Source organism: Lycium barbarum, chromosome 1, assembly GCF_019175385.1.
Source record: "Lycium barbarum isolate Lr01 chromosome 1, ASM1917538v2, whole genome shotgun sequence".
NCBI lineage: Eukaryota > Viridiplantae > Streptophyta > Magnoliopsida > Solanales > Solanaceae > Lycium > Lycium barbarum.
In genome coordinates this window covers 162,545,224-162,689,402 of record NC_083337.1, presented here as the reverse complement: position 1 = coordinate 162,689,402, position 144,179 = coordinate 162,545,224, and the positions used below count along the sequence as shown (strand labels likewise).

Sequence of the window (144,179 nt, the reverse complement as noted above, 5' to 3'; positions counted from 1 at the left end):
AGAGTCATTATCCGAGGCTAAATAACATAAACTTGCTATTATTTATAATTCGTGAAATAGATTGGATCGTTACTTGAGAAGTAGTTTCCTTTATTCCATTCTTGTTGCCATTGATCAATTTACTTGCTTTCTAGATTAGAATTTATATTTCCATATTTTATCAAAACCTTATCAAAAACCACCATTGATGCGTTCGGACATAGCTATTGTTAGTGATAATTCTTAATCTACTTAAATCGCCTACATATTGTTCTCTGTGGGATTCGACCCCAACCTTGTTGGGTTACTATATTTGACAACGTCCGCGTTATACCATTAATGGGTGTAATTTGAGCGTATCAGTCTTCATAATCATTTTATCTATTAGAGCCACTGAGTATCCCCTTTCGAAGTCATCCAAATCTCATTACTCTTAATTTCAAAAACTATTCTTTATTACTTAGTGTGGCTTAGCAGCTTAATCCCTCTATAATTGTTGCAACTTTGAATATCACCCTTGTTCTTGTACAAAAGAACCGTCATACTTCACCTTCACTCCTCGGGCATCTTCGCCGTCTTAAAAATAACATTAAACAATCCAGTCAACCACTCCAAACCTGCCCTGCCGGCACCCAAAGGAAAATGAATATTTTTCACAACATATTTCCAGCAGTAAACTTAAAAAAAGAAGAGCTTGATATCTTATGGCATTGTGGAGCCTAATAATCAGGACTCTGTTCAGCAACCTATGTCTAATCTAGTACTCTATCTACAACCTATGTTAAGCAGTGCAATCGTAAACCGAATAGTTGCATGTAAAGGTGTTAGCAAGCTTTGCATGTTCAAGCTACACTTGATATCGCATGAGCTCAAAGGTATGCCGGAACAGGGCTTGTAAAATTCTTGCATAGTTCAAGCTACAGTTCAACTCGACAACAATGAACTTTTACAATTTCTCAAACACAAGCTTTTTTCTACTAAAAACATTTCTGATGAAATTAACAACTTCCACTTACTGCATTTTCACAGGTTTGCCAATATTCAAAGAACCGAAAGAAATAATGAAAAGAAGTTGGACTGAGCTGAAGAAAAAGGAAACTTTCGATTTATTTGGTCTCTTGAACACCAATTGCCCCACGTAAACAAAGAAGATGACGAAAATAATAGTTATTGAATTGGGCTGAGGTTGATGGGTGTTTCTGACTTTCCGCCAACAGCAGTCTACTATAGTGGAAGCAAAGGGAGGAAAGATCCAATACAGTGAAGGCTAAAGAGTTTTAGTGAATGAGCAATGGAAAATGCTAGGTTGATCCTGGTTAGGAGGAGATCAGTAATAGTGGAGCCAAAGCATGCTTCAAGAAGGCTTGTATGCAAAGAAGTAAAAAATTAAAAGAAATCAAAATAAGTTTGTCCTTAAACAGTACACAAGCAGAACTAAGTCAGCGGAAGCTCAGCTGGTTTAGTAATTGAGCTTGTGCTCAGCTTGTTCAATAAGTCACTGAGCTCGATTGCGATTTTACTAGTGGAGATCGAGCTTTATAACAAACTTTCAATTCATTTACAGGGTTTTAAGTAAAATAATACTACATTAATTGTCTAAAAACATAATGTAGCTCTCGTAAAAGTGAACCTTCGGAAAAGTATCCATCACGGCATCCAGAGTCCAACCATTGTGTATGTGTAGAAGACTAGCAATAAAGGAATCTATTTCACTCTGTATGATCCAGTACTTCTTATACAAATTTCAACCAGATTATAATCCACAAAAAGAACATAAAGGATCTATAGACGCTCGAGTGGTCAATGTAGAAACTGTCTCAGTGAATCAGCTATTTTTCAAATATTGCAGTCTACCATGCAAGACAAAACGATCACAATCCAAAATCACAATGAAAGATTCATACATACAAAATTGACCCAAAACCAATTTCGCAGCTGTATCAAGTTTCTAATAAATTTAATAGATAACACTGCATTGCTTAATCGTAACATGAATAACACGTCTGCAAGTAATTAATAAGTTACTTGCAGATCGATCCCTAAACTAAACGAAACAGTGCTATCTAATCTTTCAATTTTTTACATAGTCTCAGTATTGAATCAGCTATTTCTCAAATATTGTAGTCTACCAAACAAGACAGAACGATTAAGATCCAAAATAACAAATGAAGATTCATAAAAATCGATCCAAAAGCAATTTCGCAGTTGTATCAAGTTTCTACTAGTAATAGATTACACCGTATTGCCTAGTCGTAAATGAATAACACATCAATTAATCAGTTAATTGCAGATCGATCCCTAAACTATACAAAATTGATCCAAAATCATTGGAACCAAAATGGCCCAATAAAAGACACATTAAACCAAAATACCCCAAAAAAAGAGAGGCACAAAAGTACCTTTAACGCAGTATTTTACTGTGTTAAAGGACTTAACCATAACGGCACGGTTAAGTCCTTTAATGCAGTATTTTACTGCGTTAAAGAAAATACCTTCTCTCTCCTTTAGCGCAGTAAAATACTGCGCTAAAGGACCTATTTGTTTTGGTTAAACTCTCTTTCTTTTACATTTTCACTCTTTTTTACGAACTTTAGTCATATATTAATCATGCTCTGAGACTCTGGAACTTCAATATTTTATATAGAACCCTACTTATTTTTATGCGATGAATAAGGTAGGCTCAATACATCAAGGATACGCAAAACTTCGGATTGTCGTTTTAGTGATTGAAAAGTGCTCGAAGTCTATTTTTGTTTGAAGACTTGTTGTCATTAGCTTTAAGTTATTTATGTTTTAGGGTTTCGTGTTATTTTTAAATTAATGCGTAACTTTATTTCGAATGTCACGATTTTTTTAATTACCAATTTAGGAGGTGACACTATAACAATAATAAAGACTAAGATAATATTTATAAATATAAATAGATACGCAAGAAATATATAATGATTTACTTAAACTGTACAACACTAATGTATATACACTAGTGTGGATGGTCCCACATGTGGTATGCCTGAGACTATCCTTAGGCCTAAGGCTCATACCATCCCCACCGGCCTCCCCATCATCTCCACCCCCCTTTTCCTCTTAATAAGAGGGCGCTCTAAGCCATGATCATCCCTTGCCCTTGCGCCTTTCTGCATAACGTGCTTCTTCTTGGGATTTAGGCCCGCTGGTACGCTCAGAATCTCAGGCTAATCTAGGTCTGGAAACGAGACCTCATCCTCATCGGGAGATGCCACCGCAAGCACCGAAGGATGAACCTGAAAAATATTTAAAAATTAGTGTCATTTCTTATTTATATTGAATACATTAACGCTTGTAGAGTAATCAAACCTGTGTATTGACGGGTGCCTGAGTAGGCTCCTGAGATGGGTCTGGTGTAGAATATGAAGTAGTCTCATGGACGATATAATGTTAGAGGTCTAAATAAAGGTTAAAAAAGTTAAATAAATATTCACCTTATATTGAATAAAATTAATTTTTACTAAAAATCTTACCTGTGGCTCGACAGTCTCATGAGAAAACACCTCTGGTTCGGCAGGCCCATGAGAAAATGCCTGAGTGGGTCGCTCTAGTGGACCCACTGGCGCCGAATCCTAAAATATAAAAAATTACGAAATAATAAGTAACATATATATTTAAAATAAGTAATTTAAATAATCAAATAAATATTTTAAATATTCACCTTATATTGAATAAAATTAATTTATAATAAAAATCTTACCCGTGGCTCGATAGTCTCATGAGAAGACACCTCTGGCTCGGCTGGCTTATGAGAAAACGCCTGAGTGGGTCGCTCTGGTGGACCCACTGGCGCCAAATCCTAAAATATAAAAAATTACGAAATAATAAGTAACATATATATTTAAAATAAGTACTTTAAATAATTAAATAAGTATTTTAAATACTAATCGGGATTAAAAAGTCATCGAAGTCAAGAATCCTAGGACCGTCTAAATTTCTCACTGGCCGCTCATCATCTAATGATGCGTGAAACGCCGTTCAATTGATGTTATCAAGTTCCTCCGTGTACGCATTCTGGCTCGGTTGCGGATGCACTAGAATGGGGACGGCCTCTGGAATGGGAGCGACCTCATCTGCCTCATCTACTAGATGGTGTCCTCCTTCACCAGGTCCTCTAGCAGCACCGATTCCTCTACGAGCACCGCGTCCTCTGGCAGCACCACGTCCTCCTCCTCGCGCCCTGATACTCTCCTTCTGGAACAGGATCATCCATGCGCCGAAACTCTCTTGCCTGCCGAATACTTTCCTCGGATATCCGACCATCTCTACCGCAAGCCCCGCAACCCCGTGTTGACACCCAATTTTGTCCCTCCTTTATTTTAATTTACTCACGAGCTAAATACTTTATTTCATTGCCATTACTACTAAATATCATTACTTTTATTTTTTAACATTAGAAGTATCACTTTACTACAAATTTTAGATGATTCGTCATCATTTCATTTTTTCGGGTTCGGACTCGTTAAATTTATTACAAGGCAATATTTTGCAAAATCTTTATTCTTCTATAGGTTAATTATCGTCTCTACATAATATATATTATACCAGTAATTAAATTAGAATCCCAAAATAATTAAATAGCGGAAAAATGGTCAACAATTTTTAGCCAATTAATGGTTTAAAATACAAATATAATATTATTTCCCTACCCGAATAAGCAACCCACATTTTTAATATCCAATCCACATTTTATCAGCCCATATTTAAATTTATAGGCCAGCCCAAAACGGACCAGCCCAATTAACTCCTACCCGGCCCAACCCTCATTATCTTTACCCTAATTCCCTTCTCCTTCATTTTCCGCCTCCCTCACCCTTTCCTCCTTCTCTCCTCCCCAACGTCTCTTTCTCTTCCCCTTCTCTTTCTCATTCATCTCTCCCATGCTCAATCTCTGCCTCTCCACTCACTGTTGTCCCCCACGCCTACCTCTCCACTTCCCCTTGTCCCCCGCTCCTTCATCTCTCTCATACGCTCTTCCCCTTTATTTAATACAAAACAAAACCCTATAAATGGAATTCGAAGTAGAATCGTTTAGGGGGGGGGGGGGAACTTGGTTTTAGAAAGGGGAATTTTTTAGTATTTGGAGGGATTTTTCAGATTCTTGAGAAAGAAGGATTCAGTTTTTTTTTTTAGAGATACAAACCATATTCCAAATTTAATTTTCCTTTTCCGGTGAACTTTAGCCGCGACCAACAATTACTCCATTTTCATTTATTTTTGGGACTTTAGTTACTTTAATCGGAATCGGGTTCGTTCGAGTTCGAGTACAAATCCGAGACTCATACCCAGTTCACTGCACCTACAAAAGTTCGGTAAACTTGAAGCTTCAATCTTTTCTCTGTTTCTAATACTGTTAGTGTAATGAATTTGCCGTTTGAGGAAAAATCATGAATCAGAGTGTTTTTCTAGTGTAAAATAACTTTTCCCCTGATTTGTTTTACTGTTATTAGCCTAAAAATATTATTCTTCGTCGTTCTTGTTTTGTTATTTTATACGGTTGAAATTCCTACTGAAATATGTGTTATTCACTAGTTTGGTTGAAATCATGACTGAAAGTGTGATTGAGTTGCTGTTATGACATCTTTACTATGGCATGTTGTTTGGGCTGATTTTCGGCTTTAGGTTTAAAACTTTTGATTCATTAATTTAAGTTAACCTTAATCTATGTTGTTTACCCGCGCGTCTCTGGTTTTGATTTAGAGATGCTCGATTAAGGTTGATAACTATCAAGAGTTTAGAGAATTCTAAGTTTAATATCGATTTGGTTTTTTTTTTTTTTGTGTGCTGAGATTTTGTTTGAGGAAGAGGCAGAGTTTCAGTTATAGAGTGAGCTTTGTGTTCTATATCTATTTTTTACCATTTAGTAACTTTCTTTTTCGTAAATTGCAAATCTTTATTCAACTCCTGTGTTGGGGTTGTTTACTTTAAGGTTGGAAGTCTGATTTTTATTTGAGATATTAACTTTGGACTAGGTTTTTAAAGTTTTAGAACCACTGAAAGTTTTACTGATTTTTCTTGATCTAAAGTGCTGAAAGTCAATGGAAATCAGTAGCATTCTCCCTTTCCAAGTTTTCCATTCCTAAATCTAAAAAGTTGTAAAGTGTGCCCTTTCATTGCCAGATCCCTCAAGTCCAAAAACATCCTATTTAATCTCTACTTTGCTGTTTTATTTGAATCTCATCTGCTCAAAGTTTGCTTGAATTATTCGTTTAGATATTCTGCATATGTTGTGCCCCAAACATGATTAGAAGCTAGAAATCATATCCAAAGTGTTCAAGCAGTTTCTTTTGCAATTGGTGCTTGAATGTATTATTTTTGTGTTCAAGTACTGTTAAAAATCATGATCTCGAGTTATATGAATCTTTCTTTAAATCCCTGACGTTGTTTGGCCCCCGTAATTTTAGTTTGTGTTTTACGAATGACGTAGAATGTTGTTGTTTTGTGGTTGAGTGTGTGACAAGAGAATATGGTCTGAACTTTTCTTTTGCCTCAGAGTTAAAAATCCTACCTACATATTAAGGCTAAAATGGTTCAGATATATTTAAACAATCACTACAGTTGGTTATTCAAATCTGAATATAGACAATAAGTTATATTAGAAGCCCTGATTTTGGATTGTATGTAATTGACTTTGATCTCATGTTTGAGTAGCGTATGACGTTAGAATATAATTCTTTGCGCGGTATTTCAAAAATTCCAAACTCTGTTCACTCTTTACTTTATTTGTCACTTAGGAAAACTGATTTTAGTATCTTTACTTAAACAGAGAATGAGGTACTTATCTTCTAACTTAGAATTCCTGGCGTATAACTTTGGATTTATTTGAACTCGAATTAGAATTAGTCTTTTGTTTACCTTGAGGAGTACTGATAAAAATGTTTCAAGTCTCACCTATTCTGGACATGTATTATATTTTTAAAGTGCAATACTCTCCAATGATGACATGGTCAATGTGTATAAATGGCTGTAGGGATGGCTTAATTTTTTTTCTTTTCATGTTGTGCTTCTATACTAATTTCCTGTTATGAGTAAACATTATATTTTTATGGATTGGCATTGGGTTGCTTATTTGATGTTTATTACTCATTATCAACGCAAGTTCTTGTAAAAAAAAAATATTAACTAAGCAGGTTAACCCTTATTGCTTTTAGCAAATGTATTGTAATTAATCTTGTATTTGCTTCCATTAGTCATTGCTTTCAGCCATCTAGGCAGTTGGAGTAGAAAACTTCTTTTCCGTTTTTCTTTTTCATAAGGGGGTACAATGTTTTCATAGATTATACTGAAATGAATAATTATCAATAGTATATCAGACTTCATGAATGTCGTCTGTATTATAAAATTAAAGCAATGGATAGTAATCGGTGGTCGATGCCATTTGAAAAAAAAATGCAACTTAATGTGATGCTTTTTTTTAAGTCTTTATGATTTTCATGGTTACTTATTACTTCCCTTTAACATTGTTAAGGATGGGTAATTTCCTATACTAACTCCTCTTCTATTTTGTTTATTTGCATGACCACACCGGAGCCGAAGAGTTCCTCTTTGAAACTCAACGACGCCGCTTACGGAATCCACATATCCTCGCTATTTATCCCCTGGCTCTTTCTTAAAATGTATCTGGACGAAAATGAAAGAGGAGGGGTGAAATCCTGAATGTCAAACGCAAGCTGGCTGCTACAGCGCCTCTGTTTTCTTCCATGTTCGGGTTGTGTAGGAGGCATTAGATGTTTAGCTAAATGTTCCATTAAGTTGTTTCGTTGTGTTAGTTTACTGCCTCTGTTTGCTTGTGTGGTATTTGGTGAACAATAGGACTAACAATCGGTTTATTTAGGCATAATGAGTTTCATCTATAACTAGTAATTAAGGAGTGACTTTTTATCATAGATAGTAGTATACTGCAGTAACTTGAACCTTGGAAATCATATTAAGCAATTGGAAGTTGCATGAGTTAAGACACATTTTTAAATCAGCCGAGTTTTTTTCAAAATTTGCAGACAAGCTTAACATTCGGATTTCATTAGGGTCCAAAGTTGTTGAAATCTAATGAAATATTACCAAACTTATCGGCTTTTTGCTAAAATATCATGTTAACTCATTTACACTCTATACTATATTTACAAACGGATTTTCAACATACTTTCTTTCATAAAATGTTCACATTTTATAACTTATACTTAATCCTAGTTAACATAAGTCCGGTCGGTTAACCATTGTTAATGGGTCTTAAAGGATGCTTAATATCTTCCCTTTAGACTAATTGAACCCTTACCTAGAATCTCAAGTTTCGCAGACCTCAAACAGAGTTAACTTTAAACATAACTTTAATAAACTTTAGGTGTCCTAATTCACCATAAATAATTAGGTGGCGACTCCTTTAAAACAAGCATATTTAGGAATCTCCAATACGTCATACTTTTAATTTAACCCTCCGGGGTTAAAAAATGGGGTGTGACAGCTTGGCGACTCCGCTGGGGAATACTTAGGTTCTAACCATAACGGACTTAGTTTAAGTAGGCTTTGTGTGCTTATTTTGAAATCGCTTTATTTATTTGTTAATTATTTTTTACATGCTATTAATTGTTTGTTTGATATAAACTGTTTGTTTGATATAAACTGTTTGTCTGATATAAACTGTTTATGTGTTACTGCTTTGATAAAACTGTCATTCCGTTCATATTTCCTCCACTTCTGGAAAACTCACACATATTCACACACTTAAAACGGCTTCGCGGTTCGCGCCCGTTCACTACTAAATTACCCCTTTAGTTGGATTGATCTTGTGGATTTAGTCGATCAGCGGTGCAGTCGACGGCCACGGACTTTCCACTCCCAAGTTGTCCGCTTGGGGGAACCTTGTGTCGTAAGAAGCCAACTCTTAGTCAGCCTAAGATAGAGCTAAACCAACACACTTTATTAAGAGCATACGTTTCATGACCTAGGAGGTTTAATACCCTTGGTGTATTAAATCCATTAGATGACTTTACCCAAACGTCCGAGTGGGTTCACGACCCCGAGTGACACCAATCATACCTTATATGCATGTTTGAAGGATAACTGTGCCTAAATATTGACTATTTGCTCTAATTAATTAAACTTTAGGAAGTAAGGAATGACTAACGTTTCTATGATAGGTATGCATTTGCATCGGAGTACAACAAATGACGAAGATCAAGGGCATCACAAATGAAGCTAGAAGTTAGGCATAGAAATTTTATTTACTTTATTTAGATTAGGAAACACTTTATGTTGTATTCATTTGACATGTAATAAATATTACATTATTTTTTACTTTTGAGAAATAGAATCTGTTTAATTAATCAAAGCAACGGGATGACATATTATGGCACATTTTATCCTTTAAACAACGTTAGGCCCACCTCTGGCGCAAAGAGGTCACATGCATATTAGGACGTGCTAGTTGTTTTGATATAATCGTTTACATTTGTTTGACAACTTGTTTGACTTTACTTGATAAATTATTCGCTACATGCCTTACTCGACTTTACGTGACCATGACTTTACCTAGATATGTTCATGAGATTAACATCGTTTATACTGTATGTCTATTTTATCTTATTCCCGAACAGAGAGTTGATTCGTGTTGACGCTCGATGGCCGACCATCCTTACATCACGAGGTCAAAGACGTCATCGTTACCTGAACGTAGTTGGGCTGTCCAAGGAAATGAAATTACTATGTCTGATCCGGCCGCATCTGTTCCAACTGGTGTAGAAAACCTCGTGATCGCTAGTGATCCGCCTGAAACTTCCGAACATGGAACTGCTATTCAACGGGATGAACATATCGCCCGCCTGACTCAAGAAATTGAGAATCTACGTGGAGAACTAAATCGGGTTAGGGACTTAACCAATTTATCCATCACACTCCAAAATTCACCTTCTGAACCTAGCAATACTGTACCAGAACCACCTCGTTTCCCATCACTCGAATCCCCAGTTCCTGAGCATTTTCCTCCCCAAAACAATGCACCTACTAACAACAACTTGCCTCCGATCACCCCCGCAAATTCACCAAATCCAACATCCGTCTATACTCCCCCACAAAGTCAACCAACCACTTACACTAGCTATACTCCTCCACAAAATCAACCACCCACCTACACTACCTATGCTACGCATAATCCACCACTCGTCAACCCACCAAATCAATCACTAGGTCATACTCCTTACATTCCTTTACCCACCAACACTAATCCACTACCCACAACCACTCCTCTAAACCCATCAAACCAACCACCTGCGAATACCACTTATAACACAACCCCTCCAGTCCAAAACACTCCCATCGCCCAAACTTATCCAACCCAGCATATACACGGGGCACACTTTGTCACCCCTAATGCACAATGCGTTCCTCCGGTATATGCCGCAGAAACACAAACCTTTACCAATCCAATAACGGTCAGGTTCCAACCCGAAGTAGATCAATACGAAGAAATGGAAAAGGATGCAAAGGCAGGGGCAAATAACATATTGCTAAAAGAGATCCACAGTCTCAAAGAAGCAATGAGAAACCTTCAAGTTGCTAGGGGAACCAAGAGTGTAGAATACGAAGATCTCTGTGTTCAACCTGACGTCAATTTACCCGTGGGCTACAAACCGCCGAAATTTGATACATTCAATGGAACAGGCGACCCTCATACACACTTAAGGGCTTATTGTGACAAACTGGTTGGAGTAGGTAGAGACCAGAACATAAGGATGAAGCTCTTCATAAGAAGCTTATCTGGCGAAGCACTTACTTGGTATACACAACAGGACGTCCGTAAATGGCGTGGTTGGAGCGATATGGCGCAAGACTTTATGGACAGATTCAGTTTTAACACCGACATCACACCAGATAGAGTCTACATGACTAAGTTAACCAAGAAATCAGCTGAGACATTCCGCGAGTATGCATTACGCTGGAGGTCAGAAGCGGCCAGAGTTCAACCTCCGATGAATGATAGGGAAATGACTGCTACCTTCATTGAATGTCAGGCTGGCATATTTTACGAGAAAATGATAGGTATGATGGGACAAAAATTCACAGAAGTTGTTCGAATGGGAGAAGCCTTGGAAGAAGGAATCAAATCGGGGAAAATTCAGGATCTTATTGCTTTACAAGCAATGAACAAAGCTATACAATCTGGTTCTATCAACGGGATTAAAAAGAAGAAGGAAGATGTCACTGCAGTCATGAACGCTCAAGGACATGAGCCGAGCCAAGCCATTCCATACTTTAACCACCCACAACAAACTTTCTACCCTTACCACTACCCTGAATCCTACCAAGCTCCACTACCTCCTTACCCCGTTTACAACACCCAAGCAAACTACTACCAACCCCGAGCGCCTCCGCATCAAAACCCACGCCTGTATCAACCCAACCAAGCTCCAACTTACCAAAATCGACCACATACTATACCTAGAGCCCGTCCAAACCCTGACACCAAAAACACCCGTAATTACACTCAGATCGCTGAACCCTTGGCTCAATTGTTCGAAAGAATGAAAGCAGCAGGCATAATACAACCGATTGAAGGAAAAATTCCCGAGCCTATCCCAAAATGGTTTGATGGTTCCAAAAGCTGCGCATACCACTCTGGAGTTGTTGGGCACGCCACTGAAGATTGCTATGGGCTTAAAAACAAAATCGAAGCCCTGATTAAGGAAGGAGTAATTCAGCTCGCTGAAGCTAAGCCCAATGTGGTCAACAATCCTTTGCCTGCTCACGGAAATGCCAAGATTTAGAGGAGTCCAGTGCGGAAAGAGTCAGATCAACAACTTTGTCGCTCTCGTGGGAACAATCCAATACAACTACTCGCAACACCAAGGCACTGACAATATGGGGCGCCGAACCAGGAAAGACTCTGAAGAATTGGACTTGTACTCCGTCCTCGATCCGTCGGGAGCCTTGGTAGCATGAACATGTAGTGAACTTGTTTTCTTTTATTGATGCTTGAACCGTACTCAAAATTTTGTTTGTTTTGCTTCACCTTGTGGAAGCTTGAATTGCAAAACTATGAATGCATTTCTGATTTTTCTTAATCATCTATTTTCTACTTTATTTATCAAAACTGTCAACTCTACGATTGTGACATGAAATGTACGAATAGACAACACACATTCCGAGAGAGTAACAAAGAAACTAGGGGGACAAGACAAGATTCCACTCACAAGAATTGAAATAGCCGATAGGTGATAACATAAGCCTAAAAGCTAGCAATTCAAGAAGAAATCAAAGTACGACATTAGGTTAGACAACCTAGTTTGCAACCTTTCCTTTAGTTGCGAACTACGCTTGACCTGATTCCTCGGTGGATACGTAGGCAGCCCACATAGGGACTCGGTCATACTAGGTTAGAATTTTTCCCATTGGCATACATACGAACTACGCTGACCTGATTCCTTTGGTGGGATACGTAGGCAGCCCACAAAGGGTTCGGTTGCTTTACAACAAAAAAAAAAAAAAAAAAAAAAAACCAAAAAATATCTTATCCGTACGAACTACGCTGACCTGATTCCCATGGGGGATACGTAGGCAGCCCACATAAGGTTCGGTTACGCTATAACAGAAAAATCAAAGAAAACCACACAGGGCCTGATTCCCTCGGCGGGATTCGTACACTATCAACATATAGATCCGTCACACCTAGATAAAATCCAACAAATCTTTTACCATTTATATAACAGAACTACGCTGACCTGATTCCCTTGGTGGGATACGTAGGCAATCCACGTCAGGTTCGGTCCCTTTATTAGAAAACTTCAGACCACTTTATGTATTTTACGAACTACGTTCTGACCTGATTCCTTGGAGGGATACGTAGGCAACCTATACAAGGTTCGGTCGCACCGCATCATAAATTTAGCATGCTTTTCTGAACCCAAAACTGGGGCATATTTTGGAAAAATATAGACGAAAGAACAGTTGTGCATCGACAAGATTAAGGCTACCAGACAATAAGTATTATGAACCAATTACTTTAGAAGTGTCACAATCCGAAGTTGGCAGAATATTTTACAACTTGCATGCTTACACTCACGTATATATTTTTCAAATGGAAAACTTTCTTTCAATACTTTCACTACTGTTCATCTACCGAGGCTTAAACAGAGGTAACAAGATCCAAACAAACAGGATGAATGGAGCGCCAACAAAGCCAAGCTTCGAGTCAACACGAATCAACTTCCCCCTCCCAAACTAAGAATTTTTCTTTGAGTGCAGGAACTTAAAATCACAAGATCAACAGTCAAGTCTATCAATCAGGGCCATTGTGCCTCACCTCAAGAGCCATCCGGATTTACTTCCAACCTTATCTTTTAATTTATTTTTATCAAAATAATTTTATAACTTTATACACCTGTTTTGTAGGTTGACGAGGTTGAAGGCGAATTAAATCAGGATTACGGGTCCTGAATTTGGCCTGTCACGATACCATCAACATCATGAGCCAGACGGCTATTCCATCACTTTACTCCGTACTTTATCAATTATTTTATCATATACTTTACCAGCTTTAATCATTTTTTTTGCAGGAATTATTGTCAAGTCCCCGAAGACAACCGGAGACGCATCATCAAATCTCCGAAGACAACCGGAGACACATCATCAAATCTCTGAAGACAACCAGAGATGTTCATTCGAGTCTCTGAAGACAACCGGAGACATCATCAACTTTAACAACTTTACCCTGGACTTTACGGGAATCATTATCAAATCTCCGAAGACAACTGGAGATGTCATATCATCAAGTCTCCGAAGACAACCGGGGGCATCATTCGGCTATACAGCCTCATATGCATAAGCCAGACGGCTACACTATGACTTTACTCTCTACTTTATCATTCACTTTACCAACTTTAACGACTTTACCCTGAACTTTACAGGAATTATCATTGGAGCCTCCGAAGACAACCGGAGACATCATCCACTTTACAACTTTATCCTGGACTTTACGGGAATCATCATCAAATCTCTGAAGACAACCAGAGACATCCCATGGAATTATCATTGAAGCCTCCGAAGACAACCGGAGACATCATCCACTCGACGACTTTGCCCCGGACTTTACAGGAACTTTCATCAAATCCCCGAAGACAACCGGAGATATCATATCATTGAGTCCCGACAACCATCGGAGACATCAAATGGCTACGCAGCCTCACCTGCATAAGCCAAGCGGCTACACACCTACTTTACTCCTTACTTCATTTCTTTATTTCATCATCTACTTTACCTACTTTAACGAATTTACCTTAAATTTCGCAGATATCATTTATCATCGAGTCCCGGAAGACAGCCGGAGACCTTATCACTATCATCTTCAAATGCAACTAGAGATATTATCACATCCTCAGCATACGCATCACACATTCATTCAAGTCCCTGAAGACAACCAGAGACAACATTGGCCACACGGCTTCATTTTCATTCCCACACTCATATTTACTATCATTTTACACTCTTTATAATTTCAACTTTATTACTAATGCTGACATGAATTTCAGTTTTAGCAGAAAGTACAATTTGCAGAGGCGCAACACAACGTGGAACTTTATCTTACGCAGTGAACTGGGGCGAATTTGCTGAAGAGGAATATCAAACTCACAAGCAAAGGTCACGGATCTACTCTCGAACTCGATTCCGCCTATGTCCGTAAACACGTGAGATGTAGGTTAATTTCTCTTTCACATCCTCCGCTAAAACTCTACTAAATCTACTCTTCTCACAATCTCATATTCCTTTCTACACCCGGTGTCTCCATAACTCGACACTGGGGCATCTTTGAAGAATTTACACCGTGTCTACTAGAGTCCTACTTATGGGTGTGTTGTGCATCACATTTATAATTAGGAGGCTATAAACACGTGTTCCATTCTTGAACGTCTCGTCACCTGCCTACAACCCCCCGCTAGATTGTGAATCCACAAAAACTTTCGAACTAGACATGCCCTTAGTGCAACCCTAGATATGTAGGCAACTCAAAACTAAGATTCAGCCATAATTTTCCAAAACCGTACTTTCTTACAAACTCATGTTTGTCGGTCGGAACAAAATTGGCTACTACGTCAACTTCTTCGCCCGAAAACTCTTACATCGCCTCCGGTCGAAGAGGGGCATCTGTTGACACCCAATTTTGTCCCTCCTTTATTTTAATTTACTCACGAGCTAAATACTTTATTTCATTGCCATTACTACTAAATATCATTACTTTTATTTTTTAACATTAGAAGTATCACTTTACTACAAATTTTAGATGATTCGTCATCATTTCATTTTTTCGGGTTCGGACTCGTTAAATTTATTACAAGGCAATATTTTGCAAAATCTTTATTCTTCTACAGGTTAATTATCGTCTCTACATAATATATATTATACCAGTAATTAAATTAGAATCCCAAAATAATTAAATAGCGGAAAAATGGTCAACAATTTTTAGCCAATTAATGGTTTAAAATACAAATATAATATTATTTCCCTACCCGAATAAGCAACCCACATTTTTAATATCCAATCCACATTTTATCAGCCCATATTTAAATTTATAGGCCAGCCCAAAACGGACCAGCCCAATTAACTCCTACCCGGCCCAACCCTCATTATCTTTACCCTAATTCCCTTCTCCTTCATTTTCCGCCTCCCTCACCCTTTCCTCCTTCTCTCCTCCCCAACGTCTCTTTCTCTTCCCCTTCTCTTTCTCATTCATCTCTCCCATGCTCAATCTCTGCCTCTCCACTCACTGTTGTCCCCCACGCCTACCTCTCCACTTCCCCTTGTCCCCCGCTCCTTCATCTCTCTCATACGCTCTTCCCCTTTATTTAATACAAAACAAAACCCTATAAATGGAATTCGAAGTAGAATCGTTTAGGGGGGGGGGGGGGAACTTGGTTTTAGAAAGGGGAATTTTTTAGTATTTGGAGGGATTTTTCAGATTCTTGAGAAAGAAGGATTCAGTTTTTTTTTTAGAGATACAAACCATATTCCAAATTTAATTTTCCTTTTCCGGTGAACTTTAGCCGCGACCAACAATTACTCCATTTTCATTTATTTTTGGGACTTTAGTTACTTTAATCGGAATCGGGTTCGTTCGAGTTCGAGTACAAATCCGAGACTCATACCCAGTTCACTGCACCTACAAAAGTTCGGTAAACTTGAAGCTTCAATCTTTTCTCTGTTTCTAATACTGTTAGTGTAATGAATTTGCCGTTTGAGGAAAAATCATGAATCAGAGTGTTTTTCTAGTGTAAAATAACTTTTCCCCTGATTTGTTTTACTGTTATTAGCCTAAAAATATTATTCTTCGTCGTTCTTGTTTTGTTATTTTATACGGTTGAAATTCCTACTGAAATATGTGTTATTCACTAGTTTGGTTGAAATCATGACTGAAAGTGTGATTGAGTTGCTGTTATGACATCTTTACTATGGCATGTTGTTTGGGCTGATTTTCGGCTTTAGGTTTAAAACTTTTGATTCATTAATTTAAGTTAACCTTAATCTATGTTGTTTACCCGCGCGTCTCTGGTTTTGATTTAGAGATGCTCGATTAAGGTTGATAACTATCAAGAGTTTAGAGAATTCTAAGTTTAATATCGATTTGGTTTTTTTTTTTTTTGTGTGCTGAGATTTTGTTTGAGGAAGAGGCAGAGTTTCAGTTATAGAGTGAGCTTTGTGTTCTATATCTATTTTTTACCATTTAGTAACTTTCTTTTTCGTAAATTGCAAATCTTTATTCAACTCCTGTGTTGGGGTTGTTTACTTTAAGGTTGGAAGTCTGATTTTTATTTGAGATATTAACTTTGGACTAGGTTTTTAAAGTTTTAGAACCACTGAAAGTTTTACTGATTTTTCTTGATCTAAAGTGCTGAAAGTCAATGGAAATCAGTAGCATTCTCCCTTTCCAAGTTTTCCATTCCTAAATCTAAAAAGTTGTAAAGTGTGCCCTTTCATTGCCAGATCCCTCAAGTCCAAAAACATCCTATTTAATCTCTACTTTGCTGTTTTATTTGAATCTCATCTGCTCAAAGTTTGCTTGAATTATTCGTTTAGATATTCTGCATATGTTGTGCCCCAAACATGATTAGAAGCTAGAAATCATATCCAAAGTGTTCAAGCAGTTTCTTTTGCAATTGGTGCTTGAATGTATTATTTTTGTGTTCAAGTACTGTTAAAAATCATGATCTCGAGTTATATGAATCTTTCTTTAAATCCCTGACGTTGTTTGGCCCCCGTAATTTTAGTTTGTGTTTTACGAATGACGTAGAATGTTGTTGTTTTGTGGTTGAGTGTGTGACAAGAGAATATGGTCTGAACTTTTCTTTTGCCTCAGAGTTAAAAATCCTACCTACATATTAAGGCTAAAATGGTTCAGATATATTTAAACAATCACTACAGTTGGTTATTCAAATCTGAATATAGACAATAAGTTATATTAGAAGCCCTGATTTTGGATTGTATGTAATTGACTTTGATCTCATGTTTGAGTAGCGTATGACGTTAGAATATAATTCTTTGCGCGGTATTTCAAAAATTCCAAACTCTGTTCACTCTTTACTTTATTTGTCACTTAGGAAAACTGATTTTAGTATCTTTACTTAAACAGAGAATGAGGTACTTATCTTCTAACTTAGAATTCCTGGCGTATAACTTTGGATTTATTTGAACTCGAATTAGAATTAGTCTTTTGTTTACCTTGAGGAGTACTGATAAAAATGTTTCAAGTCTCACCTATTCTGGACATGTATTATATTTTTAAAGTGCAATACTCTCCAATGATGACATGGTCAATGTGTATAAATGGCTGTAGGGATGGCTTAATTTTTTTTCTTTTCATGTTGTGCTTCTATACTAATTTCCTGTTATGAGTAAACATTATATTTTTATGGATTGGCATTGGGTTGCTTATTTGATGTTTATTACTCATTATCAACGCAAGTTCTTGTAAAAAAAAAATATTAACTAAGCAGGTTAACCCTTATTGCTTTTAGCAAATGTATTGTAATTAATCTTGTATTTGCTTCCATTAGTCATTGCTTTCAGCCATCTAGGCAGTTGGAGTAGAAAACTTCTTTTCCGTTTTTCTTTTTCATAAGGGGGTACAATGTTTTCATAGATTATACTGAAATGAATAATTATCAATAGTATATCAGACTTCATGAATGTCGTCTGTATTATAAAATTAAAGCAATGGATAGTAATCGGTGGTCGATGCCATTTGAAAAAAAAATGCAACTTAATGTGATGCTTTTTTTTAAGTCTTTATGATTTTCATGGTTACTTATTACTTCCCTTTAACATTGTTAAGGATGGGTAATTTCCTATACTAACTCCTCTTCTATTTTGTTTATTTGCATGACCACACCGGAGCCGAAGAGTTCCTCTTTGAAACTCAACGACGCCGCTTACGGAATCCACATATCCTCGCTATTTATCCCCTGGCTCTTTCTTAAAATGTATCTGGACGAAAATGAAAGAGGAGGGGTGAAATCCTGAATGTCAAACGCAAGCTGGCTGCTACAGCGCCTCTGTTTTCTTCCATGTTCGGGTTGTGTAGGAGGCATTAGATGTTTAGCTAAATGTTCCATTAAGTTGTTTCGTTGTGTTAGTTTACTGCCTCTGTTTGCTTGTGTGGTATTTGGTGAACAATAGGACTAACAATCGGTTTATTTAGGCATAATGAGTTTCATCTATAACTAGTAATTAAGGAGTGACTTTTTATCATAGATAGTAGTATACTGCAGTAACTTGAACCTTGGAAATCATATTAAGCAATTGGAAGTTGCATGAGTTAAGACACATTTTTAAATCAGCCGAGTTTTTTTCAAAATTTGCAGACAAGCTTAACATTCGGATTTCATTAGGGTCCAAAGTTGTTGAAATCTAATGAAATATTACCAAACTTATCGGCTTTTTGCTAAAATATCATGTTAACTCATTTACACTCTATACTATATTTACAAACGGATTTTCAACATACTTTCTTTCATAAAATGTTCACATTTTATAACTTATACTTAATCCTAGTTAACATAAGTCCGGTCGGTTAACCATTGTTAATGGGTCTTAAAGGATGCTTAATATCTTCCCTTTAGACTAATTGAACCCTTACCTAGAATCTCAAGTTTCGCAGACCTCAAACAGAGTTAACTTTAAACATAACTTTAATAAACTTTAGGTGTCCTAATTCACCATAAATAATTAGGTGGCGACTCCTTTAAAACAAGCATATTTAGGAATCTCCAATACGTCATACTTTTAATTTAACCCTCCGGGGTTAAAAAATGGGGTGTGACACCCCGAGGTAAGACATATGCTCTAACCCCAATGTTATACCCCGTATTTTTATACGTCGAATTATTCGCAAGCTAATCGACGTAAGTTTAAGGACGGGATTATTTTTGGATATGAAATAAGAACTTTTAATTTTCAATTTTAATTAAAATACGAATTGCTTATAAATTTTATTTAGTGTAGAAATATTATTGGAGATTAAGGACTAATTAATTATGATTAGATTATTAAGTGGAAATTAGTGATTAATTAAGATTAATTTATTAAGCTAATTAAGCTTTGAGTGGGCCCCACCCGTAAATAAAAATAAAAATAAATAATACTATGATGACTCACCATGAAGAGCACGTGGAATATTTATGGGCAGCTTATAAGTTCAAAAGTGATGACAAATATTAGTCATAACACTTCACACACTTCACTTTCATTTCTTAATCAAATTGAAAGAAAAAAAAAAGATAACGTATGGGCAGCCATGGCAGCTCCTTGAGCACGGACAGCCCCTAAATTGTGGAAGAAGGAGAAATTATAGTTCCAAAAATAGTGTTCTACAAGTTCAAGGAGGTGATAGCAACATTGGATGTCGAATTGAGGAAGAAGAAATTGTGAAATTGGAGCAATTAAGTGTAGAAATTCCTCCGAGAAAATTAAGGTAAGATTTTCTTATTTTGTGGTATAATTGTATTAATGGTATTGTAAGAGAAGGATCAAAATTGGATTGGATGAAATTGGAAGTAAGAAATTTCATGAAATCGTTGTTATACGAAATTGTGGGTTGAAAAGTATTAAAAGGGGTTATTGGATTGTTAGAGTTGTTTATGGGCTGAATTGTAAGGGTTCTATATGAATATTGCTATTACTGTCATTGTTGGTATTTCTGTGATAACAGGAGGATAATTGAAAATTCGGGCTAGGTGAATATATAGGAGAAATGTTGCCCGATTTTCGTTAAGTCCTTAACTAATGAAAAACCCTAATAAAGAAAGTATAAGTTAAAGAATAAGTTATATAGGCGATTGGCCACAGATTTATGAGCTAGGAAGTATAGTTACTAACGATAGCGTTACTTGTATATTAAATAGGCTAAAGGGGCGACGAAGCGAACGAGATTACGAATAACCTTCAGCAGGTATGTAAAGCTGTCCCTTCTTTCTTTTGGCATGTCTTAGATTTAAGCGATGAATGATATGAACTTTGGGGTAATTCTATTCATAAGTTTAGAGTGTGATTTATGATTCTTATTCACTCCTTGATGTTAGAACTCTTAAGTGATTGAGCTTCCCTCTTCAGTTTTCTGTACGTTGGATAATAGTCGATGTATATCAGTTCCTATTCTTAGGAACTCTATGATAACTAATGTCCATACTTCTATAAGATGTTTCATACTATGTTGACATATGACTATGAATCCTAAGGCTCTTTGATATACTTTATGATGACATCCGAAGGATGTTTGATATGTTTCCGAGTGGCATTCGAAAGGTATTTGATATGACTATTGTCTTGATTTTCAAATTATAGTTAGTGATGATTATTCCATTGAGCCTTTGATATACCCTGATACGTATATATGATTCCAGAAGTTCTATTCTGATATAACCCATAGTGACATCCGAAAGGTATTTGGTATGGCTAATGTCCTGATTTTCAAATGACAGTTCGTTTGATTATTCCATTGAGTCTTTGAAAATGTTTTAATTTGCATATGGTTGCTCACTACTCCACTCGTGCGTGTCTCAATATGTCTTTCACTGAGTCCCGGGCCAGGATATGTTATCGTGCACAGTCTCACTGCATTGTTCACCGAGTCCCTCACTAGAGGGTCGGAATATGATATATATATATATATATATATAATGGAGTTATGCTGTGTTATGGCGTTATGCTGTGTTTATGGAGTTATGCTGTGTTATGGCGTTATGCTGTGTTTATGGAGTTATGATGTGTTATGGCGTTATGATGTGTTTATGGAGTTATGCTGTGTTATGGCGTTATGATGTGTTTATGGAGTTATGCTGTGTTATGGCGCCAAAGACGGGGTGGCGACCATGTTCACCGAGTCCCATAATGGGCCGGGTATGATATATGATATTGACATGCATGATTTATGTTTCAAAAGGGCAAGTGTTTTGGTATTCTGGACATTGTACTTGTTTTCTGTACCCCCTATTTCAGTTATGATCCTTTTTACTGTATTTCATGCTTTATATACTCAGTGCATATTCCGTACTGACCTCCTTTCTTCGGGGGCTGCGTTTCATGCCCGCAGGTACAGATAGTCGGTTTGGTGACCCTCCAGCATAGGACTTCTACTCAGCTGTCTTGGAGAGCTCCGTTGTTCCGGAGTTTAGACTTTTGGTACATATCTTATGATATATATATATGTATGTTCATCCAGGGGTACGACGGGGCCTTGTCCCGTCATACTTCACTGTTGATACTCTTAGAGGTCTGTGGACATATGTGTGGGTTGTGTATAAGTTCTGTTCAGCTGTGTCTATACGATGTGCTATGATATGATGTCTGTCTGTAGTGGCAGCCTTGTCGGCTTGCATATAACATGATATTGACGTGTAGTGGCAGCCTTGTCGGCTTGCGTATCATTTTATGATTTGATCAGTTATGACTCCTCAGGAGACAGTTTATCTGAATATACATATATGATGACGATATGAACCGTTAGAGTTCTTTTGCAAGTTTCTATATTGTTCATAGATTCAGTTTGATTATATGTAACAGGTTCGTACACGGGTGTCCAGTTCGGGCACTAGTCATGGCCCACGGGGTTGGGTCGTGACAAAAGTAGTATCAGAGCAGTTCATCCTCGGAGTGTCTACAGACCGTGTCTAGTAGAGTCTTATTTATCGGTGTGTTGTGCACCACATCTATAAACAGGAAGCTACAGGACATTTAGGATGTTATCTTTCCTTCTTATCCTAGATTGTGCGATAGAGCCCAGCCATAGGAAATGAAATTCCTTATACTAACCTTTGATTTCAGCTGAAGAACGACATCGACAGAAGAAAGTGACTGATGATATTAGAAGCTACATAGTATACAGGTAAGCCACGGTGCGAAAGATGCATGTCGGATAAGGTAAGGATATTGAAATATGATTGACATGTAGAGTTGAAGGATGAAAGGGGAGGTAGATAGGAAGGTATAACAGGACGGATCGTTAAAGGATCAGGTACGTCTCGAGGTGCGATATGCGAGGTAAGTTTCGGTACCTTTATACTTTTACTTGAAATTGAGAGCCTCGCGTGGCTATGAGATGATATGATATACACGTATATATGTTAGCCCTGTGAGGCATTGTTGGTATTTCCTGCGTGCAGGTTTTGGGATAGTAAGAAGAACAGAGGAAACTCTGCCAAGATTTTCCCAGAAATAGAAGAAAAAAGAGAATGAGATATAGGTTCATAATATGTCCTGAAAGGTCGATATCGATAAGGTAAATTTATTATGTTGGATTAAAGATTTAAGAGATACCCTCCATGTCATCTATAAAGGACACCATTCTTACTTGGGAAATTTTATTTTGAAGAAGCATATGTGAGCAGCAAAGTTTGGAATTCATTTGAACGGACCATAATATTTCCCAGCCACATTTTTACCTTAGAAAAGCTCATATTGAAGGGCAAAAACGTCCAGCAATTAAGTTTCACTTCATTGGAAGAATACAGAACATACAACAAGTAGTTTATGAACTAAATGATTCGTTCACGACTCAAGAATAAATCTGGAGGTAAACCATATGAATCAAGCACTAGAAGTCTCGTTGTGCTTGTCGGATTCTAGTTTCCTTCTGGTGGTGGTTGGAGAATGCTTCATGGTGACATTTTATTGGTTCTTAATCAACTAATTGGAGATGGAATTTGTGGAAGGAAAACTTAAACTTGTGGGCTGTCTAGGATTATGTATTTCATATGTTGTTGATGAAACGCTAGGATGATTTGGAAGGGCTTGTGATACTAAGGGACGATTTAGAAAAAGGTGGCAACTCTTAACAAAATATTTTATTGAGGTATCGAGTGAACCGATAAGTAGGGATAAATTACGACGAGTTTACGGTTAAAAGGAGTAATAGTATGATTGGGACAAAAGTACGGAGGAGGAAGAATTATGACGAATTATGAAGGTATTGATAAGACAGCTTGTGAGACATTAAAGATAAGATTGGTCAGAAAGGGTGAAGGGTTAAGTATGCCTACTCTACAGAGTGTAATTAAAACATAGTAAGAATCGTGAATAAGGTTAAGAAGTGTTACGTTATAGGATGGATTACGAACAGGATGTAAGGTGAATACCATAAGGATTGCTATAGAAATGAGTAAAGCCTAGCAAGGAAGTAACTAAAGGAAATGATGTGATCAGTGTGAAACGGAAAAGCAAATATAGAACAAAAAAAAACTTACAAAGTTCTATAAGAAAAGTTCAGAATAGAGAGCAAGTGGTAACGAAAGTGAAAGCGAGCACAAGAAGAGAAGGAGTTAATAGAAAGAAGAAGATAAGAAGAAAGCGAGTGGGATTACAGTGTAGCGATACATTATGATGTGTATAGCTGAGAAAATGAGTAATATAAGCGACAGAATTATGAAGGACCGAACTAAGGGAAGATGAGAAACGAGACAGAATGAATGACAGAAATGACTGGTATGATAAGAACAAATAGGGATGAACATAATACACTTTGAAAAAGAGAAAGGGATTATGTAGAAGTAGTGTTTTCCGAAGGATACGGGAGTAGCATGAGATTCCTCGTGCACAAAATAGAAGATGGACATAGATTGGAGAAATGATAAGAGAATTCAAAAGGAAACACCTAGGATAGACGTAATTAATTGAGTATGAGTATGGGATAAAAGGAAATATATAGCTACGAACTTAAGGTGTAGTACGACGAGAAGGTGGTAAGACAAGACCACTATTAAAACGAATTTGATATGATTTTGAGTAAGTCAGAAGTTAGCGTTAGGTATACAACAAGGGTGAAAGAGCATGAGGCATAAAAGAGTATTGCGTGTATGTGACTTCACCTCGGAAATAGTGAAATCCTTAAAGGACAAGGATTGTGGATTTGCGAAACAACTGACGTATTGAGAACTTATTAGAGGAAACAGATGATATCCGTTGAGATAAAGATAATGCTACAAGAGAATTTTGGACACTTATCATCGGGATATAAGTGCTACTTAATAGAGAATTTGAAACGACTATAGGCACTAGTCATGGCCCACGGGGTTGGGTCGTGACACCCAATATGCGTAATCGTTGTATGCCACCAGCTGCATTTGTGTTTAACAGTAAAAAAAATAGTTATTCTTAAAACGTAATAATGAATACAATTAAAAAAATCTAAATACAATAAACTTACCAACCCCTCGTATTGCCCTGCGAGTGTTGCGTATCCTACATCCCTTACGGGATGCAAAGCTGGGTTGCCAATCATTCGACGTTTGATCCTATGATATTAGTGAATGTAATCCATGATGAGAGTCGTATGACCGACCACCGCTAAAGTCCCCAACCTGTCCTGCTAACGCTGGAGCTGGACAACCATGAAAGCCAGAAATGCATCATCGATGGCCGCTCGATCGTTCCGCTGGTAATGTCAGAGCTCATGACGAACGTCGGGGGGTATATTCTGAGTATGCCCAAACTGTCGTAAGACGCACTCGGGCATGTGGTTCTCAACGATGTCTAGGTGGATCAATGGACATCGTGACCTCCACACGGCCTGACCAACCCTGCAAAAGGCCGGCAACCTATCCAAAATAGCAGCGTACGACGTCCATATAAATAGTTGCATAAAATATAGATACAAATTAGTGATCACCAAGTATAAAAGACATTTAATTAAATTAATAATGTAAAGTTAAATAGTTTTATCGCATCATAGCTGGTCCCGGAACGGAAGAATATTGTGGTGCATATCCACATTCCGGTCAAAATCTGCCATCCACCTCCTCACGTAGGGCATGTTAATACCGAGGTGATGCCTAGATACGGCCTGCAAAGGCAGCATCCTCTCCCACGCCTAGGGGTAGGCGTTCGGTATTCGGTTCGGTATTTTTGAAGTTCGGGATCGGTAATTCGGTAATCGGTAATTGAAAATAGATACCAAATACCGAACTTTCAAACTTCGGTTCGGTAATTTGGTAATCGATAAATCAAACTTCGGTTCGGTACGGTATTCGGTAATACCATATTGAAGTCGAAGTCCACTGTATTAAATCACAGGAACTTCACTGCTTAAGGTGTCAAACAAGAAATTGATGAGGTTGAAGCCTTCATATACACACATTTTAGATTACAGGCTTGATGAAACCACAATTAACAAGGACACACGAAAGTGATTCAATGGGGATAAATTTTGAAGTTAAAGGACTTAGTTAGCCAAGCCTTCCAGCCTCTTTTTCCATTCTGAGAAATCCCATGTGCCCGCCCTTCTGTCATCAGTAGTTGTTTCATGGTCTTATCTACAAAAAGAACATCTTCAATCCAAGCAACGACGTTGAATGACAAACTTTCCAGTACTCTAGAATAGCTTTCCAAGATTGCCTTACCAACATCCTGCAAGAATCATTATCTCATTTGTTCAATTATCTATTCAAGAATAATGTTCAATTGTAAGGTCTAACAATTACATTGTTGGATCAAGTATGTAAGTTTGTATGAAACTTTACCTTATTGAAATGAATCTTGCTTGTGTCCAATGTTGTTTGTGAAAGTTCGGGATACCTTTGCTTCAAACAAAACAACAAACTTTCTGCTCGTTCGGTTAAAACGTTATTCTTATCAGTCCGATCATCAGAGACAAGATGGACCCATGATGATTTCGCGTGAGGCATGCATGATTTACGTTTCCATGTGTACATTGAAGCTTCAACTTTGTCAGCAAGCTCTAGTGCTTCATGTTCAGAGCTTATGTTTAGACTGTCAAGCAAATGTTCAGGGGAAAATTTCTCTGTTGAATACATGTGGCGATAGATAGAGTCTCCAACACTCGCCTTTCCACTCTATAGCAAAAATTGCCTCCTCATTAGTAGTACTATTTAATAACTATTTTGGTATTCGGGAAATATCGAATTACCGAACTTATAATTACCGAATACCGAAACCGAATACCGAACTTTTTAAATTTTATTACCGAAAACCGAAATACCGAAACCCTCAGTTTGGTTCGGTAATTCGATTTTCGGTGTTTTATGCCCAGCCCTACCCACGCCCATAACTGAAAGCGATATTAGAAAATACGATTTTTTTGTCGTCGTTTAAGAGGTTTGTTTACATTAAAGGAGCGCACACTTAAAATATTACCTGCAGAAGAGAAAAAAAATCCACACACATCGTTGATACGGCTAATAGACGCTCGGCATAGGCATCGATAGAGGTATGCCAAAACAGCACCGCCCCAGCTGTAGTCTCCCAAGCGGTCCAGATGCTCCAAGAAGATCAAATATCGTAAGCTGACATAGGCACCCGATGTATTCGCGAACAAGATGCCCCAAAATATAATAAGTAGATATAAACGGGCATGACGATCAACAACGTCCTGAGGAGTGTCGTCCTCAATAGGAGGCTGTGCGAGCAAATAAGTGCAGAGTGCACTAATCTGCACCCGACTCAATCCCGAGATCTAGGCCGCTACACCAGGCATCAAGTGGGTGAGCCTAGTCAACTCCGACACCCATGTCCTACCAAGAGAAGGCTCGTACCGACTGTATAATGGCTCTCTATCTACCCGCAATCCAAACAGGACCTCCACATCCTGAAGTGTAATTGTGGCCTCACCAGTGCGTGGATGGAAGGTATGTATCTCTGGCCTCCACCGCACAACCATGACTGTAATGAGCGCCCAATCATGCTGTACCCGACCAACGGACACACAACAATAGATACCGTCCCGAAACAATATCTCTAAGACGCGGGGGTGTGGGGGATGCTCGCGTAAAATAGCTCACGCTCTCTGCAGCCTACGGGGACGGAGCCTAGTCCCTATGGCACGAATCCATAATAACTCGGACCTATGATTGTCTTGCAAATAAAGTACTAATCTATCATCGGGCCCCGAGTGAACAACGAGCCCTGGATGAACATTCGGATCCATGAAAGAGTCGTTTCTGTAGAAACTAAATTATTCATTATTCTTGAAATTAAAGTGAAATTATATTAACTAATTAATCATTTATAGGGAATATGTGAATTATGTTGTATTATATTTTGTGAATAATTATATCTAATTACAATTATTCTCCTAACTACAAATAAAGAAATAACAAACTAATTTATTTAACGATTAACATGGGATAAACAAATAATTAACATGGAATAAACAATTTCACAAATAAATAAATTAACAATGCCATAATTAACAAATATTAGGATTGATGATGTTTTTTTCTCTAATTCAATAATTAATAAAGAATTAACAAATTAATAATTCATAATCAATTAACAAAATTTCAATTCATAATCAACAATTAACAACTAATTAATTAATAATGGCATATTTTACAAATAATAGTAGATTACTATATTAAACAATTCATAAACAATTAACAAATTAACAATTCATAATCAATTAAAAAAATTAACAATTCATAATCAATTAATCAATAATAAATTAGCAAAAAAAAAAAACTGTAGTAAAGCTACTGCTAGCAGCGAAGATCAACAGCCTAAACTTTTTTGCTTCAAAATTCACGACTATTAAACGTTAAACATGCTTAGGATATAATGTATTTAACAAAATAATAAAAAAGTTCATAGTAGAATACCTCGATCGAAGTTTGTTGTAGGGTTGTTTTACTTGAATCGTCGATGATTTTTTCCAAAATTCGAGCTTAGAATCTTGCTCCTTGACTTGAATATACCGAGAATCTAAACTTTCCAAATGAAATTTTAATAGAAAACGACATTTTTGGAAGTGGGGTTCATCTCAAAACGGCCTCTAATGGCGTTTTCTGAATTTTTTATGAGGGTGGAGGGGACTAGTGGTGGAACCCGATGGGTTTTATGTCGGGGTCCTTTAGCGAAATACTGCGCTAAAGGAGAGAAGGTATTTTCTTTAACGCAGTAAAATACTGCGTTAAAGATACTTTTGTGCCTTTTTTTTCTGGGGTATTTTGGTTTAATGTGTCTTTTATTGGGTCATTTTGGTTCCAGACTCCAGTAGCCAATGGGAGAATGCCATGTTGTCCTGGTGAGGTGTTCTGGGCCCAAATTAACACGAGTATAAGGAGAGTTTTGCTTAGCAGCCCATAAGAATCTTTTTTTTTTTAGCGTGGATTTCCCTGCATGGGTAAATTCTGCCTGAAGGGCAAAAGTTAAAGACCACCATTTTGAGGGGCAAAAATTAAAGACCACCCCCAGCGAAGGGCAATCCTGCAAATTGCCCCATAAGTATCACTCATTAGCCCAACTCAGCTGAGCAAAACCTGCTTCTTTAAGGGGGTCATTTGCACTTTTGTCCCTATTTTATGTTGGTCTTTATTTTTTGTTCCTCAAGGCAAATTAAATAACTTTTTCGTAGGGTATAAATTTATATTTTGTATTATAATGTTTCAAAAATTATGTTTTGCATCTTAAAGAATTTATGCCCCGCTGAGCATAAATTTAATTGCTAAGGGAAAAAAAATTAAAGACCAGCCCATTTGAAGGACAAACCATGCAATTTCTTCTCTTTAAGGGTGTATTTGGTATGGAAGAAAAAACATACTTTCTAATTCTTATGTTTGATGATTAAAATATTCTGAAAAGCATTTCACTAAGAAAAAAAACTCCTTAATTTATTGTAACATGTAAGTTACATGTTCTATTTTCAGATTACTTATCTCACTCATTATCGCTAGTTACATATAGTCAGAGGTGGATCGAGTTCTTCGGCATTTGGTTCAAACCAACCGGTATATATTTTCTACGCAAAATATAAATTTATATGTGAAAACTAATAAAAATTTCAGCATATAATATATCTGAACACATAGTAGAAGTACAATGAATCATCGCTAATAAAAGTCCAATCACTTATCAAATTAAAATCCTGAACCCCTTCGATGTATAGTCATTTATTAGCCTATTAGGTGATCTAATAAATAAATATTCTTCTGTATTTGAATTTAGAAGTTAAATCCTATTATGTACACAAATTACTTGTCGTAATAGATCAGTGTGTAAATAAAATAAAATATATTGTTGGTAGTGCATAACATCCTTTAGCATGATACATCCAAACCATTGAGACAACGAATTTCTGGACAAGTGCGTTAAACGTGTATCCCATTTAATCAGTTCAAACATTTTAAATATGGCATACATAATATTAAAATATATATGAGTTACATTAAATTAGAAGGTGAAATGGATGCTCAAACTGATGCACGGTGAATCTATAGTTAAACGTACAAATGACGCTTATTATTATTGCAAAGAAAGTAATTACAAACAACTTCAACTAAGCAATTCTTCTATAATATCAAATATTCAGCTGGGCACGGTTTTCTTTTTTGATATTTCAACAACATAATATTTAAATGTGTGCAAATGCTTCACTTCGCTTAAAGTTGTTCTCTCGTCTTTAAGAAACTACACTCCTCCTTTTACAGTGCATACATATCAAGGAGTTGATGTTGCATGAAAATTGAATTTTTTAAAACTGTATAGAGATTCGATCAACATGACTTTCTTAGGATGGTCTTAGATTATTGTCAATTTCGTGGTGTACACCTGCAAAGAAATACAGTAATTATTTGTGATAGAGATAATAGTTACTATCGTGAGAAAATCAAATTACTATATATAAGTCATACTATGAGCTAGTCCTTTCATCTGTCACGAATATTAGTTGAAATTTGCATAAATAACATTATACTTGACAAACAAAAAGATTACAATAAATAATATTACAATATGTGAGTCATGAGTAACACAAAATTTAAAAGGGGAAGGAAGGGACAAACTATGGATCAAATTACCAAAATAACCAACCAAAAACATGAGATAAATAACCAAGATATTCTGCAAAGGTATATAAAATAGTACTCTTATTGTTGGTTGGAGCCGGAATATAGAAGACAATGGATCGAGCACATTTAATTTATTTCATTTTACATGAATTATGAGTATTTATATATAAAAGATACTTTGTACAACAATCAAGGTCTTAAAAAGCTATTCGATGTGTCACAACAAAGAGGTTCTTAATTCACAATTGGATCATTGCATTTAGTCACGTGATTAAAAACTTTAAATTTAGAGACTTATGAACTGCAATATGAGTTAAACTGTGAAAACGAAGACGTCCAAATCATGCTTGAGGAAAAATTGAATTTCATATCTAAAAAGAAGAAGAAATGAATAATATATCATAGAAATATAACAAAGAATAATTACCTCAAAATAAATCTGGAGAAACTCGATGTAAATAGGAAGACCTCTTCTCACGAACCAAAATGAAATATGAAAACTAATGATCTAAAAAAATACTTAAAAGGAAACGGGCAGAGTACTCTTAAATAAGATTATTTATTGACCCTCTTCAATGAGGACTTCTCATTCACCGAATTGTTTAAATTCACATAAATATTCTAATAATACCACATACATTGCACTTTAAAAAATAACTGAAAAATCTATATGTGAAATGAGTCCAACGGTTTAATGTGAAGAGATATCTAAACGTGTTGGTAGAATAAATTCAGAAGAAAACTAATGCCCTCACTCCTTTGAATTTATTGTTATGAGTTTATGAAGCATTAAAGTACTACTGCGTTCAATTATATTTTTCTACTTAATTTTTGTCTTCAAAACCAAAAATAATAATATGAAATTACATTTTTGTATATTAACATAGAATAGTTAATTTGGTTTTTGAAAGGGTAAAATAGCCATTTAACTTTTGATGGGCATTTTGGTAATTCAACACTTTGCCCTTAGAATATTTCTACTTTTAATATAATATAAATAAATAAATAATTATTATTATTCAAGCGAGACGGGTACGGGTAAGCACGGGCTATTGACAGAGGCGAATCTAGGATTTAAATTTTACGGGTTTAACATCTTAAATTTTTAGCACTAAATCATTATATTTCTAAAGTTATGAGTTCATATCTACTATTTACTATAATTTTTACTAAACTTTTACACATAAATTTATACTCCACGTCAAAAATTTGGAATTCAATTGTACCTCCAAGTTATAGTGCTCCATCCGCGGCTATTGGTCTTCCACGTGGTAGCGTTGCAAGATAAACAGTAACCACAATTTTCGTGTGAGAGAAAGAAAAGGAAAGGAAAGAGCAGGTCAAATTTCATCAACTGTTAAAGAAAAAAAAAATCAATGGACAAGCAATTCAACGATTCATCAATCTGGAACAGCTTTGTTAATTAATTCAATGGGGATACTTTCTAGACACAGTCCTCGGCCATCTTTTCTGCCTCGATACTTTGTCTTCTTTGCTTTTCTATTCCTTGGTCTTCTCCTCTTCTTTGAGGTGCTCATTCTTTATCTGTATGATATTCAATTATATATCTATTGTTGTGTATGTTCTTTGTTAGATAGTTTATAATATTGAAGTGATTTTTAATTGACAATACATATTTGTTCTGAAATAATTATGTTATATGGTTAAGAATGTTGTTGGCACTTCAGAGAGAATACGATCAGACAAGAAATTACAACAGTCACTTTTAGATAACTGTAATAACATGCTTATTGTTGCCCTAAAGATCATTGTATGTTATATCCTGCAGAGTCAAACAATCAATCTTTTGAAAAAGTGTTATGCATGCTCAAGTTCTTAACATTCTTTTCTTTTTTAACTTTTGATGGCTTTAAATCTTGTTCTTTTTTTTACGTTACGTTGTTGGCACTTCAAAGAGAACAAGAGCAAACAAAAATTAAATATAATCACTTTTAGGTAACTGCAATGAGAGGCTTGTTATATCTCTGAAGAATATTGTGTATTATCTCCAAACTCAAGTAATCAATCATTTAAAAGAAGTGATATTGCTTCAAGTCGTTTATGTTTCCGCTGTTTTTTTCTTTTTCTTTTTTTCTCTGTGAAGTTTCTAACATTCTTTAATTTTTTTTAATTTTTTTATTACTTTTGATGACATTCTTATATTCGTCGTTGGTGTTTCTCTTTTTTGGATTCTAGATCGACAACTTAATTTCTCAGACAAAAACAATCGTTGGTCACAACTTAGAGCCAACGCCGTGGCATGTATTTCCTGCGAAATCCTTCGATGAAGAATCGACTTATTCAAAGGCTTCCAAGATCATACAATGTTCATATCTTAGCTGTAGTAGCACTAATCGCGTCCCCAATATTCCTCGAAACAGCAAATTTCAATCTGAATCAAAAATCACTGAATCCTGCCCACATTTCTTCAGGAGCATACTTTACGACCTCGAGCCATGGGCCAAGTCTAGGATTTCCATGAACCATGTATTGGAGGCTCAGAAGAATGCAGCTTTTAGAGTTGTAATTATTGGTGGCAAATTATTCGTAGATTTTTACTATGCTTGTGTCCAGAGTAGGGCTATGTTCACAATTTGGGGAATATTGCAACTACTTAGGAGATATCCTGGAAAAGTTCCAGATGTTGATTTAATGTTTGATTGCATGGACAAGCCTATTATCAATCGAACTGAACATGCTTCAATGCCGTTGCCTTTGTTTCGGTACTGTACCACACCTCATCATTTCGATATACCTTTTCCAGACTGGTCTTTCTGGGGCTGGTAAGTATCCATATATATGAATTTCCTTTTATTTATCCAAATGCAAACTGCATTGTTTAATTTTAGGTATATAATGTAACAATGTTATGAGAACGTATATGGTTGAGTTGTTGAGCTTGTTAATTTTTATAGCACTTCAGTAGCTTTTTTATCAGGTTGCCGATTAATGCATATCATAGAGATTCACTTACAATTACCGTATAAGTGATGTAATTGTGTAGAAAACTTACATTGTCATTGAACTCAAATCCATCGACATTATAACTTCTATACACTAAATTTGCAGTATAACTATAGGTAGTTGTTCATTATAAGTGGAATTAGTTACCTGGAAACAAAGACATAACTTGTTGTGTAGGATTGGGGTGTCATTCTTTGGCTGACCATGGACTTTGTTTTTTCTTTTTGTTTTTTCCTTATTTGTATCAACTAGTTACCTTTGCTGATTTATATTTTCAGGTCTGAAATAAACATAAGACCATGGAATGAAGAATTTAAAAGCATCAAATTAGGTTCAAAATCTCGAAGTTGGGTAAGGAAGATACCGATAGCATACTGGAAAGGGAACCCAGATGTAGTTTCTCCTATTCGTTTAGAGTTGCTTACTTGCAATGACACTCAAATGTGGAGAGCACAAATTATGCGGCAGGTTCATGACTTACACATTTGAATGAGAAACTCCTTTTTTTTAGTTTCAGTATATAACTAGCTGTGTTTTTAATTTTGTTTCTTCTTTCTTTTGGAAATTTGAGTCCCTTGATCTTCTTAATTACTGATTTATGCTGTGATGGTTATAGAATTGGACAGAAGAAGCAAAGATGGGATTTCAGAAGTCCAAACTATCAAAGCAATGTGATCATAGGTGAGCTTTGCGACACTCTTGAGTTGCCATTTCGCGAATTCGGGTTTTGGTTCTTCGGTTGACATTATATTCTTGGCATTTTAGGCAGCAATTAAGAAGTTACATTCACTAACTGTTTAAAGAAATTCTAAAATTTTGTCAGTGCATAGAACTTAAGTATGAGTCATCCAAAATATCTTGCCCAATGTTGACGTTTTCTAGGATCAACCTCTATAATTGCTTGTTTTCTTTGCAGATTCATTTCTATGAATTTTCCATGCTGCATTAACCATCAATGCCTTTATTCTATCTTTACTCTAGTGATAAGTCATTTAATCGTCGTGTACTCCTGAAGGATTGTATAATGCGATAAATGATTGTATTAGAGGTCTTTGTGTGTGTCATCCATGTGTGGGCTTGCTAATCTTCTGTGCATCGTTCCAATTTTATCAGATGTCCATAGAGGGATATAGTATTAAGTTCTGACACAAAGGAAAAAATACATTCGTTCTGTTAAGTTATGTTATTAATTAATGCAGGTACAAGATTTATGCAGAAGGATATGCATGGTCAGTGAGCTTAAAGTATATTTTAGCATGTGGTTCTCTTCCCCTGATAATCAGCCCACAGTATCAGGATTTCTTTAGTCGCGGTCTGATTCCGAAGAAAAATTACTGGCCAATTCCTCCATTCGATTTATGCCCTTCTATAAAGTTTGCAGTTGATTGGGGTAATGCAAATCCATTGGAGGTATGTTTTCGCCCCCAAGATTATGTCATTGTAGCTACTTTTTAGTTTAGTTGAGATTATGCTAGTGACAGATTCAGAATTTAAACGTTGTCAGTTTTGAAATGTATATCTAAGTCTATTTATGTTTGTGTTTGACTCTTTCATTTGCCGATATCTTTATACTTTTTTCCATGGTTAATCAGGCCGAAGCAATTGGAAAAGCAGGACAAGACTTGATGGAAAGTTTGAGTATGGATCGGATTTATGATTACATGTATCACTTGATTTCGGAGTATGCAAAGCTCCAGGATTTTGTACCTGTTCAACCCTCCTCTGCTCTTGAGATATGTATGGATTCTGTGCTTTGTTTTGCTGATGACAAGCAAAAAAAGTTTCTCAAAAGATCCATCACATTCCCTTCACCTGGTAGTCCTTGCTCACTATAGAAATTCTACGAGCAGTGACGAATTCAGGATTTAGAGTCAGAATTAGAATCTGTTGAACCCGTTGTGTTAGTCTAGATCAGTGTCACTGCCTACCAAAGTTACATAGGAACAAACAGGAAATTGTAGAAGAGGAAATACAAACCATATTCGGTTTGCCTTCACTCTTTGTACGAGAAGTTTCCTGTTTCACCTAAGAATACACCCTTTTAGAAGAAAGGGATTTTACATCATTACACACCCTAGTCTTATTTATGTGTGATTGTTCGGGACTAAGGCTTAATTGTTGTAGTTTTGGGGCATTACTAGAATTTATGCTTGCCCTTTTCCAAGCTTGTTTGAGGCATTTGCTCTCTGCATTCAAGACAGAAGAAGCAGGTATTTTAATGATTAGGCATTTGTATTTAGGGACTAGGGAGAAATAGCAAGTTTTAAGCTTATTGATCTTTCAAGAGGGAAAAAAGGCAAATGTGATATGTGAAGCATATTCTTTCTTAATGGAAATATAGTACTACATTCAGTGATGTTGCTTCTTGTAAATGTTTATTCTCTAAATTTGTTGGGATTACCAATTCAGCACCTTTGACATGCGAGTTTGGGAGTAGATTAGACCCTTATTTATAGAAAAAAAAATCATATTATGAACTAGCTAGCTTGAAAGCTGACTAGTCACATGAGACGACTCCTCCCAAAACTATGTGACGTGAGTGACAATAGGTCCAATACATACAAATTGATGTGGGTTATGCATCCACCAAACACAATATGCAAGGAACTGGTTGTGTACCAGTTCCTGTATGCAATGCAGTATGTAAAGGACACGGGATATTACCGTGGAAAACTCTGTTATACCCATTTTAACCAGGGTCAAAATGGTTTACAACATTCCGGTAATTTTAGGATTAATTAAAGTTAAGGAGTCGTCACCTAATTATTTATGGTGAATTAGGAAACCTAAAGCTAATTAATTGAAGTCATTGTCTAAAGTTACTCCGTTTTAAAGTCTGCGAAACCAAAATATTCTAGGTAGGGGTTCAATCAATCTAAAGAGAAGGTATTAAGCATCCTTTAAGATCTATTAATAATGGTTAACCGACCGGACTCATGTTAATTAGAAGGCCTCGTAGAATATAAGTAAGAATGTATAAAATAATTGATTAATTATAAAAGGAAGAGGGGGTTAGTATTTAAACCCACTTGACGTTATTAAAAAATGTGTTGTCATGTGGAGTTAGAACACTTTTACATTGGGCTCGAGAATCAAACGTGGATAACAAGATGATTTAAAATCTAGTTTTGTATAGAAAATCAGTTTCCTCGTCGAATCCTTTATTTAAAAGAAATCATTTAAGTTATCTAGCTGCCAAGTTAGGCCAAAATAAGACTTTTTACCATTTGCAATCAGTTTTCTAACTCAAAGATTCCAAATTTTACTTGAACCAAACTTGAGATATATGTCTAATTAAAATTGATAACCTGAATAGGGAAAATAGGTTTAGTCCTTTAAGATTAAAACCTCTTTAATGATACACACTTAGAAGTGCTATGTGATAGAATAAGTACTTTAGTTACTAACTATAGGTAAAACTTAGTGTGACCAAATAAATTCAGCTGTTAGTCATTATGTAACAATTCTACCTCATCCAACAGAAAACACCTAATTGAAAATAAAAGTCATTCACCAACGCAAGTAAAGTGAAAACAGCAAAAATGAATGAGATGACCAATAGCCATGTTCGGCTTCAACAGAAGGACAAAATATCTTCTGTAATTCGTTGTTCAAGCAGTGCAAAGGCGAGGAAGAGTGAGGATATGCGGACTCCTTACACTAGCGGTGTTGTTGAGTCTCAAAAGGGAAACTCTTCGGCTCCGGTATTTATGTAAAAAAAAAAAAAAATGTAAAAGAATTAGAAAGAAAATCCGATTAAAACGATTATGGAAAATAAAAGAAGAAAGTTAAAGCTAATGAATTCACAAATCATGAACTTGTACTAAAAATCAGTATTTACATGTCATGTTAATAAAACACACAGGCACTAAGGGTGTGTTCGGTATGGAGGAAAATGTTTTCCTGGAAAATGTGATCTTGGAAAATAAGTGAATTTTTTACTTATTTTCTCATGTTCTGTTAGTGGAAAATAACTGAATTTCTTACTTATTTTCTCATGTTCGGTTGGTTGGTAGAAAATATTTTTCGAAAAATACCAACCCAAGCCCCACCAATCCCACCCCAAACCCAACCCCACCACCCCACGCCCAGTGGCGAATTTAGGTTGAAAAAATGGGTCACGTGAACACATGGTCCTCCGACTAAATCGGTATATTATGTGTATAATTCTTAAAATATATCTAATATTAGCTAAAGGAACCCATGATCAATTGAGATTGAGTGGAGCACTTGTTAAGTGTCAAGTCTAAATCCTCAAGGTTGAGGGATCGAAACCTACTTGGTGCACTTTTGCATTTTTTTAAAAAAAAAAAAATCTAAAGCAGCCTTTAATTATGCATCTCTTTGATGCCGTTGTGATTATAAAACAATTTACTTATCTTTTGCTTGTCAAGTTGATGTTACTATAAAATTCTATATCTTATCTTAAAAGCAATGGTGAACCATCCTCTTGAAATTCTGGATTCGCCTCTGCCCACGTCCACCCCCACCCCCACCACCCAACCACCACTCTCGAACACACTTCATCTTCACCCACCCCACACCAAATATAACCACGCAAACTTCCCATTTTTATAATTTTTTTATAAAAGTATAATTAAATATATGAAGTAGAAAATTCGGAAAGGGATAGGGGTGGAGGGCTAGGGGATGGGTGGGTGGTCTAAAAGACCAACAAAAAAAATCAAAACTTTTTTTCAAGAAAAGTTAAATTTGTTTTTTTTTTTTTTTTGCGCCGGGGGGAGGGCAGAGGGGTGGGTGGGGGGTGGGGTGGGGTGGGGGGGTGTGAGTGCTGGATCACACGGGCCGGTCGAGTGGTGGCGTGTGGTGTGGTGCAAAAAAACAAAAAAACAAAAAAAAAAATTAGAACTTTTTTTAAAGATATTGTTCTCTCCACACAAACCATGAAGTTCAACCAACATTAAAAGTTAGAGGAAGAACACATATTGTGTGGGCTTATAACTCGTGAAGGTCATCAAGCCGTACATGAGGATATATCGATCTGCCTCATTTCTACTCCCTTCCTCATCATTAGATATGTAAATCAACATCTCAGCATCATCTGTGTCTCTAGACATATATGGGAAGGCCATGGAAACATATTCACGCACTATTGTGATGAAAACTCTCTTCATAACAGACCCATGGTCTTCCAAAATATGTCTTCGCTGAGTTTTTAGAAGCCTTTAAATCAGAAGCTGTTGTGACACTTCAAGTATGAATTGAAATTCTGGCTTTTTGTTTAGGGTCAGTTCTTCCTCCATAAAATAGCATAACGTGTTATTTTGATGTGCTTGCGCATTGTAGCCCTTCTTGGTTCGCATTATGTTGTTTTGGATCCAATCACGTGTTGTTTCTTAACTTTGACAAAAGAATATGAAAAAAAAAAAAAAAAAGTTTATAATATGTAACATTAGACGTTTGAACTCAAAGGACATGGAAGAAATGGCAAGGTTTAAGCTAAGTGTTTATTCAAGAGAGAAATAGCAAGTGTAAAACTGTGAAACATATTCTTTCTTAATGGAAGATATATTTAACTTTCATTTCGGGTATTTTATTTATCTATGGTAGCTACTGATTCTTTTTTTTTTTCTCAAACTGTTTTATTATGGTCTTTTCGCTTTCATTATTTCATTTTCATACTGTTTTGACTTGCTTGTTTTTATCTGACTTTTTTTTTCCATGTTTTCTATTGAGCCGAGAGTCTTTCGGAAACAGCCTCTTACCTCCCTACTGTCCAAGGTAGGGGTAAGATCTATGTACACTTTACCCTCCCACACCCCACATTGTGGAATTTCACTGGGTATATTGTTATTTTTGTTATATTTAACTAGTAAACTGGTCCGCGCTTCGCGCGGTTCTTAAAACGTTATAAAATTTATGAAAGGGTGATCTTTCTTTGGATATCTAAATTCTAAAAGAAATTTAATCTATATATAATATAAAGCTAGGCATAGACAAGGTGATGTGGCACCTCTCTATGACCTCCATTAGTATTTATCTTTTTTCTCCTTTTTTTGATATTTTTCTACCTTTATTTTGCATTTTTTTGGTTCATTCTTGTACATGATCTACTTAATGATCTTTTTAATTAAAGGATTAAGCACATTCTACCCTACTTAATGAGTTTCATTTAATATCAATCAATAGAATTATTTAATTGCATATCGGTTACAGATTGAATTTGTGTTTTCCACATAAGTTACGTTATGCAAACCTATTCATCTTTCAAAATATGTATTCCTATTATCCTCCTATATGTAATGCTAAGGAAATTTAGAGGTTTTTAGATCAATTTTTGGCCTCTCAAAATTATCTCAATCTATCGTCCAATAAAGACAACTTTTTCGGATTTTAATCTCAAGAAAAAAGTTGAAGACAGTAGGAGTGACGATGAAGATGTTGATTCCAACATGAATCTATATTCTGTTGATATTTCTTTGTGATCTTTTGAATATTTTAAATTATCCTTTCCAATAGTATTTCAGTTTCATGTTTCCATTTTTTAGATTCATATCAATGCTCGGATGTTTTGTCTTTTTGCATACCAATACTAAAAATTTAGATGCTGGGTTCTTTGAACAATTTACTAATTTTAAGGAGTCATATTATTTTTAAACTTTCAGAATTTCAGGTTTGACAACTGAAATGACAAATGTTGAGCAAAAAAGAATTGAGGCTTCTCCAATTTTAATAGGGAAAAGAGGTCTATCTATTCTCGATGCAACATTAAGGGTTGATTGCAAGAATAATGTGGAGTAAGAGCCAAGAGGGAGAGAAAGCTATTGATTAGAGGCTAGAATCTAGGTGAGTTTTCATCAAGGAACCACACTAGCTTTTAATCGGTAAAAAATCTTGACAAATTAGGTAAGTCAGCATGTTATATTATTTCTTTTGCATTCTTTTATTGATCACATTTGACCAACTAAGTGATCACATTTAATTACACATATCTCTGATGCTTGCTAAAAGTTATTGGAATCATTAAAAATATATGACATCAGAACAATTCGAAAAGTAATTGCTTTAAAAAAATTGAGTTTATTTTAATAGTAATTGTTTTCATTTGAACCGACGCTTGAATGGTTGGATTTCACAAATAGGTGAAAGTGTTGTCTTGAGTTTATTCTATTTTCTCAGAGCTTTCCGCGAACAAAAAAGGTTGAATTAGTAAATTGCTAAGAAATTCGATAAAGGGTGAAATAATATACTCTTTGTCCCATTTATGCGACATGATTTGGTGTATGAGGTCAAGGTATATAATTTTTGGTGAACTCAGAACTAAAATTTTCAAAAAATTAAAAAAAAAATACATATTTAAAAATTACATAAAAAATACTATATACAAGAAAATTTTCAAAGCATTAATTACATGAGAAATTAAATTATAGAAGATAAGAGTTTCAACTCAAAGGAAATTATATTTTTGTATTTTCTCTCAAAATAAAAGAAAATTTCAATAATTTATTTATAACTAAGATCTCAAATTTTTTTTGTTAAAAGCATCTAAATACTTTAAAGCACTATATAATTGTGGAGGAGGGTCAAATTTTAGGTTTGTATATTTATTGATGTTTTATTTGTATTATTTTTTAAAAAAAATGATCATATCATAAATTTAGTAAGGTTTTAATAACCGCGCGAAGCGCGGACCAGTTTACTAGTAAATAAATAAACTTAAAATTTTGACGATCGCATATTCAAATTTTGCTAAACACTTGATAACTCAACAGATGAAACTATAACATTGAAAACAAAATCTTATCTTTAAATAAGTTGTAATACGACAACAACCTTAAATATAAACCTTTCCTATATTCTCCTTAAATTTTTCATTGATTTTTTTTATATATGCCGTCCTTCAAAAAAAAAAAAAATCATCCATTTTTCTCGTTCACTTCCATCATCTAAAACTCCTTCCCGATAAGCACAAGAAAAAAAAATTGATAAGCACAAGAAAAAAGTTATAAAAAGAATGAAACTTAGAGAAAAAAAAAAAACACTTACTTAAAGATACATACATGTGTGGAGACTCCAAGATGTCTTTTTGAACTAAAATTCAAGGTTAAACATAAATTTACTTCACATTCAAGGTTAAACATAAATTTACTTCATATGTCTTGAGATCCATCCATGTCTAATATATATCACGTCAAATCAATAAATATTATAAATCTAGGCATAGACAAGGTGATGCGACACTTCTCTATAACTTCCATTCCTATTTATCTTTTTTCTCCTCTTTTTGCTTTTTTTCTTTCATTTTGTTCGTTCAACATATTTTAAAAACTCAAATACTCTATTAAATAGGGACTTTAAATAACCTATAAATGAGTGGTTTATTTTCCCTCATGTAACGTCTGTGTACATATTCCAGATCAATGTCATTTATGTGCTATGTAAATGGGTGCTCTAAATAACTTCCAAATGGATGGTTTATCTTCCCTACTCTATGTAACATGTGTGTCTGTATTCAAAATATCTGTAATGCACCACTTCTCCCTCATACAATATATAACCCACCGTGGAGATTAAGTACCGGAACTGATAACATTCTAGATTATGCAGGATTATACACAAAAGATCATTTTTTGGCTCTCTCGTTAGCCCTATGTCTCTTATCCCTATCTATCAGTTCTCCATCGTCATTTTTGGAACAATCATAAAACCTATATTGTTTTCGGTTTTTGCCTAATGAGATAATTTTGGAGATGCACGTACATGGACCATGCAGTGACATGCTTGCTCACGATTTTTCCGTAGTGAAGCGAGAATCAAATCTGGAGAAAATAACGGAATTCCCTAATATGCTCTGACTTGACAGGGTGTGTGAAATCTTAACACTAGACATTGTTTCCTTTGGAGCTTTCTCAAGAATACGCATTTCAAGCTGCACTTGCGAATTTGATTGTTTACGTTTTCTGTTTGTGCCTATCATTTATGCATTAACTCAAATTGCAGATTTGATTTATTCATCCAAATCCAGAGAAATTCACGAGGTTTCAAAGTTTGAAGCTGGATAGATCTATAAAGCATCAAGGTCCCAAACTCTTAATTGTAAATTGTTAATGTCTGCAGACTACTACAAGCTAAAATTACTACTATATATAAGGGACAATGTAATGAGTTTTGTAGTACTTAGTTACATTGTAACTATTTGGTTGGCCCAACCAAAATGGTTTGCTCTTTCAAATTGCCCTTGAATTTACTATTTATTACTTCATGTACCCAAGTATGTTTCCAATAAATTTAGATATTTTCAAACTCTTTTTGATAGCATGTTTTTTTTCTATGTATTATTTTTGCCCCAACTTTATTTCATTTTTACTTAGATTGACATAATCAATTTTTAGCCCTTTAAAAATGCTTAAAAATTTGTGAATAGTGATGATGTCATATGATAAAAATAACTATGCACAAAAACAATTTAAAATGGTGTTGATAATAACTTTGAAGAACTCTTTTGGTACTGGAAGAGTACTCGGACGATTAAATATTCTTGAGTAATTCTTAATCATCATTAAATTTCTATTGATCTTATTTTTAGTAAAAAAAAATTATTCTAAAAATATAAAATTAGATTTAATGATATAACACGATTATACAATAGAAAACAAATTCTAAAACTTCTTAACAATTATTAGATTAAAATCTTGGAAATAAAAGAAAAAAAAACCTTTAAATTTTATTCAATTTGCTTAATTAGGTGGGATAGAAAAGAGGAAGAGATGCTTACCAAGTGATCAACTCCACAATCTCATAATTATTAAATACTGAAATGGCATCCTTCTTTTCTTACAAACAATTTAATTTGTCATAAATCATATAATCCTTAATTGGTTGAGTAAGGGAATTTTCTTTTAAGAATAAAGCATCAATGAGTTAATGAAAAACTAAATTAATTCTTAAACTTTATTTTAATGAATTCAGTTCTTTTTTTAATTTCATCTAAACCTAGACTTTAATCACCATATTTGTTTTAGCATAAACCATTGTCACATGAAATTATGAGTAATTAATCAATAAATACCAAAACATGCTATTCCTCCTCTAACTATAAATTATATGCTCACAAATTCATAAAATATTAAAATGTCCTTTTCAATTTATGTTTATAGTCATTTTGAGATCATTTTGCATACTTTAAATTAGGAGTTGGTTTGAGTCGATTTTTGGTTAAAACCAAACCAAACCAATTTAGTCGATTTTTTTAGTTATTAAGACCAAACCAAACCAAATATAATACATAACCATCGGTTTGGTTCGGTTTTCAAGAAACATATGTTATTTCTCTCTTTCATTTTTTTCCTACGATTAGGAAAGACTTTTTCATCATTTTTCAACTTATAATCAGTTTGGTTTGGTTTGCGGTTCGGATCGCGTTTTTTAACCAAACCGTGAACACCCCTACTTTAAATTATGTTACTAAACATCAAGTTATCTCTGTCTCTTTGATATCTGTTTATTCCCTAGCAAACTTGCTTTCTTATAACAATTCTTTTAATAAATTATCTAATTATGTGATACAGAACTTGAATAAAAATAATACATGCATGATTATGAAGCTATCGTCTTAAAAGAGTTGTGCCTAAGAAATGTATACAAATTATAATTTTTTCAATTAAAACCATTATGAAGTGCATTATTACCTTGATCTTGGGCCCGGGCTCGAACGGATAGATGACAATATATAATTAAATATTCTGATAATATAGCTCATTCAAGCAATGAGTGTTAAGTATTTTGCAAAATTAGCATGTTTAAAACTAACCAAGCATATGGCTGATATCGAAAACAGATGTTGCTCATAGACTTAACTTATTTTCCTGTTTTAATTGGATCACAAGAATATGTTACCTAGGCCAACATTTTCATTTAGTTAGATCGATCTCAACAAAATTCTTTCTAGAACTTCTTGTGGGTAATTTGAATCTACTTGTTTGAGTGTTTTGCATTCTCCTGCTTACAATCGAAATTTATGCTAATTTTTTTTTTTAGAAAGATGATGTAAGACATGAGCAAGTAATTAAACATTAAACAGAGAGTGATCAATTATTTAGAATTGTCACTCATCAACTCAAAGACCAATTCAAAAATTATTCAATTCTCAACAAATTAAGTGGTACATTCAGGGGCGAATCCAGGTATAGAAAATGAGTCACGTGAACACATGGTCACCCGACTAAACTCGATATATTATGTATACAATCCGTAAAATATATCTAATATTAAATGAAGAAAGACATGCTCAAACTAAACCGAATGGAGCACTAGCTAAGTGTTACCTTTAATCCCTTGAGGTTTCTTCCCAAGTTCAAAATGGTTATCATGCAGTAAAATGCAAGATAAAAGAAAATAATTGTGGTACCATCAAGAAAGGGAGCTTTCAGGTGTTAATATCTAAAAACCTTCCCATACATAAAACAAGAGGTTTACGTGATGTTTGAAAGAAAAAGTAAAGTGGCCTTTTTTTTTTCTTTTTGGCAAAAGCCTACTGTTAGTTATTTTTAATATTTAACTCTACAATTTTTTGCAAAAGCCTACTTTTAGTTATTTTTAATACTTAACTCTACAATGATGGAAAAAGTTATTTACAATAAACTATATACGTTGAATCAATTATTCTGCAAATTTATTTCTTTCTCTACATACCTTTTTAAAAAGATCAGTTTCTTGGCCAATTTTTTTTTTCCAGCATCACCTATACTTTACTAATACGAAACTCAAAGTCAGAGAAATACATTCAACTAAGTGTTAATATTAGCATTTGAAAATCAAGAAGAATAAAGTGTTTCAAATATTTAAAGTTTTAAAAATCTCATACTCAAATATTATGAAAAAAAATTGTAAGCTCAGTGAGGTCTTTATAACCGCGCGAAGCGCGGACCTGACTAATGGTTATAAGAATTAAGGAAATATGAAAGGTTAATTGGAGTAGTAAGAATGAAGACTTATAGATTTTTTTATTTGTATAAATATGGGAACGGTTGCAATCAAAATAGTTGTGAACTTATGATAGTCTTTACTTTAGAAGTAATGGTAGATATTGGAGTATTAATGATTAAGACTTTATTTTTACATGCAAATAGGAAAATAGGTGAAAATGTCCAAAAATAAGAAAATGATAAAAAAGATAAATGAAATTCTTGAAGCAGGCAAAAGAAGAGTGATGTGACACATCTCTTTGGCCAAGCATCCTATTTATCTTTTATCTCAATTTTTTGCCTTTTCCCCTACTATAATTTGTTTTTTTTATTGTTCAAGAATAAATGTATCAATTGTTACTCATCCATTTATTCCTACTCTTTATTGTAAAAAAATTAAACGTTTCAAAATTTACTACTCCACTTATTCCTATTCTTTATTGTAAACAAACTGAAAAGTCCCAATATTTACTACTCCAACCTTTCATCTCCTCAATGAAGAATGAAACTTATTTACTACTCCACTTATTCCTATTCTTTATTGGAAAAAACTTAAATGTTTCAAAATTTACTATTCCACTTATTCCTATTCTTTATTGTAAACGAACTGAAAAGCCCCAATAGTTACTACTCCAACCTTTCATTTCCTCCATGAAGAATGAAACTTTATTAAAATGGAGTAGTCTTTTAGATATCATTTCAAGTAGCATTTGGGAGGGTTCAAGCAAATAGTTTTTCGTACAAACGAACAATTCAGAAAAGTTAGACTTGCTTGCTAAAAGTTTTACACCAATCGTTGGACTCTCCTGTCTTTATAGTTGCAAAAGTTTCTATATGTGAGTTTTACATAAATAGAAAGAAAAAAAAATTCTACAAAAGAGTTGAAATGATGACAATGAAGAATAAGAGAAGAGAGTTATGCAATACAAAAGATGTGCTTTAGTATTTATAGTAACCAACATAATAAGCAACGTAACATGAATTGAAAATTAATGCACATTAATTATAATTGAATGAGTATTAAGTGTACTATGGGTCTTTTTTTTATAAAATATAAACTTATGGGTCAAATTTTTTATTTAAAATTCCTGAAACCATTGTTTGAAACCATGAGATGAAATGCATGTCCAAACGCTGGTTTCATCTCATGGTTTCAAACCGCATGTCCAAACGTCTACTTAAGATAAATGTGTGAGCACAGCGGAGCTCCTGGGGGAGGGGTAAAAAAACAATTAAAAAAATAGAATAAAAATAATAATAAAAAATGAACGGACAAAGATACAAGGCATTCTTCATTATTACATTTCCAGCCATCTCAAAAATCTCATTCTTTTAGATCCGAACTAAGCTTTCGTAATTCAAAATTTTTTTCAAATCAAATTTAAGGGAGGTAAATTCGACATTGTGCGAATTGTATAATCATCAATTACTGACATTGGTAACAACCCTTTTTTTCCTAGCTCTGGGCTTTTAGCTTAATGTTTCTATTCAGCGGACGTGATTATTAGCAAGAACTTATTGAATCCATCGTTTGGGTTCATAATAAATTAAAAGTTACTATAGTTAAATTTCATCTTCTTAAAAGCAATTCCTGAGAAGTAGGTATGATATTTCTTCCCAGACCTCATTTCTCCTTTAGAAAAAAAATATTTGAATAACATTCTCTCTGCAAAACTATCCAATTGAATTGTGTATCGCTCAAGGCGGGGCCGGCTGAAGCCTAAAGCAAGTTAGGCCCCAAACATTTTAAGGCCCCAAAATTACTAATATTACTAATATTATTATATGAAGTATACAATATATAGTTTATTTAGAGTGAAATAATGATTTTAACTCATAAAATTTATTTATTTTTCAAGTTAAAATCATGTCCAAACATAGTTATAACATTCAAATACGTCTTTCCAATTTCAATTATTCATCTTTTAACTTCAAACAAATATTGTCCAAACGAGCTGTAAATAATTTGAAGTACATATTCTTTTTATTCTTTCTTGGTCTTTTTATTCTCAAACAATATATATATATATATATATATATATATATATATATATATATATATATATATATATATATATATATATATGAGTCGTATCAAATACTCCCTCTACCTGAATTTATGCGCCTCACTTTCTGTTTTAGTTTAACTCTCTGATGGCGGTGGACCACAGGAGCAGAAGAATGAACCTGAAATAACATATAAACAATTTAATTTAGATTTATCATAAACTAAACATGAAATAACATATAAACAATTATTTAATAAATTATTTCTTTATAAAAAAATAAAATTGTGTGTCGACGACCTCCTGAGATGGTTGGTCAGAGGGCTCCTTAGCTGGCTCCTCAACGGTCTCCTGAGCGCTACCCGGAGCTGTAGCTGGAAGTGGAGACAGGTCAATCTGAACAGGCAGAGACGGGTCCACAGGCGCAGAAGAATGAACCTATAATACATGTAAATAATTTAGTTTAGATTAATAAAATAATTAATTAATACATTATTTTATTGTAACAAAACAACCCTGTGTGTCGACGGGCTCCTGAGATGGCATGTGAGAGGGGTCCTGAGCGGCCCGCGGAGCTGGAGATGCAGATGGTGTCGTAGGCCTGGCTGTAGGGTGAAGAAAGTAGTCATCGAAAATAATATCCAAATCTATGTCCTCATCTCCGCCTCCCATATGTAGATCACTAATTGGCACCTGTGGAAATGATGACCAAGGATCATAATGTGGGACCATCTCTGGCGTATATCCAGGTCTCTGTGAAGTCGACAGCCTGGAAGAAGAAGTCGACGGGATATCTGTAGCCGACGGAGCCTGACGGGCTCTATCGTCAGGCTCATCTACTAGACCTCTGCCCGCCAGATCACCTCTGCCAGCCCGACCACCTCTATCAGCCCTACCATCCTCAGGAACACCCTCTGGTACATCCTCATCGACACGATGCCACTCCTGTGCCCGTGTCATACCAGTGTCGGTAAGATGAACTATTCGTGCTGCATATGCCGCTATCCCGGGGTTGGCGGACTCCATAAGGGTAATGCTCTCATGGCGTATCATCAGAGTCATCCGTAGCTACATATATTTGCAAGTTTTAAGAATTGAATAAATTCGTCAAGTAATACATAATAAGACGACGATTGAATAAACTTACTAGCGCCTCATACGTACCTTAGAGTGATGCATATCCTCGGCCATCAGGACACGGCGTCGAGGGGTTGGCAATCAAGGAGCGAGTGATATGCATGTACCACGTCATGTACTTATGGACCGAAGTGTCATGTCCGACCGATGCTAGAGTCGTCATCCTCGCGTCCCATGCATCGACTTCCTGGTGCATACGCGCCCGCCATGCCGCACTGTCGATTGAACGCTCGTCCCTGGTGTAGTGGGTGTGCTCCCAACGTGTAGCCGCGGGTATGCTCTGTACATGCCCAAATTGCCGTAATAAGCGGTCGGGTGCGTGATGCTCAACGATGTCCATATGGATCAATGGACACCGTGCTGTCCATATGTGCTCACCAGCCCTACAAAACGCCGGTAGCTAATCCAAAATCTAATCATACGGCGTCCATATGAAAGCCTATAAAAGGAATTCAACTATTTAACAATAAAAGACTAACAAAAATAACAAACTAATGTTAAATAAAAAAAACTTACCTCGAGCGTCGTCATGCGGTCTAACTGATCCCTAAACGGGAGAATGACATGGTGCGTCTCCACACCTCTGGTACGGCCTCGCGACCATCTCCGCACGTACGGCATATCTTTAGCAACATAGTTATCGGGAGGGTGAGCAACTATGGGCTGAAAAGGTCTCAACCTAGTCCACACCCATATCTATCATAGTCATCAAAAAAATTATTTATCAGTCGTCGTTTCGAAAAAATATATTAAGTGTTTTATCTACACACACTTAAATATATTACCTGAAGAAGAGGGCTAAATGCAGCGACCTCAATCCTTTCGCTTATAGAGGCTCGATCAAATCCTCTGTACATATAAGCCAGGACAGTGACACCCCAACTATAACATCCCAGCTGGTCTAGGTCCTCAATAAAGAGTAGATACCTAATGCTCATATCCGCACCCGACGTGTTCGGGAACATGATTCCCCCGGATATAATGAGAAGATATAAGCGAGCACGTCGGTACATCAGCCTGAGGCGTCGTCTCGTCAATCGGAGCCTGCAGATCTACGAGGCGCAAATGAGCATGGAGGGAGGACCTCAACAACCGACTTCGTCCACGCATATCCCTCTGCAGAGGCTCGAAACCAGTGAGCCTAGTCAACTCCTGGTGATACGACAACATCTCTGGAGGCTTCACTCTATACAATGCTTGTCCATCAATTTGTAAACCGTAAATCACCTCGACATCCTGCAGGGTGATGGTAGCCTCGCCAGTGAGGAGATGAAATGTATGGGTCTCCGGTCGCCGGCGCTCAATCATGGGCGTCACTAGAGCCCTATCGTGCACAAGGCGACCAACCTCGATGTACCGGTAGATACCGCCTCGATGTAGTATATTTATGACACGGGGATGTGGGGGAATAGCCTCTAGAATATCCCATGCTGACTCCCCCGAACGGGTACGAACCACTCTACTAGAGGATACCGGTGCATCTCATACATACTGGACCTATGCTCATGCTGTAGATAAAGTACCTCTCTGTTATCGAAGGGTCCCGGCTCCATGGTGGTGTCCTATCTATTTTACACATTTTAAATTAATCATTAATACATGAAGTAAGGATTAAAATGGTATATTTTTTACGCATTTTAAATTAATTTTTTTTTTAATTAATCTCTAATACGTAGTATTAGTTATGTAATCTTTTACCGAAAAATTATACAAAGGATTGAATCCTAAACTAAGGATTTTCAATTTCTAGTTAGCAAATAAATAAATTAACAATTAAAGATATAAAGATTAATAATTAACAAATTAAAAAATTAACAATTAGCTAGCAAACAATTAGCATAAAATTAATAAATAAACAATTAACTAACTAATCAAATAAAACAAAATTAATTAGCAGATAATTGTTAAATAAACAATTAACTAATCAAATAATTAACAAAGAAACAATTGGCTTAACAAAAACTAAATAAATAATTAGCTAGTCTAACAATTGAAATAAATAATCTACCAATTACCAAATACTAAATAAAAAATTAATAAACAATTAACAAATTAACAACAAATGAACAAATAAAAAAAATTAGTTAACATATAATTAATAAATAAACAATTAACTAACTAATTAAATAATTAACAAATTATTAACAAATAAACAATTGGCTTAACAAAAACTAAATAAATAATTAGCTAATCTAACAATTGAAATAACTATCTAACAATTACCAAATACTAAATAAAAAATTAACAAATAAACAAATAAATTTTATTTTTTTAAAAAGTGAAAAAACAGGCTGAAAACAACCCTTTTGTGCACAAAAAAAGTGCGTAAAAGTTTTTTTTTTTGTCCATATTCGCACAAAAGTAATGCTTAGGTTAATAATGTAATAGAAAAATCGTAATAAAATATCTAGATTGAAGCTTTGATTTTGAGTTTTTGAATTCAATTATACGCCAATTTATTGCAAAGAAACTTATTCCTAGACTTCAATATACCAAAAATATTGGCTTTTGGGTTGGAAATCAACAAAAAAATGACGTTTTTGATCGCGTGAGACCTCGAAAAGCGACCTTTAATGGCTGATTTTTTTATTTTTTTTTAATTAGGGGGACCAGTGGGGAAGAAGAAGGGCCCGATATATTTTACATCTTTAAAAGGACTTAAGTGTAAAACCACACTTTGATCCTTTTACGCACATAATCTGTACGTAAAGGCTATTTACGTTCTTTTTTTTTAATGGATTATTTTGATTCTAAAAATTTATTTTTGGATTACAAAAGTTTTGGCCCTTAAAACCTCATATATTCTGGTAGCTTTGCGACATTCTTCTCCTCAAGTTGTCCTGGTTTGGCTTTCCAAATTGCCAAGCCATTCGTCCAACCTCAGAACAAGACCCATCTGAAGGAGGATGTGGAAGTGTCTTCAATGTTATTAGCATTGAATTCCTTCAAACTCTCCATACCAGTCTCCTCCTTGGTGCAAGAATGCCCTTCCCTTGAATTCATCAGTGAAATAATTTGCTGATTGTGATGTTGCTCTCTTGTTGTTAACTCCTGCTCTACTTAGCTTACATATTTATACCTGATGCAGAAGATGTTCTCGTTCCAGCTACGCATACTATAGAGGCTGCTAGGAAGTTAAACGAATTTGGGTTTACGGATCTGACAGTTAAACTCTATAAAGGGTAAGTATTTCTATCATTTAGAAAATGCTTCTCTCTATTGCTTGAAATATTGATGAATGATGTAATTAAATTGTTTGATAGCCATGGGCACTACCCATATGTGGGCTAAGCGCAAGCATTGAGAATTAAGGATTGGATAACTGAGAAGATGGGGATAGGATCCCGGCTTAAGGTGATTTTCGAGCCAGAAGTACTAGAAGAGGAGAAACGTAAAAAAGCTGAACAGAAAAAACAAATAGATGATAATGATGCAGAGGATGATTATTCAGAAGAAGATTTTTTAGTGTAGCTTCCACTTATCAACATTTTATTAATGTAAAACATGTTTCTACATTGTCCGCGTGGAAAACTTTGGTTGGCTGAAGTTGCATGTTGGTAGGATTTAAAGTCAAGTAATTAGTTTAGTATTAACGACTTATCCTGTATTCTATGAGTTTACATTGTGCAGTGGGCATTTTATGCTTGTTGATCTCTGGCCTTTGGGGATAAATGTGTTTACCCCGAATTTGGTAACCAATTGAATTTATATGTGGGTATAGGATATGTGCTTCAGTCTCAATATGAATCACAAAAAGGTGATATAAATGCTTGTTTATAGACGAATGACAGGTGCAAATACCGGATATATGCGCATGTAACGAGTCGATTGAAGAAATATAACGTAAATTACATGATTTGCAATGGACCGAATCTGTATTTGGAGAGCAAGATTTGTATATATGTATTTTGTGTTACAAACGTTCTTGAAAGTAAAAAGATGAACCAACCCCCTTGAGGGAGGAGGATATACCCTATTTATAGCAGTGAGCCCATGGGCCTCATACAATATGAATTAATAAAATAGCAATAAAAAGGACAGCCCCTGCACGGATTTGGTGGGATTAGACTGACGGCGTCGTCTGACACACGCATAGTTGGTAGCCGACCATGATGTGACACCACTGATGCGCTTCAGCAACGGTTATAACGGACCAACGGATACACGGACAAACGGATGTCCGGATCAACGGTGATGACCCCTCGAAAACAGTCCCCGAAACATCGGTGGTATAGAGACCGGGCCAAATGGCGCCTCTGTTCAGCTTCGATTAAAGCGCTTGTCCGGAAAGGTGTGATGCCCCTCGTGCGAACTCCCAGTCCTTTTCTTCCTCCGATCCATAGTTTCTCCGGATTGACTCATATCCGATTTTTACTGTATACAGATAGCCCCCACACTTCCCGGGCCAACGATCCATCGGAGTAACGGGAAGTGAATGAATCATACAACCGACCGCCCGGATGGCCTATCCTTATCTCCTCATTTTGGCGGGAATAGTTGCGTCACGTCTTCCCCTTTGCCGGCCACGTGTCCTTCTCCGGATGGTCCGCTCCTGTCAACCGCCTTTTGCATGTCATTTCGGGTCGCTTCGCATTAATGATGGGACACGTGGCGATCCCCGATTGGCCATCCTTGATAACCGTTCCCCTCCTTATGCCTATATAAAGCCCCTCATTTCCTCATTTTTTCATTTTTACGATCTGCTCTTTCATTTCTTCTCTCCTCTGCGTTCTATCTTCATCCTTTCTACAGCAAATTTGTTGCCAAATCTTCGCTTATTTTTACGTGAAAGGGGGATTAATTTTGTCACCATTCTCGCCAACTGCTTTTTGCTCCAGTTGCTCTTCAAATCACCATTTCCTTCGTTTCCTTTGCATTATTTTCCGAAATCCTCTTCCCTTCATTCCTTCAACATGTCTGAAACCACTTCTCCCGAAATTCCCTCGGTTTCATCCTCGGGGGCCGAGGCTGTGTCTCCGGCTAAACAAAAGAGTAACCCCGAAACTACGGCCTCGGATATTATACCGGCCAAATTTAACTTCAATAAAGACCTTGAGGCGGAAAAGCCCTCTGCCGTCTCTGACCGGGGATACGACGTGAGGCGATATCCTTCCTCCATAACCGAGGATAAGCTTGACATAGTCCGGGCAGACTGTGGGTAGAACACACGCCCGGTAAGGGTTTTTGCACCCGGGCCGGACGAATCCATTACCGACTACCGGGAAGGGTTCTTGTACATGTACACTTATCCCTTTACCTTCAAACTCGACCCCCCGATTGATCCGGTCATACTGGATATGTGCCGGACCTATGGCGTGACTTTGGCACAGATCGGCCCAATCGTTTGGAGGGTCGTTGCTTGCCTCCGGCTGCTGGCCAACAGAGCTGAGAAGGAATTCTTACTGGGCCACCTAATAAGCCTGTATTCTCCGAGAATATTCCGGGGCGGTGTCATAAAACTAACCAAGCGCAGTCGGAACCCGTTCTTCTCGAAGATGGACGAAGACCGGGACAGGGGATGGCTAGAACGCTACGTCCGGGTAAAAACCAAGGACATAATCCCGGCCGCCCATCTACCTTTTCCGGAGAAATGGAACGACAAGCGTAAGTTCGATCCTTTGAGCAATCGTTCTTACTTGTTCAGCTGCTTTTGGTATTGTTTTGTCATTGCCCTTTCCTTATTTTTTGCAGCAAACAGATTTGTTCCCCCGGTTATTCGCAATCTGAGTGAATGGGTCACGACACTCCTCAGCCAGCTTCCCTATGAGGATCGAACATGGGCCCATTTGTCACGCGGTCGATGGATCGCTTAAAATCATAGTAACTTTTGACTTTCCTTCGTTTTAGCTGCATCTTTAGCCATTCATGGTCGTCAGTTTTCTCAATCCTGTCTATGACTTTGTCGTTCAGGTTTGCCGAAGGGCTCGGTGGCATCCAGATCGGATTCGGGGGTCGCTTCCCCTGCACCGGCATCCGCGTTCGACATGGCGGGTTCCTCCCTTGTTCTTGTCGAAGCTGCCAAAAGGAAACGGCCCTCCAAAAAGGGGCAACCGTCCAAACGGAAGAAGGCAAGAAGTGTTGCCCGGCTCCCGGGAGAAGAAGCGGAGCCCGACATCATAGTTTGGAGGGTCGACCTGGCTCCGTCAACGGCTCCAGTACCCGAGGAGACTGCCTCTGTTCCGCCTTTGCCTTCTATCAACGAAGGTCTCTTGATTCCCGTTCTTCCTTCAGGTGCGGAAGAAATCCTTTTCCCTGCTCCTCTTCGGTCGGTTGACTTTGCCGACATTTCAGGTGAAACTTCTTCAGAAGATACTCCCCTGCAGGGGAGAAAGGGACCGGGGGAAACGGCTGTCACTGCAGCTGATCAAAGGACTGCCCCCGTTCCGGAGACCGAAGCCCTCATTCACGCTCATCCGTCTCCCGACCATGAACCTGTTTCTACTGCGGAGCCCCCGGTCTTTGCCAGAAACATTGAGTCCACGCCAAGTTCATCTACCCCGGCTCCGAGGGTTGAAGATTTTGAAGATATGTTTTCAACCACTCCTCCTGCTACCGGTGAAGCTGCGGGTTTCGGCCATCTTCGAGTTCCTCGGGTCACGAGGTCGGCTACCCGACAGTCAGAATCTGGTTCTAGAGATAACCTGGTGACCATCTTCCCAGCCCCGAGCGTAGAACCAAGAAGAACCAGATCGGCCGTAATCACCGTCCCCGAGGATTGCGGCTTTCTATCGCGCCCGGTGGGAGTAGCAAGCTATTTGCGGCCTCTTGTCTCCGACTCGGACAAGCGTAAAATGACCGGGGTCACCTGGCAGTGCCTTATGAACGAAGGCATGCACGCGGGCAACCGGGTGAGACCCTCAGCCACCCTTGTATATCGGTAGACTTTATGCTCACTTTGTTTGATTCTTCATGTTTGTTTTTCTTGCAGAGTGTGGTACTGGTCAACGAGGCCTTCATCTGTGCCCAAAACGAGATGGACGATCTTCGAGGCCAACTAGATGCCCAAGGCCGAGAAACGGAGAAATATAAGCATCTCCTCCGAGAGAAAGAGGAAGAGTTGGGTCGGGCGGCTGTCCTTGCCAACCTTCGTCCCGAGCTCGATGCGGCCAAGGACGAAAATCGTCGCTTGAAGAGTGAATTGGCAGCCATGACCGATCATAATCGAAGCCTCGAGGCTGAGAAGATTGGCCTTAGCCGAGACAAAGCCCAATTTTCGTCGAGGCTGGACGAGCTGGAGACCACCGTATCCCAACTCCGGGGCGAACTGGATTTGGTGAAGGCCGATGCGACGGGCCTAGCCGAGAGGAACCGGCTACTGGAATCCGACACCGCTCTGTACAAAGAACGCATGAGAGTTTTTGAAGAGAAAGCCGAGGAGAGGTCTTGGATATGTGAGGGCTTAAAAGCCGAGCTGGAGGCGGCGGTGAGCGCCAACGATGTTCTTAAGGCCGAGCTAGAAGCTGCTGTTCACATGCGGAATATTGCTGTGGCAAACCGGGCCGAGCTGGAGGCTAAGTTGGCTAAAGTCGAGGCTGATTTGGAAGAAGCCTGGAAAGGCGTGGAGGCGGCCGAGGCTCATACTGCCATTGTCGCCGAGTATGAGAAGTGGAAGTCTCGGCGGCTCACCCTCGAAGAAGCCGAGAACGGATTCTCCGATCTTCCGGCCCTGATAAACCAGGCCAAAGAGATGGAGGAGGAGGCAAACCATGCCCTCGGGTCCGACTCAGATGATTCCGAATGAACCGAGTCCGATCATTCTGCCTCCAGTCATCTAGCATAGGATTTTTGCTTGGCTTTTGCTTTTTGCCTTTGCAGGCCTTTTGACTTTTGATGTAAAAGTGTTCTTTGTAAAAGTATCTTTTGTATATATGAAAGTTGCACTCTTCTTGTTTCTTCATTTGAGTGCTTGTTTTTATTTTGCCTTGAATTATTGGTCCATTTTTCGGACAAGATGATCCGTAGTCATTGATTAATTCTGCCCGTAGGACTTACCAAATGTTTTGTGACTTCGGATCTTTCCGTGCCCATGATAGGCGCTTCTTTAGGACCGGCATTTTTCGTGGCCGGTTCCCAATGACCTCGTTGGCCTTGTCGGATTTCGACCATAGTGCCCGGTGTAGTGCGTATAAATTGAACAATGCCGAAATACGACCATTGCAATGGTTTCTGTATTGCAAGTGTTTGTACATATGAGAATTTTCATTTCTTGTATCTTTGCCGTAGCAAACACCAAATGGGACACGATTCACTATGATCGTTTGGTCCTTACATCGAAGGCGATGGCCGGTGGCCAGCCTTTGTTTTTGCCGTGGCATTTGCTGAGCCTTTCTTGTATCTTTGCCGTAGCAAACACTAAATGGGATACGATTCATTATGATCGTTTGGTCCTTACATCGAAGGCGATGGCCGGTGGCCAGCCTTTGTTTTTGCCGTGGCAAATGCTGAGCTTCTTTGTTTCTCTTTATCGTGGCATGCTTCGGTGTGGGTACTGTGCCCCCCTAACACTGATCCGAGCTTCGAGGTCGGGTGAGTGTTATCAAGCCCCCACTCGGAAGGTGTGACCTCGGGTGTCCGAGTGTTGGCCCTTTATCTTAGTTGCGTAGCACGTTGTACTTGTTGCCTCATTAAAAACCTCGTCGGAAAACCCATTTTGGGACAAAACCGCACTAAGGAAAAGAGTGCAACGTGCTTTCAGTCCTAAATTCTAATTTTATGCTGTCCTTGATTTCCTGCAAAAGAAAAGTACGGTTAACAAAAAGTATATGGGAAGATCATACCTCAGCAGTAGTATCTTTTTAGATGGGCTATGTTCCAGTTGTTGCGCAGGCATTGCCCATCCATGGACTCCAGCTGGTATGATCCTTTGCCCGTTACACCGGTTACCTTGTACGGTCCTTCCCAGTTCGGTCCTAGCTTTCCCTCGTTGGGGTTCTTTGTATGTAAGGTGACTTTTCGAAGCACCAAGTCCCCAACTCGAAAATGCCGAAAGTTGGCTCTCCGATTGTAGTATCTTTCCATTCTCTGTTTTTGGGCCGCAATTCGGACCAATGCGTTTTCACGCATCTCATCTGTGAGGTCGAGTCTTACGGCCATGGCCTCCCCGTTTAATTCCTCGGTAGCATACCTGAACCGGAGGGTCGGTTCACCAACTTCAACGGGGATAAGGGCTTCGGCCCCGTATACCAATGAGAAAGGGGTCTCGCCCGTGCTAGACTTGGCCGTGGTTTGGTAAGCCCATAGTACGTCCGTTAATACTTCCCTCTAATGGTGCTTCGACGCTTCTAACCTTTGCCTTAGGTTTTGGATTATTGTTTTGTTTGTGGATTCTGCTTGTCCGTTTGCACATGGGTGATATGGGGTCGACACAATTTTCTTGATCTTCAATCCCTCGAGAAAACTGTTGACCTTGCTACCCACAAACAGAGGACCATTATCACAAGTTATCTCGGCGGGAATGCCAAAACGGCAGACAATGTGATCCCATATGAAGTCGATAACCTCCTTTTCTCTGATTTTTTCAAAGGCCTGTGCTTCAATCCACTTAGAAAAATAGTCAGTCATGAATAAGATAAAACGTGCCTTACCTGGTGCCCAGGGTAACGGACCCACGATGTCCATTCCCCACTTCATAAACGGCCATGGTGAGACCACCGAATGCAGCAACTCCCCGGGCTGGTGAACCATTGGGGCATGTCTCTGACACCCATCACATTTTCGGACAAAGTTTCTTGTGTCTCCGTCCATCTGATTCCAGTAATATCCGGCCCTGATAAGCTTTCGGACCAGAGCTTCTGCCCCAGAGTGATTGCCACAGGTTCCTCCATGTACTTCTCTCATCACATACTCCGTTTCCCCGGGGCCCAAGCATTTAGCCAAGGGTCCGTGGAAGGAGCGTCGGTATAATTGGCCGTCCACTAAGCAAAAACGGGCAGCCTTGGTTCGTAACGAACGCGACTCATTCGGGTCACTTGGGAGCTTATCATCGCGCAAGTAGTCAATGTATTTATTGCGCCAATCCGGGGTTGACTTCGTCCCCTTCGACCGCGGATCCCAAATTTGCTAATGCATCGGCCTCGCTGTTCTGTTCTCTCGGTATGTGCTGCACGGTCCATTTTTTAAATTGGTGGAGCACCACCTAGGTTTTTTCGAGGTACCTCTGCATCCGTTCGTCCTTGACTTCGAACGTGCCATTCACCTGGTTTGCGACCAAAAGCGAGTCGCACTTTGCCTCGATAGTTTCTGCCCCCATGCTTCGAGCCAATTCCAAACCTGCAATCATAGCCTCATACTCGGCTTCATTGTTAGTCAATTTGGTAGTTTTGACGGACTGTCGAATGACATCCCCGGCCGGGGCCCTAAGGACAATACCAAGCCCGGAACCTCTAAGGTTCGAGGCCCCGTCCGTATACAGAGACCAAATGCCCGTGGCCTTCCCCGAGGTCAGTAGGAATTCTTTTTCGACCTCGGGGACCATAGCTGGGGCAAAATCTGCCACAAAATCGGCCAAGATTTGGGATTTGATGGCAGCTCGAGGTCTGTATTCGAGGTCGTAACCGCTAATCTCTACAGCCCACTTCGTTAGCCTACCCGACAACTCCGGTTTATGCATGATGTTTTTCAAAGGGTAAGTAGTTACTACACATATGGGATGGCTTTGAAAATAAGGTTTAAGTTTTCTGGAGGCACTCACCAGTGCTAACGCCAACTTTTCCAAATGGGGGTAACGGGTCTCCGCGTCCCCCAATGTTCTACTTACATAATAGATAAGGAATTGCGTACCTGATTCTTCTCGGACCAAAACGCCGCTTACCGCCACTTTGGAGACAGCCAGGTACAGGAATAGTGTTTCGCCCGCCTTCGGTGTGTGCAGTAGCGGGGGGCTAGACAAGTATTTCTTCAAATCCTGTAGAGCTTCTTGGCACTCTGGTGTCCAAACAAAATCATTCTTCTTTCTGAGCAAAGAGAAGAACCGGTGACTCCTGTCCGAGGATCTTGATATGAAACGACATAGTGCTGCGATTCTCCCGGTGAGTTTCTGAACCCCTTTTATGTTGTTCACCACCTCGATATCCTCGATGGCCTTGATCTTGTCCGGGTTGATTTCGATCCCTCGGTTTGACACCATGAAACCCAGGAATCTGCCGGACCTTACTCCGAAGGCACACTTCTCCGGGTTGAGCTTCATGTTATACTTGCGAAGCACATCAAAGGTTTCCTGCAAATGCTTTAAATGGTCCTCTGTTTCCAGGGACTTAACAACCATATCGTCAACGTAAACTTCCATTGTTTTCCCTATTTGTTCTTCGAACATTCCATTAACTAGGCGTTGGGAAGTTGCACCGGCATTTTTTAATCCGAAAGGCATGACATTATAACAGTAGGTCCCGTATCGGGTGATGAAGAATGTTTTTTCTTGATCCTCCGGGTGCATCCGGATCTGGTTATACCCGGAGTAAGCGTCGAGAAAACTCAACATCTCATGTCCGGCCGTTGCATCGATCATTCTATCGATGTGAGGCAACGGAAACGAGTCCTTCGGGCATGCCTTGTTTAAATCTTTGAAATCAACACACATTCGAAATTTGTTACCTTTTTTGGGCACTACCACAACATTAGCCAGCCACTCTGGGTATTTCACTTCCCGGATGGAGCCTATTTTCAAAAGTTTTGTTACCTCGTCCTTCACGAATGCGTGTTTAGCCTCCGCCATGGGCCTTCTTTTTTGCTTCACCGGGGTAAACTTCCCGTCCAAGCTTAGCTTGTGATTTGCTATTTCTGGTGATATACCTGTCATATCCATATGCGACCATGCAAAGCAATCGGCGTTAGTACGAAGAAACTCAATTAATTGGCGCCTGAGCTCCGGGGTGAGCCCCGTGCCCAGGTATACCTTTCTGTCCGGAAGATATTCGAACAGGATGACCTGCTCCAGTTCCTCCACAGTTGACTGGGTCGCATCCGAGTCATCTGGCATGACGAACGATCTGGGTACCTCGTAATCTTCCTCTTCATGTACCGGGTTCAACCCGACGCACTTTGATTGCTATTTGGGAACTTTTCCTCCGATTGCATCTTTCTCTTCCGGCTCCTTGGGCCGAGGTGCCACTTCCTCTACTGCGAACATTTCCCTTGCTGCGGGCTGCTCGCCTCGGATGGTTTTCACCCCCTCCGACGTGGGGAACTTCAATAGCTGATGTAGTGTCGAAGGCACTGCCATCATGCTATGTATCCAAGGTCTGCCCAGTAGTGCATTATATTTCATGTCCCCCTCGATCACGTAGAACACCGTTTGCTGAAGGGCGCTACCCACATTTACGGGCAGTGAGATCTCCCCCTTCGTGGTTTCACTTGCCATATTGAACCCGCTTAATACTCGGGCCACTGGTACGATCTGACCGAGCAGTCCCAGCTGTTCAACCACTCCCCATCGGATGATGTTGGCCGAGCTACCTGGGTCAACCAAAATACGTTTGACCTTAGTTTTAAAGACAAGTATAGAAATTACCAATGCATCATTGTGGGGTTGGACGATGCCCTCCGCGTCTTCGTCATTAAAGAAAATAGATCCCTCGGTCGAATGATCTCGAGTGCGCTTTTCACGAACAATAGAAATCTTCGTCCGCTTCATTACCGGCCCTCGAGGGGCGTCAATTCCCCCCACTATCATGTTGATCGTATGTTGGGGTTCGACAGGTTCGGGCTTTTGATAAGATTCTCTTTCCTTATAATGATTTTTGGCCCGCTAACTCAGCAGATCTCGGAGGTGACCATTTTTCAATAACCAGGCTACCTCCTCTCTCAATTGGCGGCAATCTTCGGTTCTATGACCGTGGGTTCCGTGATATTCACACACTACGCTCGGATCCCGCTGACCCGGGTCCGACCTCAATGGTTTAGGCCATCTTACATCGGGGACACGTCCAATAGCCGAGACAAGTCCCGAAGTACTAACGTTGAAGTTGTACTCCGAAATTTTTGGTGGAACTTTATTACTGGCAGAACTTCCGGCATTGCTCCTAAACGAGAGTCCCCGATTGTTCGACGGGCGTTCAACCCGCTTGCTGCCCCGTCCAGAGATGGCTTGGACTCTCGATTAATTTTTCCGACCTGAAATTTTGTCTCTCCGAATGGGGATATGGCCGAAACCTCTCTTTTGATGATTCGGACTTCGTTTCGTATCCCTTCCTTGGTGCCTCGAAACCTCTATTTACTTTGATCCTTACCGGTGGGAGCTTGAATTGGTCGTCCTCCACCCGAATCTTCGACTCATACCGATTGTGGACGTCGGCCCATGTTACGGCCTCGTATTCTAGCAAACTTTCTTTCAATTTGGCCGAAGCCACCGAACTTAGCATGTTGAGTCCCTTTGTGAAAGCCTGCGCGGCCCACTCTTCTGGCACCGGGGGGAGTTCCATCCGTTCCCTCTGGAACCGGGTGACGAACTCCTGCAATAGCTCGTCGTCCCTTTGGGTTATCCGAAAAATATCAGCCTTACGGGCCTGCACCTTTATGGCACCGGCATGGGCTTTTACGAAGGCGTCAGCGAGCATTTCAAAAGAAGTGATCGAATGCTCGGGTAGATGGTCGTACCACGTCAATGCCCCCTTCGATAGAGTCTCTCCAAATTTTTTTAACAATACCGACTCTATCTCATCTTCTTCCATATCATTGCCCTTTATAGCACAGGTGTATGAAGTCACGTGCTCATGCGGATCCGTGGTACCGTCGTATCTCTGAATATCCGGCATCTTGAATCTCTTCTGGATCAACTTGGGGGCCGCACTCGGAGGAAAAGGCCTTTGAATATACCTTTTTGAGTTCGGCCCTTTTAGCAAAGGTGGAGCCCTCGGTGTCTGATCCACCCGAGAGTTGTACGTCTCGACCCTCTTTTCGGTGGAATCCACTCGCTTCGCTAAAGTTTCGAGCATCTTCAGAACCTCGGTGGAGGAACCGGCTCCAGAATCATTACTCTCGACCGTCCGTGGCTCGTTCCTTCCGGCTTCCACTGTACCCTTAGCCTTTTCCGGCCCAGCTTCCCCTTGTCCACTCTGCAACCGGGCAATCGCCATTCCTTGCTCGGCAATTGCTGTTCTTTGTTCCTGCAACATTTAAAAAATCAAACGCAAATTAATGCCATCATTCGGTGCCTCCGGTTCTCTCTGGCTTTGGGTCCGAGACAATGTAACGGAGTTATGAGTTCTTAGAGGATCAGTGGCCGGTAGGGCGGCATTCTCTTGATCCACGGTGTTTTGCCGATTGAGGCCCTCCCTCGAGTCAATGCGGTTCGGGTCAGCAGGATTTGGTAGTCCCCGTGGTTCGCTTCCCTCATTTTCTGCCACAATTTCGGTGTTATTAACGTGACCAGATTGTCCGACGTCAGCCATCGATCCGTTTCTGACGAGACGAACGGGGGGTGGAAGCGTTACGATTTAGATGGATATGATAAAAATCAAGACTAAGAACTATTATCCTAGCCCCACGGTGGGCGCCAAACTGTTTACCCCGAATTTGGTAACCAATTGAATTTATATGTGGGTATAGGATATGTGTTTGAGTCTCAATATGAATCACAAAGAGGTGATATGAATGCTTGTTTATAGACGAATGACAGGTGCAAATACCGGATATATGCGCATGTAACGAGTCGATTGAAGAAATATAACGTAAATGACAAGATTTGCAATGGACCCAATCTGTATTTGGAGAGCAAGATTTGTATATATGTATTTTGTGTTACAAACGTTCTTGAAAGTAAAAAGATGAACCAACCCCCTTGAGGGAGGAGGATATACCCTATTTATAGCAATGAGCCCATGGGCCTCATACAATATGAATTAATAAAATAGCAATAAAAAGGACAGCCCCTGCACGGATTTGGTGGGATTAGACTGGCGGCGCCGTCTGACACACGCATAGTTGGTAGCCGACCATGATGTGACACCACTGATGCGCTTCAGCAACGGTCATAACGGACCAACGGATACACGGACAAACGGATGTCCGGATCAACGGTGATGAACCCTCGGAAAGAGTCCCCGAAACATCGGTGGTATAGAGACTGGGCCAAATGGCGCCTCTGTTCAGCTTCGATTAAAGCGCTTTTCCGGAAAGGTGTGATGCCTCTCGTGCGAACTCCCGGTCCTTTTCTTCCTCCGATCCATAGTTTCTCCGGATTGACTCATATCCGATTTTTACCGTATACAAAATGCAGTTAAAAAGTTTACTTATCCATTGATATGATCTACATTGGTAATTAGTCACTGATGGCGTGTAATTCCTCCAGTTGCAAATTTTTTGTTCCAACACTAGTCATCTATGGAACTTATTGTAATCGGAAAGAATTTAGTTATGCGAAAAAATAATATGTAACCTTTGGTAAAAGATTTAAAGTCAAAAGGATTACGATCATAGTGTTTGCACAAGTATGGTACTGAGGTGACTGTTTAACTGTTGTAAATTGGAAGCTCTGGAAAAGTAGACAACTAGGGGATGCACTTGAAGTTAAAATAATAATATCTTTAAGACTTGTCTCCCATAAATGGTCAATGCATTGGGAAAAACATCCACTAGGTAATGTGTCGATTTAATGTTCACAAAAGCATCGCCGGTCTTGTCATTAGAGTATGGCGAGTAGCTCGATGAGATCAATAGCATACACGTGAAGCATTTTTCTCCGACAAACGCCCACTTAGATGCTAAATAAAAGAAAAAGAAAATTCAAATTATCTAAGACAATTAAGCTTGGGATCTTGCATTAATTCGTTAAATCTTAAAAATATTAACTATGAACTATAGTAATTTTGAAGATGGCTGATTTGAACTAATTTAAATTGACCTATCACAAATTATCAACTCAAATTGGTCCATCAAATGAGTCCAAATTGACCCATGAATTTTCCTCCATTCATGAGAATAAAAGCTACAAAACATGATTAACTTATTTTTAATTATTATTTAAATTCATTTTTGTAATTATTTTTATTTTTTAAAATGTTCATGTTTAATTTTCTTTAGAAAAAAATATTTTTATTTTATTTTTTATTTTTAAGTTTTTAATTTTTTTTCTTGAGGGTCCATGCTGATCCGTTTTTGTTTAACCTATTTTCGACCCATCATATTCGACATAAGTTTGTCACTCTTAGTTATGTACAAGACAATCATAAAAATATATAAATAAGACAAAGGGGTAAAAGAGAGGAATCTGACAAAATCATATTCATTATGTCAATTAACATTTAATTTTCTTTTAATTTATTTTCAGAATAGTTTCGAATATAATTTATGTACTAGAATAACTTATGAGGAAAAGAATATCTTTATTATTTTGAGTAAAAATATATGTTACAGTTTTTTTTTATATATATCCAAAAAGTATTTAAATTTGATTTTCAAAACATCATTTATTTAGAAAAGCATGAGCGAGAAAATATTTACATTCAAAGAATATCGATATTTTTAGTTTCTCAAAATATTGAAAAGGTGGGTTAAATTGAGCGAGTTGGATTATGACCTTTTATTTAACTCATCTTGATCCAACCCATCTTAGTCCAAACAAACTTTGGACAGGGCTGAATTTTGGTTCATCTATAGATTCAAGACCCGCTCAACTTTAGTCCAATGGCCCATTTGTCACCCCCAAATGTTGACAAACGACGCAGACTGGATTTTATGAAATGGAGGATATATAACTGCATACTCAGCTGCAGCCTGTAGTTATATAATGAAAATGAAGTGCTGAAAAGAAAAAGAGTCAAAAACAGGATGAAAATAATTCCAATGAACCACATTTAACACCGAGCGAGGCCAGCCGATTCATCCAAGTAGGAATTTCTTTCCCTGCTGTCGGGGCTATCTCATTGATGAAATGGGTGTGCTTGAAGATAAGTTAATACTCGAGCAACATTTCCTAGAAATGATGTAGGCATTAATGCGCAGGATGAACATTCGTCGTTGACATCAGGGCGTCTTTTTAGTTCCACTTCAAACATACCGCTTATGTGGAAGTCATGAGTTCCGAACTCGTACTCCATACACTGGATAGGATAGTTGCGGAGAGGACTCCCAGTCCTGTTGTGATTTGTGAAGATACTAAGGAGTTATAATAAAAGGGAAGAAGCTTGGAGTTTGAGCACGGTTTCTGTCAATAAGTATACAAAGAGATGAAATTGATTAGTCAATCCCATTCTTGGTACTGTTTGCTGTTTTGTGCTTCTTATAAAATGAAAGAACTCAGAAAATGTAATCATGTTAAGACACAGGGGAATCATAGATTTAACCCGCTGAATAGTATTGAAACCGATAATATTCGAGATTATGTAGGATTATAAAAAAAAAAAAAAAAACTTTAGTCTGTATCCCTAGGAGGTCTTCCACCACCACTAGCAGGTTTTTCAAAAAAGCAATTTCGCTCAATTGATATTTCCTTATTTCTATTCAACAATGCATAAATAGCATATGCTGTTAAAGGAGAAAAAGAAAAAAGGAAGAGTGCAAAATGAAACAACATAAAAAAACTGTAGAAACACTGGTATCATTAATTATTAAGGCCAACATCATTGGAAAATTATTCAAAAGCACAATCAAACAACATTAAAGAAAACAAGAACAAACAAAATTAAATCCCCAAACAGGAAAATCCATCAAATCTCTAACTTTTAGAAGAATAAATCAAAAAAAATAGTAGGAGTAACCTGTTTCTGATTAAAATCCTGGACAGCAAAACGAGCAAGATCTTCGTACTTGACGCTGTTTTCGGATCCTCCAGGAACATCGGTAACTTCTCCTACCTATGACATCACTGCCAATAATTAATTTACAGGGCTGTAAGAAGAAGAAATTAGAACAGTAATATTTTTGTAATGAGAAAAATGGCAATAAGTCTACACTGGTTTTTATACAGAAAACTAGATGGCTTATGCCCGTGCGCAAGGGCCCAACACTTCGGATTATAGTGTATCTATGTATATGTAGTTGTGTTTAGATAGTGATAATATATATATATACTATGTTCAAAATACGATTAATATAACATTGTAGTTTGTGTTGTCATATCTTTGAGCAAGAAATGACAGAGAGACGCCAGGGTGGTGCAATACAGTTGATACATCACTGTTAAATATACTTATGTTAGATACTACTACAACACCAACATATCTAGTTTAATTCCACAGTTATGTTGATTACACTGTGTAGACATCATATTTATGTTGCTGTTAATGTCAATTGTCTATACTTCTGTAGACATTCCAAAATCTTCATAAGCAACCTTAAGTAACCATAGAAACTTTATAACCAGAGAACTGATTTTTCACAACTATCAACAATTGGTACATGTCAATTTCTTCATGAATTTCAGAAAAGACAATAAAAGCAGGGCATTACAAAGGCCAAACACTAGCCAAATCAAGAAAGCAAAAACGACTGAAGATAAAAGAACAGAAAGGGAAAACAACATAGCTTCATAATGAATGAATGAATGATCAAACAGGACCAAACATAAAGAATCAAATTACATACATATTTCTTGTTTGTTTCTCAACTAATATCTAACCTATGAAGATCATTGTTTACAACTACTAAGAATTGTTAAATTCTAATTTCTCGCAGTAAGTTATCTGACATAAAAAAACACAGCACTATAAAGGCCAAATATATTGGCTACAATTGACAGTAATATGATCATACTTTCCACCACTGTGAACACTCTAGAAAGCGTGTAATGCTCTGTGCTCTTGGAATTGTCCAGTGCATATTGCGCTATCCTCCATGCTAATGTCTCCGGCACATCCAACTTCCATCGATAAACTTCAACTGCCAATTAATGTCGAGCAAAATTGTACCAAAAGTAAATCATTTCCAGCTCAGAGTAATTATGTCTTTCTTTTGCTTTCATGAACTTTCAATATTGCAGGCTTATTTACCACTGTTGACTCAGTCCACACAAGTCATATTTAAATGGTTTGAGTGTTTAGAATCCTCTTTACTTAAATTCTGTCTGTCAATGGTATCATACAGGACCAATTAGTTTCTAAAGGCTCCTGAGAACACCTTCATGTATATAACACCTTAATGGAGAAAGCCATTTTGCTACAGTGTACCACAATTTACAAAAAAAAGAATATTCCTCATTTCAATTTCACAGGGCCTTTCATGGATAAATTAATAAGCATATACCAATTATGAGATCAGATTCTTTTAGTCGTGATCCTCTCTCTAGTCTACACCATATTTTATAGGACACATATATGTGATTAGATGGTTCCATCATTGTAAAGTTGATTGGCATTTACCTTCTTTTTGACAGTTATATTTCTAGTTGGAATGTTTGATGAATCTTATTCCATCTTACTCATCCTTATTCATCTACTAATAATGACCTGGAGATTCTAAATACTTTTCTTCCCAGATTATATATATTCCTATTGCAATTAGATGTCATATAAAGCATTATCATAAGAATGTACATGGATCGTTGTTTATGTAGAGCTCACTCGTTTGGCAGAATGAAACATAAAATTAAGTGATAATAATATTCTAAAACACAGTAAATGCCGGCTACTTAAAGTTATTAAAAAAGAAAAGAAGGGCAGCCCGGTGCGATAAGCTCGCGCTATGCGCAGGGTCCGGAAAAGGGCCAGATCACAAGGGTCTATTGTACGAAGCCTTACCCTGCATTTCTGCAAGAGGCTATTTCCACGGCTCGAATTCGTGACCTCCTAGTCACATGGCTACTTAAAGCTATATTGAAGAAAAAATAAAATTAAGCTTGGTGGTACCTGCACTTCAACTACATAGATGTTGTCGGACAGGCCTATAGATTTTAACTCTTCCACTCGGTCCCTGTATCTCGTTTTTGTAACTGCTTTGCTTTCACCTCGACTGTAGGTCAAAGCTCTAGAGCTTTTAGCATATTGGCAGTGTGGAATATAGCCCAAAAGCAGCAAGAGCAGTAATAGTAGGACAATCATCATTTCCCTCCCATGGCATACAGTTAATCTTGAATGGTATATGCCTTTTTACCAACAAAGAACATGGAATTTAATTGACAACTGAGCGGTCCAAGCCTCATTCCAGAAAGCTAGAAATTTCACTCCGCTTATTCCTTTTCCATCCCATCCAAGTTGGGCATTTCTCCATTCCACCAAAGCTTCAGGTTTCTAATTATGCTTATCTTCTCAACAGAATATATTTCGCATGAGAAAAAGAAAAATCAAGCGTAGAAGTAAAGATTAATGAGCATCACAACCTTATCTTCCAGATAAAATTTAAGTTGAACATGGAAATACTCAGTTTCGAAAAATCAAGCCTTAACTCACTGTGGGATGGTAGCCACAAATATCCCTGAAACCACAAAAACCACCTACTCCTTCCAATAGCACTTATCTCACAGTGCTGATAGAATTTTGAGTCAGTCTAATTCTATTTTGGGTTAATCATTCTTCTTATGCCTCTTTTCTTTTGTACCTTTTAGTCGACAATATCTACTATACGAATTAATGCAATAGAAATCACATATGAAATGGCTCATTGGTATATACATAAGCTATTAAAAGCGAAAACTCATCTAAAAGGAAAATAATGTTTTGCATTATCCTTCCAAGAAGAAAAAAGCACTAATTGAATCAGGACAATTATAAGCCTTTTTGGAATAACCAACATATATTCTTTTTTATTGTTAATAACTAACAGATAATATAAAACAACTTTGTCTTCTCTTTTAATCAAACCAAGCTCATTGAAACGTAAAAAGTTTCAAGATTCACATATCCATTCATCATGAAGTGTTACGATCTACTTTGAAACTCATGTTTCTGTAATAGTAGAAAAATTAGAAACAAATGCAAGTTCACTTTCTTAATATTCTATGTGACTTAGGAGCTTGTAGGTTGAGTCAAGGACAACAAAAAGTTTTTCATTCAAGTTTACTGATTTGCAACTAATGCAACTAAAAGTTCCACAAATATGACCTGCTCTGACGACTAACCAGAATCAACCATATGACTTCTTTCTGCAAATGAAAACAGAAAAGCATAATAATTATGCCAATTCTGTCTAAAAAATTCTTCAGATGTTCAAGGGTGGGATTGGTCATCTTCTACCTTAGTCTGCTACAACTAAATGTCATTGAACTTAAATTTGATGTCAAAATGTTATTAGTATTTCCAGATAACTTATCTAGTACATATGGAAGTTGCTGGAGCATAGAATTGACAAGGAATCTTAAAGGTCACAAATAACATAATGCACGAACAATATCACTGGTGGCATTATCTTCTCTTCTAACTGTGGTAGCTAGTTACATAAGCAATGTTCTTCTCAAGATATATTTTGTAGTAAAGCTTTAAAATAAAAAATAAGAACAATTTGATTATCACCAGCAATATGCAGCTGATACAACTTAAGATGTTCAAAAAACAATACCAACCTGTTGAAAATTCTTGAATGCATCTTTGAACTTCCCATTGCCAAATATGCAGCCTCTCGCCTATAATAACCCTGCAACCCCGATCACAACCCATCAGAGATTAAGCACACAACACCCGTATCAACCTACATCGAAAACAATAAAAAAGTAAGCACAATTCTTTTCCAATATTTTGACAATTTGAAACAAACCTTTGAACATCTAGGGACAATTTCAATAGCTTTAGCTCCGTCCTCTATTACGCTGCAATATTCCTTCAATTTGATGTGAGCAAACACACGATTAGCCCAGTACACCACATTCTCACTGTTCAACTTAATCACTTGTGTGTACAGAGCAATAGCTTGTGAATACTTATGCCCTGAAACACATTGAAATCGGAAATAGACTTACTATTTAGGAATATGCATAAATGCCACACAGTGAAATAAACTGCAAAAAGTTCTCAAGTTTACCACTCTGAGTAACAATTAACAAAGTGCAAAAAACCCTAATCAAGCAACAATCTACTTCAAAGAAAAAATATTTTTTGTTGGGTTAAAAGTTGACATTAGGTGCTGGCCTATAGCTGATGATAGCTTTTAATTTACTAATGAGTTGCAGACATGCCATCCCATGTGTGAAATACAACCTTGCACAAAAATTAGTTCAAACACTAAATTATTATACCTCCACTAATAGGTCCAAAGATGGAAATGGACGAAAGACAGGAGATGAGAACCAAAAAGTTACTTTTTTCATCGTCTGAAACAACAACAAAAAAAAGCAATCAGATTGGGTATTAACATAATTTGAACTAACATTTGTGAAATTCGAACAATAATTTGTCTCACCTAAAAGCTTTATCTTTCCTTCAATAGCCATGAAATTCAACCAAGAAAATGAGAAATCTGAAGAGAACTTGAAAATGTAAAAAAAGATCAGAAGAAGAAATAGAAGATTTGGACAAAAACTTAACAGGAACATATACCTAAACTTGCAAAACCAGTTGAAGGGGTGAAAAAAACTCCGAGTATTTTCTGGAAGTGGGCAAACTGAGAGATGGGTTTGTTTGGAAGTCGGCAATTGTTATGGTAAAGTGAGTCTTCTAGATTTAAGTAGTAAAGTGAAATGACCGAAATGCCCTTGAGCTAAATGAAGGATTTGCCCTTGGATGGACGACGACAGACGACCAAAGGGACTCAACTGGTGCTTCTAATATAGTAGAAAAATGGGAAGATAACGACAAGAGAAACAAAATGAACCAGGCAAAATCTAGCACGTTATAAATATTTGGGCAAAGGTGCAAATATACCCTCAACTTTGCAATTTAAAGCAGATATATCTCTTCTTACAAAAGTGGTGTATATATACCCCTACGATTATAAAATGATGCAAATATACCCTTTTTGTTGATGGAGTTTTTAAAACAAACCATTTAGGTCATTTTTTAATTAAAAAAATACCATGTGACTTTAAAAAAAAGTCTACCCATTTTTTTTAGTAGACATACTTTTCTAAAGCCACATAGTAATATTTTTTTCCTGATGGATCGGGTTTTGTTCGTTTAAAAAATGGGTAGACTTATTTTTTTAAAGTCACGGAGGTATTTTTTTAAACGAACGATACCCGACTCATCAGAAAAAAAAATATTATGTGGCTTTAGAAAAGTATGTCTACTAAAAAAAATGGGTAGACTTTTTTAAATTAAAAAATGATCGAAATAATTTTTTTTTTTTAAATCCCATCAGCGAAAACGGTATATTTGCACCATTTTATAACGGCAGAGGTATATTTGCACTATTTTGTAATAGCAGAGGTATATATACACTACTTTTGTAATGAGGGGTATATTTGCTCTAAATCGCAAAGTTGAGGAGTATATTTGCACCTTTGCCCTAAATATTTTAATGAAATAAGGGTCAAAAACATACCCCAAATATCACTTTTTTTTTTTAGTTTCATACCTAAACTATCAGAAGGTTGAGAAAACAACTTAAACTATCACTATCTAGTTTGTAAAACACACCTCAAATTATTCTTAAATGGCATGTGATCTACACTTTTCATTTTATATAAAAATGTTGCCAAGTATTGTCCACATGGATAAATAATGTCACAATGGCTCCTACATGGAAATTAAAAAAACTATTTGTTTTAAAAAATAACTGAAAAATAATAATTTTTGTAAAAAAATATCAAAAATTATAGAAAAAAATAGTTTAAAAAATGGAAAAGTTATTTTAAAAAAAAAAAAAAAAGAAAACGAATTATTTAGTTTTTACATTTTTTTAAAAAAAAATCAACTTTTCCATTTTTTAAATCATTTTTTTTTCTGATTTTCTAAATTTTTTTACAAAAATTATTTTTTTTTTCATTTTTTTTAAATACAGATTATATTTTATTTTTAAAAATGCTGATTTTTTTAGAAAAAATAATGCAGTTTTTTAAAAAAAATATATATACAGTTTTTTTTTTATAAAAAAAATATTATTTTTTAATTTCCATGTAAGTGCCACCATAGCATTACTTATGTCATGTAGACAATTTTTTTTGAGAAAATTTCAGCTTCACTTGCCTTTTGGAGAGTGAGTTCATACATTTAGTTCAGATGTGTTTTGCAAACTAAATAGTGATAGTTTAAGTAGTTTTCTCAACCTTATGATAGTTTAGACATGAAACTCAAAAAAAGTGATAGTTAGGGTGTGTTTTTTATCCTTATCTCTATTTTAATTTGACGGATTTGGATTTTGACGTTTCAATGCCGTAGTAAAATTTGCTTCCAAATAACAAAAAGGAAAAATGCTCAATACTTGCCTGTGGTGGTTGAAAAAAAAAAAAAATACTTGCCTGTGGTGGAATACATAGGATGCGAAGTTTATAAGTTCGATTTTTTTGCCTTTTAAATTATTAGGTTATATATTATTAAAAGGATTTTTAAAGATAAATATAAAATTTGAATCAAAATTACTGCGTTCAATCGAAAACTTCGCCTTGGATCTATGTGATTCCTTCGCTTCTAATCAATAATTTTAAATCTAAGCCCGGAATAAAGTCAGTTTAGTAGGGAATAGTATCCCATTCAATGGAGCATAAATAACGTGAACTCAAGGTAATTAAACAAGTAACCGGATTAGTCGGGCATCATTATGGGTATTGGACACCGACTAGGAAACTTTAAAAAAAATGAATATTGGAGATGGTACGAGAAAAGGGAGTGGTAGTTGTCGTATAGTCGGTACATTTATTTATGTGTAAGACTAGGTACATATTGATTATTACTGGACATCCTTTGCTTCGTGCCTCTCCCCATCACTAAAAAGAAGGGTGATAAACGTGTGTGATAACTGGAAAATATTTAAGAGCATTCGTTTTCTCAAATTTGGATGGATTGCCGAGAAAATTAAGGAAGAGAATATACTCCCTTTTGTCACAACGTATTATGAAGCTACTAGTGCAAATGAACATTTTATGTCAATCTCCTAATGTTGATGCTAGTCGGTGTTACACTAATTTAGAAATGATTTAGCCTTTATTTATGGACATTATAAATAACTTTTGTACTACCAAGTTACTTAAAAATTGATTAACTTTTGATAGCAAACATGTAAAGGTAACTTAGAAAAGATGATAAGCGACCTTTAGCATTAATAAATATATCAATGTATATAAGTTAAATTCATATATATCAATGTATATAAGTTAAATTCATATAAAAAGCATTTAGGTTATATATGCTGTGTATTTTGGATCTTGGTCAAAGGTCACTCCATGTAAGTAGATTTGGCCCGTCTTGAAAGAGATATAAGAAAAAATAACTTGATTGAGAGAATTAGTAACTGTTAAGTTATCAACTACATGATCGATAAAGACAATGTGGGTTAAAATAACTTGGCGTAACAAAGGCTCAGTTGAGCGGCAACAACCAAGATGTCATGAGGATATAAACTCATGATACTACGATTCGAATTATAATATCTTGATCACTGAAATGTCTGCTCAACTTAATGACAACAACCAAGAAGTCATTGAGATTCGGACTCACAACTATGGGGTTGAATCGTGATCTCTTGGCAAATTTGACTGCTCAACTAATAGCGGCAATACATAGGTCATAGAAATTCAAACTCACGACACTACAGTTCGAATTGTGATCTCTTGATCAACAAAATACTTATTCAACATTTCAACTAAACATCAACAACGAAGAGGTTACTCAAACTCAAACTCATGACACTGCAGTTCGAATTGTGATCTCTTAACCACTATAAACAGTTAGCTAGGTTCTACATCTTAAGCGATCTGATTGTATAAATACACTATATGTTCATAAAACTTAAACCCATAAAGGAAAAGGAAAGGTAAAGAAGTTCTTTACACGCCCAATATATTACATACAATCTTGTTTTTCATTAGCCAATGTACATTGATGATTTGATGCCCTTAGTTAAATATACATTTTGTAACTCTTTCTTCTTTTTGTCTTTTCATATACATATACATGCTTATTCAGAGTGTTAGTTTCATCAACAATACAAAGGCAACCTTCAGCACATTCAAAGAAGATGTTGCCAACTTCTGCTTCTTCAGTCTTGGAGACAATGCATGACCACCCTTCACCACAATTGCATATAACCTTATCTTTGGATGACACTTCTATAACTTTTTGTGAACCTGAAATTTCTTTGGCGGCTTCACCCCTTCAAAAGAAAAGTAAAAGTTCAGTGACCGTACATGAAATTAATCCTCAAACACATATGATAAACAATTGAAGAAGTCATATTTAAAGCATCTGCTCAAGGTTAATATATCATGCGAGTTTCTGACATCAACGGATTCAAGATTTGAACTTAATAGTTCGAGTTTTAAAGTTTTTAGCATTAAACTCATAGTACGTACATTTGAAATTATGGGTTTAGAAACTAATGTTTGTTAAAATCTTATAGTTTTTCACACATATGTTTATGTTTCGTGTTAAAAATATTGAGTCCAGTTGAACACGCAGCTCAAAAGCTATATCCGCCACTGGTTTCTTAGCCACTGCTTATAAACAATCCACATGTAAACTTCAAACACATATGATAATAAACCCTAAGAGTCAACCAATGACAGTTAAAGCCTACGTTGTGAACAGAGGAAAAAAATAAAAGAAAACAACATTTTCTTGAACACTTTTGAACAATATATGAACAATTAATAAATGCATACCATGACTTATTTGTGAGTCTCAAGAGATTGTAAGTCCAAGCTCCAAATATGGCCCCCAAAGTTGGCCCAATAATGTAAATCCATAACCCTTTGTAGTGACCTGTAACAATTGCTGGTCCCAAACTCCTTGCTGGGTTCATTGATGCCCCTGTTAGTGGCCTGTGTTTCAATAAAATCATCCTTCAGATAATGCATATGTTTTTAATCTTCAATAACATCCAACCACTTTTAGTTGAAACAAATAAAAAATCACCTTGTTGCATACTCCTACCTAACTCTAGAAGAAGAAAAAGGAAAATGAAAATTTCTTTCATTTAGAAACAACATATTTGGGATAAAATAAGAACAAAAGTGAACATTAACTTGAAATGACAAGAACTGTACCCAGAGAACAATATATCAAGTGAAACGGTGGCTCCAATTGCAACCCCAGATAAATGTTTCATCTGCATCAATGTCAAATATGTAGTGGTTATATTATGTTGATAGTGTAAAATATTTTAAACTATCAGCAAACTAGTGAAATAGGACTTACAGCGCGATCGTCAGTAGCAACACCAACGATGACGAACATGAGGTAGAATGTGGCTATAAACTCAAGTATCAAAGCTTGCAAATTTGTTCCTGCTGGAACTGTCCCTACAAACTGGTCCTCTTTGCCAGTAAATATTAGTCGGAGGGATCCACTAGCAAGAGTGGATCCTATTACTTGAACCAAAATATAAGCTGGAACCTACACAATAATATAATCCAGTATTTAACAACAACAACAACAACAACAACAACAACAACAATAATAATCAATTAAACCACTCGATAATAGTAATAATAATAACTTACCTGGTTCCATGGAAATCTTTTGCAAGTGGCAAATGCAATTGTTACAGCAGGGTTGAAATGTGCACCGGAGACGTGACCAACAGAGTAAATTAAAACCATGACAACAAGTCCCCAAACAGATGCGATTCCGGGTAGTGTTACGACGTTGTCCTTGTTTACATTCAAAACTATAGAAGCACAACCAGCAAATATCAACATGTACGTTCCCACAAGCTCTGCAATCAACTGCAATATATTGACATACTTTTAATAGCTATGAAATCAACATGATTTACTATTACAAATTAATTAGACGTAACATACTCATCCCAGTTAGACGATCTAGCCTCAAAACGACCATTGCATGTTGAAGATATAATTAAGTAAAATAATACTACACAATATTTTCGATTTTAGATAATATGATCACACAATTCAACATGATATCCGAGCAGATAGTAGTCCTGACTTCAAATCTCACCATTATCGATCCATTATCAAAAATAATTTTATAGCTAGAGATTTGCCAAGAAAACAAAAACAAGAACAACCAAAAAAGTCCAAAATTGGTTTATCACCCCTTTATCACCATATGTTAAATAACTCCACAACTTGATACCAACTTTGGGAGGATCAAATGACATTAATTGATCCAATCTATTGTACCTCCCCTGAATTTGACTCAATCCACTCATTTGACACTGTACGTACGATCAACACACTTGAAGCTCGAGACCCAAATAAAATTCTCGGGTTCAATCAAGATAGCAATCATAAGAATTTTCTAAAGGAGTTTGGAAAGAATATGAGAAAGAAAATTTTTATGGAGTATACCTTTTGCACGAAATATACGCTTATAAAACATTTTAAATGTTTTTGACGGGTCGCAGTAGTAGTAGTAGTAGATGGTGTTGGAGATGGACAATCACTGATCCTCAATGAAGTTGCTCGAATTCCATCAACTACTGGTATTTCCTCCATACTTATGTTTAATTATTGATTAAGGACAAACAATAAAATGGATGAGCAATAACTAATTAAGCATGTCCTTTATGAGTCCCTTGTTGACTTTTTCAGATACTTGTATAAATGAAGTTAACAACTACTTTATTTTTATTTTTTATTTATTCTGTGGAGGGGTGGATGCATCGACCATAATACATAGGCATTACGTAGTTTTAATATGTTTTTTTTAATTAAAAGTGGTCTATTTATTATGCACGTCTTAATGGAAATGCTGAGCAGTTTAAGGAGTGAACTTAATTTTGAAGCTCTTCTGACTAGTTCAAATAAACTATTTATGTCAACCTCCTAATTTTTGGTCATCTTAATAACTGGTATCATATAATAATTATCTAAAAACGGTTTAGCTGATGTACCGAGAATATAATTTATTTATTTTTGTATCGAGTTACTAAAAGTCAATTGGTAACTTCCGATAGCAAACATGAACCATGTATAATAGTCTACAAATTAAAAATAATAATGAGCTTTTATCACGTTAAGTCTGTTGATAGGAATTCCTCTGAGCGTATAACACCAGGCTCATCAATAAGTGAAGTTAGCTGCAATAACGTTTTGATTGTGCAATTTTTTTAAACTATCATGCATATATCTAAAACTCAAACATAAAAAAGGAAAAGGGAAGAATGTTCATTACACAACCAATATAGAGTCACATACATTCATGTTTTCATTAGGTGATTTGCTGCCCTCAAATATTGTAGCTCTTTTTTTTCCCCATGAAGATTCTGATCTATCAACAACTTCGAAGGTAAAAAGATACTCTAGTTCAAGTTGAACATTATAGTACTTGTTTTTTTTTTTTTTTCCAGTTGAAAGCTCTCTATAAGAATTTTTATTGCACTAACTGTATGCAAATAATTAATTCAATAAGTCGTTAGTAGGTTATAATTAATTGACCAAGTAGGAAGTAGTTTTATTTTTCTTTCACCATATATATTCAAGTAAATATGAGAAAATAATATATGATTTGAATTTCTGAGCCACTACTCGTAAACTATCCACATGTTAACGTCAAATACACGTATTATAGAAGCTCAAAGTCAACCATCATACAAAATATGCAATTGAATAGGAAGGAGGATTATTTGTCCACATCCCAACCAATTAGAGAGTATATATTCCGTACTTTGAGGAAAAAGTTAGATCCCAAATTAAAGTTAGAATTTACACAAGTGATTGATAAACTAGTATTGATAATTGAGCGATTCCACGTCTCATTTATATGACTTGCAGGCTGCCTCCCTTCATCAATTGTCTCACATCTTTTTTTTCTTTTTAAAAGAAAATAACTTATTATTATTATTATTATTATTATTATTATTATTATGGGAGAAGGGAAAGGGAACGGGAATGCTACGCTAGGTGGGTAGTTTACCAAAATGAGTTGGCCCTCAACCCTGTCAATCATCTGGAAACCCAAATCAACCGAGGATCAGAAAACATATAGGAAACTTTTTCTTTTAAAATATAATTATATACATTGACGCTGTAAAAGTGATGACTATGTTGTTTATGGCAAACATAAAACGTCTACAACAACTAATTTTGACGAAATTACAAGGGGATTTCAGAAAAAAAAATTATCTGCCCATTGTCTTGAACCTGTAATTCCTCATTTGCTTTGGCTGCTAGCTTTGATAGAAAAAAGCTTGGCCTCTATAAGCCGGCTTGGCTGTTTAATATGGATTTCATGGAATGACTTGGACTACCATTTCTAGGAAAAAATGACATAATAATACTATTTAAGACTCTCTATTAAAAAAATATAAGGATATTTTTGCTTATTTACAAAATATACCAACAAAATTATAAAGTATATCAGATTTGGGCTTAATGGGATACCCACGATTTTGAGCTTTTTTTAGGAAGAGAATCTGATTTTAAGTGTGAGCTTAATTTTAGGATAGTTGTCAATCAACTTCTTTTTCTTTTCAAAAAGAATTCTGTCTCTCCCTCTCCCTTTATGATAGACACCATTTACAGACCTAAAATTCATCTTCTCCCCTAGTATGATACGATTTCAGCTTCATCGACGAATAATTTTCCACCAATTTTAACGTTTTTTGCCTGATAACAATTCTATGCATTTTCAACTCACGATTTTCAAATCACGTTTCACCATTTTTACTGTTCATCATTATGTTTTGTATATTAACACTGTTTTCCGGTCCTACATTGTTAGACTTTAATTGTGCTTCGGCTTTTGTTTGTGGAAATAATGAATAGAAAATCTTATGAATTTAAGCAGCGAAATATTGAGAGTGATGATATAGTTAATGCAAAAAAGAAAAAAAAAATCTTTAATTCAGCATGTAAAAAGGTTGAAATGTGTGCATGAGATGTGTGTTGTAATTGTGTGTATGAAATGTGTATAAATTATTTATACATTAATAATAGAAAGATTATGATTATTGACATGTGTATTAATTATATATAATAATTGGTTTGTATTGTTTTGAAATATATGTGATCATTGTGTATTTGAAATCTGTATAAATTATATAAACTGTAGTTTGTAAAAATGTTGAAAACTAATATATGTATGAAATGTGTATGGCATTTGCTATATATAATTTTTGAGATATATGTGGCACAGTGTGTATGAAATGCGAATAAATTCGATATGAATTAGTCTTTAAAATGTTGAAAATTGATATGTGTATGAAATGTGTATGGAATCAGGTTTGTATCAGTTAGAAAATTTATTATACATATATACTTTCTCATAATCTATACATACTTTGATCAGATTTTATACAATTTATATGTAGTTTATCATAATCAAAATATACATACAACTTTTATACATATTTCAACATAAAAATTATAACGAATTTATACAGTTATACATATTGCTTACAAAAATTTATACATACTTATTTTCTGGTGTATGAACTTTGTATGGAATCTGGTTTGTATCAATTACATATTTATTATACATATTTTTTCAAAATTTATACATACTTTAATTTGATCAGATATGTACTTTATCATAATCAAAATATACATACAATTTTTATACATATTTCATATATAAAAAATTATAACTAATTTATACAGTTATACATATTGCATACAAAAATTATACATATATATGTTTTCTAGTGTGAATTTTGAATGAGAGAATTACCGATTAGAATGGATTTTTTGAGTAAAAGTTGGAGAAAATTAGGGAACAATATCTCTTAAGTTTGAATGGGGAGAGCAAAGTGCATGAAATAAGGGAGCAAAAGTTGGAGAAAATCAAGGAACAATATCTCTTAATTTTGAATGGGAGAGAAAAGTGAATAATATAAGGGAAGCAGTTTCCTTACCTTATTTACTGTGTTTTATTTGCTTCTTTTTAGTTTTACCTGATTCGTATATATATTTTGTAAACTGAAGTATTGTTATGTTCTGTAAATATACCCTCTTACTATGTACATATATGTTTTTTGCCCTTTCCTAGATAGAAATAGCATTCATTAACCACTTTCTGGAAAATAACCATTGCTATAGAGTTTTCGGTTTCAAAATTAGCGACTCTTTTCAGTTACATGAGTAGAAAAATGGTTTTGCGTATTTTACCTCACATTCCTAAGCATCCAAGGATGTGGTCTACTGATTAATGAAATGAACTGAGAACAATAAGGCCGTTTCGGATTTAAATTTCAGCGAAGACAAAAATACTAAGTCGATTGCGATTTCTTTCTATTTGTCCAAATATTGATAGACAGAGTTACTCGATAACCTATGTTAGTAAAGGTAATAGATACTCGTGTACTCTAAATGCATGTAAACTGACCCGAACTCCATGGTACGTTATAATAAAAATTGGACCCGCCATTGCTAAACATGAGCCTAGCCTACTGGTACGCAAATTTGCTAAGAAATATCACTGCACACGTAATTTATACTCAAATAAACAGCATTAACAAGAAAATCCTCTGCACACACACAACAACTTCAAATCAAAATGTAACATAAATTTTACATGCTTATTTGAAATGCCATTGTTTTTCATTACATCCCATGAAATGACTTAAAGCATAGAAAATAATTCTTGTGAAGATTCAAGCAATCCAATTGTTGGCTCATGGACGAAATTTGCAGGCAGTTTTGAATTGTTCAGCAGATTTATCTCCTTTAAACTCATTATCCACCCACGCTGAGTACCCTCCTTCCAAGTTCCTTACATCCTTGTATCCCTACACAAACATACTATATATTACTTACGACGAAACTATTTTAAGAAAAATTAACTTTTACTTATGTAGACAAAATTCAGATTGAAATTTTTTAACTTTCTGTCATAAAAGGGGAATTAAAAGGGTCACTGACCGCATTAAGAAGATCGACACATGCTCGAAGTCCTCTTCCTCCACTGTTGCACCCCTTCAAAACAGATCACAAATGTCTTTTTAATGTGATTTGTGAGGAACAGACGGATCCAACATTTAAATTTGATAGATTCAATCATTACGTTCTTACCATCAAACTCATTACACTATTAAAATTATAGATTTAATTTAAAGTTTGTCAAATTTTTAGTAATTTTTACCATCTATATTTACGCTCTGTGTCGAAAATATTGGGTTCAATATCCGTTACAAGGGTGTTCAAACATGAAACATGGATTCAGCCTCAGCTACGAGGGTTTTCAGAAGAAGTTTCATGTGCTGACCGCTTGATCGTGAAAAAATTATTACGCAAATTAAGTTACTTAAAAGGTGATTATGTATAGATAACTCTATTTAATAAGAAATTGATAGCTAAGAATAAATTAATGATAAGTAACTTACTAATTATAGTGATGGTGTAAAAAAAAAAAAATCACAATAATGTACATAAGTGAAATCCTTAAAAAGAATGTTAAAAGGTTATGAGTTTATTTACCACAATAAGATGATCCTCCTTTTGGCACACTGAAGAGACCTGGTCAAGAAAATCTGGGTTTTTTACCCTTCCTGGCACTCACCAGAAGAAAAGGTAAATATTCTTATATAAATGGGGATTGAATGATATTTAAAATATGCCATCTAAAAGACTGACTCACGCCAGAAAACATTTTATTTATAAGAGAAATACACAAAAAAGATGAAAGTCAAGAAATAAACCTTCATCAGTGAGGAACATGTATGGAATATTAATAGCTTTATCTATATGTCCTCTGTTATACTCTTCAACTGTCCTGTAAACCCCAAAACAGAGAGAGAGAGAAAAAAACCAAGCCTTTATTAAGAGATTAAAATATGAAGGAAAAAAAAAGGACAGTCCAGTGCACGAAGAATCCCACATTAGCAGAGTCAGGAGAAGAGCCGCACCCCAACGGGTGTGATGTATACAACCTACCCTAATGCAAGCATTATTGACTGCTTTCAAAGCTTGAACCCGTGACCTATAGGCCACAGAAACAACTTTACTATTGCTCCAAAGACATTAAAATTAATGTGAAATGAAATGAAATTAAATTAACTTATCGAGATTTTTCCTAATATAATGCAAATTAGTTTACTTTAACAAGATTTTCTTTTTGTAAGGCTTTTCAATTCCTCACCTCACATCTAAGTAACTGTGACCTGAGGAGAGCAGATCCTTTGCACTAATCACATCAACGTGTGAAACATCCTCACTGCTGCCCGGCAAAAAAAAAAAAATGAAATAAATACTAGTAGTATAATAAATTAAAGTAAAATATCAAAAACAAACTAAGACACCTAAATTGAAATGGAGACCGAAATAAATAATGATTGAAGTAGCAAAGGGATCTAAATATATAAATTAACCTAAGAGACATGAAAAGAATCGAAAATAATAAGAGAAACAATGAAATATTAGAATTTGTGTTACCTTTTTGTCGAATCCATTCTCCACTAGTAGGAATTGAAGTAGATCTCTTCGAACTTAGTTTGGCCAGTACTAGTTTTCTTGGTTTTATAGTAGCTCATTGTATGTTTGAGCGTTGACCTTCTTCTTGTTGTGATAATAATAAGGGATAATTGCACTACTAGTCAATCAGTTGTTGGTAGATTCTGATTTTCGTTCTTAAAATAATTGACTAAGCACATTTAACTTTCAATTAACTAAGACGTGCATTTTTGGTCTTTTAATATAAGAAATATGGAAAAGGCTCAAATATGTCATCGAACTATCGGAAATGGCTCATTTATGCCACTCGTCCATAGTTTGCCTCATTTATGCCATCGAACTATATGAAATGACTTATTTATGCCATCGAACTATAGGAAATAGCTCATTTATGTCACTTATCAATAGTTTGACTCATTTATGCTATTACTCGTTACCAAAATGACTCATCCATGCCATTTTTTATTAACGCCGATTTTATTATACAAGATATGACACGTGGCCTCTAATTAGAGGTTTACGTCGTTTAATTAAACCAGCCCAAATTTAAATATCAAATTAAGAAAAAATTCAACCCATACACCCTGCCCACCCACAACCATAATCTAGTTGGAGGCCACGAGTCATATATGGTATTGTAAAACCAGCTTTAATGAAATATGGGATGGATGAGTCAGTTTGGTAACAAACGATGGCATAAATGAGTCAAACTATTGATGAGTGGCATTAATGAGTCATTTCTTATAGTTCGATGACATAAATGATCTATTTCCTATAGTTCGATGGCATAAATGAGCCAAACTATTGACGAGTGGCATAAATGAGTCATTTCTGATAGTTTGATGACATATTTGAGCCTTTTCCGTAAGAAATATTTGATATCTAAATTATTTGAGACTATATTATCCTCAAATACGAAGTAGCAGCAGAGCCGGCTCAAGGGCCAAGCTGATAAAGCCACCGCTTGAGGCCCCCAAGTATTTTAGGCCCCATATTAATTATTTAAAGTTGGTCTTATGCATTAATTTTTGGAAAATATAGTAAATAAGAAAGGATTTAAGATCTATAGAACTATTTGTTATGTAGTTTAAAGTGTATTTATATACATTTGAGGTAATTACATACATAAACCAAATTATCGTTCTTTTCTCTTATTCTCAACTCAATAAAAAATTGTACTTTAATACTCTTTTTTTGTTTTGTTTTGGTTAATACTTTATTTACTCGGATGAAAACAAGGGTTAAAATAAATCAAACTGCACTCTTTTTTATTTTTTCTCGGGTTGTTAGTCAAAGCAGTAAGCAAATCGTAGTCGTTAAATTTTATTATAATATGGGATTATCAAATTCCAGAATTAGGTTCTATCAAATTTGAAAATTTTACTCGCGTTTCAGTTTATGTGACACACTTTATTTATTAGTCTATTCCGAAAATAAAAACTAACAAATTTGCATTAAAAAAAGCTAGAGAAATCCACATCAAATAATGCATGCATGTTTTTATTAAAAAGAAAAAGTTTGGGGCCACATATTGAAAGTTGGCTTTAGGCCACCAATTAAGTTGAGTCGCCCCTGAGTAGCAGTATGAGCTGAACATTAACACCTTGACAATTGAATAGTTTAGCACTTAAAAGTTCATTAAATTTGTGGAGATTCACAATCAGAGGGATCAAAAGTGCACATATCAATTTGATGAAGGTTAAATGTGCTTGCCCACAAATCACAAGGACCAAAATCAAATTTTGCCAATATCTGAACGACTAAAAGCGCTAATTTCTATAATATTAATAATCACAAAAACTATTAAATAACTCTACAATTAATTGCTTGGTTCCTGTGTTGGTTGTAAGTGATGATACTGCTTTCTTAACTGAAACTGAACATGGCAACAAGTCACGTCAATCACGCAAATCCGTTGACTTTGCTTAAGCAGCTAATTAACATTTTCTATTAGTAAGAAAAGTAGCAATATATATATATATATATATATATATATATATATATATATATAGTTAATTTCAAATTGTATCGAATTAAATAATCTATTATACACGAAAGAGACACCATCTTACTTCAAATTTTATAAATGGTTTGTGAGAACAATGGAATCTTTTGAAGCAATGCCAAGTATATTAGATTGTTTCTAAACTTTTTAATAATCATTTCTACTCGAGCAATATAGTCTAGAAATCATAGGCTGTGAATTAGTCAAATTTTGTCTGTTGGCTTTGGTTTTTTACCTCTGAGGTTCAGATTCACTTTAACGCTCTTCCTAAACGGTGGTTGAGACTCTGAATGCTCTTTAGTTTATAAATACTTTTGCTTTGGTATGGTAATAATTCAGATTTTATTGTCAAAAAACTATAATCTTGAAAAAATTAACGTAAAAAAAAAAAACATTAGCGATATTGTGGACAACTAAATTTTATTGAATTTAAATCCACGAGAAATTAAGATAATAATAAGTTCAAAATATATTAGTCCGAATAAATAAGTGGGCTGATTTATTGGGCTAGTCCATTAACTTTGGCTACAAATGACGAGCCCACTTTGTCGAACCCAAGACATCATCTTATTCTAGAGGCCCACTGTGGCGCCACGTGCCAAATGGCGTGGCACGCTAAGTCAAACGAAGGAGCCAATAGGATCACACCACGTGTCAGAATGATGCAGCATGCCTAGTCAAATCAAAGGCTAATGAAGATACGCCACGTGTATAAGTGACATGTTCCAGCCAATCAAATATGACCATGTCACTTCATTCTGATTGGTCGGAAAAGGTTTGTCCTTATCACAACTCTTTCATCCTAGAACTATAAATAGGGGTCTCATAATTCAGAATTAAATACCTGAATTAAAACAAAAGGCCAGAGGGAGCTCGTGGATCAAACGCTACAAGTTTTCTATAAGTTGCAAGCATTCAAGTAGTCCTCTACAAGCTTTAGTTAATCGAAGATCAAGAACGATGGCAAATCAAATAGCAAGGCGTTCAAGATCAAAGTCAACAAAGGCAAATTAAATACCAAGGCGTGCAAGATCAAATTCACTTGTTCTTCTGAGAGTTATTGTTCGTGGCGGCCATCAAAGTGTTCGTGATGAATCAATTCAAGTCAAAATCAAATCCATATTCAAGATCAAGCTTCAAGCCCTTGAATTCAAATACAAGTTCAAGATCAAGACCACCAAATTCAAGATCAAGCTCAAAAGCCCTTGAATTCAAATACAAATCAAGATCAAATCCATTAAATTCAAGATCAAGCTCAAAAGCCCTTGAATTTATATTTGTAAAGAAGAATCAGAGGATTCATAGAGATTGTAATACTCATAGTTGAAATCAAATACTACGATTGTTGCGATATTTTTTTGTCTTGATTATTATTTTCTCGACGCGAATTTTATTGTCTACAGATATCTCTTGACTTCTACCTGTGACATAATGACAAGTGGTTTGACTGGTGTATAGTTTGCAGCAACTATCAAGGAGACTTCAAGAGTCACATATCGGAAGTGTGCATGATTATAAAAGTAAGGGAATCATCTTTAAAGTGCCACATGAAATTGGAATCGGAAAAGCAAACTTTAACAAAACATTACTTTGGTTTTGGTTTGTAAATAGTATTTCCTCAATCACCGGACCGTATAGGAGAAATTTTCCTTGGACCGACCCTTGCGCCCATTAACTTCCACTTGTAGTTAGGCCCAAATTTTACTACTGGCCTAGTATCTCCTTTGTGACCGGCCCATTATTTCCTCGGAGAGATTCTTCAATGAGCTTTGTTACCATCTCTGTATCTCATTACCACATGCTATCGACATGACATCTCTCAACCTTTCCACTTTAAATTGGGGCTTCTAACACATTTGACAGCTCAGCCAAAACTAATTACATTTACTAGCCAAAAATAGATGATTAATTCAAAAAATATACATTTGCCGGCTATTGTTTTGATGGACGATTATACATATAAAGGGATATTTAAATTACTTCAAATAGAAAAACACGATAAATGAGAGGTAGAGGGGGAAGGAAAAATAGATGATTAATTCAACTTATAACTTAACTCCAACACATCTTTATTCAAAAGATAAATTTTATTTATATCACAAATTCGTTTACCACACAAAGGAAGTACAATACATACTTTGTAGCATCGAACTGGAAATACAGAAAATAAAAACATAGCATTAAACACACAATTTATTCCTCATAGATAATTTTGGTACTCATATTAGCAACACATTAATTTATCCCTCAGTGGGATAAATTAAATTTTATATGGATTGAGTGCAGCTTCAAATTCAGATGTGTCAGTGAAGTAAACCTTCAAATACTCTGTGTAGGAGAAGGACTTATATTTTGGAGGATTAGTTTCACTTATAAGTGTTTTTGCAGGCTCTATGATGCATTTTCCATAACAGGAGGGACTTGTTAAGCATCCAAGAGATATTCTATCTCTGATTGAATTGGTTGCCACTCTGTGTATTCCACTTTCTAACTTCCCATTGCTTATGACCTGAGTTGTGCAAGCCCTAGATTAGAGAAAAAGAAACAAGAATAATCATGCGTTTCTCAACACACACAAAATGTATTGATGAAAGTCGCTTGACGTGGTTAGTCATGTCTTGTGCTGACTTACAAATGTAGCAGTCTGTAGGTGTAAAATAGTATGTGAAGATGTTAAAAGATGATGAAGTAGACCTAGAATCATATGGAAAGAAGTTGTTTAGAAAGATCTTATTTTTATTTTTTTTGGAATCAATGCAGACATAGCTAAAGTTACGGCACAATGGAAGAAAAAGAATTCTGAAATCTCCTAGTTGGGAACCTCTTGCTTTTTTAGAAGTATTTTTCATTTTTATTTTTTTGTATATTGATGATGACATGAGTTGAGCTTAAATGAGGAAACATAGCCAGTGAGAATTCATATAGCCAATCGGCTCCAACTCTTTTGGAAATGAGACGTATGCAGTTGTTTTTTATGCACAATAAAATCTACGTGTTTGGTCATCACATCCAGTGGATTTGGCTCACACCCTATATTTATATTAATAAATATCTATTAAATATGTACATATATTAATTCTAAACCCAATATTTCATTTAGTGAATTGAGTGACAGCCCGAACCCAGTAACACAAGAAAAAGAAAAAGAAGAAGAAGAAGAATACCTTCAATATCATGCCATTGATGCACACTAATGCACCAGGAATAGGTTCAACAGCAAACCACTGCCCATCCTTCTGACGACGCACATGTAATCCACCCAATTCTTGTAGAATCAAATTGATTACTCCTCCATCATTGTGTTCTACTGCTCCGGCTGTTACACTTGGATCAGGGCATTTTGGATAAAGGTTGATAGCCATATATTGGATTTGGCTCAGTTCATTGGCTAAGTGATCCTTTTCAAGTCCAAGTCCTTCACACATGAGTTCCATAATCCTCGAGCTCGTTTTCCTCACTCCTTCAGTGTATTTTCCAATCACTTCCCTATATAAACATTGTAAAGAAAAATCTACGTGATATAGTATTAGTTGGCACGAAAATTAATAGCCTGTTTGGTCAACTTTTTCAGGAAACAAATAAATGTTTTTGAGCAGTAACATAAATTGTTTCTTCAGAAGGTGAAAAAATTAGTTTTCCCCATAAGCACTTTTAGAACGTTGACAAAGTAGAAACGGCTACTCTAATATTGGTAAAATATTTTGTCAATTGATTAGTCAAATACAGACAATTATTCTCCAGAATTATTTTTTCGGAAAGCACTTACGACAAAAATCGCTTTTCAATTTATGCATATTTTGAAAGCTTGGTCAAATATGCATGCCACTATAAGAATGAAATGAAGAGTTTTGTAAATTGTGATTTTAAACATGACATAGCATTTGTACTTTGTCAACTTGTGGCCTTAAATATGTATGCCACAACATTTGTGGCCTTAAATATGTATGCCACAACATTTGTGTGGTTATAAAAGTTTATCATCAAGGGAAAAACAGGAATCGTAAAGTTCATTTTTAAACGAAATAATAAGGAAATAATGTCACATAAACTGAAACCCGACAAACTATTTTAAGCTATACATATTAGCACTACTATTTGATTTACCTATATTGTGCTGGCTTTTCAGGCCAAGAATTCATGCGGTCTTCTTTGGTAGGATGAGTACAATGCGCAAAAGTGTCTTTCCAGAAAATCACTTCCTTGTCATTCTTTTTTGGCTTGTACTCCTTTTCAATATAAAGCTTTGGTTTTTGGTCAAGATTTATCTCAAATTCACTCAACTCTTCTTCTTCAGTATACTTTTCCAATTCCTCAATAGGCAACTTGAAAAACTCCCCGCAAACTTTAAGGACATCAGCAATCAACTCTTGTGAGACTCCATGGTTGATCACCTAATGATGAGATCATAAACAAGAATTACTACTTTACATAATATAAAAGGAGAGAAATGGTGCAACAACATAATTATATGTTACTCTGTTACGTTCTAATTTATGTGACACGCTTTTCTCTTTAAGTCTGTTCCAAAAAGTATTGCATGCTTCTCTAATTAATAAGATGCTTTTATAACCATTAGCGATGCTTCGCCAGAAAATTACACTGTACATTTAAGGTAAAAAAAAAATAATCTACGTACAGCAGATGCCAAATCCCCTTAGTTTTTTTTCGTGTGTTTACTTCTTTATATTTTGAGTCTCTTTAGTGAAAATGCTATGACACGTTTTAAGATCAAAAGTTTCAATAGTTTTATAGCCACAAAAATGCTAGTATGACATGTTTAAGACCACATATTTTAAAAATCTTTATTTCTTTCTTAAACTATATACAGATTTAAAATATATCACATAAATTGGAACGAAGTGAGTACTTGCTTGACACATTCATATCAACTTTTATTTCTAAAATTAAAGCCAAGTTTTGACATATACATTTGGGTTAGTCTAAAGGGTACATGTGATTATCAAAGATTCGATGGGAAATAAATGAGGATTATTACCTGAAAAACTCCATACTCTTGAGAAGCTTTGATGATTTCCTTAACTATATTCTCAGAAGGTAGTGACAAATCAATAACAGGAATATCTTTACCAATGGGGACATTTATGTTCAACCTTTTCTCTGATGGCACCACATATTTTTCAGGCACAGAGTTCGCTTGAGAAGCCCAGCTAGAGATGAGAGATGCCATATTAGTTAAGCAGATATTAGTTTTCTCAAAAGTACTAGTGAGATATAATGTTCAGATAGAGAATGCATTTGTAACAATTTCATGCCTTATTTATAGTGGTCTTCAGAGCCGGCTCTGAGGTAAGGCCAGTGAGGCCGTTGCCTTAGGCCCCCCAATTATTGAAGGCCCCAAATTATGAAGTACTATATTATTACATGTAACATATATTTTGTGTACTCTCTCCATTTACTCTTACTTGTCAACTATTTCAAAAATAGACTTTCAGTTTTACTTGTCAATTTTCGCACATCAAGAGAAAAATAATTTATGTTTCCTGTTTTGCCCTTAGCATTAATTACTCATATTTCCAAATCATTTTTCAAATCTTAAGACTATACACTAATTAATATGGGTATCATGGTAATATACTCACTTCATTTATTATTTCTTAAGGGGTGTGCAAAATCCATAGTGGACAAGAGGGAGTATTTATCAGTAAACATTTTAAATTTTAACATTTATTAAAATTTAGTAAAGATTGTATGGTTGAGTGAGTAAATAATGATTAATTTTCTCTTATTAACTAAATAACATATTTACCTTATCGTTAATTCTAATTTTTCTTTCTCTATGTATGGTCTTTTTTCATGTTTATGACGATTATTTTCTAATTCAACTCACTTTCACTGAATTAGCTACTTCGTTTGTGATATTTAATTGATTCATATATGAGAAAACAAGTTTTTTTTTTTGTCTTATCTTTTAACTAAGAAATCTCCAGGCAAGTGTCGCAAGGTTTGAAATTCAGTGGATAATAGGCCCACATTTCTACCTTTTTCGACTTAATACCATATTTTTGTATATGAGAGTTACATACTTTGACATGTGTCTTACCTACACATCAAGCGTTACGCTCTCACCGCTAGATCAAAGCCACGTGGGCTTCTTTTGTATCTCACTATTATATAGCAAACCAATTCAAGGGTCTTTTTAGGCCCTTGGTCCTTGTCAAATATTTTAATGGTATATATATATATATATATATATTATTTTGGCTTTAGGCCACCAAATCTATTGAGCCGCACATGGTGGTCCTTGTTAAATATTTTAATGGTATATATATATATATATATATATATATATATATATATATATCACAATTCATGATCGAGTTTTATAATAAGAAATGTATGTACTCTTTAGGTTTCAATTTGTATGACATAGTCTGAATATAACAGAGTTTTAAAAGAAAATGAAGGTTAATGATCTTAAATATATCATAAAATTTGTATATCTATAGAACTTTTTAAAATTTGTGTACTTAAACATCTCATAATATTTGTGTGGCTATAAAAGCTTTTTATGAAGGGTGAAATGGGAAGTGCATGTAAACTTAATTGTTTTCAAATTTGTAAGCGGGCAATTCTTTTTTAAACGGAAAAGAAAGTATGTCACATGTAAGGATGACAAATGGACGGTTTGTGCTGATTTGGACCGATCAAAATAATCTGAATAAATAAATGGATAATTTACTTGTCACAGCTACTCCTAAGACTTAATTATGGATAGTAACTACCTTTTTAAAATTTACATTTCATAGCTACCCCACTTTTTTTTAATTAAATGTGCTGCCCCACAATCCCTAAGTTTTTGCCGTTTTAGCTTCATGACCACCAAGTGTATTTTCAGTGTATAAAGCTACTTTCACACCTATTTTCAGTGTATTTTCAATGTACACAGCCGCTTTTTACTCAATAACGATTTTGTATTTCGCTGTATTTCGAAAACACGAACATGATCAAACTCATCAACGATTTTGTATTCGCTGTATTTCACTGTATTTCGAAAATACAAACATGACCAGACTCAACAACGATTTTGTATTTCATTGTATTTTTGATGTATTTCGAAAACGCGAAAATGACCAAACTCAACAACGATTTTGTATTTCGTTGTATTTCGAAAATGCGAAAATGACCAGAAATACAACAAAAGCAGTTACGAATTATAATTTTGCAACTTGTAGCTATAAATTGTTAGAACCTATTAAAAGGTAGGTATTTGTGTAAGTTTTACTAAATCAATTGATCATAACTCAACCGTTCCCAAAACTTAATTGGGCTTAAATGAGTTAGCTAACGATAAGCTAAACAATGGGTAATAGCTCAACTCACCCGCTCTATACCAATTTCAAATTGTTTGTTTTCTTATAATTTGTTAAATTACCAACAAACACTAATAAAAGTTTTTCCCCCTTTTTTATTATAGTAATATATAACATATCAAACATAAAAAGAATTATTTACATATTCTAATAAGATGTCTCATAATTCAATGTGGGCTACATACTTACCTCAAATCAGCGTAACTTTTAGATAAATTGAATTTAAGCGGATCAAGATGAGCTAAGTTAATCATTGTCAGATCATTACCCTCCCAAAATTGCTTAGACATATATGCGCGGGTCATATTTTTATGGAATAATTTTGTCACCCCTGTTGGAGTAAAAACCAGCAGCCAGTGGCAGATTCAAGATTTTCACTAAAGGGGTTCGAAAAATAAAAATATAGAGATTGAGATTTGAACTTGGAACCTCAACATATATTTTGAACTCCATTAACCACTGAGTCAACCTCTAATCTTGTATTTAGTTGATTCAAAAAAAAAAAAAATCACGTGGCTTTAAAAAAAGTCTACACATTTTTTTTTTTGAGTAGACATATTTTTCTAACGCCACATGGTAAAAAAATATTCTGGTGAGTCGGGTTTGGTTCGTTTAAAAAATATTTCCGCTGCTTTAAAAAAATTCTACCCATTTTTTAAACGAACCAAACCCCACCAACCAATAATTTTTTTTATCATGTGGCCTTAGAAAAATATGTCTACTAAAAAAAATAGGTGACTTTTTTTTAAAGCGACGTGGTATTTTCTTAATTAAAATATTAACTAAATAATTTTAGAAAAAAATTTCCGTCTGCAAAAAGGGTATATTTGCACCATTTTGTCACGGCAGGGATATATTTGCACCATTTTGATAACGGCAGGGGTATATTTACACCATTTTTATAATGAGAGGTATATCTGCTCTAAATCTCAAACATGAGAAATTAAAATCCAAACATGAGAAATTAAAAAGATAACTTTACTTTTAAAGAGATTTCCAACAGGTTCGCATTAATTGTGTAACATATTAAGTGTTGTAAATATCCCAAGTAGTGGATGTGCATTAACTATCTTGTGCTCATCTTGGAATTCATACGTGTAAGTTTTATGGATTAGTCACCAAGTATGGTGACTTATCCTTTGTATGTTGCTCGTATAAATAGGAAGCACATATCCAATGTTGAGTGGAGTAGAAGTAATATTAATACAAAGCAATAGTTACGTACTGTCTTACCTATTTCATCATTTAGTACCTTTTGTACTTTATGAATTAAGTTAGTCTTTATTTTATACTATTAAGTGAATTGAATAGAGAATTTTGTTAGCAAAATAGAGTATCCAACAAATAACGCAGCTTTGAGATATTATCGAAGTTTTTGTCATCTGAAACTTATGTCATTGTGCAATGAAACATTAAACATAAAAGAATAAAAAGTTGCAGTAAGTACGATATTTTGAATCACAACAGAGATTAGTCCTTAAAAAAATAAATTATGACGGACATGATCTGATCCAGCAACATGGATGAGGCTCCTCTCTATTTCCACTCTCTCCATTTTCTCTATGTTCCTACTTAGATGAAAGACACATGTCATTGTTAAGAATTAAAGGTTAGGATTTAATTGTCCCAAAGCAAAATCTTAATCATGGTTAGGATGATAATTATTTCCTTTATTTACTCTAAATATTTTGATAATTCCACAATTCTAGCTAAAACATTATCTCATTCATAAATATGTTTGAATTTTTCTCACCTTTCCTATTCTATTGCGTGTTCCTTTTTTTTTTTTAATTACACATATCATGAATATCTATATTTTGTCAAATTGTGTTATAACTCTTTTATAATTGCATTTGTTCCATTGGACATTTAAGACATGACAGCGCTTGCGATCGTCTCATTCGACGAAGAATCTTATTCTATTCATTTTTATAGCTATTTTATTGCTAAAAGATTTCCATAACTATCAGTTGTAGCAAAAATAAAGAAAATTAACATCTCACAATTTTTTTTAATTTAAAAAATGCAAATATTATTTTTTATTTTTAAAAAATTATTAAATGTTGATTCAATTTGGTCTTACTGTTCCCACTGAGCTATTGATGTCTGTTTCCCTCATATTTGATAGGAATGTAAAGAAGAATTAGGGGGGAAATATAAAACTGGTAGTTTAGTACATGTATAAAAATAAAAACAAAACCTGTTAAAAAAAAACTCGTAATAAAGTAGGAAAAGTGAGAAAACCTTACATATATTTATGGATGAGATAATGTTTTAGCTAGAATTGTGGGATTGCCCAAATTTTTTAGAGTAAATAAATGAAATATTTGTTATTTTAACAATGATAGGATTTTACTTTGGGCAATGAAATCCTAACATTTAATTCTCAACTATGACATGTGTCTCTCATCTAAGTAGAAACTTGGGGAAAATGGAAAGAGTGGAAATGAAGAGGAGCCCAATCCGAGCGACATGATTATATGAAGACAAATGTAATTATTTTATCATAAGCTTAAAAAAACTAATTTTCTAACGAGCTCCCTGTTCTGTTTACATAATAAATAGCAGCAGTTCACCTACTCAGTGTCTCTTTTTTTTTCTGTTTTTTTTTTTTTTTTTTTTGATAGTTCATTTTTAAAGTACAATTATACTTTGTAGCTTTGGACGCTAAAATAGAAACCGCAATATCGTTTGAATGGTTTTTCGCCTCCAAACTACATTCTTTTAGATCCATAAAAAAAATTATTGATTGTTATTTTTTAGTATAGTTGTTTAGTAAATATGACACTTTTTTTTCACTCCTAAACCTTTTGGATTAGGGTTTAAATTTTTTTGTTGACCAAATTGAAATATTATGAGAAACTGTTAGACCACGATCTATATTTTATAGATGATGACTTAGGCGACGATGTAATGTTTTGTCAATCACAAGGATTATTAGCACAACTTTTAAGAATATGGATAAAAATAAAATGGTAACCTAAAAAATAGATAATTGTGTAAAATTAGCCTTGGATCCATTGTGTGTGGTCCTTTTTCTCCCCTAAGATGGAATTTTTGGAAAATCTTTAGTTTATTGATAAGAAAATTGATCTTAGGCTTAACTCAAACTCAACAACTAGCTTATGGAGGAGAATTGTTCAAGATCATATAGAAGAAATTGCATGATTTGTCCTTCAAATTGGCTGGTCTTTAATTTGTATCCTTTAAGAATTTCAAGTTATGCTTAGGAGGCATAAATTCTTTAGTCATGCGGGGTATAACTTATGGGATATTATGATGTAAAAATATAAAACTTATGCTCCAGGGAAAAGTTATTATTTGTTATAAGGAGCAAAAATTAAAACCAAACACAAAATAAGGGTATAAATGCAAATGAAGGAGACAAAACTTCCATTCAACAATAGATCTAGGACAAACTCAACCCCAGCATGTTTGCTTCTCTTGGGACAAACTGTTCTTAGCTCCAAATTTAATTTATACCATCGCTAATCATTTCGAGTATGTACTTTAAACCAAACTTAATGATATACTTAAGAGTAATGTAATCCCGAACCGCAGAAAAATAACACATGCTCTAATTAAGATGTTAAATTTTTTCCGTACAGTCGAAATGTTCGAATAAATAAGTTAATCACGTAATAAATAAAAATAATATACCTATATATTTGTACTACATATATTTAAGATAACTGCGTAATTAGAACGCCTGAATGACCATACAGTCCATACTTATGTGCAATCGTGTTAGTTTTACATGTCTAAGATACGTATTATATTTGTTAGCAATTACTAATCAGCACACAGTATTCGTGCGGTGCACCCCGCGGTCAAAAAAATTTACGTGAAAATCATCATTTTAAATATTATTACACATGCATTGTCCTTATTTACGAAAAAATATTTATAAAAATTCCAACTGGTATGTACGTTGTACATCTTATGGATATACCATTTATATGTCTTATACCATAATAATATTATTCAATTATTTTGTACAGTATACGTAACTGTGAGTGTGAAGTATATTGCAATTACCGTTAACGGTGGGAACAACTAATTATCTTTCTACTTTTTGTATGTACCATTTTCAATTCCTTCAAATAATTAATTGAATAGTAAATTACAAGAAAATGATAAGATAATAATTTTGAAGCATTACACGTGCCATATCAGTTTCAAACTTTCAATGCCCATTCTAGTCAAGATGTTTAATATAGGTTAGTGTGTTTGTTTTTTAGCAATGATTTTACAAATATTATAAATTAAACGATGCACTATCTGTTTGTATCCCAATATATTTTTCCAATATCAATCATTTTGTCAGAACTTACCAAACCTCTTTTTAATTCTTCTTTGAAAAACATAAAAGATCAGTTGATTCCACCAATATCTCTGTAGCCCGTTGAAAGAAAACATTATCATTGACAATAACAATATTTCCAAATATTTATTTTGCTTCACTAAAAAGGAAACATAGACGAAAAATTTATAAAATGAAATTTACCACACTAATAGCTTGTTTTGGCCAAGCTTATTTTTTCCCCAAAAGTGCTTATTTTTGCCAATAAGTGTTTATTTTAAATAAGGGAGTGTTTGGTCAAGCTTTTGGGAGAAAATAAGTGTTTTGGGGGAGTAGCAAAATCAGTTTTTCAGAAGATAAAAAAAATATTTTTTGACCAAAAGCATTTTTTTGAAAAGTACTTTTAATTAGAAAAATACATTTTAATCTTTTTTTAAAAGCTTGACCAAATACTAATTATTGCTCAAAATTGTTTTTTAAATTAATTGGCCAAACACAAATTATTTTTCACCAAAAATGCTTTTTAAAAAATATTTTTCAAAATAAACTGATTTTAGAAAATTGACCAAATAGACTATAAATACCATACCCTGTTATTCGGCCGAGCCAGCCCAAAGATTAGTAACTGAAAAGAAAATGAAGTTCCATATATATGCGGGTCATTTGCATGATTGTCCTTTAAAAGCAGTGGTCTTTATTTTTTGTCCCTCAAATTGGTGGTCTTTAATTTTTATCCCAGACTCAGTCAAACAAAAAAAAATAAAAAATCGTAAGGCATAAGTTGAGATTCGCAAGGCACTTAAGGCAAAGGTTGGACCAACTTATGCCTTAAGGCAGAGATTTGCCTTAAGACAAACTTTTACCCAAAATTTGGCCTTTAAAGCAAGCCTCTGCCTTAAGACCTAACTTTTGCCTAAAGTTAGCCCTTAAGACAAAGGTTTGCAAAATTTTAGCAAAGTAATTTTTTTTTTTTTGCCTTAAGGCAAACTTCTGCCTTGTCCAACTTATGTCTTAAGGCAGAGTTTGGGGTCCAACTTATGCCTTGAGATTTTTTTAAAAAAAATTTTTAACTGAGCAGGGGTTCGAACCTGGAACCAAGGGGCTTTTAGCGAAAGACAAAAATTAAAGACCAGTGCCTTTGAAGGGCATTTCGCGCAAAAAAATGTATATATGTCGATATACATTAAATGGTTAGAGAATACTATATGGATTTGGCATCAAGCGAATAATTTTCTAACGTGATAACAATATCGTTTGATTGACTTATAGCCTGTTTGGCCGAGTTTATTTTCCCCCCAAAAGTACTTATTTTTTCAATAAGTGCTTATTTTTTTAAAAAAATGAGGTGTTTGGCTAAGCTTTTAGGAGAACATAAGTGCTTTTGAGGAGTAGCAGAAGCAGTTTGTCAGAAGCTACAAAAAAAACTTTTGCCCAAAAGTACAAAAGTACTTTTGAGAAAAATACACTTAAAAAACACTTTTTAAAAGTTTGGCCAAACACTAATTACTGCTCAAAAATATTTTTTAAATTAATTGACCAAATGCAAACTGCTTTTAGCCAACTTTTTAAAATAAACTATTTTTATAAACTTATCTAAACAGGCTACAATACATATCGATTCTGAACACTAAGGCGGCAGAATAACATGAAAGGAAAAAATATAAGATATTTTGCTTAACCATCTAGTTTTCAAAACTCATAAGCCAGATTAATCGTTATATTTGCACCATATGGCCAATTTTCAGCCATTCTTTAAGTTGCTTCTTCTTGTCTTTCCTGTGAAAAAACAATGATATCTTGGAGAGACAATATAGCAACCCATTCCGTTACTAAGAAGAAATAAACAATTAACTAATTATGTAAGCAATAATTTTTAACATCCAATTTTTTTTGTCGTGAAGCACGTGATTCTATTTTTTTGGTGTGATATATCACTTTCAATACCTAATCACAAAGTTTAAAAAATGTTTGCTGCCTCATTGTTGTTACGTTTTTGTTGTTTATCTTGATATGAAAATAGACAACTTATCTACATAACGTTTTGTCTCTTTATACATAATCCATTAGATTTCTTTAATTTCAAGCATTCTTAGGACTTATTAAATTTGTGGGTCAATGCTTATAGGATTGGAAACCACCAACAAAACAGCATTGCATGATTCCTATCCCAGAAAAGAAAACATTATCATCGCAATAGCAATACTTTCGAGTCTTCGACATATGATACCATACCAGATCATGCACAAGTATTGAATTTGTGTGTCACCAACACCCATTACTCAAAAGAAACGCGTGAAAGAACTAAACTTGAGAGATTGTGTTGAATATATAATTAAGTAAATTATAATGTGTACTCTCTCTCTGATAGCTTAAATAAGTGAAATGATCAGACATTTCAACAGTACTAATAAGCCTATATTTTCAGTTAGTCTTGAAATTAATTAGTCTCTCTTTATTTCATATTATAAATACAACTACTGAGAATGGTAATGCGCTTCGCACTTGACCGTGTGATAGCACATTTTACTACTAATATTTTCTTAAATCTTGTAAGATATTAAGTCATCTAGAGGTCATGATCTGTTTCGCTCATAAAACTAAAGTATGACAACAATTTTAAAATAAAAATTACCCTTGAAGATACACAGTTCTTTTAATAATAAAAAAACATTACCTTCTCTTGTCTCTTTATGTTCATTTGATTTGTGAATGGATGATATTGAATTGTCATATGGTAGCTAGGGAATTATCTTTTTCACCATATGGTAGGCCAGTAGGGAATTATTAGTGTGATACGATGATGGATGAACAGTCTGATATTTAAGGACTTCATAATAAGTATATATTTTTTGTCTAAATTATTATGCATGCCATTTATCACGCTATGTATATAAACAATTAATTGCTTGGACAAAGACAAAATGAGAAAATTGGAAATAAAGTTCGGATGAAAAACTATAATAAAAGTTTACTAACTATTTACTGCAAGCATGCAACGGTTCGGAAAGTTGCCAAAATTGTCAGCATATCTTCCAGATAAAATGTATGGATATTTAGAAACAAAACATAACCTACTCCATTGTTTACTCTTCAATTTTCATTACTGGTAAAAAGAAAAAAAGCAAATTCAAGAGGAAGGAATGAATGGCATAGGTAATACTGCTTTACATTTTATTAATAATACCTATTCACAGTAGGTTAAATTTGAATTATTGCTTTCTGATAGATGTTATTTCATAACTTGGTGGTGACATAATCTTTCAGCACCAATAATTGTACACATAATTCGCGTAAATATTTTTTAATTTCTCTCATGAAAAGAAATATTAGAATATTTCCAAAACGATGACGTCAGTCGATCTTTACCTATCAAAATCGGATAAAATTTGCATCATACATGACTTAAAATGTATATATCCTCCAAGATAACTTTAACTTTTAGTCTCCGTGATATTTAAATTACACAATTATGTTTTACTTTCAATTATTTAGAATATATCTACCAATTACTTAGATCAAATCGTTACCAAGGATCATATTCTTGGCCCCAAAACTTAGATGCGCGCAGCACGGAGCTACAACGGCGAGGAGATAATATATATACCTTAAGTAGAAAAATTATACGTAATGAGAGATTAATCGTTTACCTGGTCAAAAACAGCTAGAAATATTATTTGATGAAAACTATATTTATCGAGTAAATATTATAGATCTGACATGAAGTTTATTTTGAAAACAAATGAAGAATTTGCAAAACTTCGTAAGTTGTCCAATTGGAGAAATTTAAAATTTTTAGTGGGTGATGTGGCACTCATCTTCATGGCACGGAAAAGTTAAATTTCCAGCATAAGTGACAATATTTTTTGTTGGCAAAATTGGGTTAATTTGGATGGTTTTATTGAGTTAGTTTCATAACTAAATGGTCATTTAAGTAATTAACTAGTACTTAATATAATATCCTAATGATCCATCTTATAAACTACTGTTACAAATAAATATTTTATGCTTAACTTTTGGCAGTTGAAAGATTTATACTTTATTTAGGCCCTATTTTCCAACAACTCAATCGAAGCAAAACTCTCTTCTATCTCAAATCTATTTCTCTTTGTCCAATGGAATTTCATACTCTTTCACATGTAGAAGCCGTTGTTGGAATTCTAGTCTTTGCCTTCCTATTCTTTCTCATAGGAAAAGCAAAAACTTGGAAAAATAGCAAAAAATTTGGACCACCCCCGCCAGAACTTCCAGGTGCTTGGCCAATTATAGGCCATCTTCCTCAAATCCTAAATGACACTTTAGACGGCCGCATTAGGAGCAGCAAGGACGGTGAAATTCCTCTGGCCCATACTTTAGCCGCGTTAGCAGATAAGTATGGGCCAGTTTTCACCGTCCGTCAAGGAATGTTCACAATTGTAGTTGTGAGCAGTTATGAAGCAATTAAAGAATGCTTCACTACACAAGACAAGAATTTGGCTAATAGAGTAGCCACTTGTTCTTGTAAGTATCTTGGCTATGACCATGCAAATCTTACTTTTGCAAATTATGGCCCTTATTGGCGCATGGTTCGAAAATTGGTCGTTAACAATTTGCTCTCGGGTAAGAGTTTAGAGAGATTGAAGCATGTTCGAATTGCAGAAGTGGACAGTAGCATCAAGGAGTTGTACACACTTTATGTGGCTAATAAAGCAAATAATGTACCTACTAAAGTTGATATTGGCCATTGGTTCGATGATATGATGTTAAACATAACGGTCAAGATGATTGGTGGAAAGAGATATAGCCAGGTATATTGAGACGGATTCAAAATATAAAATCAATGAATTAGAAGCTTTATATTGCTTTCTGAGTGTTCACATATCTAGTCTATGCTTAAATTTAAAATGGTGGTTCGAACAAACTTACTCATAACACTCTAAGTTCGCCTGTGCAAGCAGAGGCGGATATAGTGAAGGAGTTATGAGTTTCTCTGATCGAATTCAGTAACTTTAGTTTAGACATTGTATGTGTTATTAATATTATACACTAAATAAGTACAAATGATATAGGTTTTGAGTTATCACTTAGATATTGTCCCTTTTTAAGTTATCACTTAGATATTGTCCCTATTATTAAAAGTTGGCAAATATATTTATTCGGACAGAAAAGATATTAGACTGGCATTTAACATCTACAAAATTTAAACTATGATCTAATATTTTCTCATAAGATTTGTAGTTTGACCAAAAAGGATTTTTAGAACGTACATGGTCTAAAAAGTCTAGAAGTTGCAAAAGAAATTTAAAAAGAGTCATTTACTAAACAACTCTCCCACAAGGGGATAACCAGCGAAAAAAATTGTAGATAATTCAAACCAAGTAAATAAACAATTTGTGGTAAAATTCCAAACCGAACCGATAAAGTTTGAATTCTGAATCTATAGGTCAGTGATAAAAAAGAGGAGAAGGAAGAAGCGGAACGTTTCAGAAAAGCATTCAACGAAACGATGTATTATCTAGCTTTGGTTGGAATAGAGGATGCATTTCCAATTCCAATACTCCAATGGCTGGATTTACAAGGGAATATTAAGGTGATGAAACGTATAGCTGATGAAATGGACGTTATTCTTCAGCGTTGGCTAGATGATCATACTAAGAAGAGAAAGATGAATGAGTCTTCTGGTGCTGGTAATATTGATGATAATGATCAAGATTTGATTGATATAATGCTAACGGAGTTGGACAAGGATGATGTCCAGTATGGTTATTCAAGGGAAACGATTATCAAAGCTACTATGTTGGTATGTGCTTCAACTGTTGATCTTGTCTCATAATTTGACTGTTCACGGATTTAAGAATTAAATAAAGACTTTTAATTAAATCATATCATAATATTTGTGTGATTATGAAACTTTTGAAACACGTTATTTTAGCTTGTCATTAGTGTAAAATGAAAAGTTTATAAATTGCTTCTGCTTTTAAAAAAAATCATTTTTTTTATGTGGACTAAAACGGAAATACTGCAATAAATTGAAATGGAAGGAGTAGTACTCCCTCCGCCGCAAAAAGATTGTCTTACACTCTTACTTTCCTTATTAGATTGTCCAAAAAAGATTGTTACATTTCTATATTTAGAAATAATTTAACCTTATGAGATGATTTACAGTCACACAAATATCTAAGGCTTGTTTTAGATCAACATTTCAAAAGTCTTCATTTATTTCTTAAACTTTGTGTCAAGTCAAACTAAGATAATCTTTTTGGGACGGCGGGAATAGTTTATTGGAATATTACTAGTTTTAGTCCCTCAAATATCGACAAATTCTAATTTTGGTCATTATAATTTTTGGTTAAACACATCTAACATTCAATCAATTGATATGTGCACTTTGATCTCTTAACCTGTGAATCTCCACAAACTTAACAAATTGTTAAGTACGAAATATCACATACTCTAAATAACACGCACTTCCTTTATAAAGGGATCAAAAATACACATTTTAGTAAAATGAAGGCAAAAAGTGCTTAGTTAAATATTATAAGGACCAAATTCAAAAAATTTCAATAATTGATGGACCAAAAATGAAATTATTTACTATTGTTTTGTTATTTATGGGCCTCACAATTGATAAGGTTTGGCAATCACTATTTAGCATTCACATATTAGATTTAAATTATATACACTGACACTGTTAGCATGTTATTCTTTTGCACGCAGACAATAGTTTCAGATGCTACACATACCACAGCTGTTCACTTGATATGGATAATTGCCTGCTTACTAAACAATACGCACGTACTTAAACAAGTCCAAGAAGAAATTGACACAAAAGTTGGCAAAGATCGTTGGGTAGAAGATTCAGATATCAAAAACTTAGTGTACTTTCAAGCAACAATTAAAGAAGTGTTACGTTTATATCCACCTTCACCAATGTTAGTCCACGAAGCCTTAGCAGATTGTCAAGTACTCGGTTACCATATTCGAAAAGGCACACGTTTATTTGTAAACGTATGGAAACTTCAAAAAGACCCGAAATTTTGGCCCGAACCGGAGAAATTTTTACCAGAGAGGTTTTTAACCGATAAGGTAAAAGTTGATGTGTACGGTAAAGATTTAGAGTTTATTCCATTTGGTTCTGGTAGACGATCGTGTCCTGGAATTACTATGGCGATGCAAGTGACCTATCTTTCGATTGCGCGTTTGCTTCAAGCGTTTGATTTTGAGATTCCAGGTAACGGGCCGGTGGATATGACTGAAGGGCCGGGTTTTACCGCGGTTAAAAAAAATCCGTTGGAAGTTGTGGTGAAACCTCGTATGCTTCCTGTGTATTATGGGGTTTAATTAATAAAGTTATATACCATAATTTGGTCTCTTTGTTGTTTTATTATCAATAATGTATTGTTTGATCGAGACATTTTGTTGCAGGTCAATAAGATTGATCATTTGTATCTTATCATTTGTATGTAATTAGATCTGGTATTTCCAGCGTCCCTCATAAAGTTGTAGTTTTCTTCTTCTTTCTCTCTTTTCTTTAATCGAAGCCGTATTTTATTTATTACTTATTTTGCCCCTTTTTCATCAAAATTCGTAATTTTTCCTTTCAAAAAGAATGATATCATATCTTTATTAATCCGTGAAGGAATTACACTCAGAGATTTAATGCGGAATAAGACAAATCTTCTTCTAGGATTGATGTGTGTTACTATTATCAATTGCCATATGATTTCTTACAAAATCACTTGTGTGAATTCTTTGTAAATTGTCCACAACAACTACACTATAATCTAAAGGAAATTTCAGCACAAATGTGATGGTGAGAATGACATACTTCAAGTCCTTATCTTTTATAGTAGAATCATGTGATATGTAACTCTTACTTCATAAAGAGTTCTTCACTTAATTAACTTCCATTTTATAGTAGTCGCATAACTATTATCTTAATTAAATAGTTACAATGGAGTTACCTGTTGGTTTATTCATGAACTTCATTCTTGGACTTGTGATTTAATGTATCATTCATTATGTGTGTACATTAATTCTAACATTTTCTACTTACACAAGATGGGATGAGTCACATATAGCGATTTGAAAGTAAATTTTCTTTCGGATTTTCATACAGAATGCACTGTTGTGACCGCATGGAACTAATTTTTGGGAGTTCTTAAACTAGAAATTCTTTTAATTAGGATTAGCATAAGAGTTTACTATCCTTGTATATACCCACTTATGATGATATCTTATCTTCTCATATAAAGTGTCGCAAATATCCTAGACATGTCTACACTTATGTCTTCTCTTATTCTCTTGCCATTTACATTTCTAATATGTCTTGTGTCCACACTTATGATGTCAATTAAAATAAGCTTCATAATTGGTCGGGCTCAAACACATATACATGCATAGTGTGTATTATATTTGACACGATCTTCCTTTGTCCCACATATCCCTAAGATCAAGATTAGTTGCTTTCCTAGCATTACTCCTTCAGGTCGTATTCTCGTAATCTTTGGCTGGTTTATACTAAAGTAACATACACTAAGCCATCACCTCATGATATTGTCAATGTCATAAGGGTGTCGGGTTGTCGGCAAGTTAAAGAAGTTTATTTCTTTCTAAGTCTCACACAACAGTGAAGTGGGGTATTTGCCTCTCATTTTGCTGTTATAAAGCTCATGCAGTATGAAATGCATGCTACGGTGTGGTGTGTAATAACTTGGTATTTTTCCAACTTATCTCTTCTTTAATCTTAGACTTTTGACTTGTTTGAGTTAGAAAATAGTGAATTTAATGTTGTTTACTTCCATTTTATAGGTTTTATATGATTGAGAAGTGATAGAGAAGAAACCAAGTGAGAAACAAGTAAAAAAGAGGCCACATTGAAGAAAATGAGAAAAGTGGGCAGAAGCGCAAAATGTGGCTAAAATTGTAAATCTGAAATCTGAAAATATGGGGCTGTTTTTATCATATTTTAATTGGAAAGATTGTGGAACTATAAAAAGAAGACATGAAAGAAAATATATATATATTATCATCTTAGGCCATATTTCCAAGATTAGGAGCAAGAAACTACACTAGGATTTGAAGATTTAGAGGCACTCAATGAGGATTTCTCTACCCATTTCTTCGACTCTCGCTTTATATCGTATATCTAAGTGTTTAGCATTTTATTCCATCACTTTAATATTGTGTTATGGAAATATACATTGTTAAAGTTGATATTGAATCTCTTGTTATGCTTATGTATTGAATGATTTTTATTTCTAATGATGCGGGTCTTTGTTTCTTTAATTAATCTTGTTTGTTAATGTTTCTTACGGGATTGGCTAAACCTAGGAGTTCCGATTTACTTCGATTTGAGCTCGGAAGAGGAATTTTGATGTTGAGAAAGATTAATTAACAAGGATTTGGGACTTTAAACTTCATCTAACAACTTGAGCTAGGAATATAAAGGTTAACTTGATGTTAAATTGATTGTGCTTAACTACACACTCTAAGGCTTGAGAGAGCTTAGAGTGAAATTCATTGATTTGGTTGGAAGACTTTCATTGAGAATTTAGAAATCATTATCTATTAACATAAACTACGTCTTAGTTGCAAAATCGTAATATACATTGGATCGTTACTTGAGAGTAATTTTTCTTGTATCTATGCTTGTGCCATTGATCATTTTACATGCTTTCTAGGTTAGTTTTATATTTGTTAGTTTTGAAATCAAAAATCAAATATTGAAAAGGAGTTTGATTTAGCTTAGTTGGTGATAAATCATTTACTTCCTTAACCGCCTTTATATTGTTCTCTGTGGGATTCGACCCCGACTCATAGTTAAGTAAATTATATTGCGACGACCGTATACACTTTCTCTTTGAGGAGTGAATTTGGACGTTATCAGTGTTCCTCTGATTTAAACAGAGTGTAGTGAGGTTATGGTGACGGGGGTTGCAAGGTGTGGTTAAGATAAGGTGATAATTGCATGGTGAGGAGCAAACAATTAATATTGAATGTCAAATGTGTAACTTATTTTCTCTACTTCTACTAAGAAATTATTTTCTTTATTTTTATAAAACTTATTATTTTTTAATTTTATTTTTATAGAGAAAATATTTTTCAAAAAATTTAACCAACTAAACATAAGAAAATTAAAAACTGGTAACACACCCAATTTCTTCTGCACCCAACGTGATTCTGGGTTCTGGCAGGCCTATAACTCCTCAAGTTATAGATGGTCTCCACCGCCAGTGCATGGTTCAGTAATTGTATCGGCCCAGATAAATTGATGATTGTTCAGATTTGGTGCCCCAGTGATAATAAATGATACGCTTTATTTTAAGGGAAAAGGGGTTAAAAATGCCCCTCTATTTTGAAAAAGGACTAAAAATATCATCCGTTATTAATTTTAAAAATATCTCATCCGTCATTAAAGTTTTTAAATATACCTCTATCTTAACGGAAATCTCCATCATAACCCGATTTCATTTTTAAATCCGCTCCATTCAGATCCGAACCAACTATATAAGAAACTCATATACAACCAACTTGTTCCCGAGTCCTACATCTGGAGCCAGTAGGCACAGGAGCGGGTAACCCATATCTGCATCATTTTATAACGGCAGGGGTATATTTGCACCATTTTATAACGGCAAGGGTATATATACACCACTTTTGTAACTAGGGATATATCTGCTCTAAATCGCAAAGTGAAGAGGTATATTTTCACATTTGATCTTTTATTTAAATACAGCTCTCATATCACCTTCAACCTCATTTAAAATTAAATATAGAATCATCAGTCAGAAAGTGTCTTCTTCCTCTCAGAGTACCAAACACATCTATAGAAGATGCAGAAATTATTTGCAGTCAGGGCCTTAAGTTTTGCCACAGCCAAAAACTTCAAACCACAGCAAGCTGCTTTTTCTACTTCCTTACTATTGGATGATACTCAGAAACAGGTAAATTAAACAACCATTTTTAATTTCAATTGATATTGAAGGACCAATAAGTTAAACTTTGAGGGTGTAAGTTGTATTTTACCTTAGACTTCTCATTATCTTATTTGCTTTATGTTAAAGTCCTCATATGGTTTTGTTTGCATAATTTTACAGTTTAAAGAGAGTGTAGCAAAGTTTGCTCAAGAGAATATAGCCCCTTTTGCAGAAAAGATAGACAAAACAAACAGTTTTCCAAAGGTTAAAAACTCATCTTTATGATCCAAGTTTATAGATTTTAATTAAAATATGGTTATGGAGATTAATTATTTGTCTATTTAATTTTCCTTCAGGAGGTTAACTTATGGAAATTGATGGGGGACTTTAATTTGCATGGAATTACAGCGCCAGGTAATTAAACTAGTCATCATATGATTAACCAAAGCGTTTAAGTTATACACATACACGTTAGTGTAAATAATTTGTATACTCTTAGATCATTCAAAAGATCGTAATATATAAACCTTCATAAAATATGGAATTTATAATTTTGAAAATAAGACTTTTGTTAACAGACAAAGTTGACATGATAGCATAATTTCTTTCTACACTGACAATATAAATGAAAAATAATTAGATTCATATAACCAATGAAATAAAGGTAAAGACTTACATGTTTGGCCAAGCTTTTGGGAAGTTAAAAGTGCTTATATTTATAAAAATATGCTTATGTTAGAAAATTAAGTTGTTTGACCAAGATTTTAGGGAAAAAATAACTGCTTTGAGTCACCGTAGAAGTTGTTTTTCAGAAGCTAAAAAAAATAGTTTTTCTCCGGGAGCATTTTTGGAACATCGACCAAGCACAAAGTACTGCTTTAATATTGATAAAAGTGTTTTTTCAATTTAACTAACCAAATACAAACTAGTACTATGCAAAAATAATTTTTCAAAAAACACTTTTTAAATAAGTCAATTTTAAAAGTTTGATCAAACACGCTATTACTCACCTTTACTGCTTACATTGAACCATTCAATTTAATCTTAAGAACCACAAATTAAGGTGCAACTATATATACTACCATTTATCATGGTTACATTATAATAATTTATATGCAAGACATTCGCAATTTGATATAAATTGTCGCTGAGTTTGAATAGGTATTTGCCTCAAATATATGAACACTACGACATTTTTAAGTGCCCAGGCCGGTGATTATATTAAGGTCAAAGGGTGGATAATACATATATATATCCAATAGAAAGGATAGTGTATTATTAGTGTATTATATAGTCTTCTGTAGCAGTAGTTATCCAATAGAAAGGATAATGTATTATTAGTGTATTATATTGGATAATGCATTATTAGTGTATTATATAGTCTTCTGTAGCAGTAGTTATCCAATAGAAAGGATAATGTATTATTAGTGTATTATATAGTCTTCTGTAGCAGTAGTAGTTGAAGAAAACGCAACATCAAGTTAGTAGAGCACTAGTATTTTTGGAGTAAATTCCCTAAAAGATCACTCAAATTGCTATAAATATCACTTTTATTTCTTTTAGGATTAGAATATCACCCAACTATCACTATTTTTCTCAGAATATATTAAACACAAAAAACTCTCCCTCTCAACTAATTGACATGTCATGATTTTTTTAATAAAATAGAAATAATTGCATAGACCTACCCTCAAGTTAAGCCTTCTAACACTAACTTCCCTTGTGGTTTCTGAGATTACGCTCACCTCTCTTATTTTCAACTTTTTGTAACCAAATTAACTTCTTTTAATGATAAAGCTTATCCAATATTTCAAAGTTGCCCTTTCTTGGCTTATATTGAATATTTAATTGTGGAACGAAAATCTTTAAAATATATTACTCTAAAATTAAAATATTTGACCTAGAGTGATCCATTGGGCACAACTTTTCATTAGATGCATTATTTATTTTCTTGTAAATTATAGAACTTGCTAATTGTTATACAACTTAAACATATTAAAGTTTAGATGTAATTTTTTCAGTTACAAATGCAATATTTAAGTACAAAAAACTGTTAATTAATTTATTATAAAAATATAGTTTACTACCAGAGAAATAAAATATTATTTGGTGCATATGTGCAGAAAATCTTATTTTTATATGAACATGATTTATTTTTTGTTCTTAAGTCCAAAAAATTATCAAAATAAAAATGTATTATCTTATGTTAGATGAAAAAAGTTATGGTTATATAATTTTTTATAATTTTACTTTTTTTCAAAGGTTTATTTGTCTTGTGAATTCAAATCCAAGATAAAAAAAAAAGTCAAACATAGTATTAAAACTTGAATGAAATATTGCTCGGATTAGCATTCATGTAGGAGTATTATTAAATAATTATATTAGTGCCACAAAAGGGTATTTTTGGAATATTTTTGCAATATTACCATTTAAACAAGTTAGGATACAAAAAATTAAAAATAAGGGAAGTGAGCATAATATCTTAAATCACAGGGGAAGTAAGTATTATAAGGTTAAATGTGAAGGGGATCTCTGAAATTATTCCATTATTATTAAAAAAAAAGAATTTTATGTGACATGGCTTGCTAATTAGGAGAGAAGAAAAGTTTTGTGTGCTTAATATATTCTGAGGAAAATATTGATAGTTAGGTGATATTTATAGGCAATTCTCAGTACATGAGTGACTTTTAGAAAATTTACTCGTATTTTTGTGCTGTCAATCAGTACGAATTCGATTAAAGACAAACTGGATAACAATTGATCAATGTTCTTTCTAACCGAAAGACCAGAGAGTAGTTAAAAGAAGTAAATGATACAGACAGGCGAGAAGAAGACAAACATAGATAGAGATATTTATGGCTTGTCATATAAATTATAGTACTAAAATAGGAGTCTTTAAATCTCATCAACTTGCTGTAGCAGAGTCTCGTAACGTATTAGAAGCTAGAAGGCATGGCCTAGTTAGATCTCCACCATCATTTGTACCCTTTTCTTTCTGGTGACAATAAAATCGTGATTCGATTGGAAATTAAATAGTATATATATATATTGCAGTACTAAAGTTCCAGCATTATGCTGAACTTTCCGATCTTTTACATATCTATCATCATTTTAGTCAAAAAACTATTACCCCTCTATCACATTTATTGAACATTGAATTTAAAAAATATATACTATATTTATAATCTAAAACAAGCCATAAAAATATCCATTGCTTGCCGGAAGTCCCAATTGTTCATTCTTTATCTTTGTGAAATACTTCATCGATTCACTTTTACTTGTTCATAATGGATTGTGGACACCTAATTAAAATAATAAATAAAGTGTATATTTTATCTTAATATCCATATTAATTGATGTATGACTTAGTAAATTTGGGAAATGACTAGTGAATGTAGAGGGTAAAACAAGAAGAAAAAATTATTTTTCGCTTAATACGTGAAAGTGGATAAGTCAAAATAAAAATCTATTTTTAGTTTAGGGACAAATAAAATTGAATGGAGTGATTACTTTCCTCTCTAAAAAGAAACTCTATACCATTGATTTATCCATAACTCTTACTAGATTATTTGCCACTTTTAATTTTAGGCAAGCGTAGATTTCAGTGAACTTTGGACATGCCAAATTAAAAAATTACACGATTGGAGAAAAACTGTGCTACACGTCACATTACAAAAATCAAGGATATCACCATCTGTCGTGCGACAGGGTGTATGTATCTTTCGATAGCTACACCGTTTTCTATAATATTATGAACAATTATTTCAATAAAATAACGTGAAAAAAAAAACAAGGGGAATATTTATTTGGACAAAGTGAATGGATAACATTTTCTAAAATATCACCTACACGGACCCTACTAAAACCACATAGTTTCACTGAAATGTCCCCAAGACATTTTCACCAAAAAATAAGATCTAAGCACCCATATCATTAAAAAGAAGAGCAATATTTTAAACTTTATTTTTTTTTTCTAATTTAAATAATGATAAAAATAGAATGAATAGGCGACAGTTAAATATAGCCAAGTGGATCAAGATTGTGGACTGCGAATCTGTCATGCATGCTGGGGCGGAGGCAGAGGGGTGTAAGGTATTCTATTGAACGTTATTCGTTGAAAAATTATGCTATGTAAATAGGGTAAAAATTTGTGGACTGCCACTGCATGCATGGGTTCAACATCGTTTGCCAATAATTCATAAATATTAGGTAAATGATTGTCTATGACATGATTTTTTAGTGAGCTTGTCACACACTTACAAATCCTTTTTTTATAGAGGAATATGGTGGTCTCAACCTTGGTTATTTGTACCACTGCATTGCCTTGGAGGAAATTAGTCGTGCATCTGGTGCTGTTGCCGTTTCCTATGGTGTCCAATCCAATGTTTGCATTAACCAGTTGGTAACAGCTTTATTATTCTGAAGTATATTTATATATAATGTGTACTCTTGTTCTATTGATTTTATATGTATGATTAGGAAGATATTTTTCATTCAATCAACTTAATATGCTTTGTCGGTACAGTACTGCATGTTCAAATAATTGTACTCCTAGACCCTACTCTCCTACTATATACACTGACAGGACGATTTGATGACAATTTGTAGGTGAGAAATGGAACCCCTGAGCAGAAGCAAAAATATTTGCCAAAGGTTCTACTAATTCCATTCTTGCTAATTCAATTTCTCTTTATAATTTCTTTTTATTTTTCCTCTTTTGTTTAATGCATAAACTTGAGTTTGCATATAATGCTTGAGTATTAATTCTATTTACGACTTTATTTTGTGAAGCTTATAAGCGGGGATCACATTGGGGCTCTAGCCATGAGTGAGCCAAATGGTAGTTGTTCTTAATTTACTTCCATTATCACTTTGTTTCCACTCCCCCCCCCCCCCCCCCCCCCGCCCCCTCATTTCTGAACTTGAAGTTGCCAATAGGAGAAACATAGGTTTCAGAAAGACAATAAGCACTTAATAACCTTATATGTGGGTGAAAATACAATTGCAATTGAAAAATAATTAAATTTTGAGACTAATGGCGGATATCTTGCTCTCTTTATGAAAATTCAAGCCCGTAGTAGTCAATCTTGACTTCCCCATCCAGGATATATACAACAGTCCCACAATATCGTATGACTCGAACAAACTTTGCGCTAGTAGTTGATTCCAAAGCTCCATAACTTTTATGTTCTAAAATTTTCATGGAAAAACCTGCATTGATAGTTAGTTTTTCTTCTTTACTTGCTCAGCTGGGTCAGATGTTGTTAGCATGAAGTGTCGAGCCGATCGTGTGGATGGTGGCTATGTTTTAAATGGGAATAAGATGTGGTGCACCAATGGTCCTGTGGCTAACACTTTGGTATATAGCGTTTCTTAATTACTTTCTACCTTAATGCTTTAGTAAATACTTATACATATTAACATGATTAGTAGACTTTTTTTTTTTCAAACTTGATGACTTGATGTTAGACGCAAATTCTGTATTATATCTTCTTCATTAATTACTGTGGAGTTTAATTTCATGGTACCATATTTTATGTTCAACTTTTAATCAGGTTGTTTATGCAAAAACGGATACAACTGCTGGTTCGAAAGGAATTACAGCATTTATCGTCGAGAAAGGAATGTCAGGGTATGTACCTCTCACTTATACAAGTTGTCCGAATAAATGAATTTCAAAGTCGAACGTATAAAGTTCAAATTCTGAATCTGTCATCTTGTACTAGTATTAGTGAACCACTAGACGAAGACAATTTCCCCGTTACATGAAATTGCAGTTCAAATACCCACCATAATGTCTTAAATAAAATTGATTTGTCTAAATAATGTTATTAATTTCCTTATTTGATGAAAATGCAGATTCTCAACTGCACAGAAGTTGGACAAACTAGGGATGCGAGGAAGTGATACGTAAGTTTGAATTGGTTAATTCATAATTATATAGAGGAAGTTGCAGTGGATCTCATATTATCCATCATAACCTAACTCACAAATTTCAGGTGTGAACTTGTATTTGAGAATTGTTTTGTTCCTAAAGAAAATGTTCTAGGCCAGGAAGGAAAAGGTAACTGTTTTCAAAAAATCTCAACATCCGATTTATTAATCCAAATATATATGCATCATTTATCTCTCATCTCGTATGTTTACTCGATTTTTGGTACAGGAGTGTATGTTCTGATGTCCGGGCTAGATTTGGAACGACTTGTTTTAGCAGCAGGACCCGTTGGAATAATGCAGGCATGTATGGATATTGTTACGCCTTACGTTCGAGAAAGGGAGCAATTTGGACGACCAATTGGTGAATATCAACTCATACAAGTACGACTCTAACGTTTATTTAGGCCATTTATTTCATTGAGCTGCTCTAACAACAATGATCACATAATATGATTATTAGAGGGTGTAGTGAATGACTGAAAACCATCTGACATTTTTCCGTGCAGGGAAAACTTGCAGACATGTACACTGCTTTACAATCTTCAAGGTTATTGATTATGAAACGAATTAAATTCAATTTTTATCCTCATTTTGATATTGTATTCTTATGCCTATTTCATTTTCCTTGGATTGTCAGATCATATGTCTATGCTGTTGCAAAGGACTGCGACAATGGAAAGATTGATCCAAAGGTCCTTTGACTATTTCCCAGTTACCATTTTTTTTTTTTTTAAATACTTTTGTAATTTATAATTATTATATATACAGGCAGAGAAAAAAATTTAGAAGTCATTACTTACCCCTAAATTCCTAAATTAAATTATCAGGATTGCTCTGGGACCATACTTCTTGCAGCTGAAAGAGCCACTCAAGTTGCTCTACAGGTGAAGCACTTTTTTGAAATACTACCGTCACAATTTATATAACTTAAATTCAAGTCAATATATAATTGTCAGTATATATAACTTAAAATTAAATGGACAAATTGCAGGCTATTCAGTGTCTAGGTGGAAATGGATATATAAATGAGTACCCAACTGGACGTCTTCTACGAGATGCCAAAATGTATGAAATTGCTGCAGGCACTAGTGAAATCAGAAGACTTGTAATTGGTCGTGAGCTCTTTAAAAATAAATAATTAGTAATAAGAATTAGGGATATATCCTACATGATTTATTTTCTTCTTGAATCCCAAAGAATAAGAAAATACCTTCATTTCCCCTATATTGTGAGACTGAATAATTGTATAATTGTATCTCTAAGAAAAATATTTGTCTCATATTTTATTTAATGATCTCCTGGCTATGACCAGTTACCATATGAATATAAAAGGAAATGACCCTACAAAAGTATTCTTTGTTATGTTTTACCGATCGATCTCCTGAATTAAAAGAACTATGTTACTAAAAGAATATTTGAAATCTCATATGTTGATTACTATTAGGTTATAACAAAGAAACAACACATCCTTTCCGATATAGAACTCTCTGTGTTAACTGTTAGGCATATAGCTCTTATTTCTGAACCAGAATCACATTTCACACTAACCCAACCTCGCATAGAATTCATAAATGATTAGAGCATCTCGATTGGAGAAAAGTTTGCTTTCGCCAGGAATTTGTTTGTCAACAAAATTCCACACATCATGACCTAAGTTCCATTTCCGAGGTTATATAAAGAATCCTATTCATCTCCTTGGGTTATAAAATAATCCAATAGCTCCGGACTCCTTCATTGTATTCCAAGGCAAGCTCCTCTAGGTCCTACTATTCCTGATTTTCTACTAAATTTGGGCAACTCGAATATGAATACTACTATATCGCTATGCACAGCTCTTTGGTTTCGGTAGATCCAGATTGGGCTAAGCTTGAAGATCTAATTACATGCTGAAGATGAAAAACAACATGATGACTTCCTTCTTTGTTTTCGCTACTCTTTTAAAATAGCTTGAAGAGTTGAACCAACAAAAGATATTACATTCTACCAGTCCGCTTCAAGCCCGGCTGAAACTTAGCTTCCAATAGTCTCTTCCTACAGAGTTGACCTATATATATATATATGTATGCAATTGTTGGAACTTAAAGAGACCAAGCTTTGGTGTTGTCACTTTACAGATCTACAGGTATATCCATTCAAGCTGGTTCATAGATGAATAGTCCCTACTTTTCTTTTAAAACCGGAAAAGGGGAAAGAAGCTACCTATAAGTATGAATCACAAATTTTAACTTAATGGGCATGTCCAAGAGATCACTGTACAAAAGGTTGTCTGGAGAGGCATGACTCAGGTGTAGCCAATTAATCTATCCACAACTTGATTAGCCTCTCTAAAATAGTATTGCAAAAACATTCCTAGCCACGCCATCCCGCTGACTATCGATACGGACAAATAGACGTGGTGAATACAGAAACGACACCCTCCCCACTCATTCTAGCAACAATTTGGAAGCTAAGCAAGCCAGCAAATGAAAAATAAAAGACAATAAAATAGAATGCCAAAAAAACTCAATTACCTCCAAGTTAAAGCTCTCGTCTTTTTATTTTTTTGATTTCTGATTTTTTGTTTTTTTTTTTTTTTTTTTTGGGTTCCAGATTCTTCCTATATGTACACCTTACAATCCTAAGATGAAGGTACAAGAAAAGGCCATAAGGTAATCCCCTCATGGGAAAAACTTTCGCTCAACTTCGGAGGGAAAAATAACCTCACAGAAGCACTATATACAAAATTTGGCCTTGATCAACCCAGAAAGGTAATTCAGCAACTTGAGCTCATTGTATGGACTGTAAGGCTTCAAAATTTGCTGCAGACTAAGCTGAAAATCACACGTAAGGCTTCAAAATTTGCTGCAGACTAAGCTGAAAATCACACGTAAGGCTTCAAAATTTGCTGCAGACTAAGCTGAGAATCACACGTTGTCTAGTGACCGTCCTCCTTCGTGCTTGCACTGGCCCCGCCTCTGGCATGTTTGAAGTCATCCAAACTTTGGAACTCTTCTCTGAGTAATCTATCTAGTTCTGGACGCTTCTTTAGAGGCGCTCTCTGACCTCGTTGCTGACGAAAATGGTGAAAGGCCCTTCCAGAATGACCGTAGTAGGATCATATTAGTAAGAGAAAAAAATTACTGCCAGTTGTAAGTTCTACAAAAACTAGGAATCACCAATAGCAAACATAATATCTCCTAAAACTAACTCTAAATCAGCCCTTCCACAAGCGGTCAGATGCATGAGAGTCCCTCTCAAAAAATTAAGAGTTTAACGAAACACTGAAGATGGATCACACAAATGTAACAAAAACAACAAAATACCCAGTGTAATCCCACAAGCGGGGTGTGGGATCTAAATTTTAAAAGGCAAGTAATCAGAGGCTTAAAATGATTCAGAAAACATAGGTTCTCACTTGGGGCTTAAACAATTACTATCAAAAAGCATTCAATCTACATGGATACCTTGAATCCCAGTGCTTTGATCCTTCAATGTCAGCCAGAGTCTCATAGGTGTCACACAAAAAGAATGTGGAAGGAGAGGACACTGAAATGAGAATTTTCAAACAAGGAAAGGTATATTACCAGTACTTCTCAAGGCCATAAAGGTTTCCCTTATTGTAAGTGCCAAGCGTCAATCTCTCGAAGTCGTCATAAATGTCCTCTCTAAATTCCTTTTCCAAACCATAACTGAAACAAAAACAGAGCAATAATGAGTAGCTAGATAAGTATGTCAGAAGGAAAGGGCGACTGCTGAAAAGAAGGGTAACTACTGAAGTTGCATCACATGGATGTGGGTTTAGAAAATTACCAGCTGCAAGAGTTCAGAAGTAAAAGGGTAAACAAAACTTGTCACTAAGAAAGGCATGTAAATCTTTCTTTTTTCCCCAGATAAATTACAATGACATGTAAACACTACCTATAAAATCTAAACAGACACTCCATCCCATAGTTATAATTAGCCGCTGCATCTTCTTGAGCCATCTTTTGGAACTCATTGTACATAGAACGTATAAACATGTTCCGCAGAAAATACGACCAAAACCTGTACAATGTATTCATTTCCTGCATGCCAAAAAGATAAGAACCTTCAGCGAAAATTAATTATGCATTTTAGGCACGTAAGTAGATGGCCAAATGTGCAGTAGATGGACCAACAGATGCATCATCAAGACAGAGAGAGAGAGCTGAGTCAGGGACTTCTCACTATGAGTTCAGCCAATTGCTCAGTAGGAATATTGCTCATTTCTAAAGTTTGTAAGCATTCATGTGATTCCTTTCAACCAATATCAGGTTTGCAAATTCAAGAGAACTTGTCCTTTTTGTACAGATTTATTTTAAAATTGGATTTATCAACAAACAGTACCTTTTGGGTAAAGAGAACAGTACTACTTGTGAAGATTTGTTTGATAAGTGAATTATAAACAAAGAGTGCCTTCTAGGTACTGGAAAAAATTTCTTTCTTCATGAGGGCGCTGGAAATTCTCTATTTGTGTAAATAGTTGGATAGATTTCTCAGAGACCTAATGTTAGAACATTCTTGTAAATTTTTGGCACTATCTTGGTGCAACAATAATAAGATGACTTTGTCTTGTCAAAACAAAAACCTGAAGGAACAAAGTCAATGAAACCATGAAACAAATTTCACATATATATATATACAGCGGTAAGTTATCTTTATTCACATCCCAGCCCCAAATGAACTTGCAGAATTGAAGTGATATTCCTCGCATTTTAAACCCTTCCTATATAAGAGGCAATTCACTGCAATTAAATTTAATATAATTCCTCTTTGTTTCCTTTTTATAAACCTCAAGGACTATCATACAACAACATATCCAGCAAAATCCCACAAAGTGGGGTCTGGCGAGGGTAGAGTGCGCAAACCTTACCCCTACCTTGGGAGGTAGAGAGGCTGATTTCGGGAGACCTCGGCACAAGGACCAACAATTCAATACAGTATAAAAAGCCATGGCGAAATACTATAAAAACATGATAAAGATGTTTGAGAAAAAGGAAGCCGCAACTATCACAAATTAATATGATAAGGGAAATACAAGAAACAACAGATAGAAGCAGAAATTGAAGGACAAGAAACTACAAAAGGTAGTACTACGGCTACTAATATGAAAGTGGGTGATGCTATCATGGAACTAGTAAATCAAGCACAAGGAATTGCAGAACAAAAAATAAGTAGGCACCTCACTGCAACCAATTCCAAGTTTCTTGCGATCATTCAGACAACGCTTATGATACTTCTTGTACCTACAAGGCGGAAAACCCAAAACCAACATTCAGGAGGGAAAAGAAAATGCACAAGGAATATATGTATAAATCAGTGCACATGTAGAGCCGAGCATGAACAGATGCAAGCACATGAATACAAAATGAACAGAACACAGCTCCTTAAAACATTAAGTCTACTCACAGCTGTTGTGTGAAACCATTTTCTTGTAGAAGCTTGTGACTTGGATGCTGGAAGGGTGGAAACGGTTTCGGCATGGAACCCACAGGCGGACTACTACTAGCAAGATTGCTATGCGGAGAGGCACTCAACTTTGAAGGCCTTGACCTGGAACATAAGTTCAGGTATACTAAATTTACTGGAAACAATCTCAAACATATAACAAGTACACAAACACAACCCCGTCAGAACACGTCCAAGGATCCAGAACATACACATGACTGTCGGGAGGTGTAGAACCAAAGAAAAATCCAACTGAATCGCTAGGTGGACTTTCAGATACTGTTCCTACAGTATTCCGTGAAACCCCATGATTCCGGTAATTTACAGAAAACAGCCGCTGCTTATGTATTGGATGCGGTTTAGAAAATCCTTTGTTTTGCTTTCTCCGAGAGTTAGAATTTCCAGGGCCTTCAGTGTTTTTTCCTCCAGAAGAATGATCAGCATACTTTGATTTTGATAAAGAAGCAACACTACCAGAAGATCTGGTAATCTCATCTCTAGAGTCGTTACTGGAATTGTTAGTTCTACGACTGGATCGCGTAGCTTTAAGCTCCTGAAATATGAGGAATCAATATAATACTGTACAAGTTGAATGGGGCAAGAATGACCTAATTAAAGCAACACCACCAACCTGCTCGTAGAAGTAGAGGCCATCATTTATTGCAGAAGCAAGCTCAGTAGATATTGGTTTTGATTCTTTTCCAGCAGTTCCAGATACCTGAGATGTCCGAGTGTTCTGTAGGCAATCACACAGATGAGGTAATTAGTCTAATTATACAATACTTCGGCCCCGTAGTGTACAAGAAATAGAAGAAAAGCAACAGAAGTACTGTGTAAACACAATAGCTCATTTTTCCACATGCTTGAGCTGCATCAGTTGCAGTATCTTAGCTTTTCAATGAATTTGGCCAAAACTTTTGTCAATAGAGAAACTGGTTTTCAAACCTTTTTTTTTTTTTAATGACACAGGAACCCGCAGCCGCTACCTTTCAGGTGCGCACAGGGTACCCAGCAACTGTGCAATAGCTCACAAACCACACAGGAGAGATCATCCGCACTAGGCAAGCCCCGTGCGGCGAGCTCAACCCAGAAAGCAAATCCCCTACTGTCGTAGGCAGGGGGTTTCGAACCTGAGACCTCCATTATGAAAGCCCCATGCTCAACCAACTGAGCCACCCTTGCGGGTGTTTTCAAACTTATTTATTCTTGCCAATACAAATTACCTACTCATGAAAATTAAAGACTCGGCAAACTAAAGACTTGAAAGAAAAACATAAAGAGAGCCATTAAGGAAAGCATCAGCTTCTACACACCAACCCCAGATATGGCTGTCATTAACAAGGATGAAAGTACAATTACCTTTCTCTAGAAACTAGGATAGAAAGTGGTGAAATCCGATATACATCACCAGTCATATTGACAACAGAAGTGCAACTTTGGAAGCATAAGAATCAAAACATCATCATTCTAAATATACACTAAAAAGGGGCCCATTTCTAAGTCGTGATTACACGACCAAACGCCCGAATAATTCATTTCTATGTATGAATTGCACCACAAAGATGTGGGCCTTACCAATCTGTCTCACTATATCATTGAAAACTTGGAATGAGGAATAGGAAATCATGAGTAGCTGTAGTAATAGCAATAGATTCCCTCATCTCAAACTCCAAACGAAATAACACTGACGCTATAACAATTACTTTTCACCAGTAATCTTATATTAAATATGTTTTTTTTTAATAAACTAAGATCAAGCTACTCTTGTAATTACTTACACCATTTAATAACTTTGTTTTTAAATGGTGGCATTCAAGTCAGCTTGCGCGCACCTCGACTAATCTGTAGGTACTTTCTACATCCCGCCAGTACAACTACTGTGTAACTCTACCCACCAATCCCTAGGAACCCACATAGTTTAGACAATTAGCCTCAATTGCAATTGTACATTGGCTGTCAAGGTTGGTATCCAACTTTTCGACCGCTAGACAACTTTTTGGGCTTACACTATCTAAACTAACAGTGAATAGGAAAAAAGTATTTTGTCATATTTTGCTTATAGTTGCTTGTGGATCACATTAGAAACAAATTATGCAATACGGCAGGCAATACATTTGTATGCCGATCATAATAAAAGCGGCAACCTTAGGTTGTCCGTTCACATCCTTTTAGAAACTTCCTCCTACCTCTTTTATTTGGAATGCAAAGATTCCAGTAGAGGAAAAGCTTTTCGTTGGTTGTTCTTCAATCATTTGCATAAAATCACTTGCTAAACTTGAAAACACCTTCACATCCTTAAGCCCTAATCATCAGATTGTACGCAGAAAGGGCAAACATAATTTTTCCTTTTTATGTTGATTCGACATAGTCTATGTGGTTAGTGTGCAATCTACAACAACCCAAGACTAATTTCGTTGGTACATCAAGTCTGCTGGAGCGATTTTCATGTTCCTCCATGATGTAATGCGGCAAGCTTCTTCCGAGGTGAATGGCAGATCTTCATCGAGACCAGCAGGTTCTATTTATTAAAAAAAAAAAAAATCTACGGAATTTCATGTTTAGCTCAAGGACCACCTAGTCCTCTTATTTCTGTTTCTCAAAACAAAATTTAATTTTTCTTATAATACAAATAAGTGGGTACGTCAGGCAACTTAATAACAAATATTTTATGTAATTAATAACTAGTTATAATCTTTTCATCTCCCAAGACTTAATATAAAAAGACAGTAAAATGAGTTTTTTTTTTTGGAAACTGACAGTCAAATGCAGTTGATGCACGTCTACTACTTAGATGTGATCAAGTACCTGAGGCCCGCTTGTCAAAGTACAAAATGAGGCATAAGCATTAATTAGGACCCAACATTGTAAAAGAACAAGACGAGGCATAGGAATTAATTAGGAAATGAACAAAACATAGAACTATGTAGTTCAAATCCCATGAGTTCTTTCACAACTACATTGGCAAAAAATATTGAATAGGACCTCTATTGTACTGGCATACTCGGAACATCAGTTTGACCCAAAGGGGAAGACTACCAGTAAGAACCCCCACATGTCTGTAAATTCTTCCCCAAAATGAAATACTTATTACTGGAACTATAAGCCAAGAAAAAAAGATAATGGGATTTGTGATGTGTAATGAAAGTAATACAATGTAAATCCAATGTCAATCAGCGGAATGAACGAATGAATAAAAAAATTAAATCACTCATTATATGCATCCAGAAACTAATCACCAGGAATATACAAGACCTGATGGTACCTGTAACATAAAATAGGAGTCTATGCTCCAGTTGTTAATGCACGTAGTAAAACTTTTAGGAGTAAGTTTGACATGGAAACAAGTGAAGTTGAAACACATGACAAATTAAAAAGTTATCTGTGGAAACTGAAATCACAAATTAAAAGGTTATCTTTGGAAACTGAAATCACCCACATAAAAGACGTGGAGAGCAATATTCTTACCCGAGTTACAATGACAAGTTTCTCAATAGCCTCATCATTAACGTCCATCTCATCATCTTCCTCATCAACTCTTCATGAGCAACACCACCAAGATGTAAACAATTTAGTCAGCAATATCGAACCAGCAAGAGATATTTGCTCATACAAAAGTCTGTCCTCACAGTACGACTTGGTCATTCCATGTGGAGTCAACGGAGAAAATCAAGTAAAAGTGATAGCAATTACCATCAATTCTTTTTCTTTTTGAGAAAAGGTAAGTATTATTGATATCAAATCTAGCACTAAGTGCAGTAGTTACATCCAAAAGAAGCAGCAAAAAAAAGAAAGAGTCAACCCCAGCTATCTACAAAGAAGATTCTATGTATTGTAGCAGGGACCAGAATTCTTTTTCTTCATAAGTGTCATCACACACAGAAGCTTGTAATTATATGATCACTAGTTAACTTTTTTAACCTATTTACCAGCTGTAGTAAAACGATCAACACACAAAAGCTATATACTTTTCTATTAAGCCCACAGAACCAGTCTGCTTCAGATACATACCAATTCCCAATTTATGAAAGCAAATCATATAAGTATCGCTATATGATTTTTTGGAGGGAAATGTTAAAAATGCATATAGAAGGCTTTTCACCTTGACTTTACTAACGAACAAGAAGACACCAATAATATTAACCGAATTGGTTAGATTCTGGGAGGAAAGAGATGATAAAAATTGCAATGCGCACAAGCAAATGAAGCATAATATGACCCTATAGAAATAGATATAAGCTGAACAAAGTAAACAGCAGTGTCAGTCATCAACATATCCTTGTGTCGAAACAAGCCAGCTATGAAGCAAACCAAGAGAAAGTCTAAGCAAATTCAGATAAGAAAATAAACAAAACCACATTTAGAGAAATCATCTATACCTTCCACTCAAAGAGAGCTGGTCCTTTTTATGTTCAAGCTCCATCTCTTCATCAAGCATGAATGTGCTCGAGAAATCATTAGATAAGTCGTCTACATTCTGTTCTACAACATCTGATGCCATAACCTTTCTTGCATCACCACTTCCTTTGTCAACTCTGTGAGTTGAACCATGGAACCCAGATTTTTTCCTACTGGTTTCTGCTTTACTAAAAAATGATATTTTTTTAGCCTGTTTCTCTGATGATGCCAGTTCACCTACACGATTTTCTTGGGACAATGTGATTTGATTTCCATCCTCTTTATTTTCATTGACCTCATCATTCTTTATAACCTTCCCCACTGGGTGTTCCGATGGAGTCAAAGGGGATGATTTCTGATCAGCGTAACCTGAAACCCACTTTGACCATTCATCACGCCTTCTCAACTTGTCTCCCTGCAGAAAATAAGCAAATTACACATTAACAAATAAGGACAAAGACACAGGAGCATTTAACGTAGAAGGCAAAGAAAACATAAGAGTGATCATATGCTAGCTCTAAAGCTCTTTGTACTAGCAATTGCCAAATTAGTCTCAATAATTTTACCCAAGTTGCAAATTCGTCTACGAATGATCTTTAATTCTCATTGCAAATGATGGCGCGAAGCGAGTGGCAAAGGAAAGACCAGGAAGGGAAGATTGGAGCAGTAAATAAGAAGGAAAACCAAGGAGGGAAACCTAGAAGTAGAACTTTACCTTTCTTTTGTTTTTTGTTTCAACTTTGACAGTTTCTTTTATTTTCTTCTTCTATTTATGATGTTCCGAGTTTCTGACTTCACCTTTACCCGACAAAGGCAGTGGAGGTCTTAGTCTGCCCAACGGTACAAGAAGGGACCATTTTGGAAGTAATAGATGTTTAGGACGCAATACGAACAACTTAGTATGAGAAAACTTGGAACATAAATGTAAAAACAAGTTGGGAAATTCACTCTTTTTCATGCCACAGGAAAAGGAAAGAGACAGTGGGGAATTCGAACAAAAGGGAAAGCCTTTTACCTTTACTTCAACAGTGCTTGAAGCCTGCAATGCATCAATGATAAATGATGTATCTGTACTCATTCTTTTAACCTGAAGCAGAAGTGGAAAAGAATATCTGCAATTAGAGCTTTTTTCATTTCACAGAAAGGATAGATGCTTAAATGTGTCAGACAAAGTTAAAAAAGCGAATATAATGAGACAAAATCCAACTACAAGTTTAACAAATGAAAATTTTTTGAAACAAAATTTGAAGGACTTCAATATAAAAACAAAACACTGCAACCTATCACTCACTCCAACATAAATATTAGAGTATCTGAGAAGTTTTGAAAGATTGTACCCTTTTGAAGTCGGCGATAATAGAGATTGGAACCCAACCTTGATCATCCATTAAGGAAAGCAAGTACTGATCATTCTGCAAATTCTGATCACTGCCAAGGCAAAGGTACATATTCTTGATATCAATCTACAGTAGTCAAAAATTTGTAGGACATATTGCTGGCAAAGTAATTAACCCACAAGGCTGAATCTATGCAACAATACTTTTTTTTTTTTTGATTGGTCTATACAACACTACTTCTTGAAATGTAAATCCACTAAAGAGTGGAATCGTCTCATGAACTTCAAAATATTATTTAGAAGGCGTTTCCATGAAAAGGTTACCTACTATTGTTCCTGCCATACAAGCTTACAACTGTAAAATATGGAATCAATGAAAATGCAGCCAATACCACAATCAGGGAATAATTAAATCTAATCAAGAAAACATAGAGAAAGCCATGTAGTCACCTGAAATAGTACTCAATTTGCTTCATTATGCTCTCTCTCAAAGGTAATGCAGGTGATGGTGGCGTAGAGGCCCCAGAACTGACAGGATGTGGGACAAGGAAAGGTGGGTAAGGCACTCTTACAGAGACAGCAGGGGGAGGAAGAAAATATATAGCTCCTGGAGGACCTGTAAAATAGCCAGCTGTCATTTCCATTTAAAAACAAATCGAATACTACGAATCATTTCATGACAGAACAAACAACTAATTACAGCAATAGAGATGACAGCCAGAACAAACAACTAATTACAGCAATAGAGATGACAGCACACAAGAGATGGAGATAGTAGCTGTTAAGAAGAGCGGCAACAGTTGATGAAGACGATATTAGTGACATTCCAAAGCACCAGTATAAGGTAGGGAGAAATAGGAGCAGTACAACTTTAATGGTAAAAGACAAGGCCGTCAAGCTACATTTAATGTTAAAAACCATACTATTTTTGTATTTTTAAGAATAATAATGAGGTAACTTGTTCAGGAAATAAGCTATGCATAGATTACCGGGAAAATTTGTGCCATCCATGTAACCTGGAGCTGGACCGAAAAAAGGAGGCCTCGGGAAAGGCCTTAGCCCCATACTTTGTTGTAACTGAATGTCATCTTTAGAACCTACAGGCCGCTGATTAGGCAAGGCTGAACTGAACTGGCTACCACGTTCTTGTGTATTAGGTCTTCCTCTGTAGAATTTGGAATCATGAGTATTTGGATCCCCTCGTGACGGGGGATGAAACCCACCATTTATAGGGGGTACAAAAGCTTGAGCTGCAGCATCACCATCGGACCTAGCAACGTGACCTTCGGCTCCTGGGAAAGACCCTCGAGGGGGCTGATATGCATACCCTGGAAGAGGAATATGTGGCATAGGTACCATACCTTGATAAAAAGGAGGGAATCCTGGTTGGTGGTAAGCCAAGGGTACAGGAAATGATGGCACACCATTTTGGTTGTGCCTGAGGCCTGCTCTTTGTTGAACTGCGGATGATGACTTATTTGACGATTTTGCACTAGAAGATCCATGGAACTTTAGCTGCTCACCTCGGACCTACAAGACAACAGATCATCAAATATACTTCATGGTAAATTGGTAATACATCCTAATTCATGGTAGTGAGGAATGAAATCCATCTACAGAGGCGTAATGACCGGACAAAGTTGCAACATGATGAATCCATTTGAATCGGACCATTATGGTGCAGTATCTTGCAAAGTTATCAGACAAAGGATTACTTCGACACACGGACAACAGACAGAGAACAATGACTAATCAGTTTTGACATTTTAAGCTGAAACAGATGAAAGAAAAGTACATTACAAGACCATCAGAAGAACCCAAAACTTATGACAACTAGAAGAAATACACTTTCATGCCAAGCTACATGGGGTCAGCTATATGAGTCCTCAATATCTAATTGGGTGAATGTTTCTGCGGCAGCACATCTCTTCTCTAGCAATTGTTCAGCACCACCGCACCTTTTTTGGTAACCATTTTGGTCACTCAAATTTCTAGTGACTATTCCGGCGGCAACAAACCTCTTTCCAATAATCTTTTAGATAGCACCAGACCTATTGCAACCAGCACTCAGGCTATTTTCTGGCAGAAAAAATTTTCCATGAGTGTAACAACAATGCCTCCTCTTATAGTAGAGGCTCCAGTGACACTGCCTCTTCAGGTCATTTAGCCAGTGACTTTTTCAACTTTCCAAATAAATATTTAAAATGTTTGCCACTTAAAACTTGGAAGGTGCGTTAAAAATGTCAAGAGAAACATTCAGAATATTGCTTGAGTAAATCCTAAGTCATCACATATACCCACAAATTCTATCAGACACAGCCTCTCTACCCGACAAAGGTAGAGGTAAGGTCAGTGTACATCCTACCCTTCCTAAACCCACGTGGGATTCCGCTAGGTATGTTATTGTTGTTGTATCACATATACCCACAAATCTTTTAAATCCATTAATGAGTATTTACACGTGTTCAAAAGAGAATAAATTTCACCACATTAGTAAATCAATACAGATGACGAATAGAAAATGTACAGACCAAATTTGAAAAAAAAAAAAAAGAGTTTTTAACTTTTATACAGGTACGGTGTAAGGATTCTAAGCACTATCAGTTCCAATAACAAGCATGAAATGGTAACCCATAGAAGATAATAATTACCTGTTCCAGCGCTTATAAAAAAATTACACCGTTATAGCGTATAAAATCAAAATCCAGCAAATTGTCATTGTTAAGAGTAAATCAGAAGGCATCACATATACCCGCAGATCCTTTAAATCCGTTAAGGTGTGTGTTATATACACATGTTCAAAAGAGAATAAAGTTCACCACATTCATAAAAATTAATACAGATACGAATGGAAATTTAAAAAAATAATAATAATAACTTTATAAAGACTAATTACCTGTTCCAGCCCTTAAAACTTCGCTAGAGTAAAAAGAATCTTTTCCTATTAGTATAGTACTCCCTCTGTTTCAATGTGTTTTGTCTTACATTCCTTGTTAGGCTGTTTGAAAAAAAGAATGTCTTTTTCCTTTTCTGGAAACTCTTTAACCACATGGCGCGTTTATTAAACCACAAGATCATAAGACATTTCGACACATATCTTTAATTTAAGACCACAAGATTCAAAAGTCATTCTTTACTTTCTTAAACTCCATGCCAAGCCGAAACCAAACAAACAAATTGAAACAGAGGGAGTAATACAGATTATGAAAGAAAAATAAAAAATAAAAAGAATTAAAAATGAGTAACTTTATACAGGCACGAAGTAAGGATTCTACACCACAAGCAATTCCAATAGCAAGCATAAAATGGTAACACATACAAGATAATAATTACCTGTTCCAGCGCCCTTAAAACTTCGCTAATGTCGAAAAAAAAAAAGAACCTTTTACTATTAGTACATAAAAGTCTTTAATTTAAGACCACAAGATGCAAAAGTCATTCTTTGCTTTCTTAAACTCTTTGTCAAATCAAAACCGGACAAACAAATTGAAACAGAGGGACTAATACAGATGACGAATGGAAAATGAAAAAAAATGAAAAGGAGTAACTTTATACAGGCACGGATAAGGATTCTACACACAAGCAGTTTCAATAGCAAGCATAAAATGGTAACACATAGAAGATAATAATTACCTGTACAACCCTTAAAACTTCGCCACAGTTAAAAATAATCTTCTACACTGTCAGTATTCAAAAATCTTCTTTATTTTCTTAAACTCTGTGTCAAGTCAACACCAAACATAGGGAATAATACAGATGACGAAAGAAAAAAAAAAAAAAAGGAGTAACTTTATACAGGCACGGTACAAGGATTACACACACAAGCAGTTTCAATAATTACCTGTTCCAACCCTTAAAAAAAAAACTTGTACAAATGTTAGTATTATAAGATTAAAATGTAAGCAATAAAATTAACCTTATCGGATGCAGCATTGCGGCAATCAGTGTCTGACGGCGACTTAACGGCGGAAGTAGAATCATTAGTTTTAAGCATTTGTTGAGCATCAGATAATGCCGGCCACGAATCAGAATCATTATTCACCGTCGCCGGTGAAGAAGGCGTATCGGACGCCGGCGCCGGAGTTTTCCAGGGGGACTTAAGAGGTTCAGTCACCTCCTTCTGATCATCTATACTAGTCTCATTTTCCGCCATAATCGTCACAAACTTCACTTATGTATAATTTATGTATTTGAATTAAGAGATGTTTGGGGGAAATTACGGCGGAGATATACAGCGGTGACTGAGTTGCAGAAAGAGAGGGACACACTACTAGGGTTGAGAGTGTTTTCACAGACAAAGAGACAAAATATTGAATGTTATCAAACAATGACACTATTGCTCACTGCTATGTGTATTTACTTATAACAGTATAATTTGGTAAAAAAAATAATTAGGTATTATTTTCTTAATTGTTCAAATTCCAAAGGAGATAAGATTGGGCTATTCAGACGATAAAATCCAATTTAAAGATATCCTTACTGTGATTCTGGATAATTTCACTCGTTTATCGCGTTTTGTTTTTTAGACCTTACTTTGAGAGATTTTACTGGGTATGTTGTTGTACTCAAGTTTTATTTTATTAGTTAAAACTATTACATTTTGTTTTTAAATATGGATTGCGTAATTTTTCGATTACAATAAAGTAAAAGTAGAGTAAGTCTATGAAATTAACCTCGTTATTATGTAGGATTAGATATTAGTGAAGAAATTGCACGGTTTGCCTTCAAATGGGCTGGTTTTTAATTTTTGTCCTTCAAAATTAAAATTATGTCTAGTAGGGCATAAGTTCTTTAAAGGAGCGGGATATAACTTGCGAGATGTGATGATGCGAAAAATATAAATTTATGCGACAGACAAAAATTAAAGGCCAGCACAAAATAGGGCAAAAGTGCAAGTGACCCATTATTATTTGGAAAGTTAAATGGTAGCAATAATAGATATTGTAATTTTTTGTTTTAATTTGCCCCTTTTGATTTTTCACTTTAATTTGCTTAGTGTATTTTAAATTAAAGCATTTAACTCCTTATACAATGGAAATACTATCATACACATAAAATTCTCATTATATTGGGTTAAGTGTTTTTATTTTTTTTGGAGAGAGAGAGAGAGAGAGGAAGTTTTATTCAAATAAAAGCTAGCCAGGTTCAGTAATATTACATCCCACAGAAATATTACTTTTCGCAGTAATGCCTTTAGAGGCATTTAGATTTTGGCTACCAATACAACAAACATTTGCTGATACAGGTTTACCTAAAGAAACTTCCTTTCCGCCAACAACTTGGATTCCTGGTCATGAAAAAAGGGGTGGGGTTAAGTGTTTGATATGGAAAGATATTTGCAACTCTGTAAAAAGCTATATTACTTTATCATATTGGTTTTCGGTGTAATTTATTTTTGTCAATTTAATTCTTTGTTTAGTTACATTTGCATTATCAAGTTCACTGTCAAATTTAATCCTTGTCTCAAGGGTGTAGACAAGTAGAACTAAGTGAGATTGAAGGAATTTTCAGGATTGATCTGATTTTTGACCCCAAATTAGGAATATATTCAATCCTATTCTATTTTTCTGATCATGATTTGATTTTGACCCCGAATTAGGAATATATTCAATCCTATTCTATTTTTCTAATCAAGCAAATCACTTGTCAAACTCAAGTAGCTTAGGAAACAAAAAAGTTAAGTAGCGCACCCTGGTTTAGTAATTAGTGAGGTAAATTAAGAATCGTGAATTTTATAAGTTTAGATTTTGGTCTCTGTTCAAATTCTTGCAAAATAAAAATACTAGGTAATTTATTTACATCAAAACATAGTAAGTGATTTCTTTTATCCAAAGCCACCCCATTTTTGTGCTAATTAGAGGTAACAAATATCTAATGAAATTAATCGAAATGCACAAGCTAGCACGAATATGCTAAGAGGTTTACAGGGGCATTTTATTAAAAGAGACTTTTGAGTTACTTATTTAAGAATTTAGGACTCAAGTTCTAAAAATTAGGTAAAAGGGACTCTATCCCCCTAAGTTTTTTTAATTTACACAAAAACCCCTAAGTTTTTTTAATTTACACAAAAACCCATAAATAAAAGCACTTTTTACCAAAAAAAAAAAAAAAAAAAAAAAAAAAAACTTGTACATTTTTCTCTTAAAAAATACGCAAGCAACTATTGGTTGCTTAAACAACTCCTTGTTGCTTATACAATAACCTTGTATCTCATTAAAACTAGGTAAACAACTAGTATTTGTTTAAATAAATAAAGGTTGCTTATAATAAACAACACGAAGTTGTTTAAGCAACTCATTATTGCTTATACATGAACTCAATTGGAAATTAATTGATTGATCACAAATGAAAATTAACTAATATAAAAACCTTGTTTCTTATAAAAATTAGTCATTTGATGAGTGATTAAATCCAACTTATTAATTTTATCATCAATTAATTGACTATACTAATAGTTTAAACAAAAATTTACTGATCCAGTGATAATAGAATCAATGTTGTTTGATTATATGAATATTAGAACATCAACTTATTGACTTGATAACAATTAAATATCAAACGAGTCGTTCAATGAGTTATTAAACCCAACTTATTAATAATATCATAATTGATCGCAAAATTGATTGACTCTACTAATAGTTTAACAAAAATTTACTGATCTAGTGATAATGGAATGAATGTTGTTTGATTATATGAATATTTGAACATCAACGTATTCACTTGATAACAATTAAATATCAAACGAGTCGTCCAATGAGTGGTTAAACCCAACTTATTAATAATATCACAATTGACCGCAAAATTGATTGACTCTACTAATAGTTTAACAATAACTTATTGATATAGTGATAATGAAATCAATGTTGTTTGATTATATGAATATTTGAACGTCAACGTATTCACTTGATAACAATTAAATATCAAACGAGTCGTCCAATGAGTGATTAAACTCAACTTATTAATAATATCACAATTGATCGCAAAATTGATTGACTCTACCAATAGTTTAACAATAACTTACTAATCTAGTAATAATGGAATCAATGTTGTTTGATTATATGAATATTTGAACATCAACGTATTCACTTGATAACAATTGAACATCCAATGACCCGTTCGATAAGTTCTAATGTAAACAACCAACAGTTTCATAAACAACTTCGTGTTGTTTAACATAAATAACTACTATTTGCTTAAGCAACAATCGATTGTTTGCTAAGTTTTCACAAGAATTGGGGTTCTGTTGTAAGCAACTAGGAGTTGTCGAAACAACTTTTTGTTGTTTATTGTAAGCAACTTTTTGGGTTTTGTTAAAAGTTTTTGATCTTTTAATTGAGTCAATCAATTTTGCGATCAATTGTGATAAAATTAATAAGTTGGATTTAATCACTCATCAAATGACTAGTTTTTATAAGAAACAAGATTTTTATATTAGTTAATTTTCATTTGTGATCAATCAATTAATTTCCAATTGAGTTCATGTATAAGCAATAATGAGTTGCTTAAACAACTTCGTGTTGTTTATTATAAGCAACATTTATTTTTTTAAACAACTACTAGTTGTTTACCTAGTTTTAATGAGATACAAGATTATTGTATAAACAACAAGGAGTTGTTTAAGCAACCAATAGTTGCTTGCGTATTTTTTAAGAGAAAAACGTACAAGTATTTTTTATTTTATTTTTTTTGATAAAAAGTGCTTTTATTTTTAGATTTTTGTGTAAATTAAAAAAACTTAGGAATTTTTGTGTAAATTAAAAAAACTTAGAGGGATAGAGTCCTTTTAATTTTTTACCCTAAATTTACAAATATTTTAATTCAACCCCCATCTCTTCATGCGATCTTCATAATTAACCCCTAATTAAATATTTATAACAAAAAAAATAATAAAAAAATCCCCTATTTTTCGTTCTACTCTCAAAGAGCCCTTTTAGCCCATTTTCCCAGGTTTACACCGCTTACTGAATCAAGCTTTCTACCAAGGTAAAATCACTACTTTTACCAAAAAGACACCTTCCCATTTGATATGATTACTTGACGAAATAGCTCCACCCTAGCTTTCATTGAGTCAATTTTGAGCATCGAGCAACTTATTCGCTTTACAACTTTATTTTATATGTTACATGTGCTCTTCCTTCAAGATTCCAATAAAAGTAGGACTCCAGTTTTGCCCAAAGGTAACAAGAAAAAACGCTGAAAAGGCAAATTTTGTAAACGCATGGCATAATTTTTACACCTACCAAGATCCTGGCATTACCATTTACACAATGCATAATTAAACCCCATGCAGTCACAGGTACACAGCAAAATTGTTCAAGAGAAAATTGCATGGAGGCACCTGAAAAGGGCAACAGATCTAATATTGTACCTAATAACTTAACCTAAGAGACGAGTTTTGGGAGGTAACTGCACAAGGTTAAGACTCCATGTGCAGTTAAAACCAGAGCTATTTACATAAACCATTTGTCTAAACATCCATTAACCACATAAAGCTAAGCAGGAGGCTCACAGGCCTTAACAGAAGAACATGGAACTAGAAACATTCTCATTAAGCCGGGGCAACTGAGGAACTGTTACTGGACCAGCATTTGTTATACCATCCTTGCCTGATGATGTCTCTGATGCATCCTCGAATTTCATCCATTGTCCAACCTGTGTGGCCGCTAAATGGGCATAACTTACCGGAGCCACTGCACAATGGAAAAAAATATGATGGCAGAAACAAGACGTGCAATCAAGCAAAAAAGAAATATAACATCAATGCACGTGTGTGTTTGGGGATGGGGGAGGAGCAGCAGCGGGAAGCATATTTTTTAGGATATGTATATATTTACCAATGGATATAGCAGTAGTGCTTCTCTGATACCTGCAAGGATTGTATAAAAATTAGAATGACTGCAATTTTTAACAGTTTATCTAGTTAACTGCAGCTGCTATAATTTAAAAGTTAAAATTCGACACTGAATACTCACACATAGGACAGATTATGAACAAGGTCTTGAAGTTCATCAGGTGAGAAACCAACTTCATCCAACAACACATGGTAATGTGTAGGTCTTGTGGTACCCTACCAATCATAATATCCAAATGAGCTGATACATAGATATTCCACCAACCTTTTAACAAAATGGCACAAAGTAAACTTTGATAAACTATTAGTGCCCAACAAAAAAGCCATTTGTTACATGAAGCAATTAATTTCAGGCAGTTCATTCTATAAGCTGCTCCCACATTTTACGATTTAATAATACACATTGGCATCAGTGTCATACCATTCTATTTCTAGCCTTTCTGTCAATATAACCAAGTTCGGGATACAAATGGAAAAGGTAGGAGGATAGGCATCAAAGGCTATCTTCCATATCCATGATTCACAAGATTAAATATAATAAAAGATGAAATTAACACAAGGATATCCACTGAAGCTTCTCCCAGCTTTATCTTTACAAAAGTTCAACAGTTTATGCATGATTAGGGAAGAATGAGATACTGATTATAGAGGAAAGCACACCTTAAAAAGAGAAAAGGACTGCACTTGGAAAAAAAAATAAAAAATGAAGAATGCACTACCAGATACCAAAGGAGAAATCAAGCAGTAATTATAACTACTCCTGCTTCAACCATATAACAAAACAGAACAGAAAACTCACAATCATGCCCGCATGGGCACACAGATAGAAGTCGTAGTTCCTTGGGTGACAAACTTTGTTGTCAATGATTGTCCCTGCACAAAATGTAAGTGTAAATGAATTGATCCAGTGCATTCATTACAACCAAAACTCGCTGTGACTTCTATTATTACCAGGAGGAACATTATCAGGAGATCCAGCCTGGAAAAATTTTGTATGATGATTTTTCTGGGCAACAATGATCACAAACTTCGGCGACCACTTTTCATCTAGAAACTTGCAGGCCTACATGCATAGAACAGATGATTTAGCACGAGACTCTTGTATTTCCAGATTCAAGTGTAATTATATATTAAGACAGCATTTATCAGAGTGCAGAACCTCAATGAGCTGGTCCAGCTCAATGTTTAGAACTTGATTAAATTGTGATTCGCTGACACCATCCCTGACATTTTTGAAAGGGGCCATTAGCAAAACCATCAAAGAATAACACGTGTACGAAGTTACTGCTATGTGACAAGAATTAGGCAGGTGGAACACACAGTAAGAATGACAAACAATAGAACAAGACAACTATCAATCAGCTACTCCTCATTCCCAAGAGTTGGAGTCAGCTACATGAATCCTCTTAAACTAAAGAATAACTGGACAAAAATGGCGGAAAATGAAGTAGAGCAAAAGGCCAGACTCCAATTTCATGTTCAATACAAATTTCTGAAGCATTTAGACATTGTCATATACGAAGTGTCAATAATAGAACAATAGCACTTAAGATTGCACATAATTTATTTATTTTTGAAACAGGTACTACTGAAAATTGCACGTAATTTATTTATTTTTGAAACAGGTACTATTGAAAATTGCACATAATTTGCTGCAAACAAAATACAGAACAGGCTGGGATAGATCACCTGAATACTATGATATGCTCAGGCTTCCTCTTCCCTGAACTCACATAAAAATCTAGCAAAAGTTCCCTGCAATTTTAAATTTTATTTATAATCAGGAAGTTAATTCTAGGAAACCAACAGGATATCGATAACCAACAGAAAATTGAAAGAAACCCGCAAACCATTATGCAATTAGTTTTACACCATAAGAAAAAGCAGCAAACCGTTAGACAGAGAAACCCAGATTTAAGATGCATAAGATAGATTAGAAAGATGTGCAATGCAGCTGACTGTTCCAGAGACTGATTAGAAAGAACATCACAGCGCCATTGGAGCTTTGTATTTGGTTGAAGTAAACTCAATCCAAACTAACAAAGTGGTATGCTCTTTTCTTTTCCGAACGACATCAGAATTCTGGTGAAGCAACTTACTCAAGATACAAAGTGCAACCTATCATGCACCACCCCCTCTTCTTTTTTTATATATATATATATAAAACTGTGGTGCTCGGGCCAGCTTGCGACCTATCATGATCCCTTATTTAACACCAAAAATAACTAATCCCTAGTGCAGCTAAACTGACTCAAAGATCAGTGTAACAGGCAGAACTCTCTTGTATAAGTGAGTTCCGAACAGCCTCAGTTAATTCACTCCTCAGCCCAAAAGAAAACAATTTAAAGAGAAAACTAAGCCTACAAAACCTAACTCACCTCATAATCCCATCATCCTCGGTGTCTGAAACTTTTTTAAATAGGTTATCAATCATCTCCACTTTAGGAGATTGAGTGCGCACAGAAGCTCTATAACGAGATATTGAAGGCCACTGCCTTGAACTCACAACCTGATCAAGCGATAATATAGAGTGAAATTCTTTTAACAATTGGGAATAAAAGGTAATCAAAGTTAGTGAAAGAACATACTGCAGCAATTGATGGGACATCAGATTGGCCGGGGGAACCATGTGACACGTCCATTCCAAGAATTATGGTGGGAACCTTAGATACCATGGGGATGGTAGAAGAAAGCTCAAAAGCTAACACAGAATTTAAACCACCAAGCTGCCAACAGAAATTGTGTGATGTTAAGGACTGAGCCAGGGAATGATGGAAGAAAGGAAGGTGCCAGGATGATAGCACTGAAACAGATGCTCAGAGAACTCTCACCTTTGCATTGATCTTAAGTAGAAGGTTTGTGAGATAATTATCATTGACTCTTCCAGGAGCCAAGCATTGGGTTACTATACCATAATCGGCCAGATTTTTCCGCTTCCATGGTCCTCCAAGTTTCATAAGTCAATTATGTTAGAAATAAGCAACAAGTGATATGCTTAGTGGCCAAAAGAACAAGTAAATCAGACTAACCATATATGACACAATTTTTCCTCTCAGGAAGAAGACAGAGAAGAAATTTTGGGGCACCAGGAAGTTTTGATTGGACCTCTTCAAACATTTTATCAACTCTGACGACAGGTGGAGCCCTTCTAAGTTGTGGAGACTCTTCAAACACATCAAAGGGAGGTTCCACACTCTGAAACATTAAAACAGGAATATTCAAAATCATCTTTATACCCAGTTTAAAGTATTAGCACTTGTAAAACATACAATTCCTTTCATCTCCCCAATTCTTGTCAAATCTCTGACTAGGCCACGGACATCACAGCGTGCAGAAAAGTTGACAACAGCCCAACGCTCTACCTTTGCTGGTTCAAAGAATCTCTGCCATTATAGATAAAAAATGAAAAACTCAAAGCACATCTTAACAACTACGTCGCAATTCCAAGCTAGTCTGCAGTCACAGAGGAATTCAAAGCCAACATATCTTAAACGAGATTATGAGATGAACCCCATAGATCTGGTGGAAAAATCATATGGGAGGTAGTGTTCAACTATACCTTATTATTAAAATTCCACCTGCCATTTCGTGTGAAAAGGTCATCTCCATTTCCTGCCTTCAGCTGCCACATAACGAATATATAACCTCAAACACACTATGTGAAGACTCAAAAACATCGGAAAAAGAGTTATACTGTAATGGATAAAATACCTTAGGCGCAGGCAGAACACGCCCTTCAACCTGGGTGAAGTTGCTACTGATCGAGACGCCGCAAGAACGAAGCAGAGGCTCAGCATCATAATTGTTGATTTTGAGAGCCTTTCGAAATGCAGTAGGAAATTAATTAAGTATAACCAGAGCATGCAAAAGGTTCCGTTAGGGTAGAAGAGACTTACATTGCTCAAAATTTGCATTCTCTCCTGTGGCTTTTGCCTAGACTTCTCCACCAAGGAAGCCCTCTGAAAGGTGGACAATGCTTTTGTGTACCTTTGCAACGAGACCAAAGTGCATAGCTGCAACACTCAACGAAAAATTTTAAAATCGGAATTACAAAACACAATACATAAAAAGCTGTAAATTTTATGCCAGTCTTTTCACCTCAACGGGGAAATAGGTGGGACGTTTGGGCTTTCCCACATTAATACACGGCAAATCAGCGGAATATCGCAAGTCTATGTTACGATGATTAACAAAGTAATCATAAACTGTCACTTCTGATGTTTGCACTTCACCATCCGCATCTTTGCTCCTCTGCTTTAGAGTAAACCTAAGAATGTCAAGAGAAAGATAAGTTTGTGCCATTACATTATAGCAAATCAATGTCTATCATCCTGCACAAGTGCATCTTAGTCTAGCCAAGGTTGAAGCAAGAAATAACTAGATCATGGCTCACATACATCTGCTCACGACAAGGTTTTTCACTCAATCCAGTTATTTTGTACTCTTGGTTAGCTGGAGCAGTCTTCACCCTCAGATTCTTCAGCACACGTTTTGCCTAATCAAGTGTAGAGAATCATTTGCTTAGAACGTGATTATAAAAGAAGATTAATAATCACATAAATAACAACGCACCTTCGCCCAATCAAGTGAAAAGGGATCTTTTGCATTTTGGTTCGCTATCAAAAAATCAACCACAGGCCCGGGCTGGATGATCATCGTGGTCGACACGTCTGTGATCAAAGAAAACACAAGATATTGATCACATTTTATTTGAGATAAGTATGAAACACGAAACCTAGAATATTTACCAATGTTCAAAGACAATCCAGACTGGGTGGTCCGAAAACTCGAGTGGAACCCTCGGCAGCCAAGAACACCACCTCCAACATCGGCAAAATTCTTTGGGTCATTGTGAAAAAAGGACTGACGAACAAGTAAACAGCCCCTAATACAAGAATAGTCATTACGTACCAATTAAGAGGCATGAAAATACTTGTGCAGCAATCAACTCATCCAGAAAAAATAAATAGATATATAACGTACTGTTTTGCCGCATGCTGCCTTAAAATGATATCCAAAACTCTCAAGGCTTCTTGAGAGTTCTCAGACTCTTGACCCCGCAAAGCATTTGCAATTGCCTGCATTGGAATCTTGGCAGCGAAGCTAATCTCCACCTTATAAGTTTTTGATTGGTATGGCCTCCTTAATCTTTTCCTATCAGTTTCATTTGGACTTCCATTCCTATTAGGGCTTGTGTTTCCATTGCTTCCGTTGTTCCTGTAAATAAGGTTGTGAATAGAGTGAAAATCAAAATAAGAACTTGGGAACAAATCAAATTAAGCCAACTCTGAGAACCAACCTGTTAGATGTTACGTCATCTAGGACCACCGTGAACTCTAATTTATTTCTAGGTAGCGAACCAATGGTGAACAAGCTTTTCTCCCCATCGTATGCAAAATCCTTCCCAGCCAATTCGGTATCATATGTTTCGTGCACTCTATCCAGAACTTTTCTGCCAATTCCTTTTCCTTCGACAGGTCGACCATCCTCATAAAATAGGGCAACCTGTTAGCAAGGCAGAGTTAACAATGGCATGATATTACATGATTGTATTGAGAAGAGAAAAGATAGGAAAATGTCAAGGAGAGGTATGTGAAAGCATACACTGTAATGAAAGAAGTGCCCGTCAACATTAGACACGTTCACTTTAAAGTGATTAGTAAGGATCGGAATCTTTTGCCCCTTGGTTCCAAGGCCACGCCTAGCCATGGGAACGCATAAAACCTTCTTCTTCACCGGCTCTGGCTCTGCTTTTGCTGGAGAGAAATCAGGCGGAACAGGCGGCGGAGGAGGCAGAGCCTCTATGGATCCGCCATTATGTTCTTCAGCCATCACCACGATCTTCAATAAAAAAGAATACAAGTGTCATAAGATTCTCAGAAAAACTGGAAAATTTTATGCAAAGATCTTTTGTAAACAAAAAGATGCACTTAGGAGAAGTCAATAAGAGAAACTAAATGCAGACATGAGACAACTACTAATCACTAATTACAGTCTTTGGTCTACCTTTACCTATGTAATAACAAATGAAATGGCAATGCAAAAGACAGTAATGGATAATGAATGCAAGTGATTTAACTCTGAAAAAATCTAGGAGTGAAAAGATCCAAAATGCAGTAGTCAACACAACAATGAAGCCATAAACCAAGCAAGAATTACAGCAAGTAGTTCACTTTATAAATGAATGCAAATTGGTGAGTGCTATGCCATGTCATTTTGCAAATAGTGTGGCCATAAAGTTGCACAAAATGTGGAAGGTAAATCTGCAACTGAAAGTACCAGTTTCCAAAATACAAGCAAAAATGAAATGTTAAAAAAACTTATCCTATCTGTCTCCTTTCTCTTGGTCAGTAATACTGACTTCCAAAAACAAAAAGGACTAGATACTAGAACCCAAAAACAGAACACTCATTTAATTGCTTTTAAGAAAAAGACATCACTATCGGTCACTCTTGTTCAAAGTGGTTGAGGGAGTTCTCTCCACACCACTAGGTCATGAGTTCAAGGCTGGTACCACAAAAAAAAAAAAAAAAAAAAAAAGACATCACTTTTTGCAAGCCACTTAAAATTGCATCATTATGCCTCAAAGTAGAGGCATGATAAGAAAACTATCATTGCTAAAAAGCAGAAATTGCATGAATTAAAATATGTTAAGTAACTTCTTTTTGGCAGAAATATAGTACATTTTTAAGGTCAAATCTAACCAGTGAACTACAACTTATACAATTGCCGGCACCATTTAAACTAAAATCAGAAGGGCCAATAATGCTTAGATAGCTTAATTGGTTGTGCAGGATACCTTTTTTTCAGCAACCACCCAAACACAGGAAATTAGTTTTGTTTTTTTAAGGAAATTTTCCGAGGAAAACATTTTCCGTCTAAGCATCTAAGTGGAAAATTTATAGCATATTACCAAAGAAAACGTAATAAAACTTCAAAAAAATAAAATACCTTGAGCGGAGGCAAAAGCAGGGAATCCAAGGCAAAATAACACAAGCATTACTACAAAAGGGCCATAAACCAAGCACCACACAAGCCATAACTTACACATGCAAGAGGAAACAATTTTTTTTGCAGGAAAAATGGTAAGATAACTTTCCAAAAATTTAAGCACAAGATAAGTCTTCGTCAGCTTATTGGTTTTGGAATTAAAAAAAAAATGTCAAGTTAAACAGCCTACACCACCAAAAAGCCCAGAAAGTTACACTAGAAGCACAAAAAAGAGGGAAAAAAGCAAACCCCAGATAGCATTTCAACCACATCGCACTGATAACAAAATACTCATATATATACTATAATTCAAGAAAGCGCCAAACTTAGCACAAAAAAGAAGGGGGGGGGGGGGGGGGGGAGCAGACAAACCCCACATAGCAGTTTAACCACATTCAAACAACTAGATTGCACTGGTAACAAAATACCCACATGCCAGCTATACTTCAAGAAAGCACTAAATTTAGATTTTCAACCACCACAAAGCCCAGAACTTTTCACTAGAAGCACAAAAAAAGAGGGAAAAACAAACCCCAGATGGCATTTTAACCACATTCAAACAACTACGAGGCACTGATAACAAAATATCCACATGCTATACTTCAAGAAAACACTAAATTTAGCTTTTCAACCACCACAAACCCCAGAACTTTTTACTAGAAGCACAAAAAAGAGGGGAAAAACAAACCCCAGATAGTATTTCAACCACTACACTGATAAGTGATAACAACATAACACATGCTATACTTCTAGAAAACACTAAATTTAGCTTTTCAACTACCATAAACCCCAGAACTTTTCACTAGAAGCATAAAAAAGAGGGGAAAAGCAAACCCCAGATAGCATTTTAACCACATTTAAACAGCTAAACTGCGCTGATAACAACACACCCACATGATATACTTCAAGAAACAAAAAATGAACCTTTTCAACCACAAACCCCACAACTTTTCACTAGAGTCTAGAAGCACAAAAAAAGAGGGGAAAAACAAACCCCAGATAGCTTTTCAACCACATTCAATGAATTACACTGCACCGATAACAACATACCCATATGCTATACTTCAAGAGAACACTAAATTGAGCTTTTCAACCACCACAAACCCCATAGCTTTTCACTTAAGGCACAAAAAAGATGGGGAAAATACCAACAACAGATAGCATTTTAACCACATCCAAACAACTACATTGCACACTGATAACAAAAAACCACATGCTATACTTCAAGAAAACACTAAATGTACCTTTTCAACCACCACAAACCCCATAACTTTTCACTAGAAGCATAAACAAAGGGGGGGGGGGGGGGGGGGGGGGGGGCACCGGCTACCTTCTTTTTTTTTTTTTGAACAGAACCCCAGCTATCATTTAAACCACATTCAAACAACTACACTGCAACAACAACAAATAACCCACATGCTATACTTCAAGAAAACACTAACAGCCCGTTTGGATTGGCTTATAAGTTGCTGAGCTGTTTTCAGCTTTTTTGAGTGTTTGGCTGGCCAGCTTATAAGCCATTTTTTGCTTAAAATAAGCCCAAATTTTTTTTTTTGGCTTATAAGCTGCTTTTTTTAAGCTAAGCCAAATGGGCAAATATAGCTTTTTCAACCGCCACAAACCTCAGAACTTTTTACTAGAAGCACAGAAAGGAGGGGAAAAACAAACCCCAGATAGTATTTCAAAAAGAACTACACTGCACTGATAACAACAAACCCACATGCTATACTTCAAGAAAACACTAAATTTACCTTTTCAACCACCACAAACCCCATAACTTTTAACTAGAAGCACAAAAAAAGTGGGGAAAAACAAAACCCAGATAGCTTTTCAACCACATCCAAACAACTACATTGAACTGATAACAAAATACCCACATGCTATACTTCAAGAAAACACTAAATTTAGCTTTTTAGCCACCACAAACCCCAGAACTTTTCACTAGAAGCCCAAAAACCCCGGGGGGGACCCCAGCTAGCATTTCAACCACATTCAAAGAACTACATTGCACTAATAACCAAATATCCACATGCTATACTTCAAGCAAACACTAAATTTAGCTTTTCAACCACCACAAACCCCAGAACTTTTCACTAGAAGCACAAAAAACGAGGGGAAAAACAAACCCCAGCTAGTTGTTTTTTTTTTTTTTTACACAACCCCAGCTAGCATTTTAACCACATTCAAAGAACTACACTGCACTGATAACAAAATACCCACATGCTATACTTCAAGAAAACACTATTTTTAGCTTTTCAACCACCACAAACCCATAACTTTTCACTAAAGCACAAAAAAAGGATAAAAAACAAACCCCAGATAGCATTTCAACCACATTACACAAATAACAAAATACCCACATGCTACACTTCAAGAAAACATCAAATTTAGCTAGAAAAACCATACCTAAAGTTCAAATAAGGCAGATGAAGAAGCAAAATGAAGAGCTGAAACCCTAATGTACGACAAAAGAGAGAAAATAGTGAGGTAGTAGTAGAGGTAGAGACTGACAGAGTAGAGGATTTTATATTATACGTTGTAATTTTTGACAGCAACGTGCACATAAAAACATAAACCACTGTATGTACTACACACTCTATTTGGCCTCCACGTGTTCCCATCGTTATAATCTATGTTCTCTTGAGAGATTTTTTCAAAATTTTAGTGGATAAGTGCAAAACCCAATAAAGGGTATAATGGTCTTTTTGAACTTGTTTAGTGGTCATTTTCTGATTTATATATAATCCAAGAGAGGATTGAATTCAATATTATTTCTGATCCAACAACAACAAAAAAAAAGAATTCAAGATTATTTATGTCACCAAAATTGAAAAGTGGGTTAGTGTTGTTTTGATTTCCAATATATTAATGGGACATTTAGAGGGAATGTTCCCCACTTCATATGGGGTTGGATTTCCTTATCGTTTTCGTAAGGCTTATAAGAGCTTGTTTGGATGCGCTCATGCCTATAAGCTGCAAACAGCTTATAAGTTAAAAAAATAAGTTGGGTAGTCTAACTTTTTTTTTTTTTGAAACAGCTTATAAGCTGCTTTAGATAAGTTAAGTCAAATGGGCTCAATTATTTTTTGAGCTTATTTTAAGCACAAAATGACTTTAAGCTGGCCAGCCAAACACTCAAAAAAGCTGAAAACAGCTTATAAGCAACTTATAAGTCAATCCAAACGGGCTTATAAGCTGTTTTCAGCTTTTTTTAGTGTTTGGCTATCCAGCTTAAAGTCATTTTGTGCTTAAAATAAGCTCAAAAAAATAATTGGCCCATTTGACTTAGCTTATCTAAAGCAGCTTATAAGCTGAAAACAGCTTATAAGCCAAAAAAAAAAAAAAAGTTATACTACCCCAACTTATTTGTTTTAGCTTATAAGTTGTTTGCAGCTTATAGGCATAAGCCCATCCAAACAGGCTCCTAGTGAATATGCGTCCCCTAAATTTGTCTTCTTCTTTTTTCATTTTGACATCTTAATTAAGTATTATTTCTATTAAACTCTTGAATCGGATCTTAAGTGTGTACGTCAAACACAATCCGACTTACATAACATATATGGTGAGTTTCAAATTTTTTAGCCTTACGTGTGAATGTCAATCGCATCCTACGTGCAAAAATTCAACCAATTAAAACACCCCATCCATTTTAATTATACACGTCAAATATTAAGTTTTGGTTCTAATTTTTTAGTTTTCAGTTTGATTTCCAGTTTTGGTTTCTTATTTTTCAGTTTTTGATTATCCAGTTTTAGTTTCCAATTTTCATTTTTCAGTTGTGGGATTTTATTTCCAATTGGTTTTTTATTTTTCAATTTTAGTTTCCAATTTTGATTTCTTATTTTCCAGTTTTGTTATTTGATTGGTTTAAGTGGTGATTCTTCACTTTTATAAACACAATAGCACACTTCTTCCTATATGATGTATATAATCAAAATGAGTGGGGTATTTAATTGATTGAACGTTTCACGTAGGATCCGATTGACATTCACGCGCAAAGCTAAAAAAAATGAAACTCACCATATATGTTATGTAAGTTGGATTGTGTTTGATAGACACACTTGAGGTCAAATTTAGAGGTTCAATAG

The 144,179-nt window shown here is 35.3% G+C and overlaps 9 protein-coding genes, 1 long non-coding RNA gene and 1 other non-coding gene across 24 annotated transcripts; 4 read left to right on the top strand and 7 right to left on the bottom strand.

Annotated features, from left to right (window-relative positions):
* The first annotated feature begins 31,564 nt into the window (after positions 1 to 31,564).
* LOC132603440 (uncharacterized) lies at positions 31,565 to 35,589 on the top strand. The gene is made up of 6 exons (XM_060316503.1): positions 31,565 to 31,799; positions 32,466 to 33,052; positions 33,512 to 33,701; positions 33,850 to 33,914; positions 34,433 to 34,643; positions 34,826 to 35,589. Exons 1-6 carry the CDS (start codon positions 31,701 to 31,703, stop codon positions 35,066 to 35,068), a joined length of 1,395 nt encoding a protein of 464 aa, XP_060172486.1. The 5' UTR covers positions 31,565 to 31,700; the 3' UTR covers positions 35,069 to 35,589.
* On the bottom strand, positions 34,263 to 34,362 carry LOC132618600 (U6 spliceosomal RNA). Its single transcript, XR_009574208.1, has one exon. It is a non-coding gene; the product is annotated as a U6 spliceosomal RNA (small nuclear RNA).
* A 4,862-nt stretch (positions 35,590 to 40,451) lies between the features above and the next one.
* LOC132626112 (uncharacterized) lies at positions 40,452 to 42,502 on the top strand. The gene is made up of 2 exons (XR_009577081.1): positions 40,452 to 42,058; positions 42,195 to 42,502. It is a non-coding gene; the product is annotated as an uncharacterized LOC132626112 (long non-coding RNA).
* A 22,560-nt stretch (positions 42,503 to 65,062) lies between these two features.
* On the bottom strand, positions 65,063 to 70,866 carry LOC132603420 (uncharacterized). Of its 8 annotated transcripts, XR_009568300.1 has the most exons (9): positions 70,695 to 70,866; positions 70,558 to 70,624; positions 70,394 to 70,468; positions 69,916 to 70,085; positions 69,725 to 69,795; positions 68,076 to 68,178; positions 66,985 to 67,110; positions 65,991 to 66,086; positions 65,413 to 65,437 (listed from the first exon to the last, which is right to left on the bottom strand). XR_009568300.1 is itself a non-coding variant. In XM_060316473.1 (8 exons), the coding sequence occupies exons 2-8, from the start codon at positions 70,586 to 70,588 to the stop codon at positions 65,294 to 65,296; spliced, it is 690 nt and encodes a 229-aa protein (XP_060172456.1). In that variant the 5' UTR covers positions 70,589 to 70,624; positions 70,695 to 70,866; the 3' UTR covers positions 65,063 to 65,293. The 8 variants fall into 8 exon arrangements, 6 of the variants coding, with proteins under 6 accessions (XP_060172456.1, XP_060172462.1, XP_060172469.1 ...); XM_060316473.1 differs by lacking the exon at positions 66,985 to 67,110 and having other exon boundaries at positions 65,063 to 65,437; XM_060316479.1 differs by lacking the exon at positions 66,985 to 67,110 and having other exon boundaries at positions 65,063 to 65,437; positions 70,558 to 70,614.
* A 3,258-nt stretch (positions 70,867 to 74,124) lies between these two features.
* On the bottom strand, positions 74,125 to 76,717 carry LOC132626103 (nodulin-26-like). The gene is made up of 6 exons (XM_060340853.1): positions 76,565 to 76,717; positions 75,752 to 75,976; positions 75,447 to 75,644; positions 75,296 to 75,357; positions 74,912 to 75,070; positions 74,125 to 74,403 (listed from the first exon to the last, which is right to left on the bottom strand). Exons 1-6 carry the CDS (start codon positions 76,709 to 76,711, stop codon positions 74,151 to 74,153), a joined length of 1,044 nt encoding a protein of 347 aa, XP_060196836.1. The 5' UTR covers positions 76,712 to 76,717; the 3' UTR covers positions 74,125 to 74,150.
* Positions 76,718 to 80,645: 3,928 nt separating this feature from the next.
* LOC132626088 (protein HIGH ARSENIC CONTENT 1, mitochondrial-like) lies at positions 80,646 to 82,740 on the bottom strand. Of its 3 annotated transcripts, none has more exons than XM_060340827.1 (6): positions 82,586 to 82,740; positions 82,293 to 82,370; positions 81,853 to 81,926; positions 81,632 to 81,702; positions 81,077 to 81,130; positions 80,646 to 80,943 (listed from the first exon to the last, which is right to left on the bottom strand). In XM_060340827.1, exons 1-6 carry the CDS (start codon positions 82,600 to 82,602, stop codon positions 80,830 to 80,832), a joined length of 408 nt encoding a protein of 135 aa, XP_060196810.1. In that variant the 5' UTR covers positions 82,603 to 82,740; the 3' UTR covers positions 80,646 to 80,829. The 3 variants fall into 3 exon arrangements, with proteins under 3 accessions (XP_060196810.1, XP_060196819.1, XP_060196825.1); XM_060340836.1 differs by having other exon boundaries at positions 82,293 to 82,367; XM_060340842.1 differs by lacking the exon at positions 82,293 to 82,370 and having other exon boundaries at positions 82,586 to 82,729.
* A 3,936-nt stretch (positions 82,741 to 86,676) lies between these two features.
* LOC132626078 (hyoscyamine 6-dioxygenase-like) lies at positions 86,677 to 89,869 on the bottom strand. 2 transcript variants are annotated; one of them, XM_060340808.1, is made up of 4 exons: positions 89,605 to 89,869; positions 88,713 to 88,999; positions 87,773 to 88,094; positions 86,677 to 87,117 (listed from the first exon to the last, which is right to left on the bottom strand). In XM_060340808.1, exons 1-4 carry the CDS (start codon positions 89,794 to 89,796, stop codon positions 86,869 to 86,871), a joined length of 1,050 nt encoding a protein of 349 aa, XP_060196791.1. In that variant the 5' UTR covers positions 89,797 to 89,869; the 3' UTR covers positions 86,677 to 86,868. The 2 variants fall into 2 exon arrangements, with proteins under 2 accessions (XP_060196791.1, XP_060196799.1); XM_060340816.1 differs by having other exon boundaries at positions 86,906 to 87,133.
* Positions 89,870 to 100,252: 10,383 nt separating this feature from the next.
* On the top strand, positions 100,253 to 103,630 carry LOC132626069 (nicotine N-demethylase CYP82E4-like). Its single transcript, XM_060340799.1, has 3 exons — positions 100,253 to 101,026; positions 101,662 to 102,018; positions 102,936 to 103,630. The coding sequence occupies exons 1-3, from the start codon at positions 100,355 to 100,357 to the stop codon at positions 103,557 to 103,559; spliced, it is 1,653 nt and encodes a 550-aa protein (XP_060196782.1). The 5' UTR covers positions 100,253 to 100,354; the 3' UTR covers positions 103,560 to 103,630.
* Positions 103,631 to 106,978: 3,348 nt separating this feature from the next.
* Positions 106,979 to 114,423, top strand: LOC132626061 (2-methylacyl-CoA dehydrogenase, mitochondrial). The gene is made up of 15 exons (XM_060340789.1): positions 106,979 to 107,164; positions 107,318 to 107,401; positions 107,494 to 107,551; positions 111,415 to 111,539; positions 111,746 to 111,790; positions 111,929 to 111,977; positions 112,387 to 112,496; positions 112,693 to 112,769; positions 112,997 to 113,047; positions 113,137 to 113,201; positions 113,301 to 113,455; positions 113,581 to 113,621; positions 113,712 to 113,766; positions 113,902 to 113,958; positions 114,066 to 114,423. The coding sequence occupies exons 1-15, from the start codon at positions 107,054 to 107,056 to the stop codon at positions 114,210 to 114,212; spliced, it is 1,230 nt and encodes a 409-aa protein (XP_060196772.1). The 5' UTR covers positions 106,979 to 107,053; the 3' UTR covers positions 114,213 to 114,423.
* Positions 114,424 to 115,561: 1,138 nt separating this feature from the next.
* LOC132603415 (la-related protein 1A) lies at positions 115,562 to 128,588 on the bottom strand. Of its 2 annotated transcripts, XR_009568244.1 has the most exons (15): positions 128,167 to 128,588; positions 125,240 to 125,780; positions 124,701 to 124,866; positions 124,252 to 124,342; positions 123,930 to 124,001; positions 122,896 to 123,329; positions 121,985 to 122,054; positions 119,151 to 119,255; positions 118,732 to 119,072; positions 118,481 to 118,624; positions 118,254 to 118,317; positions 116,972 to 117,117; positions 116,638 to 116,742; positions 115,896 to 116,145; positions 115,562 to 115,852 (listed from the first exon to the last, which is right to left on the bottom strand). XR_009568244.1 is itself a non-coding variant. In XM_060316466.1 (14 exons), exons 1-14 carry the CDS (start codon positions 128,401 to 128,403, stop codon positions 115,989 to 115,991), a joined length of 2,673 nt encoding a protein of 890 aa, XP_060172449.1. In that variant the 5' UTR covers positions 128,404 to 128,588; the 3' UTR covers positions 115,562 to 115,988. The 2 variants fall into 2 exon arrangements, 1 of the variants encoding a protein (XP_060172449.1); XM_060316466.1 differs by having other exon boundaries at positions 115,562 to 116,145.
* Positions 128,589 to 132,456: 3,868 nt separating this feature from the next.
* Positions 132,457 to 142,657, bottom strand: LOC132603405 (protein argonaute 4-like). Of its 3 annotated transcripts, none has more exons than XM_060316458.1 (23): positions 142,498 to 142,657; positions 138,706 to 138,942; positions 138,401 to 138,606; positions 138,085 to 138,318; positions 137,850 to 137,986; positions 137,674 to 137,771; positions 137,499 to 137,596; positions 137,200 to 137,368; positions 136,998 to 137,114; positions 136,813 to 136,920; positions 136,661 to 136,723; positions 136,371 to 136,484; positions 136,131 to 136,296; positions 135,933 to 136,045; positions 135,690 to 135,827; positions 135,480 to 135,610; positions 134,791 to 134,856; positions 134,261 to 134,324; positions 134,053 to 134,164; positions 133,901 to 133,974; positions 133,223 to 133,317; positions 133,085 to 133,116; positions 132,457 to 132,940 (listed from the first exon to the last, which is right to left on the bottom strand). In XM_060316458.1, exons 2-23 carry the CDS (start codon positions 138,931 to 138,933, stop codon positions 132,765 to 132,767), a joined length of 2,739 nt encoding a protein of 912 aa, XP_060172441.1. In that variant the 5' UTR covers positions 138,934 to 138,942; positions 142,498 to 142,657; the 3' UTR covers positions 132,457 to 132,764. The 3 variants fall into 3 exon arrangements, with proteins under 3 accessions (XP_060172441.1, XP_060172447.1, XP_060172435.1); XM_060316464.1 differs by having other exon boundaries at positions 142,603 to 142,624; XM_060316452.1 differs by lacking the exon at positions 142,498 to 142,657 and adding an exon at positions 141,843 to 141,881.
* Between the last annotated feature and the right edge of the window lie 1,522 nt (positions 142,658 to 144,179).

Excerpts from the sequence above, each read along its gene's own strand:
- LOC132626103 (XM_060340853.1), bottom strand. The coding sequence starts at position 76,711 with ATGGAGGAAATACCAGTAGTTGATGGAATTCGAGCAACTTCATTGAGG. Across the intron at positions 75,977-76,564 it reads GCGTATATTTCGTGCAAAAG|TTGATTGCAGAGCTTGTGGG; the intron begins GTATACTCCATA and ends AATATATTGCAG. Across the intron at positions 75,358-75,446 it reads TTGCTACTGACGATCGCGCT|ATGAAACATTTATCTGGGGT; the intron begins GTAAGTCCTATT and ends ACATTGATGCAG.
- LOC132626078 (XM_060340808.1), bottom strand. The coding sequence starts at position 89,796 with ATGGCATCTCTCATCTCTAGCTGGGCTTCTCAAGCGAACTCTGTGCCT. Across the intron at positions 89,000-89,604 it reads AAGAGTATGGAGTTTTTCAG|GTGATCAACCATGGAGTCTC; the intron begins GTAATAATCCTC and ends TCTCATCATTAG. Across the intron at positions 88,095-88,712 it reads GAAAAGCCAGCACAATATAG|GGAAGTGATTGGAAAATACA; the intron begins GTAAATCAAATA and ends ATGTTTATATAG.
- LOC132626088 (XM_060340827.1), bottom strand. Across the intron at positions 81,927-82,292 it reads CACAGTTACTTAGATGTGAG|GACAGTTGAAGAGTATAACA; the intron begins GTGAGGAATTGA and ends TGGGGTTTACAG. Across the intron at positions 81,703-81,852 it reads CATGTTCCTCACTGATGAAG|GAAGGGTAAAAAACCCAGAT; the intron begins GTTTATTTCTTG and ends GGTGAGTGCCAG.
- LOC132603405 (XM_060316452.1), bottom strand. The coding sequence starts at position 141,866 with ATGGGGTTTGTGGTGGTTGAAAAG. Across the intron at positions 138,319-138,400 it reads GATGACGTAACATCTAACAG|GAACAACGGAAGCAATGGAA; the intron begins GTTGGTTCTCAG and ends CCTTATTTACAG. Across the intron at positions 137,597-137,673 it reads TTTCACTTGATTGGGCGAAG|GCAAAACGTGTGCTGAAGAA; the intron begins GTGCGTTGTTAT and ends ACACTTGATTAG.
- LOC132626069 (XM_060340799.1), top strand. The coding sequence starts at position 100,355 with ATGGAATTTCATACTCTTTCACATGTAGAAGCCGTTGTTGGAATTCTA. Across the intron at positions 101,027-101,661 it reads GTGGAAAGAGATATAGCCAG|GTCAGTGATAAAAAAGAGGA; the intron begins GTATATTGAGAC and ends CTGAATCTATAG. Across the intron at positions 102,019-102,935 it reads TTATCAAAGCTACTATGTTG|ACAATAGTTTCAGATGCTAC; the intron begins GTATGTGCTTCA and ends TTTTGCACGCAG.
- LOC132603420 (XM_060316473.1), bottom strand. The coding sequence starts at position 70,588 with ATGGCTATTGAAGGAAAGATAAAGCTTTTAG. Across the intron at positions 70,469-70,557 it reads AGGAAAGATAAAGCTTTTAG|ACGATGAAAAAAGTAACTTT; the intron begins GTGAGACAAATT and ends TTGTTGTTTCAG. Across the intron at positions 66,087-68,075 it reads TCTATGTAGTTGAAGTGCAG|GTAGGAGAAGTTACCGATGT; the intron begins GTACCACCAAGC and ends GTGATGTCATAG.
- LOC132603415 (XM_060316466.1), bottom strand. The coding sequence starts at position 128,403 with ATGGCGGAAAATGAGACTAGTATAGATGATCAGAAGGAGGTGACTGAA. Across the intron at positions 117,118-118,253 it reads TTGGAATTGGTTGCAGTGAG|GAAATGAATACATTGTACAG; the intron begins GTGCCTACTTAT and ends TTTGGCATGCAG. Across the intron at positions 116,743-116,971 it reads TGTCTGTTTAGATTTTATAG|TTATGGTTTGGAAAAGGAAT; the intron begins GTAGTGTTTACA and ends TTTTTGTTTCAG.
- LOC132603440 (XM_060316503.1), top strand. The coding sequence starts at position 31,701 with ATGGGGATACTTTCTAGACACAGTCCTCGGCCATCTTTTCTGCCTCGA. Across the intron at positions 33,053-33,511 it reads GACTGGTCTTTCTGGGGCTG|GTCTGAAATAAACATAAGAC; the intron begins GTAAGTATCCAT and ends TTATATTTTCAG. Across the intron at positions 34,644-34,825 it reads GTAATGCAAATCCATTGGAG|GCCGAAGCAATTGGAAAAGC; the intron begins GTATGTTTTCGC and ends ATGGTTAATCAG.
- LOC132626061 (XM_060340789.1), top strand. The coding sequence starts at position 107,054 with ATGCAGAAATTATTTGCAGTCAGGGCCTTAAGTTTTGCCACAGCCAAA. Across the intron at positions 107,552-111,414 it reads GCATGGAATTACAGCGCCAG|AGGAATATGGTGGTCTCAAC; the intron begins GTAATTAAACTA and ends CTTTTTTTATAG. Across the intron at positions 113,622-113,711 it reads ACTGCTTTACAATCTTCAAG|ATCATATGTCTATGCTGTTG; the intron begins GTTATTGATTAT and ends TTGGATTGTCAG.